The 144179-nt window shown below is 36.8% G+C and overlaps 1 protein-coding gene across 3 annotated transcripts; it reads left to right on the forward strand.

Annotated features, from left to right (window-relative positions):
- The first annotated feature begins 48648 nt into the window (after positions 1 to 48648).
- Positions 48649 to 103437, forward strand: LOC131073920 (retinoblastoma-related protein). Of its 3 annotated transcripts, none has more exons than XM_058010433.2 (12): positions 48649 to 49029; positions 50143 to 50332; positions 50496 to 50645; positions 95183 to 96071; positions 100770 to 100962; positions 101072 to 101144; positions 101348 to 101524; positions 101615 to 101734; positions 102254 to 102398; positions 102618 to 102730; positions 102887 to 103002; positions 103101 to 103437. In XM_058010433.2, exons 2-12 carry the CDS (start codon positions 50225 to 50227, stop codon positions 103210 to 103212), a joined length of 2196 nt encoding a protein of 731 aa, XP_057866416.2. In that variant the 5' UTR covers positions 48649 to 49029; positions 50143 to 50224; the 3' UTR covers positions 103213 to 103437. The 3 variants fall into 3 exon arrangements, with proteins under 3 accessions (XP_057866416.2, XP_057866413.2, XP_057866414.2); XM_058010430.2 differs by having other exon boundaries at positions 48651 to 49029; positions 50496 to 50666; XM_058010431.2 differs by lacking the exon at positions 48649 to 49029 and adding an exon at positions 49276 to 49951 and having other exon boundaries at positions 50496 to 50666.
- The last annotated feature ends 40742 nt before the right edge of the window (positions 103438 to 144179 follow it).

A 144179-nucleotide genomic window follows, 5' to 3' on the forward strand; every position in this document is an offset into this window, starting at 1 on the left:
TATTTGATGAGAATACAGTTTATTCTTATCCTATATTTTGTCTCTCTATTGTACTTTTCATATGAGCTCTTGATGTTGGTGTAAATAAATATTCATTATGGATATTATTACACTTTACTTAAGTTAACTTAGGATAATGCATCTCTTCGTAGTTTGGATTTGAGACACTTAAGGAAGTATGCACATAGGGATAGAGCTTGTAGGAGATTCCACCTTTTATGGTCTTGTTTTGTTGTTACACTCCACATTCGGTGGGTCATCCACCTCTTGTGGAATATTATATTATTTCTCCTACCTACCCCTAGTATTTTTTACCTACCCTTGTTTCTCATTGAGCCACATGTCATGATTGTGTGCTCGTACATCCATATGGTTTTGCCTATATAAGAAGGCCTATATTCATTGTATTGGTGAATCCAGTTGATCATTTTCATATTGATGAGAATACAGTTTGTTCTTGTAATTCTATTGTCTCTATTTTTATACTTTTCATTGTGCCCTTGATCTTGGCAAAATCTCACATGGTATAAGAGCCATTGGGGCTTCATTGATTGGTTTTTGGAGACATCATGGAAGGCTTCTATTTTTGGATCTGAGGCACCACATTTTTTGGAGGCATCTTAGAGCGTTTTCAACCTCACCATTGCGTCAGGGAGGCTGTTTCCATAAAAATCGAGTATAAATTCGACCTATTTTGGCGAAAATCGATTTTTGGGTGTGGAGGAAATTTTCTGCCCAATTCGGGCGGTACGATACATAATTTTCGAATTTTTTTTTTTTGAATTTTTTTTTTTGAAAAAAATAAAAATAAAAAAAATTTGAAAATTATTTTTGGGATTCATACCTTCTGCCCAGTCAGCAGTGCACAGTCAACGCCCAGTCAGCAGCACCTAGTCAGCATTTTCTTTCAAAATTTTTAGGCCCCTCTCCGTTGAGCAGTTTGGATTTTTGGGTCAACTTTGGAGGCCCATAACTTGCTCAATTTTGCTCCTTTTTTGGTGCAATTTTTTTTTTATTTAGGCTAATTTTTCATGCTCTTTGCAATGGTGTGGTTATTTTCTGGTTTTGGTGCACAGGTTTTTTAGAATTTTCAGATTCTCTTAGTTGTACCTGTCCAATCCTCAATTCTGCAACTTCAAAGGCCTCATTTGAGCTCATATGACCTCCTTTTCAGGTACCATTTTTTTGAAAGTGCATATTAGAGTCTTTGGGTGTCCAGCATGGGTTCACATACCTCCGCAGAAATGCAAGGCATTGGAACCACAGAGTCGGCCTTGCATATTTGTTGGATATCCTGAGGGTGTTAAGGCATATAGATTGATGGATCCTGAGACACATGAGGTGTTCATTGAGAGGAGTGTTCACTTTGAGGAAAGCTCTCCTAGCTTAGCCTCTCTACCTCTTCCACCTTCCTCCATTGTGGATAGTGATGCTAGTGATTCAGATGATGAGACTCCTTCAACTCCAACTCGCAGGGTTACACCTTCGCAGGGTCCACTTGCAATTGAGGACCCTCATTCTCCACCTCTACCTAGACCTCGTTGGGATTGACAGACACTTGAGTCTGCGGGTTCTCTTGTTGGGGATCCTTCAGATACACGGAGAACTCGATCACAACATCAGGATCTTCCACATGCATTCATTGCTACTGCTTCCGATCCACAAACATTTAGGGAAGCATCAGGGGTTCCTGAGTGGGACCAAGCTATGGAGGAGGAGTATAGTTCCTTGATGAGGAACAACACCTGGGATTTAGTCCATCTCCCTAAGGGGAGAAAGATGGTTTGATGTAAGTAGATCTATCAGACCAAGTATGCAGCAGATGGTACTGTGGATAAGTATAAGGCTCAACTTGTTGCGAAAGGTTTCTCCTAGGTAGCAGGTGTTGACTATACTGAGACCCTTGTGCCTGTAGCCAAGATGAACTCCATTCGCTTGACACTTGCTATTGCTGCAGCTCATGGTTGGGTTGTACATCAGATGGATGTGAAGAGTGCTTTTCTTCATGGTGATCTTGATGAGGAGATTTATATGGAGCAGCCACAGGGTTTCATCTAGGATACTTCTTTGGTTTGCAGACTAAGGAAATCTCTTAATGGCCTTAAGCAGGCCCCCATAAATTGGTATGCCAAGATGGATTCCTTTCTTCTCTTAGTAGGGTTCACTAGGTCTCATTCCGATCCGAATGTCTACATTTGGTGGCAGGATGACTCTCACTTGATACTTGTGCTCTATGTTGATGACTTGATCATTACAAGGAGTACTGCATCCATCATTAGCAGGGTCAAATCTACTTTGCATGACAAATTTTCTATGACTGACTTGGGTTTTTTGCACTACTTTCTCAGGATAGAGATTTCACAGTCACCTTCTAGGATTACACTATTGCAACCCAAGTATGCTCTTGATTTGCTTGCACGCTTTCATATGGTTGATTGTAAGCCTGCCCCGACTCCCTTTCTTTCAGGAGTCAAGCTTGAGGCTTAGTGTTCTTCTCCACCAGTTGATGCCACTTTGTATCGTCAGCTTGTGGGTAGTCTCATCTACTTGACCCCTCAATGAAAAGTACAATAGAGAGACAAAATATAGGATAAGAATAAATTGTATTCTCATCAATAGATAAATAATCAATTGTTCCATTAATGTAATGAGTGAGTCCTTTTTCCATAAGTTTACTCCATGCATCAATTTCCAAGTAGCATAATTATGAGGAGTTAATAAAGGAAACTTATAAGAACTCATGGTAGCAGAAAGGAAGGAACACAAGAGCACAAAAGCACAAGATACACCCCCCCAAATTCACTCAATCAAAGTACCCCCACAAAAATAATGATTTTGGCACTTAATATGTAGTGCGTGTACAATAGGCCACTTGCAAACAATGGCAAGGTGGACTTGTGATTTTGTTTTACAACTACCCCAATAGGCTGAGAACTATAAAATAAAAGATCAGAAAGATAGATCTATGCAAGACAAATGCCAAATTGGCCAAATAAGACCATATGATGAAAGTACAATTTCTACCTACAAATACTACAAATTGATAGCATATTATGAGAGTAGACAAAAAATAATGCACTTTCAAAAAAAATAGCACTTGAAAAGGAGTTCGTATGAGCCCAAACAGAGTCCTGGAAGTTGTAGAAATGAGGATTGGATAGGTACAGTCACCAAAAATTGAGAATTCTGAAAAATCTGTCCATCAAAATCAGAAAATAATTCCACCATGTGAAAGTACATGAAATTATAGCCTATTTCAAAAAAAATTGCACCAAAAAAGGAGCAAAAATGAGCAAGATATGGCCATTTGAAGTTGAACTGCAAAATCAAAAAGCTCAATGAGAGGGGCCTGCAAATTTTTTGAAAAAATGATGACGTCAGTAGATTGAGGGGTTAAATTTGACGGCCGTATGATCGTCACCCAAACTTCACGGCTGACTGGGCACTGACTATGCAAGTGATTTGGCAGGTGATGTGGCAGCCAACTGGGCTGCTGACATGGCGCTGTTGTGTGCTGCTAACTAGGCAGAAGGTATGGATCCCAAAAAAATTTCAAATTGGAAAATAATTTTTCAAAATTTTTTTTTTTTTTTGAAAAAAAATCCGAAAATTTTGTACCGTACCGCCCAAATTGGGCAAAAAATTTCCTCCACACCCAAAAATTGATTTTCATCAAAATAGGTCAAATTTATACTCGATTTTTTATGGAAACGACATCCCGGACGCAATGGTGAGGTTGAAAATGCTCTAAGATGCCTCCAAAAAATGCAATCCCTCAGATCCAAAAATAGAAGCTTTCCACGATGTCTCCAAATACCAATCAATGAAGCCCCAATGGCTTTGATACCATGTGAGATTTTGCCAAGATCAAGAGCTCAATGAAAATTACAATAGAGACAAAATATAGGACAAGAATAAACTATATTCTCATCAATAGAAAATGATCAATAAAATCAAATTACATACAATGTAGATGAGCCTACTTATATAGGCAAGGCTAGGGATATGTAAGCACACAAACATGACATGTGGCTCAATAAGAAACAAGGGTAGGTAGGAAATAGGTGTTGGTAGGTAGGAAAAACAATATAATAGTCCACATAAGGTGGATCACCCATTGAATGTGGAGTGTAACAACAAGATCAACACCATAAAAGGTGGAATTTCTCCTACACACACTATCCCAATGTGGCACAAACACCCAAGTGTCTCATACCCAAACTACTATGAAATGCATTTCCTAAGTAAACTTAAGTAAAGTGTAATCATATCCTTGATGAATAATTATTTACACCAACAGTTTGTTTAGAAAAGTTAACTCTTTTTCTATTTTATAAATTTTGGTTGTTATAGTGAGATTAGAGTTAAAATCTTAAAAATTACTATTTTTCGTTTTAAGCATCTTTCTTCCCATTTGTTACATGGTGATGGAAAAATGTTAGGCACCTTTACTACTTTCTGGTTAAAAGTATACCTAGGCTCATATATTCGAAAAAACAAATTTATTGATGATATGAAGGGAATTGTACCTTTCTAAAATTCAGAGGGAAACTAATTAATAATTTATCCAATTGTCAATTAACAATTTAGTCTCATCCTTCGGCAAAAGAGTTATTTTATAATTTTTCAAAGAGAAAAATCCATTACCAACAAATTTTTGGCGACTCTTCTAGGGAAATGAAAAAACATATCAAAATAAGTTGTTTGTTATGAAGAAAATGGTTCTGCCACATAAGAATATCTTTCTTGAAGTACAACCAGATCTTGATTAGGTTCATGCTAAGCAAGAAGACATACTCTCTCAGCTTAATACTTTTGTCTTGGAGAGACAAAAGAAACAATATGGAATATATAAGAGTTAATTTTATTTTGGAAGAAGAGGAAGAACAAGCCTAAAATCCCATGGTAGTTTTTGAGAGGGTGATGAAAACATTTCCTTGTGTGATCACAATAAGAAATCCTATTCCTCAAGTAAATTAGTGCCCAACTCAAGGTTAGAATCAACCCCAAAATTCAAAATGACAACAAAGTTAATCTGGTAAGATAAGTACACTTTCCGAGTCCTAATAAGACATAGTAGAATCCAAAAGATTCACTAGCAACCAACGTAGTAGGCAAGTTATTGACCCAACCTTCCAAGCATTATAAGGAATAAATTTCTCCCACACCCTTCTTCCTTCTAGAAGAGAAAAAAGTATACCACCTCCTCCAATTAGAAATACTACACAATCCCCTACTTGCTAAGCAAAAGTGTTGTACACAAAATCGTACTTCCATTTTTCATTAACTTTGTTCCAATAATGGCTCAACTAGTATTGTGTTGAGCACAGATTGATCCTCTTAATTTGGAGGCACAACTTAACATCTACCTAAAGAGTCCAGAAAAAATTGCCTAAATTTAGAGATGATAGGAAGGTATTTATAGATTAGCATTTAGAATCCTTTTATGTTGCATGCAGGGTTCCTGACGTACAACATGAAGATGTCATAGTAAGATTGTTTGTTGATTTTTAATTGAAGGTATTGTAGAATGGTTTTGTCACTTGCTTGCCAGAGCAAACGATTGATGGAATGCTATGAGGATAAAATTTGAAGAAATATTTAAAAGTGTCAAAGATGAACATTCCTTGTGAGACCACTTAATGCAAATTAAAAAGGAAGATACTTGAGCCTATGAAGGACTTCATGGCTAAATTCAATAAAATAATAGATAAAATTCTTTAAGCCAAGAGGCCAATGATTGATAATCAAAAGTGTTTCTTTATTAATTCCATGCCTCCATATGTAAGTTTTCACTTGAGGAGAGCTAGGGTGGCAGACTTGGATATCACTCAAGCCACTGCTATAGAACTTGAAGATGAATTTATAACCATTGGAAAATAGAAGAAAAAACTACAGTCCAACACCTCATAGCCCTCAATGTCTCCAGACCCTATCATCTAGAGGTTGGGTAATGAAATTATTGCATTAAAGAGGTAGTTACCAAAAGCTAATCAATTTTTCCAACTGTTGGCAATTGACACTCATCCGGTGGTTTTTGGTAGTTAATTATTGGTTTAGGGTTGTCATTGATGGAAATTCTTCATGGAGATTTGATTTGGTGATCAAAATTCTTCGTATCTAGAAGTGGGTGTTAACCGATAGCTGATTAACTGATATTTAGGGATGAACAGAGCATTTTGGGGTCCAGAAGCATTTCGATGGTTGTGGTGCATTGAATCATGTTTTTTTTATTGGGCCAACTTAGAAACATGATTTTATTATTATTTTGGTGATCCACATTTATCTTTGGTGATCCGGTCAAGCTAACATGTGACTACACGTTACACTTGCTGGCTGACATGATGTATGATCTATTTTGTATATAAGTTTGATGTGCATGATCCTTTTGGTGAGTGATGCAATTATATGCAAGTGAGAGGTGATCGATAATCCGTTTTGGTATAGTTTCACATGCACATTCTTGATCTGGTAGCTGGATGAGACAAAGAACAGGGCAGAAAAAAGAAGATCAACAAAAGGGAGTCATTTAGTATATTTGGCACTAATGTGGAACTCATCCAAGCATTGTAGATGCTATTTCAGAGTTCATTCATTGTAATTCATCACTGTAACTATCTTGTAAGTTAGTGAGACTTCCCTGAGGGTTGTAGCCTTACAGGTTATTATAATTGAGTAGTGAGCTCTAGGTAGTGTGCCTGAATGCCTGTGTTCCTATTTTGTAATATTGTTTTGCTATTGGCCATAGTGGTATAATATTGTGGATTCAAATCCTGTCGTGGTTTTTCCCATTTGGGTTTCCATGTAAAAATGCAGTGTGATGATCTTGTGGTTATTTGTTTTATGTTTCTGCATTTGAGTTTCAAGTATTTGCTTTCGATGGTTTAAAGTTAAGTTTAAAAATATTAAAACTAGTAGATCATTGATTCACCCCCTTCTCAGTGATCCCTGATTCCAACAATTAGTATTAGAGCCTAGCTCCTTTGAGGAAGCTTAACCAATTGAGGAAGGTCTAGGAGATTGATTCAATGGATTCCAGTTTTCAGAGACAACTCAGTGTGGTACCTTGAAGATGAACCTGAATGTTGATGATGATTTCATTAATGAATTGAAGGATCAAGTGAGCACTTCTAGAGACAAGAAGAAATAATTGATGGATAAGCTGAAGGAGAAGGAAGATCAGACCATGGAATATCAAGGTAAAGTTGATGAAGTTAACAAGCTTGAAAGAGAGAATGCTACATTGAAGAATGAGATGCAATCCATTGTGATGAGGTTGACTAAGAAGATTGAGGACCGAAAGAAGAATGAAGATAATACGGCACAAGTATTGAAGGAAAGAGTTGATGAATGACTCGGACTTACCTATGAGAATGATTAGTTGAAGCTTGAATCAACACAGTCAAGGAATAATGGTCAAGAACTTGAAAGACAGATTGCTACGTTAAGGGACAAACTTGCTACTGCTAATGAATACAAAGAAAAATTCAAATCTATCTCAACAAGGCTTGATGAGATGTTGGAAATTCAGAGACATGGAAAGGATATGCGAGTACTTGGATTTTAGAAAGGTGAATCCTTTGGATCTGAACAAGACAATGCAAAACCTGATCAGAAGAAGAGCAAGAATCCTCCAGTAAGACAACCTAGTGCTCACACATTCAATGGTAGATGCTTTACTTAAAATAAATTTGGTCATAGGGCGAATCAATGCAGAAGTAGGATGAATAATGGAATGAACAAAATGAATAATGTTTTGGCATAACTGATGGAGATGATGATGTACCGGTAAAGGATGATATAAGGATATTGATGGACTGTTGGTGATGATATAATTGTGATATTATGATTTATGATCAAGTATTTGTGTTGTCATTGATGGAAACCATGTGTGTTTATGTTTGGTATGTCATCTAAGTCATCTAAGTCTACTAGTATAGCCTAACTGGTAATGGATTGAGTTAGACAACAAAACTGCTAAGTAGTAGTCAACTGGTAAGCCAGAACATAGAAGGAGATGGTTGCGGTAGAGATCCATGTTGAGTTAGGTGTTGCAGTTTGGAATGCATGCTTATGACATTATAATGAGTCTATGGTTGGAGCCACATCATGTTTGGAGAACCAAAAGCCATGTTTGTAATTGACTGTTATATATTCAGTGTAGGGTTTGAGAACCGGTAAAGAGATCTTTAACTGGTGATGTTTTATGGTTTGGCGGTGAATCTTTTCATGATCTTATCTTAGTGGTGACATGTCATAATCCATGTGAATGGATAAGATGCTATTTGAGCATGATCAAGGAGCAAAATTTCTGGAAAACAATGAAGTGCTTAGCAGAATGTGTTAAGGGTTTGACAGCTTATCAGATCAACGTGCGGTGATGTGTTACGATAATTCAATGACTGCAATTGTCTTGAAATTTGTTGTAATGATCTGTATAAAGAATTGTAATGATTTTTAATGATATGATATGATCTATGATGCAAATTCAATGTATTTTGAATGTTGCTAGGGTTTTGTAACTGACCTAATTGTAAAGTGTATTTAGGTCAAGTTTGAGAAGGTTTATTGTGTCAGTGATCAGAGACGAAGAGTGTGCCAAACCAGATTGAGATGTTTGCATGTGTGAAGCAGATTGGAGCTGAAATAGATCTGTACTAGCAAGAAGAGAGTGTTGTGATCAGATCATTTACCTATTATTCCCTAATAGTTACAACAATATTAAAATCCATTAACCGGGTAGGTCCTAACAAGCATGATATTATAAATCCCTTCATCCGGTGGCCCATTAACTTGAATTTGAATCCTTTAGAAAGGTTACTCCTAACAAGGTAGAGATCCTAAAAGAATTGAGGTTAAAATCCCTTCATCAAGTGACTCCTAACAGGGTCCACTCTTAACCAGGCATTATTGTAAAGCTCCTAACTGGGATAGGCCTTTAACATGGCGCATTTCAAAAGAGTGCAAATTTTGTGGGTACCAATTCCCACGTGGTTTTTCCCATTTGGGTTTCCACATGAAAAATATCAGTGTTCATATGGTGGTTGATTTTATTGTGTGGATTTGATATCATTACATTGCTTACATGTTGATGAACACATGAATGAGTAGTTTGGTAAATCTGCTTTAAGTGTTTGATTGAGTAGTTACCGGTACTGGTTATGAACTGGTTTTGAGAAGTATTTTTAGACTGATAAATGATTTTAGTTTACTGTTATTACTGATTCATACCCCCTCTGAGTAATAACTAGATCCTCACAATAACATAATGCTCCTACCTTTACTGGTCAGTGCTTCATATGCAATAATTTTGGTCACAAGTCAAATATGTGTAGGGAAGTAATGAATAACTTCCAAAACAAAAGATGCTATACTTGTGGGATGTTTGGACATATCTCTAACCAGTGCAGGATGGGAGAAAATCAGATGAACTTCAGACCTATGCAGAATAATGTTGTTTGTCATGCATGCAACAAAACTGATCACATGCAAAGTACTGCAGAAGCAAAAATAATGTTTCGATAAACAAAAGAAAATCAGATGAGAAGAGAAAAGTGAAGGTAGAAGAGATCAACGACAAGCATGAGAAGATGTGGGTCAGAAAAGATGAATCTAAAGCAGAAAATGGATTTGCACCCAAATCCGGTGCATGATCTTCATCTGGTAACTAGGGCTTTATGCCTTAGGGGGAACTTTTCATGTAGATTCTAAGAATTCCCTCTTCAATGGTATGCAATTGATTCTAGAAGGTTGTAGAAGGCTTAGATCAGATATGCAGATGTTATCTAGAAGTTTCAGAAAGGATTTGATGCTTTGGTATACGACTTAATGAAGCTCATGGTAACTGGTTGCATTTATTACAGTGCAAAATTAGGTTTTTGAAGGATAAAAGTGAATTTCAAAGTTTCATTTGTCACAATGCGATCAAGAGAATAGTGTAGAGAAGAAGAGCAAAGAAAATTGGAGATTTCAACAATGATTTTAGAAATCCTAAAGCAAATTTCAGCGTTCAGTTGTGAATCAAGCTATTTATCTATTCAGGGTTTCAGTTTTTGCAAACCCTAGCATTCAAAATGGCTTCAACTTCTGGTGTTGCTACCCCTTTGGTGGTTGAGATTAAGGATAGGGCCAAACCTATTTTCTAGAAACACCCTTTCAAGTTGGTTGAAGATGATCCAGAAGGTGCATTTTCATTTGTACCCTACGATGTGCTTCACAATGAAGATATCAAGGCTTACATATACTGTGATCTCAAGGATCTTAGTAACACCAATATGTTAGACCTGTACACCAAACACTTAGCATATGGTTTGGGAAATATCAAACCTAAGTACAAAGTTCTTTAGGATAAGGGTTTCTCATAGTTTGTTAACTTTCCATTGTTCGATGAAGCAGAGTGGATCCGATACATTCTTAGTTGTGTTCATGATGAGTTTATATGACTTGACAGGCCACACAAGATCACCAAAAATGTGATTCGAGCCATGACAGGCCTAGCTGAAACTAGTGATGTTCCCAGCTCGAGGAAAGTATCAAATGATACAGTGATAGCCACCATAGGTTCTAAATTTGACAGCAGAGCAATGACCATAAACAACATTTTGGAGAATGATGTAAAATTTGCATCGATGGTGGTCGGTTACAAGGTTTACCAATCAAGTAGGTACAATTCTTTCTCTGGTACTACCATTTACTTTGCATACCAAATGCTCAAGGATGACAAGAGGTATGACCTGTGTTCATCTCTCTTAAATGAGTTGTTAATAAATTTGAAGAAGATTAATCAAGATAAAATGAACACTTTCAAATATGGTACACTTCTTATTTGCTTGGCTTTATACTTCTTCAATGAGATACCTGGTATAAAAGGAAAGGTCCAATGCGCCTATGACAAACCAGTGGCCATGCGGATTAAAAAGGGATTATGCAGAGTTGGAGATGCAACAATGAGGATATATTCTCTCTGGGGATACTTTAAATATTTTCAAGCAGCAATGAAAAGAAGAGAGAGGATCCCTAAGGAAATTGTGGAGAAGTATGAGAAAACCATATGCTTTATGATCGACAAAGATCAATGTCTGATGGAAGAGGTGGAACCTAGGATAGTGTGGATCATGCTAATGGGGCATGAAGTTGATTCTGTCACACTTGAGGCATATTCCTAACATATTTCGAGTCACCAGTGGATCCCAAGGAAGGGAGATTCAAAACATTCAAGGAAAAGGACCCTGAATTGCACAGTCAATTCATTGCACCTGCCAAAAAAAGGAAAGTTACAAGATGGCAGAGGAAGTAGCAACTTAGATGGGATACACCTAGGAGAAGGTGAAGAAAGTAAGAGAAAGATATGCACAGAAAGAGGCTAAAGAGGAAACCAAGAAACCTAAGGTTGATTCGATTCCCTCCAAGGTCAAACCTAAGGAGACCAAGTATGCTCCTACTCTGGTGGCACAATCTGTAGGACCTAGCCCATCTGGGAAAGGTGTGTTGAAGCACAAGGAGAAGCCTAAAAGGACCTATGTTGCATTATCTCTGGTAGCTTTTGAAACAAAGTTTGAGGAGGAAGTAGAAAAGGCGAAGAAGAAAGGTGAGTTTGTGAGAGTGGTGAGGAAGCCGTAGTCCGGTGGAGCCCAACAGAGCAAGAAGGAAAAATATGATCCTGCTCCTATCAGAAGATCCAAAAGAGGTAGATAGGTCAAAAGTCAGCTTGAAAAAGACTTTGAGTCTGGTGACTTACAAGGTAAGTACACAATTGTTCCTCCATTGTCAACAAATCAGCTAATAGATGAAATAATAGTTGATGGAAACTTGAAGAATATTGGAGCTTGTTATGAGAATTTAGATGAGGTTGATCAAAGAAAGGTAGATGAAGTAGTTGTATTATATTTACAAAATTTTAGCAAGACATTAATTGAATTGGAAAAGACCATTCCTAAGGAATTGTACAACCTTATAGATGCAGGGAGAATGACAATAAGTAAGACTAAAAAGGAAATGAAAGAGAGAGAGCTAATAAATGTTTGTACTTGTATCACTCATGATGAAGCCAAGAGGCTGATTGAGGAGGCAAATAAGACATAATTTAGAAGCAAGAATAGAGTTAACAGATTAATGATTGGAAATGTGGAAGAAGTGAGGAAAGAGATAAAGGATATATGGAGAAAGATCATTCAACATGATCCCTTGTACAAGGATGCATTTAAGTCCTCTTAGCCAGAAGAAAAGAAAGGTGTTTTTAGTAGTTAGAAGGATGAAACTAATATTGAGGATCATCTAGAAGATCAAGATAACACTACAATTAATTCTAAGACCAATGATACCCCTCTGGTGGTGGACAACTCTACAGCCCCTGAGATCCAACAGGTTGATACTACACCAAGTGGCAACACCGGTGTAAGTCATAAAGGGGATGAGGGAAAGAAGAAGGATGTTGAGACTGCAAAGGAAAAGGTTGGAGAGTCTGACAATGGAAAAGGTGTAGTTGATCCGATAATTTTCACTCCTTCAATTACAAGGACCCCACCTTAGATCCCTCTAAATCTAGATGGTTCACTGAACCTTGGACAGATGTCTCCCACAGAAAAGATCATGCTTGGAGATGTTGTGCAAGCTTAGGCTAGCGAGGATCTGATGAAGTCTGAATTTGAGGACAAGAAGCTAATTTTGATGTTAGCTGATCTTTTGTAGAAGGTGGCTCCAAATGTACAGTTGGGTTCCAATAATAGCCCCTTTGATAAATTGTTGCAATTAATTAACAATACAAAAACCAGTTTTGATTCTTTAGAGAAGTCCGCTACTCAGAAAGTTTTGGATAGATTTAAGGATGTTAGGATGTAGGAATTTTGAAAGATGATTGAGGATGATAGAGCAAGGCTAAATAATAGGTTGCAGATTATTTCTGATACATTGTCTGAATGCAGTAAACTATACAAGTCTTGTCTAATTTTTCCTAAATTCACTATAGATATAGACAGGCAGATAGGTATTTACTAGGACAAGCTTGCAAGTATTTCACAGTCCTTTGACCCAAATGTGGCTCTAACAAGCAGTTTTGAAGGGCATATTATAGATTTAAATGATCGTATCTCAAGCCTCCAAGCGGACAAGGACAAAATTTTGAGAAAAGTTGTTGAACTCTAGAACTTGATTGCCCCTCGATTGGACATCATGTTGAGTAATACGGTAGATTGTGTGAAGGAAATGGCCTAACTTGTGCTATATGATCTAAAAGAATTTGAAATTCTTGCCATTGTATTTAGTGCATTTATCATAGTTTTGGATAACTTGAAGAGTGGGTGGGATACTCACCTTGGATTCTTGAAGACTATTTATGCTAACATCTTCAAGTATTTGTAAATTCTCCAACAAATATGTTTGTATATAAATTTTGGACAACACCCCATCTTTGGAATTATTGTCAAAGGGGGAGAGATACAGTGAAAATGTACAGTATTGAACCGGTGTACAATGCTCAACACTTAGTCATTTTTCATGAGTGTTTCCATCAATGCTAAAGGGGGAGATTGTTGGAAATTGACACTCATCTGGTGGTTTCTGATGGTTTTTAGAGGCTGATTATTGGTTTAGGGTAGTCATTGATGGCAACTCTTCATGGAGATTCAATCCGGTGATTATAATTCTTTGTATCCGGAAGCAGGTGTGAACTGGTAGCTGATTAGGATGAACAAAGCATTTTTGGGCCCGAAATCTTTTCAATGATTGCAGTGCATTGAATCATATTTTTGTTGATTGGGGCAAGTTAGAAACGTCATTTTATTATTGTTTTATTAATCCACATTTATCTTTGGTGATCCGGTCAAGCCGACATGTGACTACACATTACACTTGCAGGGCCGACATGATGTATGATCTATTTTGTGATTATCGATATATAAGTTTGGTGTGGATGATCCTCTTGGTGAGTGATGCGATTGTATGTGAGCAAGAGGTGATCAAGAATCCATTTTGGTGCAGTTTCACATGTGCATTCTATTAGGATTCCCAAAGATACTGAGAGGGGGGGCGGGTGAATCAGTATCTGACCAATAATAATGATTTCTTAACTTATAACATGAAAAACATATTAAAACTATACACGGTAAACCAGAAGTAATGCAGCAAATAAGAATAAGAACCATAACATGAAAAGCACACCATAACACAATATCTTAATGAGGAAAATCGGTGTGGGAAAAACCTTGGTGGGATTTGTGACCCACAATATTTCCTACTGGCCAATAAGGGAATATTACTGCTACAATAGGGGCCTGCACATGCATGAAGACCAAGTGCCTAGAGCTCACTGCTCAATTACAAAGGAAGTCACATTGAATTACAAAAATGGATTATTCAAATCCACTATATTGTATTGCTTCAGATTAGCATCTGTTATGCTAGATTCAGTACTGGTTTAAGCTCTTCTACACACATAAACCCTTATCCAATAATTCGCATATTAGGTCTGCTACCTCGCATATATCCCATCTCATCATATTTCACACATCACATATCTCATGTCCTAAATGATCTACAATGATCTCATACATATACGAATCATGTTACAATCCGCCATGTCGGCTTGCAAAAGATTTTACAATTAATTATAAAATACATTAATACAAAATTGTTGTCGGGCAGGGTACCAATGTTCTATATGCCGGTGTAGAGTCTATCGGTGTCAGTGCCTATGTCTGCCGGTATCACATGATTGCAAGGTTTCCATCAATGAAAATACCTTCAATCACCTACTGTTTACGGTGAAAATGGATAACAATAACAACAATATTGAAAGGCTAAATGAATCCAACCACTAAACCCTAGCCTAACAATGAACAAAGATCCACCATAACATATGAAGATTACCTAAGACAATGCAAATAACTCAAAATCACAAAGATTATACCATCACATGTCCAATAGGGTTTTGATCTCCATTCTTCCTATCTCCATTAATCTTGCTTGATATATTTGCTCTCAGATTTTTATATGCACAAGAGCTCAACAAAGAACGGAATGTGGTTGCAAGTAGGATCATAGTGTAGCCAAGTACTCCAAAATCAGTCATTAGGGTTTGACAATGAAGGAAGCATCTTCTTAAATAGAAGACACAATAAGAAATGGAGGGTTAAGATTGAGAGGTGTAAAAAGAGAGGTCGGCTAGGATTAGAGGGTAGGTAAAAGAAATACCAAAATAATGAAAGAGGTAGGTAGTGTAGGAATTAAGAGATGAATGACATGTGTCATGTGTAGAAAAAGATAATGAATTAATTAAATAAATAAAGATTTATTTAATTAATAGAAGAATAGGACAATTAAATAAATCAAATATTTATTTAATTTAGGAAAGGGGGTAATTTAAATAAATAAATGTATTTATTTAAATGAGAAATAAGGCTACAAGAGGATAAATGAATTAATTAAATAAATAAAAATTTATTTAATTAATAGAAGAATTAGGCTTAGATAATTAAATAAATAAAATATTTATTTAATTAGACATGACAATTTTGAGTGTCTACACTTACAATATCTCATTGGAGTGTGCATTTGCGAACAATCTCCCCCTTTGGCATTTATGGCAACACTCATGAGAAAAATTCAAGAATGTATCAAAAAATTGAAGTCCAAAAAATCTTGCCAAAAACTGTATGTCCAAAAAAGTGTTATCAGAACTGTATGCCAAAAATGTATGCTCCCCCTGAGCAGATAATTCTTCTCATCTCTACTACTCCCCCTTTGACATCAATGACAAGGGTTGTCATTCACTATCAGTGGAGTCCTGCCTAGATTCTTGTAACCGGTGGGTTACAATCTGAAAAATATCTATCAAAACCAAATTTAAACCATTACTGAATGATTTGTTGTCTTTTAGTGCCTCTTGAGTTCTCTACACTGTACCGGTGAGTATGTACATTTGCTCTTCTGGTGTCTTCAGTCTGGGAACCAAACCCTTAGATATTTCTTTTCTCAAGGAAATGAGGTAATCTAGTTTGGGACCAAGTTTACATTTCAAGTCCTTTGCTTTATCATTTATTCTTTCTTTGTCCTTCTCTAACTTCTTGATTTTCTTTTCTAGCTCTGCAATTTTATTTTCTATCTCCAAAAATGAACCCGATGTACCTATCAGATTGTCAACAATATTGTTAATCTTATCTTGTACTTTGCTGATTTCCTTGTCTAGATCTTCTGTTAGAATATTTGTTTTACAAGAATCTCTATACAGTTTCTTGAAGTCAAAAATTGTCTCTCCAAGTTCTGGTAATGATGTGTCCATTTTCTCTTTGTTCTTCTTTACAATTTCCTCAAAGAATTTCTCTTTTTCTTTAATCATTCTTTTCTTAAATGTATCCTCATTTATTTGATCAACCGTCAGAATATTGCCGGTGATGAACTTAGACAATGTGTCTAGTTGACCTAAAGAATCCTTATTATCCACAATGCACTTTGGTGCTATCAATTTAAGAATAGGGATGGTGTCATTAATAGCCTTATAGGCTTGTGCGTTACATTATGTGATTTTCTTTATTGAATCCAATAAGACCTTTGTTACATTTGTAGGTCTGAATTCTGCTACAGAAGTGCCAGATATCTGCCCAACTGTTCTTACAATATCCATACTACCAGTTGTAGTAATCACCTTGTTTGATTCGACCTCTGGTATGTAAGTTTGTGTTTGCATTTATACAAACAAAGGTTTAGGCTTTTTAGTTTTGGCTGGTGGCATTGTTTCTGTCTGAACCTATTTCTCAACCTATTCCGATTTTTCCATTTGTGTCCCTATACTGTCCTTTTCCGGTTCTTCTGATGTTTTGCCAGTTGTATCTACCAGTTTCTCAGTGGTATCCTCTGCCAGGTGCTCTGTCTGTGTAGGTTTTTCTATGTTTATATTTATAGTTTCATTTACCTCAACCTCAACATCTACAGCCGGTGACTTAGTAGTCACATCTACCTTCTTGTCCTCAGTGGTTTCTCTATCAACCACAACATTTACTTCTTGAGTATCTATATTTTCAGTGTACAAAATTTCAGACTCGGGATTTGTATCCGCTAGTGGAGTCTCCATACTCTATGTGGCCAATTGACTATCAATAGTATCTACCAGTGGAGTATCTAAAGGAGGTGGGGGCACATTATCAGTTATTTTAAGGCTTGGAGGTACGCCTACCTTACCTTTCCCCTTATCCTTGTCTTTTTGGTATACTCTGATAGTCTTTGGTCTAAGTAATTCTTCCTGTTTTTCTTTTTCCACAAAGAATATATCCCATGCATATGTTGTTTCCTCAGAGACTTCTTTTACTCTTCCTGCCATCAGTGCTACATGTCAGTGAGCAGTGGAGAATACTGTCCGGTTTGCTTCACTGATCAGTTTATCTATCTCATCAGTTGAGTTGATTGGATGCATTGCAAGTAATTTTTCAATTTTAATTTTCTTGTCCAGCTCAATGATGGCTAACCTTCTAGCTTCTAATCTCCTATATAGATCATTTGGTATTTCATCAACAACTTCCATAAAAAATTTCTTGTATATATCTAAGTGTAAAATTACACCATTCTCTATGCTTTCCTTGTCATCTGCAGATAGTGTGTTATATATTTTGTTGATGTTTTTCAATTTTCCATCTTCAGTTATTTTGCTCAAGAGTTTGTCTAGTGGAGCAATATCCTGTTTTACCTTCTTTTTCTTTGGAGTCAACTTCTTTGCTGGAGGCCTCACTACCTATTGTTTTTGCCTTGTTTTCTTGGGTGTAGGAGAGGATACGGGTGAGGGTTTTCTTTTTCTATCTACCCTTTTGAATGTTGTTGGTATGTCACTTTTAGAGGAGGTTCCAATTGGTGAAAGATGAGCTTCCAGCTAAAGTCCTTCCAACTCACTTTCCTTTATACTAGTTTGTTTCAAGACATATTCTTTAATTTCTTTAGCCTACCGGGTTCCTTTTCTTACTGTTTCTTTGACCTTCTTAACCCTTTTTCTAGACTGAATTCCACTTTCTATTGTTTCAGCATTTCCAAAAACCTTCTCAGTAGGTTCCTTTTGTGCTTCAAGGAGGGCTTTTGCATAAGTATCAATAATATTGTCATTTGTCTCATAGCCTATTTCAGTTACCCAAATAGTTCTAGGGACAACTACCTCCATCCAGATTTCATCTTTCTTGATTAAAAAACAAATTTCTTTCTGATATTTGTCCACAATAGCTTGTGACAGTCTTACTCTAGTTTTCATTCGAGCCTTCAATTCTTGAAAATGTTCATTTAAGTTTTTCTCCCAGTTTTCTCCCATGTTGCTCAATTGATCCAATAGTTGCTTTCCTACCGGTATATCAAACCCAAAATCCCTTCTACCAATACTGGGTACTTATTTAGTTATGTACAACATTAGACAAACAAGCAAATTTCCAAATCTGAATTTTCCTTTCTTATCTCCTTTGATCTTCTTCAGATGATCTACCAGCTCATCTTTGAGCCATTCACATACATCTACTCTTGCATTATCATTAACCATGTCAAAGGCACTTTTGATACATAGGCTAGAAATTGAGTTCAACCTATTTGCATGTGTAGCTTTATAACCTAAGATCGTACTGATAATTTTGACATTGATGTCCTTTACATCGTTTACCCTTAGAGACCTTTTGTCGAATGTTGCACTGGTTAGGTTTATCATTGTGTCATTTGAGACCTTCTTTGTTCTGTCAGGTCTGCTACCGGTGGAAGGTAACCCTATTATTGCTTTTACTACTTCTTTTGTGATTTTATGAATCAAATCCAACCAGAAGAATTCACCATGTACTCTACTTAGAACAATTCTTATAATATCCTCAGGAAAATTAGGGATGATAAGGATGTCCACAAAACCTAGGGTTTCTACTATCTTGTGTTCCAGCTTGACATTTCCATCTACATCACAAATCATAATCTTGTACATGTTCTTGATCTCATCATTACCTAATTCCTCAATATGACAATGTATATACATCCTAGGGTCTTCAGCATATACAACTCCCTTAGGAATTTCAGAGAATGCACCTATGCTATCATCTTTCTACACTATTTCGGGAACCATTTTAAAAATGGGTCTAGGGCGCTTAACAACCTCAACAACAATAGGGTTTGCAATAAATTCAGGAGTGGATGAAGAATCCATAGTAATAAATACCACAATCTTCCTTAAGGATGAATGCTTGGATGAATTGCTTCACTTCTTTGTTAGGAATGCCTTCGTTGGGGAATTTTCATGCTCCTGAAGATTTGAATGCTTGGTGAATGAAAAAGGAGCCAAAACACTTGCTTTATAGTGTTATTTTCTTCAATTACCACGTTTAATGCTCGTCGGTTAAGTCACAACTTAACTTATCTGCCGGTATAGAAGTAATTTCAACTTCTCACCATCAACTGAGGGAATAATAGCATATTTTCAGTTTGTTGCTAAACCCCCAAAGGATTTTTCCTTCTGTTAGATGAAGAGTCTCTTGCTGGTAGAGTGTTACTCTGTTCTGTCGGTGGAGGAGTATTCCCATCAACATTTTGATCTAACTTTCTGATCCATTGTTTTGAGAATTCTTGCTTTACCTCTTCAACCTTTTCTTTACCTTTTAAGTCAGGACCTTTGTTATTTTCTGGTGATGCTTTACTTCTACAAAATTTTGCAATATACCCAATTTTGATACAAGCATAACAAGTCACATTGTCTTACTAGTTTGCTATGATCATGATTGTTTGCAGTACTGGAGCTTTCACCAATTTCAAAGCCAAGGCCATTTGTATCACCATTTGGTTTCTGATTCTTCAACATGTCAACAAGTTCTTCTAAACTTTTCTTGAATTTCTCCTTGTGTTGATTTGCAGCAGTCAGTTCATTTTCCAAGATTCCTTTCTATCTCATGAGTTCAATTCTGTCATTTTGTGTGTGCATCAAATTTGTCTTCAACATATCACTTTCATGACTGAGTCTTGTGTTTTCATTTCTAGCATCATTTAGTCTTCTAGTCAAGTCTTCTTCATTCTTCTTTCTATCTTCAATTTCTTTACAAAATCTCATGGTCATATCTGGCATCTCATTCTTCATTATACAATTATCTTGTCTCAATTGGTTCACTAGATCATTAAGAGTTTCCTTTTCCTCTTCTTCATTCTGCATCTTCTCACAAAGTTCTCTTCTCTTGTTCCTTGCAATAGTAAAATTATCTTGAAGTGCTTGAATGCCATCCTGAGTAGCCTTCAGATCATCTTCAAGTTTGATATTCTTCACCTTTTCTGCATCATAGTTTGAAAGAGTTGTTTCCAATCGCTTTCTCAAGTTTTTAATCTCTATCAGTGTCAAGATCTTCCTCAAGTTGTTGGGCTTTTGAAAATAGAGAACCAGGCTCTGATACCAATTGTTAGGATTTCCAAAGATACTGAGAGGGGGGGGGGTGCGGGGGTGGGGGGTGAATCAGTATCTGACTGGTAATAATGATTTCTTAACTTATAACATGAAAAACATATTAAAACTATGTACCGGTAAACCAGGATTAATGCAACAAATAAGAATAAGAAACACAACATGAAAAGCACACCATAACACAATATTTTAATGAGGAAACCCGATGTGGGAAAAACCTTGGTGGGATTTGTGACCCACAATATTCTCTTACTGGCCAATAAGGGAATATTACAACTACAATAGGGGCCTGCACATGCAGGAAGGCCAAGTGCCTAGAGCTCACTGCTCAATTACAAAGGAAGTCACACTGACTTACAAAAATGGATTATTCAAATCCAATGTCTTGTCAGATTAGCATCTGCTATGCCAGATTCAGTACTGGTTTAAGCTCTGCTACATACATAAACCCTTATCTAATAATTCGCATATTAGGTCTGTTGCCTCGCATATATCCCATCTCATCATATTTCACACATCACATATCTCATCTCTGAAATGATCTACAATGATCCCATACATATATGAGTCATGTTACAATCCGCCATGTCAGCTTACAAAAGATTTTACAATTAATTAAAAAATACATTAATACAAAATTGTTGTCGGCCATGGTGTCGGTATTATGTATGTCGGTGTAGAGTCTGTCAGTGTCGGTGCCTGTGTCTGCCGGTATCACATGATTGCAAGGTTGCCATCAATGACAATACCTTCAATCACCTACAATATCTTATTGGAGTGTGCATTTGCCAACACATTCTTGATCTGGTAGCTGACTGAGACAGAGAATGAGACAAAACAGAGCAAATCAACAAAAGGGAGTCAATTAGTATATATGGCACTCAACCGGAACTCATCCAAGCATTGAAGATACTATTTCAGAGTTCATTCATTGTAATTCATCACTATAACTATCTTGTAAGTTAGTAAGACTTCCATGAGGGTTGTAGCCTTCCAAGTTATTGTAATTAATTATTGAGCTCTAGGAAGTTTGTCTGAATGCCTGTGCATTCCCATTTTATAATATTGTTTTTCTACTAGCCATAGTGGAATAATATTGTGGGTTCAAATCCCACCGTGTTTTTTCCCATTTGGGTTTCCACGTAAAAATCCGGTGTTGTGATCTTGTGGTTGTTTTTTTTATATTTATGCATTTCATTTTCAAGTATTCTCTTCCGGTGCTTTAAAGTTAAGTTTGAAAATTCTAAAACCGATAGATCACTAATTCATTCCCCCTCTTAGTGATCTATGATTCTAACACCAACAACCTTACCAAGACATTTCTAGGAGAAATTTTAATTAGCAGCCTGGAAACAATAATAAGAAATTACAACTATCCTCTTTTCAACAAATATTGGCTATAGAAATGCCACCTAGCATTGGAGGGAATAATCTGTATATTTTCTATTTGATGATCGATCACGATGATGTTAGGATTCCCAAAGATACTGAGAGGGGGGTGAATTAGTATCTGATCGATATATAAATTTACTTGAATTATAACATGAAAAACACTTCAAAACTATGTACCAGTAAACTAAAAATAATGCAGTAAAGAAGAATAAAAACCACAACATGCGAAACACACCATAACACAATATTTTAATGAGGAAAACCACTATGGGAAAAACCTCGGTGGGATTTGTGACCCACAATATTCTCTTACTGGCCAATAAGAGAATATTACTGTTTACAATAGGGGCCTGCACATGCAGGAAGGCCAAGTGCCTAGAGTTCACTGCTCAGTTACAAAAGAAGTCTCACTTACTTACAAAAATGGATTTTACAAATCCAATGTCTTGTACTGCTTCAAATTAGCATCTACTATGCCAGATTCAGTACCAGTTTAAGCTCTACAATATACATAAACCCTTATTCAATATCTGCCTTACAATTCACATATTAGGTCTGCATTAATCCTTCTATCCATCACACCTATAAATGATCTACAATGATCTCATACTTATATGAGTCTTGTTACATTCCGCCAAGTTGGCTTACAAAATATTTTACAATTAATTACAAAATATATTTATACAAAATTCTTGTCGGCCAAGGTGCCGGTAATCTTCTTTTTTGGTGTCGGTGATTTGTATGTTGGTGTAGAGTCTGTCGGTGTCGGTGCCTATGTCTTCCTGTCAGTATCACATGATTGTAAGGTTGCCATCAATGACAATACCTTAAACCACCTACAATTTCTCATTGGAGTGTGCATTTGCCAACAGATGAAAACAATTTCCTAGAAATTAGAAGATATTGTTGGCATTATTGGCATTAGGTTGTCATTGATGTCAACTGGTTTGGCATGGTCACCAGTGAGTGAGTAGTGCTGACCGGTATGGGAGAAGTAAGACATGACGATGTCAAGACTTGTAGTGAGCTGACAGAAAGGTATGTTACCAATACACATGAAATGCATCATCTACCGATAAAGCATGAACATCAGCAAGGCAAAGAAAGCAAGCAAGTGAAGAACTGAAGGATGTGAACTAGTATACTTAGAGAAGTTTAATTTTGTCGGTAAATGGACTAAGTAGTAGGACCAACATGTTTGATGGAAGGCCAAGTTGATCCACCAACAGGGAAGAGGTCAACAAGTATGAAAGACAACCGGTGAAGTTAGGTTATATGGGTAAGGTGAGTTGAACTGGTAGTCAATCTTGGTCGATGAAGGATGTCAAACCGATATAGAAAACCAAGCATAGGTGGATGTTGAAAAGGATGACAGGTGGAAGACTAGGTGGCCATCATGCAGATGTCGGTGAGGTATTCATCTATGTAACAGTCAGCAAGTAGGTCAAATTTTATGAAGAACCCACAAATCATGGGTAGATGGTGATAAACTTATAAAGCACTGAGAGGGGGGGTGAATAAGTGATAGCAAAAACAATAACACTTTAATCCCAGACCAATAAAAACATTTAACCAATTTACTAATGAATTTCCATGCAATCCAAAGTGATATAAAAGAATTCACAACAAGTAAGATGTTCACCATAACACAAGTATTTACACGTAGAAAACCTATCTCGAAAAAACCACGGTGAGATGGAACTCACAAGTTAGCTATCTATAGAAATAGGTAACCGACTGGTTAAGGTCTACAAAGTGCTTTGTTTGGAGTAAATCATGTTAAAGATCCCAAAGCCCTATTAGGAGCTATACCTGGTTAAAGGTAACCTCAATGGAGGATTTAGATCCAAGTTAATGAATCACCTTGTTAGAGGATTTCTACAATGAAGCTTGTTAGAGCCTACCCGGTTAGGGGATTTAACTATTGTAGTGATTAGAAAACAATAGGTGGCATGATCTAGGAATAGCACATTCTGCTTGTTTAGATCCTTTACTTCTCACTCACTACTGCATCACTGACATACTCTACAACTCATTCAACAAATCACATCAACTCTCACTCATAACATCACTTGTATCTTGCACATTAAAATAACTCATCACAATATCTTTTTTATAGACATTAGATTTCATGTCGGCTCCTGAACCTCAACACAATTTCCTAGGTTCAGTGTATCTGGACAATCTTCCTTAACACATCACAAATCACTACAAAAAATGTCGGTTGGTGGTAACACATCATGACCGGTGATAACTCATCACAAAATCTAGAAAACCGGTTGGAACACTAACGCCGGTTGAGTGTTGACCACAACAAACTCACAAACTGATTGTCTTCATTCACACCTTGTCACTCTCCACTACATCTTGAAACTGGTAACGGTAGAATTGACCAAAACCAATTGTCTTAACTGCATATGCTGGTTGTTTACATATACCGGTTTTGACACCTTCATATCGGTTAGACTTACTCTATGCATATGATACCGGTTTACAATACAAAGACTTAATAGTAGTATCGATTTGACTTAACTAAGACAATCAAAATATATGTGTGCCATCAATGACAACACATAAAGTCATCCATTAAGAAAATCATCATCATGCCAACAATCTCCCCCTTTGGCATTGATGGCAACACTTAGGAAAATATTGTCAACTAACCGTGCTTACAAAAATGTACAAACTCCCCCTTAACATTTCATACAAATTTTCACATCACATACATATTTTTACTCCCCCTTTGACAACAATGCCAAATAGAAAAGTAAAATACATACATTACATCAAAATTTGTTAAAAAAAACTGCATATATATATAAATATAAGAGTTTTAAAGTCTTTACAATGCAATTCTTGGGAAAATGTCACCGAAATGAATCTTCAACTGTTCAAAGTTATTATCCCATTTTTCTAGCAGTGTCTCAGTGATCTCAACATTTGCCAAAATTTGTGCAGAAAATTCTTCCATTGCATCAACAGTGCTCATCTCTGGGTTTGCCAAAACCACTTCAAAATCCTTGTATACCCTCTGTAGGATTTCAACTTTTAGAATTAGCCGATTATTTAGTTCTTTCAAGGATCTGATCTACTTCACCTATTCAAAATCATATACTTATAATAGATGTTGTAAGGCATCAATCAATTTGCCAAAATTCAAAGCGGAATCCTGTATTGGTATATATGCATCATTTATCCTCTCTAATTCATTTTCTGTATCTTCTCACTTTTTCTTCAAATCAGAATAAAAAAATGAAACTTTAGATATAGTAGCCATAATTTTACCTCCAGTTTCTATACTAGTTCTTAATAGGTCTTTATTCACTGATAAAGCAATCTTGCCTTTATCAATTTCTGAAATTAATTTCTCTCCCCTCTTCTTCCTGTAATCTTTTGCTGCTAAGGCATGAACTACCTCTTCAAGTGTTTTTAGTTGATCACTAGCATCGACAACCAATTGTCTAAACTTATCAATAGGGGTAGATAAATTACCAATATCAGTCTTCGGTAAGAGACTTGACAAAATGTCAACAACAGTTTGAATAGTTTTTGCTTCTTTTCTCTACTCTTTTAACCTTTTCTTTTGTGCTCATGATTGCATAATAGAAGCAATCTCCATCAGTTCAGATGCACTCAAATTGTCCACATCTATAGAACCTTTTATGCTGATTAAGTCATCATCATCATCAGTTTTCTTCTTCTCCTTTGCTTTCTCCTCTTCATCCTTTTTTTCTTATGCCTTCTTCTCTGTTTTCTCTTTCTCTCTCTGTTCTGGCAGTGTTGTTGTAGTAACAGATGGTAGTTGACTTTATTGGTGGCGGCTATATGTCCACACTTTGTTTAGTAATCGGTGCTTTCTCTGTTACTTGTTGCTCAATAATATTCAATTTTTGTTCTATTTCCTTAACAGGTTCAATGTCATTACCGGTTGTATAAACAGTATCCTGAATTTCTTCAATTTCATCCACAAATAATATGACCGGTGGAGAACTTGTGTCATCCTTATTTTTGACAGGGTAGACTACATCGGGTGTAATAATTTCTTTAGTGTCGAGCTCCAGTCTCAGTCTGATGAGGTATATTTTTATAATACTTCAAATGATCATTCATTCCCTGAATAGCTTTAGCTACCTAATGAGTATCATCTTCAACTTCCTGAATTTTTCCTGCCAATAGTTTCATTCTCCTTGATCTTGTATTAAATTGTCCTTTAAATTTAGCAAGCATTGCTAATAACTCTTCATGAGACAATTCAAAAAAATATTGAGCAAACATTCTATCAATCATCTCTTGTTCCTGATCAATAATCAACTTGCATTTATTTTCAAGAATTAAATATAAAGAATCAGAAATGCTCTTTGATTATCTCATGGTAACTGGTTATTTTGACATAGGTAATTGATTACCTCTTTTACCACTTCTTGTTTCTGACCTTCATCAAAGGAATCAAAATGTTCTTTTACATTATCAAACTACTTTCTCCCTAATATTTTTAGAGTCCTCTCGAAATCACTCATTGATTTGAAAGATGCAACATCAATAGGAGTACTTTGATTGGGAATTTCTCCTACTGGTTTAGACTTCTTACCAGTTACCTTCATCTTCTTTGATTCTTCTTCAATTTCAGTTTCCTCATATTCCTCTTGAAGGATGATATGTCTACCTCTTTTCCTTGTGATAGTCTGCTTCTTTGCATATACCTTAGGTACCAATTCCTTCTTGATTTGAATACTCCTTGTTATTCTTGTACCGGTAGACATAGAAGCTCCTTGATCTTCTTTCTTCTTTTTCTCCTTCACACTATTGGGTTGTGCCGGTGCAATCCTTTCTTGATAAGTTCCCATTTTTTTCTTCTTGGTGTCCTTAGGAGATGCCAAAAGGTTGTTGGCATAACCGATCAGTAAGTCATAACTGACTTCATAGCTCATTTCCTCCATTTCTTCTTCTCTCTGTTCAACAACCTCCATAAGACAAAAGTCAGTGGTCATAGTGAAACAAATGTCTTTTTCAAAGTTTTTCACCACTTCTAGTCTTATGCTTATCTTCTTATAGAATTCATTGAAATACCTGTTCATTGCAATTGGGAAAGTGTTCTTCACAACCTTTATGCTATTCTTAATTTGGGATGTAATAGGTGTATCCTAGACTATTGGATATCACCAATTCCTGGAATGAAATTCTGAAAGTAGAAAAAAAAGTTGATCAAAAGTGGTCCATATTTAAACTTCTGACTATTGTCCTTCTTTATTGATTCTAGATTCAACATTAGTTGACTTCTCATCGGCTCACATAGATCATAATCTACATCTTCTTTCATCATCTAGTTGGCGACATGCATAACAAAAGACAATACGTTATTCATCTGGCTAGAATGAAATATCCGGTAGCCAATAACCATTGTTGCAAACTTGACTCCTTCATCTGCAATGTTATTGACATATATAGCACAACCATCATCAGTGGTCTTTGTCAACTCAATAACATTCTCCTTTGATATTTTCCTTAACTTGGGCACTTCACCAGTTTGGCAGAAACTGGTTACTGCATGAATAGCCTCCTTTGTGATAGTGTGAGACCTATCAAGATACATGTTCCCACCATGTACACGATTGAGGATAATCTTGACATTTTCTTCCTCAAAATCTTCAAGAAAATAGATTGCATTATGAAAACCTTTCTCATAAACCCTAATATATTCGGGTTTGATCTTCTCGCTCGTCGCATAGAGATTTAAGCTGAGAATAGATTGCCAATGACCCTAAATCATCAATTTTATAATCTATATAACTTGTCAAATCACCTTAAATCAAAATACCTTGGGGTCCTTGAGATAAAGTATTATAAGACTATCTTATCCATCCTCATTGAATCCATAGCTTCAGTAGTGATAAAAAGACTTTTTGCTGGTGTAGACGAAAAAGCCATTCTAAATAATCTTGATTCGAGAGAGATTGTGACAAAAATACCTTGTTCCCTTCGCGCTACTAGGGTTTCTGGTTGCTCTCTCACTTGCACACTCGATTCACCTTTCCTTAGCTCCAAATTCGATTCAACTTTTTAATTCGTAGCACAAATTCGTTCTCAATCTGCTAACAGTACTCTATATCTCTCTGCAAGTGCTCACAAAAATGCTTCTTCAAATACAAAATAGGGTAAAAATGACTTAGTGAAACTTCCTTTTATTAACTTACCCACTACATTTATTACACTATCGATAGGGTAACAAACCCTAATTACCACTTAACAAACTCACCTATACTCGTAGGCATATCAACCAGTTGGTAATCCTTAGAAAACAGATAGATAACAATATAAAAAATTCTCATATCCTAATTCAAAATGCTAAATTTACTTACTATACATTCTTCAAGGGGTCTGGATGTAGATTTACCGATATGCTTCCCTTAGGCTTGTTGAAAAGCTTAGTTTACCAGTGAAGGATTCTCCACACTAGGTGAAGTATTTGATTCTTCCGATGGCTTGTCCTCACTTTTCTTCTTCAAAATTCTATTCATCTCCGCCCTAGTTTTTTCAACATCAACCTTCTACTTTCCTTTCTGATCTACAAAGTGACTTACTGGTTGGTTCTTCTTAGTTCTCCTAAACTTAGCAATGTGTCCCAGTTGGTGACAATAATAGCAGGCCACCCAAATGCTCTCCAAGGTCCTGCGTTACCTCTTCCAGTCCTTCTTCTGCAGGTCATAGCCACATGTCCATAGTTATTGAAAATTATGCAAATTACATTGGTTACCTTCTCCATCTCATAGGGACTAAATCGGTTGACATGGGGTTTTTGCTAGTTCATGTTTCTCCAGTTGTCATAAGTCCTTCTATAGTCACCAATAGGTCTTGAATTCATGTGAGGTGCTGGGTTATTTGCTCCATATATGCATTCAACTGATCTATGTCCATATATATTGCATGTGTAACAATGACCTTCAAATCTTCTGGACACATATCTAGTATTAGAATTATAGTTTGTGTTCTCATTAGATTTGCTTCTACAAACATTAGTAGTATGTCTAGGTTTGTGATAGATAAAGCAAGCAGGTTTGTAAGCTTTCTTACCATTACTTATCCTTAGGAGTAGTTTTACCTTCATGCATGTTGCTCTTGGTGCCGGAAGATTCTCCTTTCTCAGATGTATTGTATCCTAGACCAGATGTGTCACCTTTCACCCTCTAAGATTGGATCTGTTCATCCAACAAAGAGGAGCTCTTGTTGAATTTATCAAGTTTCCCATTAGCCTTAGCAAGCTCTTTGGTAAGATCTTCATTATGCTTCATAAGAGTCTCTCTAAGAGACATTGTCATCTCAAGATCTAACTGTAATGCATCTTTTTCTTCCTTCTCCTCATGCCAGTGTTCATGCAAAGTTGCATTCTCCTACTTGATCTTAGAGATCTCATGATCTTTCTCTTTGATCGGGTCTTCATCTATCCTTCTTGCTTCAAGTTCTTGACTCATACGAATTGTAAGAGCTTCAAGTTCTCTCCTTAGGTTAAGTTTTTCACCATTCAGTTTCTCCAGTTCTTTATCTAGTGCATCAATGTTGGCCTCATCTGAAGAGTTGTTGTCAGATATCTCCAATAATTTCTCATTCAGTTCTCTCCTCTTTGTTTGTAAAGCTTTGAATCTACCTCTTAGGGTTTCAAGGTCATCCCTAGTTTCATCAAGTACTCTAACCATCTCTCTATAACTAATATTCCCCATAATGGCTTTAGGGTTTCCTTCCAAGTGATTAAGGCTTAAGGAAGTTAGGCTCTTATACCAATTGATAAACTTATAAAGCACTGAGAGGGGGGCATGAATCGGTGATAGCACAAACAATAACACTATAATCCCATGCCGGTAAAAATATTTAACCAATTTACTAATGAATTTTCATGCAATCCAAAGTGTTATAAAAGAATTCACAAGTAAGACACCCACCATAACACGAGTATTTATATGTGGAAAACCCAACTGGGAAAAATTATGGTGAGATGGAACTCACAAGTTAACTATCTGCAGAAAAAGGTAATTGGTCGGTTAAGGTCTACAAAGTGCTCTGTTTGGAGCAGATCCCATTAAAGATCCCAAAGCCTTATTAGGAGCTATACTTGGTTAAAGGTAACCTCAATGGAGGATTTAGATCCAAGTTAATGAATCACCTTGTTAGAGGATTTCTACAATGAAGCTTGTAAGATCTTACTCAGTTGGGGGATTTAACTATTGTAGTGATTAGAAAATAACAGGTGGTATGATCTAGGAATAGCACATTCTGCTTGTTAAGATCCTTTATTGCTCACTCATTATTGGATCATCGACATACTCTGCAACTCCTTCAACAAATCACATCAACTCTCACTCATAACACACTTGTATCTTGCACATTAAAATAACTCATCATGATGTTTTTTATAGACATTAGATTTCATGTCAGCTCCTGAACCTCAACACAATTTCCTACGTTTAGTGTATCTGGATAATCTTCCTTAACACATCACAAATCACCGCTGCAAATGTCGGTTGGCGGTAACACATCATGACCGGTGATAACTCATCACACAATCTAGAAAACTAGTTGGAATACCGATACCGGTTGAGTGTTGACCACATCAAACTCACAGATCAATTGTCTCCATTCGCACCTTGTCACTCTCCACTACATCTCAAAACTAGTAACAGTAGAATTGAATAAAACCAATTGTCTTAACTGCATATACCAATTGTCTATATATACCAGTTTAGACACCTTCATACCGGTTAGACTTACTCTATACATATGATACTGGTTTACAATACAAAGTCTTAATAGTAGTACTAGTTTGACTTAACTAAGACAATCAAAACATGTGTTCCATCAATGAAAACACATAAAGTCACCCAATACAAATATCATCATCGTGACAATAGATGGTAGAACGTTACGGCTTGAGGAAGACAAGGTGGCAAGTGATTGAACTAACCTTGCAAGAAGATATGATCTTTATACCCGTTTGTCGAAGGAAACAACCAAGCCATTAATGGCATTTGACAGAGAAACACATAAAAGCATGTTGCAGACATCTAAATATAAAATACACATATTGGAATGCAAGGGGTTGGTAGTGTGGGTCGATGACATGTAGATCATCACTCTAGAAAAGATGATCAGATGAAATCTAATATGGATCAAGTTGGTGAAGGGAAAACCTAACACGACACTGTTTGAATGTTATTTTGGCGAGAACCCGAAAAGATAAATATGTCAGCTTAAGACTAAAGTTAGTTGATGCTTGATGCGAGGTGTGAGAGGAAAGAGATCCCGAGCAAGAAAAATAATCTTCCTTAGAGTTATTTCTCAGAGTGTTACAGTGTGTGTTAGTAGACTAAATTGATGAGATGGTGTAACCGATAGAGACAAAGTATCCAGTAAATTGTTACAGTCTAAACAGTAAAGCATACCGATAAGGAGTGATTGGTTAGAAAGGCATCCAAGAGTGACACTATGAAGTGTGAGGTTGTGTGTGTGTGTGTGTGTGTGTGAGAGAGAGAGAGAGAGAGAGAGAGAGAGAGAGAGAGAGAGAAGGAAGGAAGGTTGGAAGTAATTGGTGAGTGATCAAAAAGAGTAATATGATAACCAACAGCAAGAGAACCAATGAAGAAGAGGAGTTTGTTAACCGACATAAATCCATTGATCAGGTGTTGCAAAACTCATTTGCAACCAGGTGCTATAACTGTATCAAAATTGTATTTCATTATACAACACCAAGTTGGATCTTGGTGCAGGGTTGGTGTTCCTTGGGTTCGTACCCTAAATCAGTAGGGATTGGTGCTCCTTGGGTTGGTGCCCTAAATTATTGTAATTTGATTATTTCATTGTGAGGCTGGATTGGAGCAGTACTCTCCAGCAACATTTCTCACCAAGGTTTTTCCCATATTGGGTTTTCCTCGTACATTTGGTGTTGTGGGTTATGCATTTATGTGTTTGCCTCTTTTTATATCCACTTTTATCTTACCGATTTGTTGGTTTAGTGTTTAGGTTGATAATCGATATTCCAAGGTTGAGTAAAAGGAAATGATTTCAAGAACCACTGATTCACCCCCCTCTCAGTGGTACATTGTGTTCAACAGATACTTGCAAATGGTTACTTTGAATTAGACAATAGAAGGGGTGGTGAATGAGGTAGGTGTACTGGAAACACATGGAGAATTTGTAATCAACTTCCTATGATACAAATCTAAATAAAAAAGAGGAGATATTTTTACTACCTTGGATGACCCTTCTTGTGGTGTTCTCACCAAGAGTCAAAAAGGTACTGTGTGTGCAAAATTTAGAATTTGTATCTGAAACACAAACACTCAATAAATCATTGCATGCATGGTTAGTTGATCAAAATCAATAAATGTAAAAACCATAACAAATCGACCTATTGCCTCCTAAAATATGCGAGTATAGATTTGCTCTCAGATTTATCTAAGCTATACCAATGACTAGACTACACCAAGACAGAGGATTTAATCTATACAAATGTAAGATTAAGCTATATGAAATCTAGATGCAAGCAATAATTATCAAGTTATATGATTCTATCAAGCTTACATGATTAAGCTAATATGCAATAAGCTAAGATGCAATATTCTCAATGACTCTAGAGAAAAACCAACATGATAACAATAAATCTCTAGCCTTCTTGATTGAGAGATAAGAGATTGAATTTATAGAAAATCCAAAGAGAAAGTGATGGTCGAGATTGATTGTTGATGAGCGGTCAAGATTCTCCCAGAAGTAGGACAATCCAAGTGATTTGATGTGATTGGCTACTTTCTTCAGATTTGAAGGAGATAAGATTGTGCTAAAATTGAGATAAAATCATAAAAATTGATTTATTCCATTTTCCTTTCTTAAAGCAAGCTTTTTTTGATTTGTTCCCTTTTATTCAATTTTGCTCCTTTCTTGAAATTTATTTTTCAAATTATCTCAAAATTATTCCTCTTTTTTTATTAGTTAAATGGGAAATTAATTTATTAATTAAATATGCTAGGATATTTAATGAAATAAATAGGATAATTGTTTAAAGAGATTTTGATGATTTATTTAATTCAAAAGGTTAATTTGCCATGTGACATTGATGATTTAGGAATTAATTTACTAGGTGCTCAAAATTGATTTGATTGCCTTTGATTAGGACCTTGGTGATGTAGTCGAGATTAGGGGCCCATGGTTTAGATGACCATTTTTTAGGGTATTACAGGTACAAATAAAGAGATACGCTAATTCTCCAAAAGCTCGCTTTTGTGTCTAAAAGTAATAATTATTTGCCAAAATCTTCTAAAAATGGTTCAAAAACTTTATAATCCTAGCCAATAGATAAAAATGCCAACTCTTTTGACATTGTTGAGTTTTTCAAATCATAAAAAATATGAATCTCCTTGGTTGAATATCTCAGGCTGAACTCCAATGAACTTGACAGGCTAATTAAGTACATTAAGCCAAAAAATACCAAAGCTAATTTGTGCAACAATCAATTGATTAATGTTGAAGCTTCTACCTCTAGCCTATCATCATTCACCAATGATCACACAAATTCTTTTCTAGATTTAAAGCCAGATTTGTTTCATGTGTTTATTTTCATTAATGGTCATAGACTTTGTAATTGTATCAATGATTATGAGGCATCTAATAATGTCATACCTGGGTTTGTAGTTAGAGCCCTTGGTTTGTCCCTAAAAAATTTTTTTGGGAGATGTTACTCCATGGATTCAAAGAAAAATCCCTTGATTGGTCAAATTAAAGATGTTCAGATATCCTTGGCAGACCATCCAACCAAAAGGCTCAAGTTGACCATCGTAGTGGCTGATATACATGCTAGTTATGGGATGCTTCTTAGTTAGAATTTGTGTTAAGCTTTAGGAGGAGAAATCCAAATGGACTAGTCTCATGCACTCATCCAATTGGGGAATAAGACGGTGTGATTGGAACCAGAGGCCAAGGAGAAATGAATAGTTTTGAAGTTCGATGATCCTAGGTCTTCGATCCTTTACAAAGACATGGATTTTGGTAATTATATGTTATTTTCTGATGATTCTTTTAATGAAGAATCACTGGGGATTGGTATTTCCTCTGAATTGTATACCTTATAGTTTTATGTAATTGTTCCAATTTTCATTTTAGCATTGGGGTGGTACTGGTTTCACTAGATGGAGAAAAGTTTCCCTCTTATAAATTGGACTTTATAAAAGCAAATGGCATTGTTTAGTATGAAGCATTGCAATTGGGAATAACAACAACAAAATAAAAATAAGGAATTAAGATGTTGTAGGAAGTCAGGTATGTCAAGTTGATTGTTAAATAAGGAATGTTTTCACTATTAAAAACAAGAGGCTAAAGCAATGTTGTAATAGGGTCTAGGATGAAATTGAATATTTTGATGCTTTTTCTATTGAAGTCATCCCGAGAGATCAGAATTCTAGGGTTCACTTTGGTTGTTTCAATGTCCTTTATTCTTCCTCATCTAAATTTTGAAAAGGATTCTTATAGAATTAAGATGATATATCGACCTAATGTTCTTGATAATGTAGAGTCTTGGAAAGCTTTCAAAAATCATCAATAGATCAGGAATTTCCTAGAAAATACTTAAATTTTCATGGAGACCTTCTTTGAAGGGAGTGAATATGACTCTAAAGAATTTTGCCCAAAGAAGAAAAAGGAATTGGGAGAAGACATGATATAGTTGAAAGGAAATAAAATTCTTAAAGGTCTAGTCTCTTTTGAATGCCTTTTTGACAGGCATGGCAGGTACATTTAGAAGAAGATGGTAGAATGGGTCAATACTTTTGGAGAATATGAGACTGTGAATATTGGGAGTATAGATGATGCTAAATTAGTAATTATTGGTAGATGTTATACACTTGAGGAAAGAGAAAAATTGATAAAGCTTTTGATTAAGTACAAAGGGAATTTTTCCTGGTGGTATGATGAGTTGAAGAACTTTATGGGAGACCAACTTCAACACCATATACCTCTCAAACCTGGAACTTCCTCTTTAAGGAAAAAAAAGTTATAATCCTAAAATTATTGATTCTATCTTTAGAGAGATTGATAAGATAAAAAAGATGAGAATCATTTATCTTATTCATCATTCTACTTGGGTAATGTTGTAAGGCATGTTGTTCCTCAGGCATGCCAGAAATTATTGTCACAAAAGTTTGCACCCTTGTCTGAGCTATTAACTCAGATAGCTATTGGAAAAGTGGTGTATCAACCTTGCATTTACATGAGGTTACTAGTTATAGTAATTTTTTGTTTGAGGATAAAATGGTGTGAAATTCTCCCCAAAGCTTCAGATTGGCTAGATAAGCATGTAGATAAATTTTTGTCGCAAAATCATAGCTAGTTTTGAAGATATTAAAGTTTCTATTTTTGAAGGGTATGATGAAAGGTTTAAATTTAATTTTTAAGACTGTAGACCCTCCCAAACACCCTAAAAAGTGTTTGTAACTGATGTAGCAGGTTATGAGGTGATATAACACTTTGCGAGCTTTTCAGCGCATGAAATGGTTCTTCAATCAAACACCTGGTTCCCAAGTTATGGCCTTCGAAAGTTTGGACTTCTGAAATAGGAAATATAAAATTGCATCAGACACATAAATGAGTTGTAAAAGGGAGGAACACATGTTGATGTGTGTTTTGACGTGTCATAGGGCATCTAGAATGGAAATAAGGTTGACTCTACTTTATTGGGTGGTTTTAGCCCATGGTTTTGTAATACCATTTGATGGTTTCTTGTATTGTATCTCCTATATATGAGGTGCGTGAGATAGAGGTTGTGTGTAAGAGTCTTATGGCTATTGAGTTATCTCTTAGTCTTTGATTAATGTTATTCTTGTGAAGGGCTTTCTCTACAAGTGTATTTTAATCTATTACTGATTGCTAAATAATATATTGAGCTGCTTTTGGAGTGTGGGGTTTTTCTTCCGAAAGGGTTTTCCCCAAGTAAATCACTATGTTGGTGTGTTGTAGTATGCATGATATTATTTTGATTTTTGTTAAGTTTTTGTAACTGTTGTAATGATCTGTAAAATTTTTGTGTTACCCTCCTGTCAAGGTTAGTGTAGGAAGTTGTTTCTGTTAGACGGTTCAAATAACCAAAAGACAACTAAGAGGATGGGGGGGTGAATCAGTTGTCACAGATTACCGGAACCTTAAGCAAATAAAAATTTAATACCAGAACGCAAAGCATTAATACCGGAATGCTTAAACCAAATATTGGAATAACAGTTAAACCAATTAAGCATAAATAATAATCATAGAATAAATATCATCTACATGACACCAAAATTTATACGTGGAAAACCCGGTAAAGGGAAAAACCATGGTGGGAAGCCTACCCAAAGTCAGATAATACTTCTATAGTAATTATGTGAATAACAATTGAGGGGCCTGCACTTGCAGGAATCCCAACAACCTAGAGCGCATTGCTCATCACAAAAGGAGTCTCGCTGAATACATAGAAATCCAGACTACAATTCAGAGAAGTGTTTGAACTGCAAAGAGAGTATCTCCTATGCTTGAGTATAGTTTCGGTTAAGCTCAATATCGGAGAACTAAATCCTCTTATATAAACCCAATTCGATCTCCAATGATCGACCAAATCCTTTGCCTAAATGATATTACATTATTCACACATTACATATCCATAGCCCATAACCACGATGATCTACAATGAGATCTTACATCTATATATACAAACCCTCGACCATAAATAATCAGGTCGGCTACCAGACAATAAACCAATTACATAATTACAAAACATGTCGACGTTAGACCAAACAAATAATATCTAACACATAAGACATCTCGGAAACACATCGAGAGGTCCAATCCACACGCTACATTAAGCCGATCCATAACCTAGATCAACCGGGACCCAATATAGGTCCATACACTAAAGCAATAATCTCCATCTGTCAAGTCTCGAACATGATCACCAATAGCATCCTAAAAATCCACCAAAAGCTACACCAACTCCACTTATGCATATCATCAAAGATCTTCCTCAAAAGCTCTGTCGGTGAAACCCTCGCCAGAACCACAAGCCAAGCTTCCAAGCAAACATGATAGCATCTGATCACCAGATTGAAACCAATTGACTGAATATGAACATGAGTATCATGAATAAGCCAATTACATGACCAAACCATACCGGAGCCTACCGAATCGTACCAAATCCAAACCAACTAGAAACCACTCAACCTATCGGGACCAGAAGGGTGCCAATAAAGCATCCAAACAACTAGTGTTGACATCATTGATAAAACATCAATGCAACACATAATCAATTCCTCCAAATGGCCAACAATCTCCCCCTTTGGCATTGATGGCAACACTAGATGTGAAAAAAATATAAGTACCAAGAAATGCCAAACATGTCTCCCCTAATGGAAGACAACCAACAATCTCCCACTCAAAGATATATCAATGAAGTTCTGAAACAAAGACCAAACTCCCCCTGTGAATAATATCTATGTAAAGCTCTGAATTATACATATATCTCTCCCCCTGATGTATACAACTTCTTAAGTTTTCCTTTTTCACATCAATATCTCTCCCCCTTTGACACCAATGCCAAAAATTTGACAAAAATATCAAAGCAAAAACATAAATGATTGGATCACAAAGCTGACTACTCCCCCTAAGTAGTAGCATCCCCACAACAGTGTCAGAATGAATAGTATCTCTGATAATGCATACCAGACTGATGCTAAAGTGCATCAATCGATTCTCTACCAGAGGGACAGAAACTCCCAATCTATCTCTGAAGTACTCAAATGATTTCTTAGGCAAAGTTTTAGTGAAGATATCTGCAATCTACTCTTTAGAGTTCACATAAACCAGTCTAACTTCATTTGCTTCCACCTTTTCCTTCAAAAGTTGTACTTAATAGATATGTGCTTTGTATTAGAATGAAATACCAGATTCTTTGATATGTCAATAGCAGTAGAGTTATCACAGTGAATAACTACTGGTGCATCACAATCCAACTTTATATCCTTCAACATTTGCTTCATCCATAAAACCTATGTACAGTTAGTAGCAGCAGCAACATACTCAACTTCAATAGTAGATAAAGAAGTACATGATTGTTTCTTGTTGGTCCATGAAACCAATTTCTTTCCAAGAAAGAAAGCTCCACCGAAAGTACTTTTCCGGTGATCAACATCTCTAGCCCAATCAGTGTCTATATATGCACATAAACTAAGGTCATCATCCTTAGGGTACCACGAACCATATTTTGATGTACCTTATAAGTATGCAAACTACAAATATAACATGCACTTTTGAATCTCTCTTCCTTAAATTTATTGTATGCCTAGATTTATGCAAGAAAAGGAAGCATTCATAATAGGCATCTACCGAAATGTATGCCACTTCATTTTCCAAGCAACTTTAATGCTAAAATGGGAAAAAGCGCCCCCACTTGCATTTTTGAAAAGATGTTAGCCCACTACACTATCATTCCAATCCACTAGAGATGATTTTCATGTCTGGACGGATCTCCTTATTTAAGAGAAAATGCACAGCCAACGACGCTCACACGAGCCAAAACAGACCTTCGAACTATTGGGTTAAGGCACGACGTACTCAAAAATCCGCGTGGCATCTGAGTATACTATTTTTCTTTTCGAGGCTCTATACAAGACATACACAACCTTTAGAATGACTCCATTCACTTGTGTGAGTAATGAGAAAGGACAACCACATTGGAGATTAAGGAAGTTGGCTCTTAATTTGATTTTATTACTCAGAGCTAGAAATCAACTATAAATATGTCTTTTCAGACATTCTTTCACACATAAGTTAACTCAACGACGTAGTTTCTTTAGTTATGGATATTCCCATCGGACTTACCAACAACAAGGCACAAGTCACTTTTCTTGGCAACATTTCAGACCAGAGGTTGCAAGGAATGACGTGATGGAGAAATCCATTAATCACTACTGCAATTAAATAGGTGCTAGGGGAGGATTTTATTGACGACATTGACAGATATCGTGTCAAAATCGATATCTTCTCCCGCTTTGTGGCTTCATTACTGGATTCTGGGACAACTGACTACCTAATGACGAAGCTGACCGAGATGATCTTCCCATCAGAGTATCTGGGCGGCCTTGAGGATGTCACGAAATACTTCATCCCTTTCAAAGGTTTGCCCTTGGCCCTAGACCTGCAGTGTTTCATCACCCTCGGAGAGGAGGTGACTTGGTTCTACTTATAGGTGGCTTAAAGAGTATGTCATTGTCCGCTCATCGCCTATGTGTAGAGTGCACTGCAGAGTTCCTCCTCACATTCCATCTAATAGTGCCCACTCCGACCAACACAACATGGTATACCGAGTTCCGCAGATCTTGAAGCTGCACATTCTTCCAAACTTGGTGCTTGTGTTGATATCTCAGTAATCTGATAGTGACTCCGGCCACGAGTGGATGGGAGATGATGATGACGAAGATGATGACTTAAAATTTCTTATGGACAAGGATGACATCTGAAAAACTTCCACCTTGCCACTAAGATCTGTAGGCTGCAAGCCTATTTATGCATTGTATAAAGATACTAATATATATAATATAACGAATCTTTTTCTTGTTTACAACGTATCTTATGATTTATTTCTTTTCCTTACAATGCATGAAGAAATATAATTAAATAGATAAGGCACACTAGAATACAATATTTACATTGGGGGCACTAAACTTAATAGAAAGGTTTAAGATGAAACCCGTTAACCGAGATTTTAAGAGATTCACTTTACATATTCTCGAGATCGAATGCATTAAAACCCTTACAATTCATGATGCAAAAAGGTCCCTCCCATAGACCATCAAACTTAGCGTGCTGACCTGGCTTGACCGCCCTCTTATTATATTTTAAAACAAGATCGTCCAGGTTGAATTGTGGGTCAGAACTCTTCTTGTTATCAAACCACCTCTTGATGGTTTATGGGCAGTTTTGAAGAGACTCGAACACCGCCTCCCTTGCTTCTTCTAGCTCCATAAGCTTTGCCAACCTTACCTCCATGGGCTCATTTTCGGCCACCTCAATGGACTTCAGGAGCTGCAAAGCGGGGATCTCTAAAGACATGGGGAATAAGGTGTCTTTGCCATAGACCAACTTGTATGGAGAGTTCTTTAAAATCTACTTTGGCATGATCGGGTCCGCCCATAATGCACTTCTCAAATGGTGATGCCACTCCCTTTTGTGTTCAGACCCCATTCTCTTAATGAGTCTTATAAGGTTCTTATTGGTAGACTTCGCTAGGCCATTTCCTTGAGGGTAATAATTTGAGGAAGTCTTCAGATATATGCCCTGGTAGAGAGAAAATTGAGTTACACAGAAACCCATGAATGCACATGCATTATTTGATATTATGGTCTTTGGCGGACCATATCGACATACTAGCTCCTCCAAAAATGCTAGTATTTCTGTTTCTGATGAATTCCTAAGGGGTATAACCTTGAATTATCTGGTGAAGTAGTCAGTGGCAGTAAGGATCCACTTGTGTCTGGCTGAGTTAGGTGTATTAATAGTCCTTATGAAATCCAGACCCCATTAAGCAAAGGGTTCTTCCACCATTATTGGTCTGAGTGGCATCACTGCCTTCTTGTGCCTACCACTGTAGTATTGGCGCTCCTTGCATTCTCTTACCAGAGTATGTGTGTCTTTAAACATCAAGGGCCTAGTATGAGTAATCTTGATGATGGTGGCTTGCGCTAAATAATGACCCTCTGAAAGGCCATGATGGAATTTGTGTAAGATTTTATGAGCTTGGTCTTGGTCTATGTAGCGGAGTAGAATCCCATCAAAATTCCTTTTAAAAGCACTCCTTCAACAAGGCGGAAACCGCTATTCTGCATCTTATATAATCTCCTCTTTTCAAAAGAGATGTCAACTAGGAAGATTCCAGTCTCCATGAAGTATCTTTGGCTCTCGATCCAACTTGCTTTCGTTCACTTAAAGGTGAACATCGCAACCTCCTCTGTAACAGTCTCGACTTCTCGAGGGTGAGACTCTTGGGCTATATATTCACAAAGGCCTTTTCCATGAATAACCTTAGTGAGCCTGACATCAATGTCATATTCTGAGATCTTGGTAATCCAGTTTGTCCTTTTCTCTGTAATGTCACCCTCCATTATATATTCCCTTATTGAAGGATGAGCGACATACACAGTAGTCTTATTATAGGCAATGAAATGCCTGAACTTTTTGAGGCCTTTGACAATGGCCAGTGCTTGTTTTTCAACAAAGTTGTATTTAGCCTCATACTCCTTTAGAGTTTTGGAATGAAAGGCTATGGGATGCTCACCCCTTTTGTCTTCATCTTTCTGGGTTAGTACCATGACAATGCTATAATTTCTAGAGAAAACATACATTATGAAATCCCTAGACATATCAGGGTTTGAGAGTACTAGAGTAGAAGAGATGGCATCTTTGATTTTTTCAAACACCTGTTTTTGCTTTAGGAGTCCATTTAAAATGTATTTCTCTTTTTAGCATTAGTGTGATAGGCCTCACCATTCCAACAAAGTCTGAGATGAAACGGCTAACAAAGTTGACCTTGCCTAGGAAGGACTAAACGCCCTTCTTGTTGACGGGAAGAGGAAGATCTTGTATTGCCTTCGCTCGATCTGGATTGATGGAGAATCCTTCTTTTGACACTACATGTCCCACTAATTTTCCTTCCGAGACCCCAAAGATGTATTTCTTTGGGTTCAATGAAATGTCGAATTCCAAACACTTCTGGAAAACTAGCTCAAGATGATCGAAATGATCTTCTTTATGCTTTGAAAAAACCATCAAGTCATCCAAGTAGATGAGGATGATTTTATTAATTAGCTCCTTAAAAGCTAGATCCATAGCTCTCTTAAAAGTGGCACCTGCGTTTGACAATCCAAATGACATTTTTTGGTAAGCAAATGTTCCCCATTTGGTTGTGAAGGTTGTCTTATGTTGGTCTTCTGGCTTTACCAACACTTGGTTATAATCTGAGAATCCATCCAGCATTAAAAACATCTCCGACCCCGCCATAGTGCTTAACAACGGTTCCATTGGTGGCAAAGGGTAATGGTCTTTTAGAGAGGCTTGGTTCAAGTCATGGAAGTCCACACAAAGTCGGATATCCCCATTCTTCTTTCTGATCGGTACCAAATCTGATACCCATGCACTATGCTTGATGGGGTAGATAATCTTGGATTCTATCAATTTCTTTAGTTCTTACGCCATGAGAACCTCAATCTTTGTATTGACAGGTCTTTGCTTCTGTCAAACCGGCTTGGCCCCATCGGCAAGCTCAATGGCGTGTCGAATGGTGCTAGAATTGTAACCTTTCAAATCCTCATATGACCATGCTAGCACGCCCACATATTCTTCACAATATCGAGCCAAACTTTCTTGGTCTTCTGGGGGAACTTCCTTTCTGACCTTAAGTGTTCTCCCATTCCCTACTGACATTTTGGTGTATACACCCTTATCGGTCATGAGTTTTCGTTTGTCATTTTTAGCATCATCATGGTCAAATAAATTCTCCAGGGTGATCAATCCATTTGGGAGCTTATTGGATTTCAATTGAATGATTTGATCCTCGTAAGCCTCTTTTACTTTAGAATGCATTTGATCACCAAACTCTCTGGAGTTTTGAATGAACAGAGCATTTTTCTCATCACTCTCAAAAAAATTCTAGTGGGCATCATTGTCTACAATAGTTGGTCAAACGATCATGTAGACCACTTGGGGGTTGGCAAGCAAGTCCACAACAGGGATGAATTGCGACCCAATAGTGGCCATCTGATTAGCAGATGCATTTATTTTATGAGGAATCCTTGGGATATTGAAGGCATCAAAGCTTTCAATCAAATCCCATGTTCTATGACGGTAGGACCTCATGCAGATGTGCTTGGCACTTGATATTCCTCGGACCTAGTGCACTATCAGCTCAGAATTACCCAAAAATTTTACTTGTTTTATGCCCATCCTTTCTGCTAAACTTAGGCCTTGGATCAACCCTTCACATTCCGCTTCATTGTTGGAGCAAGCAAACTGTAGGTGAAAATATCTCAAGATTTGTTAACCCAAAGGCGAAGTCAGGAAAATTCCAATGCTTGAACCTACCTCGCATCTTGCACTGGATCAAAGTGCAAGGTCCAAAGCGCAAAAGATAGCTCTTCCTTGGTTAGTGTACCCTTAGTTAGTTTTGGGATAATCTAATCCTTATAAAAAATACAGTAGGTACCGAGACCCGCGAAATGGTAATAGGAACATGGATCAGAATTTATAAATTCATTGAGAAAAACTTCTTGCTCTGGTATAATATCCCCAGTCACCTCTTCATCCTCTAGAAGTTCTACCATTTTTCTCTCCTCATTAGAGATGAAGGTATGAGTAGGCTCAAAGTTGAGCATAGCTTGATCAACCACATGCTCAGTGTGTAGGGGTTCTGAAAGAATTTTGAGCTTAGCACCATGCTGGGTCTGGAGGATGAGGTGGGACCAATCTAAAGATAGGTAACCTCCTATTTTTGCAGTAAAGTATCGGGAGAGGTAGAGGGTGAAAATAGGTGGGATGTCAATAACTACTACTTCTTGGGACATAGTGACACTAGGACACGCGAACAATGTCAGTGGAAGGATTTTAATAAGACCCACAATTTGGACTCTATTTTCATCTAATTGTACAACACCCCTACTTAGTCTAGGCTTGTATTTGATGTTCAAAACCTCAACAATTTGCCTAGGTATGATGGTGGTGCTAGCACCAGAATCTATCATAGAGTTATGTAATAGCTTGTCTCCTATTATGAGGGTCAAATAGAAAGGGTTTGGTTTATGCTTACCTTCCACTTGGGATCTAGGTGGTGCGGCCTCATTTGTCAACACTGCCAACAAGCGTGATTGTGCTACAGGGGTCACAAATCTTTCTTCATTAGCCTGTGAAGAACTGGTAACATTCCTGTCAGCAGGTCTCTCCACCTCTAACATAACTTCTTTTAATCGATTCTTCTACTCTGGGATGCTAAGGAGATCCCATAAGGAGACGTTAGTTGGGGCTTTCTTTAGCTGCTCCACCATGTCCAATATTAATAACATTGATATTTTTTCCTCTCTCAGCTTATAGGGAATAAAATCCTTTCTCGGATATGTGGTAGCAACTGTGGGTTGTTCAAGAAATTTATCTGAGGTGAACCTCCCCTGCGTGCCTACATCCTCTCCCGTAAAACATCTTTTTGACCGGAGGTTGTAATCTGACTGCACTTGAGGAGCTCCCGAGCTTGATGTAATTGCATTGTTTGTGAGAACGATGTCATCATCCTCCATCCAAGAGAATAAAGCATGGTCTGGAGCTATCTTCGTTTCCTTCTCTATTGACATACCTTGCATCTACGCGATGAGAGTCGCATTGTCCATGCCAGGGGAAGCATAAACCAAATCATTTGAGGCAACACCTTGACTTCGTTGATCTGCAATTTTTTGTTGCAAATTGTCTTTCGAGCAGTTTTTTGGGGTGTGAGAATTGTTACATGGGAAACACCAAGATTTGGTGTCATCTGCTAGATTATTTTGTCCTATGGTCAACTCTTTATTGGTGTTGGGATAGATAGTTTGCAAAGGAGTGGGCACTGGAACTATCTGGCCATTTGACTGACTTGAGGAAGCTTGGTTATTCACATATTGGTTTTGCTGATATGGGGGTCTATTCCCTTGGAAATTTTGTTGGAAAGGAGGTCTAGCAGGGAGAATTTGGGATCTTTTCAAATTAATGATTTCATTGGAGAGAGATCTCAACAAATTTTCATATCATTGACTTTTGCAGCCAGAGATGAAGGGAAGACATACTTGCTTGTTGGGATATGGGATATAGATACATAGATTGGGGTGCAAATGTGCTAGGCATGACTGGCTCAAGAACTTGATTTGATAACTCAGGGAAGACCGACATGAGCGGATGTGGTGCAAGCTTTCCACCATCGATTAAATTATTTTCTGCTCAGACCGCTAAGTCATACGCATCCGAGAGAGTATTTCCTCTGAGAGATTGGATCATCACAAATATGTCTGAATTGAAGGCTTTCAAATAAACAACAAACAACATATCTGTGGGAGGATGAGCAGATAACGGTATCCTCTGCTAGGTCCTCTAAAACCTCATATTGAATTTTGTAACCGCTTTCTGAGGAGCCCTTTTGATGGTAATCAATTGCTGCATTAGAGATTATCTATCATCCTTGTCGGAAAATCTCTCAAAGAAGTGATCACCCAGTTGGTCCCAATCGGTTATAGAGTTTGGACCAAGAGATCTGTACCAATCTAAAGCTCTTCCTTTGAATGAAGCTACAAGCAATCTCAAAGCTACATTTTTCTCTGTAATGTTATGGATGATAGACATCAACCACATCTTGTAGGTGTTCCCTCGACATCTTGGAACATTCTCTGGTGAATTTAGGGATGACTTTTAGTGCTGAAGTAGGAATTGACCCCCATACTGTAGGTGGAATGGGAGGGATGAGAGGGCTACTACTATTCCAAGTCACAAAGTTTTTAGGAGAAACTTGAGCCATTACTACGGGAACAACTACCATAGGGATAATAGGTGGATTTCGAGAAGTAGTTGTGGGTGAATGTACGCTTACCAAGGGTGGGAGAAGCAAACTAAGTTTTAAAGTTGTCTGACTCCTGGTAACAGGTCTATGGCTCATAAACTTGCTTAGGCCTGTTCAAAATTACGGTCCCATCGGGCATGCCGGAAAAAGAACCGTTGAATCTTAAATTTACATTAAATGCTAACAACCTTATGGGAAATTCAGTGATGGGAGGCCTTTTGCACGAGATTCACTGAATGAACTTTGGGTTTGAGAAGCCGACTCTTCGTACAATTAGGGGAAAAAAGGGAAAGAGGAAAACTTAAAAAGCTACACTACTTAGGTGACACGACAGAATATTTTTGGAACACTAACAACATATAAAACCCAGATACACGGAGTTTTAAAGCTCATTCAACAATCCACATGCTTAGCATCATTAGAGAACAAGATCAAACTACACTCCATTCAACATAATATGACATTCACCATTCATCCAATAGATAACAAGTCCTAAAACATAGTTTAATCTGTAGAGTCTCACAACATATATCATAGAAGTTAATGAATCTAAATACATCACATCAGTCAATTTACTAAGCTTCAAATAAATCAACACAAAGGCCATAGGCACAATCTAATATGATATCATTCACCTAATTTAATTAACATAAAGGCTTTTCAATGAGCCAAAGTCTAATTAGTTCTCCCGAAAGTTTGAACCCTTAAAAAGTAGAAAAGAAGGCCTATATAGAGCCCTCGACCCTCAACAAACAACACAAAAGCATCGGCAAAATCCAAGCAACCGCTTTTGATCAGGAATCTCCCAACGTGGCACTCCATGAGACGTTACCCACCAAAAATGACCTTTAATGTTGTTACTCCAACTGCATCATGGCGACCCTTGCACCTGCCAAACAAGAAAATCGCGGTGCAAACAACATTCTGGTTCACAAACCATCACAAAAGACACACAACGACTTGGAGGAGACCCGAAGTCAATCACATAAAGAGAATTGGAACATGCAACGCGAGGGCACCAAGTGTCGATGCTAGCACAAGGAAGACGGTGGGGCCAGGAAGCATACACTGAAGAAAAGACCAACGCCACGCGACAGCTCTGCGTCCTCTCAACATCGGGTGAGAATAGCGAGCCACTTAGAGCAACGCTGAGACACCACTTGGCACACACGCGAGCGATCAGAAGAATGGGCCAAAAATTAAAGGAAGAGGCCAAAACTTTACCAAAATGCCGCACACGAACCATTCTGAAAGAATATTAACACTAGTAATATCATATTTATTCTTATACTTCTCTAAAAAAAGTCGAATTTTATGTACACTTATTTTGAATCGACATTGTCATTATAGAATGCCAATATAGATAAAACAAACAAATTAAAAACAAATCCAATTGAAGAAAAAAAAAAAATCCAATTTTGATGGGCCTACTTTTTGAAAATAAATCAATTTCAATTTTTGCCTTTTAAAAACAAATCAAATTCAATTTGTACTTTTTAAAAAGAAATCAAGTTTGCTTTTTTTTTCTTAGAGCTTTGTTAATGTGCATAATAATTAATTCTAAAATAACTCTTAAATACGGAAATCTTTTAAGTAAATAAAAATAACTTTTCAAATAAAAAACATAAAAATAAAAAAAACTCTTAAATAAATAAAAATATCTTTTATAAAATAATTCAAAGTTATTATGTGTAAAACAACTCTCTTAAAATCATGAAATAATTATGAAGTAAAATAAAACAAGGATTAAGTTAAAAAATAAAGTGAATTTTAAATAATTATAAAGTAAATAAGATTACATTTTAAAATAAAAACAAAGTAAACAATATAAAAAATAATAATTCTTAAAATAATAAAATTATCATATTTTTTTTAGAATAAAAAATAATATTTTTTTACTAAATATACAAGTAAATAAAGGTATTTTTCTAAGTGGACTTGATCTTGGGTGAAATCTCAATAGTTAAACATGCTAGTTAGATTAGTATTGGTATAGGTCACCTATGAGGAAGTCTTATGTTTCAGTACATGGACCATTCATACTCATAAAAATGGGTTCATTTTAAAACACTACTCATGAAATTAGATAAAATATCATAATTTAATACACTCTAAAAATACCTCAGGGAGGTTGTTGATTGACATGATTTATAGGAACACATAAGAAAAACAAAAAGTAAACTAGTGGATTTAATTTGTTTTATAAAAACAGAAATTGGATATGATTTGTTTCTAAAAAGCACACCCACCATACAATGTTTTTATAATGTATAAAGGATAATGATGCCTTGGTGCATCTTAATGAATAACTCTTTGTATAAAATAAAACTTACATTTGATTTGTTTTTAAAAAGCAAAAAATAAAAAAAAATAATTTAATTTATTTTTAAAAGCAAAAATTTGATTTGATTTATTTTTTATTGTCTTAATAATATCTATTGATATATTTTATATAACCTTTTTAAAATATACTGATTTTATAAATAAAATAATAAAACTTTATAATTAGAAACCAGTTAATTAATTAATTAAAAAAAATAAATTAATAAAAATCTTTAAGTTCTCCTCAATTAAAAAATACTTATAAGCTTAAATTAGGAAAACAAAATTAATTACTAAAACGTGACAAATAAGTCTCTCATAAGAAAAGAAGTAATAATAAAATTTTAGACTTCCTTGCCAAGTAATAAAATACAAGCTCAAAAATTGTAAAACAAGATTAATTAAAGCTTAATTAGAAGCCGTTTAGCAGTTTGTTTTTAGCTATATTTGTTTTCGGATGCGGCCCCTGGTTTTATATGCTTAGTCCTATTTCCTCACGGTCATATGACTCTTGAGGGATGATTTCCCGTCCCCTATTTTTGTTGACATAATATACTTTTATTTAAATTTGATTGACAATCTCTATTTAAAAAAAGGTTAAAAAAAATTAATTAAGAAAACAAAATTAATTAACAAATATAGCCTTTCCAAAAAGACTAATAATAGAATTTCAGACTTCCACCCGAATTAATAAATAAAAAAACAATATTAATTAATTATCACCAGATACGATGATATATAATAAGACCGTTAAGACTAATAATAGAATTTCAAACTTTCTCCCCAATTAATAAAAGCAAAAAATAAATAAAAAATAAACAGGATTAATTAATTATGCACCAGATACGATGATATAGGCGCGCAAGTGCATACACACAATGTGTATATATCGTACCTGTGAAGCTTTTACCATTCCGGCATGATACATATAGATCGAGTATAAATGATCTACGCGTGACATGTGTATATATCAGATATCTCATGTGTATATCTCATGCTTAATTACCGCGCTACATACGAGAACATTTCCCGAAGAGGAAAGTATATGACGGAAAAAACAACTGTTTTTGAATGAGAAGTAGAATGCAATTTTATAAATATTTGTAGTGTGACAAGAAGCAGCTTTAAAACCCAATTCAATGGCCGACAAATTTGCTTTATAAGACTCCGATGAATCAATTCAGTCTTCATTGCTGTATGTTCAATTGGATTCCAGAGCTCGAGCTCTACCGGTCGACCTAAAATTCGCCCATGCTCAGTTACAATTTGCTGTTTATTTTTTCTTTTGGCCAAGATTAGCGAACACAAACCCTTAAAAAAACAGGTACATGGGATTTTTATTTGTTTCACTTCAGAGCTGTATAATTTTTTTCATGTTTATTTTTCTTTTTTTTGACGAATTTGAGTCTTTATAGTTGACGCGGTTGAATCTGTAGAAAATAAGTTTCCAATTGGCTTGAAAATGACGATCACGTTTTCAAGAACTTACGCTTTCATGTTTGTTGGAGCAAAGAGAGAATAATTCCAATATAAGCCAGTATAACAGAGAGAAGCATAACAGTATATTATAACATCAAATTGTTGCTGCAAAATAATATTTATTGATCACAATACAAATACAGATACATGACTCTGCAGAGATCTCCTGATATCTGAGATCTGAGTTGGATGCCATTCACAACTCCAGGTCTCTGTAGAGATCTCCTCATATCCGAGATCTGAGTTGGATGTCGCTCACAATTCCAGGCAACTTTATTTATAGTTACAGTAACAGTTTAAACTTACAGTTGGTGCACAAGGCGGTGAAGATAAGCGGTGCAGAAAATGTTAAGTATAAGAATGACAGTTAGTAAACAAGGCAGTGCTGATTGTCGGTCTTCAGCAAGCAGTTGAGATTGCCGGTCTGCATGGTTAAGGATCTAAGCATTAACATTATTAATGTTTAGGAGCTTGCGAATTTATGGTTAATATACTCTACAGTAATTTATGGGAGAAATTTCGAGCTGGAATCCGGGCCAGGGAATCCCTGTTAACGAATTATGGCATTAGTTGAAGAGGGCGGTTTGTGTGTTGTATAATTGATTAGTCGGATGAAGACCCTTTTTTTCTAGCTGATCTAATTTACGACTAGAGGAAATTACCGAAGAGATTTTGAGCTAAAATACGGGCAGGAGAATATATTTTTCGTTTAAAAAAACAAAATGCCGAGCATTTGAATAACGGGGCGGTTTATACGATGCATTACGGTTAGGACTTTTTTTTAAGCTGAGATTGTAGGTTAGGCAAGTTTTAATCCGGTGCAAGGTAATCTATTGTCAATTTTTTTTAGCTAAATCTGGTCGGTGATGCTCTTTAAAGATAAGGCAGGGCAGTCTAGCATAGTTTTATGGAGACGATTTATTTTGCTAACTGTAATGATAGCGTTTGCATTGTGTAGATTCTAATATGGCGAATGAATTGCGGGGAAGAATTATATTTCTGAGAATGTCAGGTAGCATTAGAATTTAACGAAGTGTTCCATGAGTCCTCAGTCGTTGCTAATGGAAGACATCAAACCTTCAACGAGCTTAAAGCGCTTGAATCCTGACGAGGATGTCATGGAAGCTCGGTTCAAAGGATTCTGCCAGGTATTTTGTGGATCGTTTTGATTGTGATTTAAAAAATAAATAAATCATTAATGAATCTTGCTCTGTGGAGTCCTTGATTGTGGCTTTGGTTTGACAGAGAGTGTGTTTTTACATAATTGTTGTTCAGTCAAGTTAATTATTATGATTTCTTTTTTGAGCACAGAGTGGGCTGTCTTTGGAGGAGGAAACAACAGAACAGGCACTTCGTTTGTTCAGAGAAACCAAGGATGGTCTGCTGGCTAACATGGATACCCTTGCCAATGGAAATGTATTAGGTAGTTTAGTTGGACCAGGAAGTGTTTCAAGGGATGCTGTAAGTATTTCTGGAGTCAAGGTATGACATATACAACCTTGAATGTATTTAGAATGGTAGGAAAAACTGCAATGTTTCTGAATATGGTAATTTTTTGCGACATAAAAAACCAAAATAAAATGCAGCCGACATACATTAAAGAAACAAAAACTATAAAATTAAATATTAGCCAACACAATTAAATATAGAAATAGAACATATAAATATAAAAAATATATAAAACAAAACAAATATATATACTTTATTTTATTTTGTCAACAAAAAAATACATATATTATAAACTAATTATTATTTTTTTGATCGGTGAAAGGCAGACTAAAGGGTTTGCACCCATTTTATCAAAACCGGGATTTTAAGCCTTGCTCAAACCAGGCGGGGCTACAAATAGGGAACCTCCTTCCCAAGAAAACAAAGCACTTAAGTGCTGAAACCCATTAACAGGTTAAAAAATCACGATTTCAGCTTTTACTTCACTCCTTTCATGTGATCAAAGATGCATATTAATAGTGCCCTCCTCCTTTGTTCTCTTGACTTTCTTTCCCTTCGCTACTTTCCAACCTTCCTCATGCTCTGCTGCATTTAGCAACTCTTCAGTAGTAACACCAGGGGACTGCCTTTCCCCACCATCTACCCTATGAGAACTAACACGTCTCTCATCTTCCTCCCCAACAAAGCTACATCCAGCATTAGCATTGTCTATATTCGATTTCTCTGTCCCTTCCGAGGCCTTTGAAATTGGGGGTTCGTTACTCTGCTTTTCCTTACCATCTCCCTCTCCATTAAAGCCCCTTGGGGTGTTAACCTCCTCCGTTTCCAGTGAATAATGATGGGTGGAAACCCCCCTCTACCAAGTTACTTGTTTGTTCAATTTCCTCTTAGCACAATGAGCAACTATATGTCCTGTTTGAAAACATCTTCTGCATCTGAAATGGATTCCTTCATAATCCACAAGTTGCAGCCAACTTCCATTTGGAGGTTTCAACTCTAAATCTGTAGGAAGATCTTTTGTCAAATCCACCCCCAAAAATCTACCCAAAGAATTTCCTACTGCTTCAAAACAAGATTCAAACCAATACTATAGCGGAAGATTTGGAAGTCTTAGCCATATTGGAATCTTGTTGAAGGATTCATCAGTAGGGTTGAAAGTTGGATACCATGGTTTCAACAAAAGCAAGTCCTTCTCCTCCCATCTCCATTGGTATTTGCATAATATTTTATTCCTATCTTGCACATTCTCAAAAACTATCACAAAAACCTCGAGGCACCAGGATAAATCTGAACATCCCCTTTGAAAATGGGGCTCCAAAACCCTGTAATCCATTTATGTAATATGCCCAAGCTTGGCCAAAAGCCTTTAACTTTTCCAATCAAGCCCATTTCAGCAAAATAATTCTTATTTTCAATCACTACATTTGCTATTTCCTCCCATAAACACACCATTGGCTGCTCTGCTGCTAACCAAGTTTTGTTTGTCACACCATTATTGCTCACATTCCTTTCATCCCCTGCGCACCGCCCAACCACAGTTTCCTTTCCTCCTGCTTTCTCTGTGCCCAATGCCCTTCCTTTTGACCCCAAGCAGTGTCCTCAAACCGCTTGCACCGGCTGATCTAGCCCTAGCAGCTTGAACATAGCCAGAGGACCACCCAAATCCTCTAGAAGCATTATAGATAGGTGTTGCCCAACCTAGAGGCTGACTCCCTTGAAGCAAACCATCGCCACCTCTTTGCATTTTTGTAGAAACCCCAGGGATGGAAGGGAATGACAGTAGCATAAGTCATTTTTTTCATTATAAACTAATTATCTTTTATTTAGTAGAAAATTTATTATTTATTTTTTAAATATAAAAACATCAAAATTTGAAAATATATATTAGTGCTTACAGTTGAAACTATTAAAAAATAACCTATAAGTATATAATATTTACTAAACTTTTCAAAGTAAAAATTAAACAAAAGAATTATTGAAATAATGAATGGCCACTTTTCAAAAGTAAAATTAATAGTTACAACTTTTCTTATAAAAATAAAGATAAAGTAAACAATGCAGATAAAATAAAACAACTCTTTAAGCAAATAAAATAGCCTGAAACTGATATTTTTAGATAGATGCATTCAATATATCTATACTAATTTGCATTTGGTCAACTTGGTTTATTACTCGAATGGAATGCTTGCTCAATCCACTTATTGAATGTTGTGTTAACATTTATCAATGCATGCATTTAGACCATGGCTGACACTATTGTAGTCTTCCTATGTGCATTGGCACATAGGCACTCTCACTTGAAGCATGCTAAGGGTTGGTAATCCTCATTAGGTCATGTCAGTGAAGGTCTATATAAGGACTTCAATTGAATAGTGATATGAAACTACTTTATCAAATATGCATAGAAAATAATAGAACGATGTTACTTTCATACATTTATATTTTGCTCAAGTGGGTACACTCATGTGGTTTTGTAAGTGCTTTACCCCAACGTCCATTACTCTAGTTTACATGATCATGTAGTGCAAATGACTTGCATTTGGATAGGCAAGAATCAATAAACCGAATCTTACAAAATGTGAATTGTGTGGGTGCACTCCAATTAATTGGACTGCTTTCTTAGATAACAATGATATATGCATATATTACTTCTAGTCAACTACCAAATCTATGCATGCTACGAGAAAGTCACATCATGGTCCCAATATCCTCGCATAAAACTCTATTTAGTTTCCCAAACAGTTGCAAAATAGAACAAAACATTACAACAAAAAGACATTTAAGAAAAAATTGAAAAGGCACATCAGTTTGAGGAGAGAATTGATGCAGCCTCAGGAAGAACATGAAGAATTTTAATCTTTAAAATTTTGTGCAATTGCACTCTAGCAATTCTATGGCATATTAATAAAGGCATTTGCACTTGCAATGGTTTCCTTTACGCTTTGTGTTGGTGCGACTTGTGAGATTTGGCAAGCATCGATTGGTATCTTTGACATTGGTGGATGTAATGTTGATTTATATTTTGTGCTCTTTCTTTTGATTAGAGCTTGGAGTTTATTAGTGTTAGTATTCAACGAGCCCACTTCTTTTGGTGTCAAGTCTTTAGGTTGGACTCCTTGCTCAATTTCTTTAAGATCTACTTTCTACAAAGCTTGTCTTGAACCATTTGGGTGGCTTGGAAAAAAAATGTTTGCATGTTTGTAAAAAATTAAAATCATTACAAGCAATTACGACTAGCCCTAAGATAGAAATTAGTTCGTCCAGGAGTGTTGGGGCACTTTCAAAGACCTTTGTCTATGCAACATCAGGATGCACCAGTGTTTATTAGTTAATTGAAAATAAAAAAAACATAGTCAAAGGGTGTTGCATAGATGTTGCCCCTTCAAAGGGCTCTTGTTGTGTGGATCCTCCAATGGCAACTTCTTATGGAATGTTGTCTTTTGATAAATAAAGATTAATTGTCGTTGTCATTTGGTCTATTTGAGCCTTTATGATGGCTAGTATTTGCACTAGCTGATAAATAAGCAATTCATAGATCAATTTCTCCAATAAATGGACATGTGCAATCAAAGTATCATTGGTGTATGTCAGCACAAGAATTGAAGGAAACAAATTTGTCTATGTAGGGACTTACTAGGCTGCAAAATGTGGAGGTGATCAACTACATAAGGCATTGTTGCTTGTAGTTGAGTTTGGGCAGCTTTTGCATTTTCAAATGCAATTCTTGGTGCCACCAAATGAGCATCTTTAGACTTGACTTGATGCTATAGTAAACCTGCCCATGCGTGAGCCTCTCAACACCCTTGTGCTACTTGATGTGCCTTGTTTCGTGCAACTAGAGAGATTGCTTTATATTGATTTAATGTGCATTTAACTTCTCTTTTGGAAATTGTCTCCTTATCTTAGCTTCAAGCGAGGTATCGCAACAAGGATTTTATAGTGAAACTCATATTGGTCATGGCATTGGGTACTTGAAGAATCAGTGACCAACAGGTTGCTCTTGCAAAACAACTTGTCCAAAGTTTGAAGGTAGACCAAAGGCCTAAGAGTGACTTATTGTAGCTCTTGAGAGGTGAACAAAAGAAGATTGCATAGTTGAAGCATCTTCAAATTGATAAGCTAGCAATTGGCCAAGGTACAAACATGTGAGTTGTGATGACTAAGAAGCAAGTGGCACATTGTGTTTTACCTTGATTGGAGAAGGTTGAATGGATGCTTGAGTGTATGGAGGTTGTAATGTAACATGAATTGGTGAGGTCAAAGGGCTAGAAATAAGTACTTGAAGTGATGGAGGTGCAATTGATAGAGCATTAGCTTGCATTGGTTGGTGCTATTATAAGTTAACAACTCTAGGATAGGCCCCTACACTTCGTGTGATCTACAACAAGTGTTTTCTTTGTTGCTAATTTTGCTTCATCTTGTTGTTAACTTTGTTCATAAATCTTCTACACTTCAGCTTCTCACTCTTTTTTTTGTTTGGATATGAATCTGAATGGTTCTGCACTTTGGCTTGGGAGGAGGTGATGTTGGCTTACCTTTTTCATCACTAGGCTTTCTTTCCTAGTGCATAGTTTCCTTAGCAATTGTAGGTATGGAGTGGAAATGGAAACATATGTGATAGAGGTATTGAATGTGATACCATTCATCAACTAGAGGTATTTTATTCAACATAGTGTTTATCCAATACATTGGATAATTTGGAAGGTGTGTGCTCTTCTTTGTTATTATGATATATTAGTTGACATTTAGTAGGTTGGACAAGAGTGAAGGTGAGACACAATAATCTCTTGCACACCGTTAGTACTTTGAAACTTTGATGATCCAATGAGGAAATCAAAATTCTAGTAAGAATTCAAATGTCCCTTTGGTGGGCATGTTCTTTTTTATCATTGACCTTCTGTTCTGATCACCTATAACTTAAGTCCATCCCTCAAGGGTTTGTTATCGTCCTTAAACCGGCCCTTAATTCCTAGTCCCTTTTCTTCAGCCGGTAATCTTAGGGTTTAATTTATTGTAAATCTTTTGCCCCCACTCACATGATGTCCTAGGTATTTAACTCAAAGCACGTGTTCTAAGTTGTTAAGAGTGGGCCTCGGGTTTTGAAGGTCCTTTAAGCATGTTGAGTTGTTATCTGACATGGTGGTCAAATAATGCTCCAAGAAAGAACTCGGCACTCGGTGAGGGCTCTTTCCTTATTTTGTTGAGTCTCGAGTTGTGCCACTAAAGATTGAGAACTCGGAGCTCGGTGAACCACTTGTTTTTGTTGGGCGAGTACCTAAGAAGAATGGTTGCGGAAGTGATGTACAAAAGTCACTCGGGACTCTTAGGAGTGTTTTTTTCATTTCAACGAGTCCTAATTAAAAGTGGGGACAAAGTGCTTTGTCAGTTGATGAAAAGGAGGTTTGACGTGTCAACTTGGCACGTGGTGAGGCGCATGGGATGACTTCAACGAGTTCCGATTATGGTGCAGGAGCACCCTTCTAAGGGCTCCCACCATTTGATTTTGTTGTGATTTTGCTTCTTTATGAAGCCATGTAAATATAATAAGAGCCAAGAGCTCATTGGTTTTGTTTAGGTCCTAGGTTCACAAGTCTAGGTTGAGTTTGCTCTTGGAGTTGAGGGAATGTGAGCCTATTGATGAGTTTGGGGTCCTTTTGGCATGGTTGTGTCCAGAGGATAGCCTAATAAATGCCTAAAAGCCAAGAAAAGCAACATTGCAAAAGTTGCTTAAAAGTTGCAAAAAGTTGCATGACAACTTTTCAAAGTTGCTTAGCAACTTTTCCACCAAATTGGTCATAACCTTAGCTTGGCGTTGGGAACCCTAACCTTGCCACACAAACCGAGGCAAAGACATTATAAATTGTTTCAAACCCTAAAATGAGGGGTTGGATGTCAGATTGTACGGCCAAAGGAGAAACACCTTGACTGTGACTGCATTTTTGTTGCCAGTCGGCACAAATGGAGCATTGAAGGATTGATAATAGATTGTTCTGGAAACTAAACAGAGTTGAGAGTCTTGTTTAGTGTTAATACTTTCATTTTGAGCATTTAGATCAGGTTTGTTTTGCAGGTTTTGTGTGCTTTGTAAATATTTTGTAATTTCTTCTTCACTGTCCAGTTTTGGACTGTTTTGTGAAAATGGGTTGGTAACTCCTATCCCCATTGTGGAAACACCATGAAACCATGGGGTATAGGAGTACAGACCCTGTATGGTATCTTAGAGGAAGCAGGGCCTTGGAAAATGCAAGAAAACCCTTTAAAGACCCACTCCTAGGCGAGACTGGACTGTGCTCGGCTAGGAAGGGTCAAGGTTGCAGAGGTCCGTGAGAGCAAGGAAGGAGGCACCCTTTGGAGGAGTTGAAGAGGGGTGTGTGGAGCATCATTGGTGAGAAGGAGGAGCTTCCACCAATCTAGACAAGGTGGTGAAGACAACAAACCATCTCTGTGTCCCTAGCAGGCCTAAAAAAACCCCTTAAAAACCCTTAATTTCACCTAGGGCAGTGTACGGACACTTGGGGTCCCAAAACCAGGAAAATCCTTGAGCTTTTGACAAATGAATAGCAGTCCCTTTGGGAAGTTTTCCAAGTTTTGGCATTGTTTGCAGGTGGAAGCCCTAAAAGTCCGGAATGGAGGCCTAATAGGGGCTCATTCCTTGTAGCCCTATTTTGTAGGAAAAAAGCAAAATAGTGAAATCGGTAACAAGAAGGAATGTCAAAACCTCTTGGGGGCACATGAGTGGTGGCAGAATCATCTTAAAGACCTGTCCTATCCTTGCTAGGACTTGAGAAGGTGTAGGAAGAGTTAAACCCTTATAAGCCTATGTAAGGGTTTTTGAAGCTTGTGAGTAGGTGAGAGCCTAGGAGAAGAATCACTTGTTGTTGGTGGGTGGATTGGGCAAGGTCAGGGGATCCCACAAGCAAGGGAAGTCCTAGAGACCCTAGGGTGTGGTTGGAACACCTGGTGATCCAAGAAGAGGATCAAAGAGCATAGACTAGGCTAGTCTATCCCAAGCCTTTCCCATCAGAAGTAGAAGAAAGATGTGTCGAGGATACATGTGGACTGGGAGAAAACTCAAAAGGGTGACATGTGTCAGGAGCAAGTGTCTAGTCAATCTTCTATGGGTTGCCGTAGATGTTGCTCGGAAGAAGTTGATAGGATTGACATGAAATAGATTAAAAGGCAAGAAGATCACGGCAAATCGCTCACACAAAATCAGCTTCAGATGGGACAATTAGAAAGCTTTATATGCAGCGGGCTTGAGGAATTCAAATCGGCGGCGTAAAGGGTTGCATGAGTATGGATGATGGAGTCTTTTGAAAGAATAGCTGAACTGGTAGTTGGGAGATTAATAAGGAGTCTTTAGTTTTCCAAAAAAGACATAAAGCATAAAAGATTCTTTGCGTGCGCTATATTATGAAGACTGGCTATTTTTAGAACCTCTAAGATTTTAAGTTAATAGTCAACGCATTGGCCAAGCATGACTACAAAAGTGACCCTTTGTGTTTATTTGAAAACAATTTCAGAAATAGAGTGATCATATGCAGAGAAGGACTGTGTGTTTATAAGGTGTAAATTCTGTGATACTAAATGGAGGATTGCCTTTTTAGCTAAAGGGGTATTGAAAATCCGATGGGTAGCTAAAGGGTGATGCAGAGCATCAAAACACAAACCACAAATCATCAAGGGTGCTTTTGGCCCAAATTGATTCAAGAACTTTAAATTGATCAATGAGACATCTAACAAGATTAAGTTTCTCTTTTCATCTTCAAAAGACACAGTCTGATCATTAGGCAATGACAACACAAATAGAACCCATCCATACTTCAAGGCAATAATGCAACTGCCACATAACCTTGCTTGGTAACGACAGTCAATTCCACTTCTATTTCTTCAATCCCTGACTGTGATTATATCTTCAATCACCATTCTTGGCCTTTGACAACATATGAAAGATTGGACATATAATATTCAAGACAAATGCACTTACTGTCAACTGTCAATCAGGAATTAAGCCTTCTAGGCGTTCAAACAGCAACAACATACTTTCTTTCCAACATTGAATGATTGGTAAGACTACAAACAAGGATCATATGTTCCCATTACACCCTGTTTACCATGAAAAAAAAGGTTTTTCCAACTCTATTTAGAACACAAGGTCACTTATTAATCAGATTTTCCTAATTATGACAGTCACACATTCTTGTGACAAAACAGTGATCAAAAGGGACTCAAGACCCCATTATTTGCAAACTCCAAACACCATGAAGGGTTCCAATATCCCTTAAGGCAATTCAAATCCCTTTCCACCTTTATGTGGCCATATTCAATACACAAATGCACGGAAACATGACTGTACCTGTCATACACAGTTTTGACAGTCTAATTTTCACCATGAAATTCAGAAAAACAGTCATTCATAACTCTCACAAAAATACTCATTAATACAATCTCTCCGGTCATATATTATATTACCTAGTTACAAAACTTATGGCCAATTTTTAGCCAGATCCAACGGTTAAATCAAAACTTATGAGGATTTTTCCAAAACGGGTAACCCTTGGCCAGGGTTTTGACAGTTTTTGGAAAAACAAACATATCTTGTCAAATACTCCACAGAAATGCACAAGAAAGGATTCATCTGAAATATATTTAATTAATCTATCATTCAAAAACATCTACATATCAAAATTACACCAAATATGAGCCTCCATGGCTCTGTGACAGTCACAGATTCCTTAAAACCTTATGACAGTTTGATGGTTTGATGGATAACCTTTGTCAAATCCCCTCCAAACTTCTCAACCCCCTTGATCTCTACCAAACATGGTTTTATAAACCATTACAAACCATTTCCAACTCCTAACTTCTCTAACCACCTCATGACTGATGGATTGCATTCTTACACTTTTTTTGCACTTTTTGGCAATGTTGCAACTTTACAATTTTTGACAAATTACCACTACACTTGACCCTAGCCTTCATGGACACCCCTAACATGTTATAATGGATTAAATTTGACCAATTACAAAATTTCAAACCTTTTTTTTTGGATATTCTTCACACTTTGACCATAGTTGGCCCTATCAGAGCCTATTAGGTCTCTTGGCACAAAATGGCTCATCAAGCCTTACAACATGAATTGTTTTGATACAAATGGTCTTTTGTGACCGTACAATCATTAATGCAACATTACAAATAAAGAAAAATGTGGTTTTTTTCTTCATGATACATCTCCATGGCTAGGTGGCCTGACACCAAAGGGGTATTGAAAGGATGCCTCTATTGTGGAGCGCCTTTCAAGAGCTACCTATAATCATCCCTTCACCATCAAACGACTGAGTGGTAAGGGGAGAAGAGAGGAGAACAATGAGGACAAGTGGTGGATGGCTCAAATGCAGAGCCTGTTAAATTCAAATTGAGTGTTGGAGCTGCAACCCTTGTTCTGATTACAACATTGCTCTTTGAGCTCCTCTTTCCACTTTACTAGCTTTTCTTCTAGTTCGGTGAGCTGCTCCTCTATTTTTGAGGAAGTTTCCCTTTTGGTATTGTGGATCTCCTCTACTAGACTATTTAGCTCCTCTTCTAGTTAGTATGGTGTTAAACTTGCCTCCTCTGAGACATCTGCAACACGATGGTGGCACGACTCAAAGCGGTTGGACTCCAACGGTGTTTTATTCTCCATCCAGGTGGTTTTTGGTACACATGGTCCATTGTTGTCTTGTTCTGAATTTGTAATAGGGTTTCTTTTTTGCATATAATTTGAAACATGTCAAAAGGAAGAAGAGCTAGTTGTAAACAGCCCGAGGCTTATCACAGTCCTTGTTGTTATAAAAGGAATTCCAGGGCTGTGAGCAAAGGGTCTGGTCGGTCATATTTTGAATACTATTGAAAGTAGTAACAGGGTCTGATTCATGGAGATTGTTTAGAACAAGGAGAATTTAAATTTCCTAAAGGGCAATATGAATTTGTTTATGGTTTGCAATGAATATTCTATATAAATCGTCTCTATGGTGTATTTCTTATTTTACATGAATAGCAATGCCAAGGGTTTTGTTATTTGTCTTCGCAAGGTTTTGTGAATGTGTGACAATGTTTGTAGGTTTTCTTCAAGGAATAAACTAATGTGCTTCATTCATGTTGCAATAATCTTAGAAGGATTCTTTAGATTAATTGAACAACGAAGAATGATTTTTGTAATATCAAAAGGGGTTGCACTAGTGTAAGGCATCAATGTCATTTCGGCCCACTAATTCCAATGAGTTGCTATTAGGTGTTTACATTTAATACGGTCTTGACTCTGTTCCATGTATTAGACATTGGTTTGTAGGGAATTCACGACCAGATTCAAAGATATTTCAAAACCTTAAAATTCATTCTCTCTCCCTTTCCACTTATTTTCTGTTTAACTTGTTCTGTGTTTAAGCATCTCTAGGATGAATAAAGAATGAAAGAACATGGTATGGAAATGTTGATATTATACAGTTTGTTCATACAAGGTTGATGGAGAGGCGGGATTGTCATTCTCGAAGGTTAATTACAGGAAATGGGACGGATATCGAATAACCGGTGAATCATGAATACCCATTATTGATGAATTTGAATCTACCACTGAGAAACCTGTGGTTTTTGTGTGAAGATGTACTGCTACAATTTCATGAGATCTGAAAGTAAGGAATACCCTCTTGAGTTAGGTAGAGCTCGAAGTGAAGAAGGCTTGGTGAAGCCTTGTCGTGTTGTGTTTTCTTGTCTTTAGTTTGTTGATAGTGCAAATTGAATGTTGTAGGTTCACAATCCCATAACCTAAGAGTTTTATAATTTCCTTAGGGTTGGAGGTAGCAAGAAAAATTGTCAACACACTACGACATGAGGACCGTTGCCCACTTGTCCATTAGTTTACCATGATTGGTAACATCTCTCAGCTTAGTAGAATATAGAAGATAGTTAGAGAAAAAGAAATTGGCATTTTGGTTCCCTCATTGATATTGTTTGATAGTGATAATGCCATAGTACTTGAGCATTGTTGACGTGTTTTTTATGACGTCTAACACAGAATAAAGTTGCCTAACGGTCACTTCACTCTCTCTTGATCAAAGTACGATTGGATGCTAAGATTGCAAGAAGTTCAAACAATCGACTCCAAGGTTCCTTCAATGCGTGGACGTGACTCAGTTGGCTGATGTGATTGCTGGGAATCCAAGGGGCCTTACGTGTGCATTGTTCTTTCACTTCTTTGCTGTTGCTGGAACTCCATCATCGGATATAGCAATTCTGCGATGCTGCTGCTTCGAACGGACTAAAATGAACTGAAAGGAAAAGGGAAAGGGTTCAGAAGGATCTAAATCTACTCCTAAAGGCAGTGATAACAATGAATAGTGCTCTGGTGGACAAATTCCAAATAAACCAAGCTCTACTTTGCTAAGATCAACTACAACTCTGCAAGAACCGGTGCAATCTTCTGGGGATGCTAGAGGATTTTCAAATCGAGAAAGTACATTTGAATACCCAACACGACGCAATCCAAATGACTATCTGTTGTGACCATTTCACACATCGCCCCATTAAAATGGGGACCCCCTCTTTTTGCTCGTTTTGCTCGCCTTTCTCTTTGTTTTTTTAGGGTTTTGGTTTAGTGTGTCAGTTGTCTGGATTAGGGTCAAGCCTTAGGGTTTCCATTTTGACGTTTTCAGGCCAGAGTCCAGTCAATCTTGAGAGCTTTTTGAGCTTCCTCTTGTAGGATGCAATTTTGCATAAAGTGAATTCGCCAGAGGCTAAGTGAGTTGGTCTAGTTTCAATTGGAATTTTGAATGCAGAGTCCAAATTTGTCTAAGTGTGAATGATGAAATTTTGATTTTTTGTCCGATTGAGTGATTTTGACCAAATTTTGAAAATTTTGATAATCGATCCCGGGCATTGGAAATGACTTGTTTTTGCCTTGTGAAGTGATTAAACCCTTGAAATCTTGATATTTTGGCCTGTAGGAGCAAAATCGCTCCTGTCCCTCAGTGAAGGACCGGAGCTTGTTTTTCAAAATTTTACTATCTCTGCAGGATCAAGTCGAATTCCGGATTGGAAGTGATAAAGGGAGGCATGTTCTTTCCGTTGAATATAATTTGAAGAATTTCACAAGCATGGAAATGTGCCAGGAGCAAAAATCGCTCCTGTCCCTCAGTGAAGGACCGGAGCTTAAAACCTAAAATTACCTTGTCCTTGCAGGATTTGAACGATTTGAGGAGATCAAAGGAGATATGTTTTATCAGTTGAATATAACTTGGAAATGTCATCATGAGGAAAATTAGACTTAGAAGCAAAATCGCTCCTGTCCCTCAGCCAGGGACCAGGGCGAAATTCAGTGGTAGCTCCTGTCCCTCTCCGAGGGACCAGAGCGAAATTCCTCATAAGGCATGTTTTGGGCAAAGATCAAGTGAACATTAAGTTTGAGGCAAGTAAAGGTGGCGTAACGAACTTGTTGAAGACAAATTGGAGATTACAAGACACCAAAATGAACTTCATATTGTCCTAAGCGCTCGTGTCCCTCAGTCAGGGACCAGAGCGATTTTTGCCTTAGGCCAATTTCTTGCCAAGTTAGAACAAACTCCAGGCCAAGGATGAATGAAAGGGTGCACAACAAGACCGTTGAAGATAAATTTGGAAGTTGGCAAAGTGAAATTGAGCTTGCAAATGAAAATTCGCTCCTGTCCCTCAGTCAGGGACCAGGGCGAAATAGTGGTTATCTTGCCTTCCACTCAAGTTCAAGTCGCTCCAAGACAAAGTACAAGGTGGCAATGACGTTTGAGGTGTCTCGTCGAAGAATGAAGTATCAAGGACCGCCAAAGATGAAGGGTGTGCACTAAATGCCCAAGTTCGCTCCTGTCCCTCTCTAAGGGACCAGAACGAAATGTTCAAATGTGTCCAAAATATAAGTTTCCATTCACATTTCAAGTGTTCAAAAGGGAGTAAAGAACATCGTTTTGCACTTTGAAGACAATTACAAGTTAATATGATGAACGATTTGCACTAAATGCCCAAATTCGCTCTTGTCCCTCAGTTAGGGACCAGGGCGATATTCACTATACTAGCCAGTTCATCCAAAAATCACGCTAAGTCAAGGACGTACAAGGTTGCAAAAGGTTGAAGTGTCCTTAAGAAGATGATATGCAAAGAAATCAAACGTTAAAAGGTGATCAAATTGAGCCAAGAAGCTAAATCGCTCCTGTTCTTCAGGCAAGGACCAGGGCGATATTTACAAAATCACTCATTGTCCTTCAAAAATCATGTCAAAGTAAGATTATATAAGGTTGAAAGCGTCATTTGGAAGGCAATGAACAAGAAGCAAAGGTTGAAAGATAGCAAATTTGAGCTAGAGCACAAGGTTCGCTCCTGTCCCTCACCAAGGGACCAGGGCGAAAACCATTTAAACATCAAAATGCCTTGTTAAGAACAAATAAAGTAAACATGGAACGAAGGGATAACGTCATTGCTTGCCACATGATGAAGATTGGTGATCGAAGATGCTAGGATCAAGGAGAAAACATTAGGTTCGCTCCTGTCCCTCACCAAGGGACCAGGGCGATATCAACCTTAGGAAGCATTCGTCTACGAAATTAAGTCAATCAAGCTCAAGATCCTTGTCGAAGATGTCAGTTTCAACGTGAAGATGGAGATTTTGAACGTAAAAGGCGAAAGATTCAAGACTAAAATAATAATTCGCTCCTGTCCCTCAGTCAGGGACCAGAGCGATATGGTTTGTATTTTTTCAACTTCCAAATTTTGGCACTAACAAACATTTTTTTGAATTTTATTAAATGCTAGAAAAATCAATAAATTGGAATATTCAATTGATAGCATTTAAAATTTGTGCATAGCATTTAATTAATTATTTTTGCCTTTAAAAATCAAATTAATTAAAAACGATGGCATTTAATTAATTAATTATTAATAAAAAGTGGGGCGCTTGGGGTTTAAAATTTGTTTTATTTTACAAAAGTCGGCCTTTAAATTTATTTAAAATTTGCCTTATTCACCAAAGTCGGCCTAGGGTCAATATGAAGGTGAGCGCCTATAAAGGGAGGTGAAAATTTCATTTTCAAATCATCATTTAAACTTCATTCATATGCGATTTTGGAAGGAGAAGTGCGAATTGTGTTTAAAGAGTGCGAATTTCATTAAAGGAAGGTGCGAAGCATTATCAAAGGAGTGCGAGTTTGAGTTGAGCGAACTTGCCAAAGACTACATTGAAGACCCCCCTCCAAAGGTGGCGAATTGCTAAAGTGGACGTTCGTTTGAAAAGGATCACGTGGAAAAGCTTCAAGCATCGATTTTTGCCTAAGCAATTCTCTTTATTTTGCATTTTAGAGTTAAACTCTCAAGTAAGGTATGGCGAAATCTTCCTTTCTCTTGAGTTTTGAAATTTTAATCATCATAGCCTTAAATTTTGAATTTTGAAATTTTGAATTTCAAAGTAGCTCAATCGCCATTTAGGAAATAATAACTCAAGGATTTATCATGAAGTTTCCTAAAATTAATCTTTGATCTAATCTAGTTATACATTGCAAAATCTAGTTACTTATTATGAAATGTTGTGTAGGTGATACAATGGCGACCTCGAAGGCGGGAGCATCCACCAGTCGTCCAGCTCTCATGAAGGAAGATCAAAAGAACGAAGAACTGGAGACCAAGATCGTGTCTAAGTGGAGCAATATTGGAGATACCAACTTGGGCAACTTCAGCACGAAGAAGTTTCGAGAGGTCCCTTACATTGGCAAGCCATCACCTGTCGCCAGGAGGATAATCGAAAGTGGCATCATTAAGGCGGCCGGCTTCCCTCCAGCAGTACAGTGCCATGAGTTGATGATTGAGTGTGCTCGTCATTATGATCCTCAGTCCAGAACGATAGTGTCCAAGGAGGGAAACACTTTAGCTTATCTTTCAGAAGAGGCTATAAGTGAGGCTTTCCATCTTCCAGAGCAGAGAGATATGGTCTACAAGAGCATAGAAGGAGCCAGGTCCATGTACGAAGATGATCCAGATGCTTGCCTAAGCATCATCAACAAGAACTGGTTACTCAAGAGTCGTCCTCGCCTGAGTAAGATCCCGAACACACCACATAGGATCGATTTCCAGGAGGAGTACAGAGATTTGATTACAATGCTCAACCGAGTCACAGGAGCCCCTCAAGCCTTCTACTTTGAGAAGTGGATGTTTTACTTCATCCAGGTGATAGTTCAGGGAAAAGGAACAATTCATTGGGCTAGGATGATTAGCCATTGCTTGGATGTACAGTTGAGGAGACTCAAGGCTACCAAGTCCTTCCACATGAGTTCATACGTCATATACGCTTTGATCAGGAGCTTTGAGTACGGAGGACTACCTCACAGAGGAGTGATTGGAAGAGGACCCGGTGAGGTCAGAGTTTGTGATTCCTACGTCCACTTGCATCATCCGCCAGGAAGCAACTACAAGTTAGTTAATGATACCTTCACGATGAACATCACAAGGACGTTGCAAGGTGGGATTCACAACAGATTATCTCAGGATGCACAGGAACTAGTGAAGAGGTACGGTGCTTGGTTTATCCAATTTCCGAAGTTTACTTATATCAGAGTTCATGGATGTCCTTCACCTCCATACATGTTGCCGAGATATCCGACAGACAGAATAGTGTTACTTGAAGTAACAAGACAGTTGGCAGCTTATACAAAGACATTCAGACATAGACATGGAAATGGAGTTCCTGTACCTATTATCTTAGGCAATTCAGTTGAGGTATGTCCTAATGCTTTAGCCATGGATGACGCAGAGAAGGAGTTAGCTTTGTATTCTTTTTCATTCTTTGCCTTGAGAGAAAGCTTTGATCCACATGGATATATAGAGGAGACAGTCGGTAGGAAGTTTAAGCATGAGTATCAGATAGAAGATTTTATGATGAATCTCTTAGACGATCTTGAAGTAAAAAGAAAGATGCATTCTAGATTGCCTTTGGATTTCATCAGGAAATGCAAGATTTACAGAGTGGCCGACCAAGCTCAGGACAGTGGCAGACATCTCCAGTCATCCTACGATCGAGAAAGCAAATCAATAAGGTTAGATTGGAATGAGCCCGAGGTTGTGGATCTAGATGCTTTGATGGCTCCAGTCTTGTCTTGTACTCGCAGATGGGTCGATGTGCAGCATCAGAAGTTGAGAGAGCAAGGCATAGCTATGACTTTCACTTTGGAAGAGAAACCAGCCGAAGGTGGAGCTAGTGTAAGCGAAGGCAATCCTAATCCCAGAAATGCAAGCGAAGGCAACCTTCGAAGTGCAAGTGAAGGAAATCTCCATCCAAGAGGCTCAAAGAGGAAAGAGAGACCTGATAAGAGAGAATCTTCCAAGAAGAAGCAAGGGGCCAACCGAGATCGTTCATCCGGCACATCTTCTCGACAAGAGAAGAGGACACTTGAAGTAGAAGAGTCTATGGAGTCAATGGTACAGAATGATAAAGAAGGACAGGTACCTCAAGGGTCACCAAGTGGATCTCTCCAAGATTATGAGCTACATGAAGACAAGAACAATGACGAGGTAACATCTCCTCCCAGAGAAGAAGAAACATTGCATAAGGAGATACAGGTCAAAGAGACAAGATCGGCCATCCCAGATTGGTTGAAGGAAAGATTGACGAAGGTGATCGTGATTGAGGACGAAGACAATGTAATTGATTTGGAGAGCCTTGTTGGACGTTCTCAGGAAGTGACAGAGAAGAGGAAGGCTACCAAGATGTCCAAGATGATTAGAGATGAGACTGGATCCAGGAAATTACAGATAGCTACACCGGCAGTGGACAAGTATGAAGGTGAGATCCTCGCAGAGGAATATGATGTAGAGACATTTGAGCTAGGTCCATCCACAGCCGAACAGACAATGGATGATGCCACCGATTCATTTGAGGCCTTGAAAGACAAGCTTAGAGAAGAAATGGAGAAGAATAGAAAGCTTGAGAGAGAAGTCGGTGCATGGAGAACATATTTCAGCCATCTCAATGAGCCTTTAGGACGTCAGGATCCAGCAAGATCACCCGTACAGGCCCTTCCTCTTCAATCAATTGGTGAGGCAGAGAGATTCAGGAGTATGGTCCAGCGTATGAGTACTTGGATGGACAAATCTCATACAGTTACCGTAGAATTTGCAACAAGGATGATGAAGACTATTCATAGGGCTATCCAGGTTCTTGAGATCATCCACAACTTGATGATAACGGTAGCCGCTTTTGCTCATACCAAAGATGTTATCATTCATGTCTTGCGAGTAATCAGACAAACATCGAGGAAGGTCTTAGCGCAGGAAAAGATCATGGATGGAGGACCTCACAGTTTACTTCAGTGGTCAACCTTACTCCAAATGAAGGAAGTTCTCTTCGAGGACATCAGCACTAGATGTAGCCATGTTGAGGAGGTGATCAACCCGATCCAGGACAGAGTATTTGAGGTACTACGTACCATTCTTGGCAGGAGGATCGAGGTTGAGACAGATGTGGATTTGCAAGAATTGGAGGATAGAATCAAGGTCATCTTTTGCAAGGACGCTAATGTTATCACAGATGAGCAACAAAACCAGATGTTCGCTACCATGCTCTTGATTGAAAAGACTAAGGAACTTGAACCTGAATGGGACGTTGCTCTTCTCGAGGCATTTGATCAGGTCATCCACTTGGAAGAAAGAATGAAGAATCTTCCCGAGATTCCAATTGCTGAAATCGAAGGAATCGTATCAAGATTCATTGCATATGCTAAAAAGGAGCATTGGAAAGGGAATAAGATTCTAGATGAGAGGTTGTTATAGATGACATGGCACCTTAATTGTCATTGGTCTATGTCTCCTAGGTTTTTGTGCCAAATTTAATATTTGGCTATGCATTTAATATTGTTCAGTAAAAAGGAGGCTATTTGTAACAAACCCTAATTAGGGTTTAGGTGTCATGATCTTGACCGTTGATCTGCTTTTTGATCTGGACCGTTCATTGTAATTGAGGATGCTATTTATACCCTCATTTCATTTCATATTAGAAATTAGAGATTAGATATCAGAGAGTTTGATGTATTAGAGAGATTAGAGTTTAGAAGCAATTTACTTTTGTAGCAAGATTGAGCTTTGAAGAAGGAATTCAAACAATTGTTGTACATGATGTCTTTGAGATCAATAAAATATTGAAGTTATGGTGTTTTGTTGCAACTCTCTTAGTTATCTTCATGGTTGTTCAATTTTCTTGAATCATTCTCAATCAAAGTAGTGTGTTAATTCGAAGGGCAAAGTGTTGGACTTGGTCTTTGGTAGGATTCGCTTTCCAAACCACTAGCTTCTTGCTGATTGTAGGAACGCCTTGTGTGGTCGACTGGAGATATTTGAATCACTGAACCTTCAATTGTTGTTGTATCTTGGATATGTACCTTCGTGGTAGTGTCTTTGATCTTTGATGTATTGAAAAATCATTTGTTACCTTAGAAGATCGCATCAATTTCAATTGAGTTGTTAATTTATGGCAAAATTGAAGTTGGTAGAATCTCACCAAGCCTTGTCTACATTAAGTCATTCTTAGGGTTAGACTAGATTAGACCTCTTGCAAACCCTATCCTTTTGTTATTTTTTGAAAAAGCTTGTTTAGTTTAGCAAAATCTTCGGCAACGTAAGGCCCCTTGATGACACAGCAATCACAACGGCCACTGGTGCTTATCCACACGTAGAGACCCTACTAAAAAGAACATTGGAGTCATCCTAACTGATCCTTCTTGCGAAATCTTCAGCAGTTAGCGACTTTATTCAAGAGAGGATAAGATGCCTTTGGGTATTTTATTCTGTGTATGATTGTGTACAAAATACACGTCAACACTATCCACAATCGACCTTAGCACGAATTTAGGGGGCTCAGACTAACTTTACACTGCAACTTACAATCAGCAAGATGCAAAAATTATGAACCATGGAAATTCATCAGACACCATTGCATTCTCCATTGAAATCAAAGCACTTTACTATTTCTAATCTAAGCGAGGAAGGTGAAACCATGCAAGCTTTGAAAAAATAATTTAAGTGGACACCATTAGAGAACAATGTTTCACTATTATTTTCTCAAAAACTTATTGCAACAATTTCATACAAAGCTCCCTCCTTTACAAATGAGGGGGGTCACCCCCCTGGCTACATGCAAAACCCTAATTAGGGTTTGCCCCAAAAGATTCTCCACACATGATGCAACAAGGTGGGAATCTCCAATTAATAACCCATCATGCCCATATACAATTAATTCAAAAGTACCCAAAATAGCATCCATTGTGCATTAAATGCACCACCTCCTTCAAATTCGTCTAACATGCGTTGGATATTCATCCATGCAAAAATCACCCCATTATGTCATAAATGATCCATCATTTCCACATGCGGCGACTGCATGCAAAAGGAATCTACCATAAATTCAACATGCAATGACTGGGTCGCCATTTGGTCAAATTTTCCGGTAATGAATGCGCCACTCTACTGCCACGTGTTCAATAGATCCTTGCCATGCAAATGGACTCTGCCGTCGTATATCCGCTCCTGCACATCTGGAATTGTTGGAGAGGGAAAATTTGATTCAGGAAGAATTTTCTCGAAGTCTCTTCAACTTTCCTTGCTCAGAGAAGGTTTCTTCATCAATTTTGCACATTTCCTATTTTTTAGGAAAATTTCCAAATTAGGGTTCCGCGGTCCAGGAGAGAGAAAATTCTCCTACGAATCCAAATCTGTAAAACTTTTGAAATTTGGATGTGATTTGATGCTCGAGAATGGATTTTTCAAATTTTTTTCCTGGAGGGGAAATTTCTTGTTCAGTTCATCCCTGATTCCTTCCTTGCCTTAGAAATTTTATGTTCAATTCATTCTTGGGTGTATTTCTTCCTTGCTTGGAATTTTGTCCCGAAGGAAGGAATTTCCAATACGCAGCCAAATTTTTATCTTTCTTGGAATTCTGTCTTGAAGGAAGGAATTTCCAACACAGCGCCAAATTTTCACCTTTTTCAGGAATTCTGTCATGAAGGAAGGAATTTCCAACATTTAGTCAATTTTTCACCTTTGGAATTATGTTCTGTAGGAAGGAATTCATTACTTAGCCAAATTTTCATCTTTCCTGGAATTCTGTTATGAAGGAATTCATTCATTGTTTTGTGAATTGTCCATGTCTCCCTTTCAACATCCCTATTTTTTAGGGATCCTCCTAAAATTTAGGAGCCAGGTTCATTGGGTGAAGAATTTCACCCCGATTCTGAATCTATGAAATTTTTTATATTTGGCTGAGATTTGATGTCTAAAAATAGCATAACTGAAAATTCGCCCGAGGGGAATTCTTCTTTTTATTCCTCCTTGACTCCTTGGATTTCGTGCCTTAGGCAAAATTTTAAATTCTTTGCTTGGATGAAATTTTTTTACCACGCCAAGGATTCATGAATTTTCTCTCTGTGAATGACTTCTTGGATTCAGCGCTCCAGCCCAGACCTGGGCGCATTTTGGCTCTGTCCATGGAGAGGTGGATATTTGCACTTGTGAATTCATTCTTGGTTTTAGCGCCCCAACCCATACCTCGGCGCATTTTGGAGATGTCCATGGAGAGGCGGAAAATTGCACTTGTGAATTACTTCTTGGTATAAGTGGCATCTTCAATATGTCTTTTTCCTTTCTTATACTTTAAGTTATATTTCATATATACTTTCAGGATGTTTGAGAGTGGTTTCAGGTCCATAGGAATCATAATGCAAATTCTGGATTTTGGAAGATCTTCCAAATTTCCAGACTTAGTCAAATTTCAGGCCATTTTCAGATCAGGATGACATTGGTGGATTGATGTGAATTTCTGGACTTGGATGATCATGCTTACTTTCCTCTTCTGGAATAGGAGATCCAAACTTAGCCAAATTTTGACTACTGTCTGTGCTGAGATGCCACTTTGGGATTTTGAAGGTGGATTTTCTAGACTTAGAACAATTTTGTGCCTTCCACTTCAGGGATGATTCTCATACTTAGCCATTTTAGACCCCTGCCTGTCTGCTTTCAACTTTCTAGATTTAGAAGTGATTGTGCATGTTGATTCTTCGTTGTCTGCTAGCCTGATCCTGCCACAATTAGACTTTCCCAAAATAGAAACTTTTCCAAAATGTTAGAGTTAGAGCCTAAAACAGGACGCATGAATGACTTACTATAAATAGAAACTTACTAAAAATAGAAATTACTAAAAATAGTAAGTTTGAGTTTTGGCAAAATGGCGACATTCCGGGACTCGGAAAAATCCCTAAAAAATAGGGACTTTCTAAAAATAGAAAGTTGCTCCGTTTGGGCTCAAATTTTACTGGGAGGTCCCTTGAAGGGTCCTGATTCCAGTCGTATCCTTAGTTTTCCCGAAACCCTAATAGGAACCCCTAAAATCTAGGACAGAAGGCAAAAACCCTAAAATTCAAAAAACGAGTCCTTGACTTAGCCTAATTCGCTCAAACAAAAAGCAGATTTTAATCAATATGACCCCCAAACACATGCAAAGTAGAGAGACTGATGAGACTGCTGCGAAAAAACCCCAAAAATGCAAGCCAAAAGACCGGGAGGGCCAAAAAAGTAGGGGGTCCCCATTTGCAATGGGGCGATGTGTGAAAACATCACAACAAGCATATTTAAAATAAAGAGTGCCTGTTGATGTGTATTTTGTACACTATCAAACATAGAATAAAATACCCAAGGGTACCTTATCCTCTCTTGAGTAAAGCCTCTGAATGTTGAAGATATCGCGAAAAGGATCAATTAGGGTGACTTCAAGGTTCTTCGTTGTAGGATCTCTACGTGTGGATAAGCACCAGTGGTCGTTGTGAATGCTGTTTCTTCAAGGGGTCTTACGCACTTTGAAAGCTGGTTTGTGTTACTCTTGCTTGACTGCAGGAACAAGATTTTTCCTAATACTAACAAATTCTCAAAAAAGATCAAAAGATAGGGTTTGCAAGAGATGAATTCTAATCTAATCCTAAGAGTGACTCAATGTAGGCTAGACTTGGTAAGATTCTACCAATTTCAGTATTGCCAAGGAATTACAACTTTACTGGAATTGATGCGATCTTCTAAGGTGATTAGTGATTTTCAAATCATCAAGAATTATAGATACTACCATAAAGATACATATCAATATTTCAATAATGACTGAAGGTTCAAGCAATCTAAATATCTCTAGTTGACCACGCAAGGCGTCCTTACAATCAGTAAGAAGCTAGTGGTTTGGAACATCGAATCAAACCAAAGATCAAGCACAACACTTAGTCCTTCAAACTTAAATACTACTTCGACTGAGAATGATTCAAGAAAGTAAACAACCATGAAGATAGCCACAAGAATTGCAATAAAACACCATAACTTCAATATTTTATTGATCTCAAAGCCAAAATAGACAACAATTGTTCGAAATTCTTTCTTCACTACTCAATCTTGCTACAAAATAACTTTCTTCTCTCCAAAGCTCTAACTATCTATCTCCTTAATATCTAATCTCTAATGACAAAATGAAAATGAGTGAGGGTATATATAGCATCCTCAATTACAATGAACGGCCCAGATCAAAAGAAGATCAATGGCTGAGATTCTGACACCTAAACCCTAATTAGGGTTTGTTACAAAAAGTTCCCCTTTTAGATGAACATTATTAAATGCATAGCCAAATATTTAATTGGCACAAAAATCGAGGAAACATAGACCAATGATAATTAAGATGCCACATCATTCTATAACAACCTTTCTTCTAGAACCTTATTCCCTTTCCAATGCTCTTTCTTAGCATATGCAATGAATTTGGACACAATTCCTTCAATCTCAGCAATGGGAATCTCAGGAAGATTCTTCATGCGCTCCTCCAAGTGGATAACCTGATCAAAGGCAGTGAGAAGAGCAGCTTCCCATCCAGGTTCGAGTTCTTTGATCCTCTCAACTGCACATCCGGACAATGGCTAATAATTCTAGCCCAATGAATCGTTCCTTTTCCTTGGACTATCACTTGGATGAAGTAGAACATCCACTTTTCGAAGTAGAAGGCCTGAGGAGCCCCTGTAACTCGATTGAGCAAAGTTATCAAATCTCTGTACTCCTCCTAGAAGTCGATCCTATGTGGTGTATTGGGAATCTTGCTCAGGCGAGGACGACTTTTGAGCAACCAATTCTTATTGATGAGATTCAGGCAAGTGTCGGGATCATCCTCATACATTGACCTGGCTCCTTCTAAACTTTTGTAAATCATATCTTTATGCTTTGGAAGATGGAGAGCCTCACTTATAGCCTCCTCTGAAAGGTAAGCCAAAGTGTTTCCTTCCTTGGATACGATCGATTTTGATTGTGAGTCATAATGGCGGGCACACTCGATCATCAGCTCATGACACTGGACTGCTGGAGGGAACTGGCCGCCTTGATGATGCCACTTTCAATTATCTTCTTTGCGACAAGTGATGGCTTGCCGATGTAGGGGACCTCTCGAAACTTCTTCATACTGAAGTTTTCCAAGTTGGTATCTCCGATATTGCTCCACTTGGACATGATCCTGGTCTCCAATTCTTCGTTCTTCTGATCTTCCTTCATGAGAGCTGGACGACTAGTAGATGCTCCTGCCTTCGGAGTCGCCATCTTGACACCTACACAACATTTCATAATTAGTAATATACCTTGAAGCGTAGAAGTATAGAGTAGAAAGGAAGATTTAGGATTTTAATTAGGAAACTTCATGATAAATCTTGAGTTATCATTTCCTAATTAACTATGCAATACTTGGAATTTTCAAAACCAAAGTTCAAAATTCAAATCTTCAACAATGGTGTCAAGATGATTTCGCCATACCTCCTCTTGAGTATTAAACTCTAAGAAATGATGCAAAAATAGATGAATTTCGCTAGGCAAAATGTAGATCACAGTTCTCCCTTGAATAAAAATGCACCTCCTTTAGTCTTCACAAGAATCAATTTCACTTCCTTCTAGTCTCCAACACTTGAAATAAATTCGCTCCAAATAGACCAGATTTCACACCTCCTTCTTGCTCTCCAAATTCGCACTTGAAGCAATGATTGAATGATTTGAATGATGAAAAAAACACCTCCAATATATAGAGCGCCCACCCCTTTGCTCCCTCTGGGCTGACTTGGCAAAAAGAGGTTAAAAAATAAATAAAATTGCAAAAAGGAGGGGCCGACTTGATAAAATAAATAAAAATAAGACCTTAAGCGCTCCATATTTAATTTTAATTTCATAAAAATTAATTTTAAATGCCTTAACAATAAAAGTTCGATTTTTTAAGGCTCAAAATTAATTTATTAAATGTCAATATGTCCTTTATTAAATGCCAATTTAATTTTAAATAATTTCTTTTTCAAAGGCTTCGAAATTTTGAGGAATTTGGGGAATATCAATGCTCAAATATGGTAAAATAAAGAATGCTACTAACTTCGCCCTGGACCCTTGGCAAGGGTTAGGAGCGAACTTTCAATTTTGCTCTTGCATTCCTCATTTTTCTTGCGCAAAACTTCATCTAGTCATTTAAATGGCATTTCTTATTGGAGTTTTGAAGTTGATTTCATTTGATCTTTAGGAGGAAAATGCTATTAGGATTTTTTCGCCCTGGACCCTCAGAGAGGGTCAGGAGCGATTTTTCACTTTTGCTCTTAATCCTTCATCTTTTAATTGTCAACTCTCCTTGTGGGATAAGCGATGATCTCCTTCACTCGTTCCATGCATGCTTGATTTGCTTTTGCAATGCAAAATAAGGACTTTAAAGATTTTCACTCTGGGCCTCCACCGAAGGTCAGGAGCGACTTTTGCAATTTAGGCCAAGATCATCAAGTTTTGGAGGTAAATCCTTGTTCATCATGTTTTGGAGGACCTTTCCAACTTAGCACAACCTTGCCTTAGCGCAATCTTGAAGGGAACTTGTTGGTTTTGCAAATTTCGCCCTGGGCCTTCAGTGAGGGTTAGGAGCGATTTTGCACAAATTCTTGATCATTCCAACTTCAAATTACTCTTAAGGCGTAGAACATCATACTTCACTCCCTGCTGAGTCTTGAGAACAAAAATATCATCTCGAAATGCAAGGAAAGTGGGCATACTTGGAAATTTCACCCTGGACCCTTGAAGAGGGTTAGGAGCGATTTTCCCTTTTGTCATCAAAATTTGCAATCTTAGCATCTCAATTCGACCTCAAGGCATTTCAAACATCGTTTCAACCTTGTGCCTAGGCTTAGCTTTGCTCAATTTTGGAGAAAAAGGTTGGATATTAGGTTTTTCGCCCTGGGCCCTTACTGGAGGTCAGGAGCGATTTTGCAAATTCAAGCTTATCCATCTTTTGCTAGCCCTCCAAATTATCTTCAACGGGCAAAACACACTCTTCCTCATTCATTCAAGCAAGATTTTGTCTTAATTCTTCAAAGAAAGGAGAGAATCTTAGAAATTCGCCCTGGACCTTCAGAGAGGGTTAGGAGTGACTTTTCAAACCTGGCTTGATTGCCTCCTTGTTGATCGTCCAAATTATATTCAATGGGTAAAACACACTTGCCTTTATCTATTCCAATCATAAAAAATCACTTTGACCTAGCAAGAAATGTGCCTTTTGAAAATTTTGCTCTGGACCTTCAGAGAGGGTCAGGAGCGAATTTTGCCTTCTAGACCAAAATGCTTCACTTTTCATCATGAAATGCCTTTGCTAGGGAAGATTTCATCTTGTTTCACGCTATGAATAAAAGTTCATGTCCAAGAAAGGTCTAAAAATGTGTATATAAAGAATTTCGCTCTGGACCTTGAGAGAGGGTCAGGAGCGAAATTACCCTTCCTGGGCAAAACTCCATCATTTCATCATCTTCAATCAAGTTTGGATGCTTTATCACGCTCATTTCGTCTCCACCACGCCTTTGATATCTCAATTTGACCAAACAAGGTCAGGAATGATTCTAATAAGTTTTTTCGCCCTAGACCTTCAGAGAGGGTCAGGAGCGATTTTGATGATTCCAACAAGATCCTTCATCATCTCAAGTTAAAACTCCTTTAGGTGGATGGAGAAAGTCATTGATTTTCCACTCATGTCCAACACTTGGTCCTTTTTTCACTATAAGATGAGGGAAATCAAAATTTTGCCCTGGGCCCTCGGCAAGGGTTAGGAGCGAATTTTCCCTTAGCCTTCAAAATTCATCATTTTCCATGCCTTCAAATCTTCAAAAGCATCAAGTCACGTCCAATCATCTCTCCTACAGATCGTGCACAAAACAAATTAGAAAAGTCAGTGATAAATATGCCTTAAATAACATTTTCACCCTGGACCCTCAGCAAGGATCAGGAGCGAATTTACCTTTTCTGGCTAAACTATCCAAAATTTAAGTCTCCAATCACTTCACAAGGCAGAGTTAGGTCATTCTCAAGGCCAGGAACCAATTAGCAAGCCTTCTCAAAACAAGAATTTGCACTCAGGATGAATTTCGCCCTGGACCCTTAGCAAGGGTCAGGAGCGATTTTTGTTTCAGGCATCATCTTACTTCTAAAATTTGATCAAAACTTACCTAGGCAAGAACACACAATTTCACCTTCAAAATGCTAACACTTAGTCAAAATTTGGATTTTTACCCCCAAAAACTCTGATTAGACCTAACCTAAGACCTACTTGACTCCCCTGAAAGGCTTACCTCACTTCAATCGTCTCAACTCTTTGGGAGGACACTTAATAACTTTCAAAATTTGACTGGACTCTGCTTGAAAAACATCCAGAAGAAACCCCTAAGGTTTAGCCCTAGCCCAGACAGACAACTCACTCACTCAAAACCCTAAAAGCAGAGAGAAGAAAAAGCAAAACAAAAAGCGAAAAAGAGGGGGTCCCCATTCTAATGGGGCAATGTGTGAAATGGTCACAACAGTGCCCCAACATGAAAATCTTGCTTCTTGATTATACCATTAATAGCTTGCCAGATCGTTGACAAAGTTCTTAGAAACTGTAATGTCTCCTTCCTAATTTATTTATTTATTTCTCATACTAGCATCCCTTTGTTGCTTGTGCCCCTTGCATCTTGCTTCCTTCTCTCCCACAAGCCTATGGATTTTTGTCTCCTTGTTCATTGGACATCTTGTTTCCTCAAATCCCACTTCTCACTCACACATTCCTCATTGGACCTTTGGGGTTTTGATCCTACCTTACAAAAGTGTTAGTGGGGTATCTTGACCCTTGAATCCTTAGAACCCATTGTATTGTGATTGTCAACATGAGAATCTTGGACCTTTCCATATTGCATCTTGGCATCTTGGAATCCCATTTCTCAAACCCTCAATGTTGGGCCTTCAAAATATTCTTTTTGTGACCTTCAAGCATTCATTTCCTTGGATTCTTGCCTTAAAGCATGCCTTTCCATAGACCCTCACTATTTGAAAGAAGGGTTTCATCTATCACCATGGCTGTCTATGGATGTTAATGACCACAAATTTGAATGTGATAAAATGATGGGAAACTTTGGACACCACACTAGGCATTCAACCTCTATATAAGGTAAGCAACTTCATTTGTTTGGATCATTTTTCGATATTTTTATCAAACCATAATGTTAATTTGGGTACTTGTATTCAGCTATTGGATTTGAGAACAAAAACGCTTAGGTTTTGGAGATTAGTGGATGAAACATCATTGGTTTCCTAGAGTTTGGATGACAAGACCCTTTGGATTTCTAAGAGAAACTTCAAGTTCATATGGAGCTTGCATTTGTACTTTAAGTTGGAAACTTTCAGTAGTTGGGAAGATTTTAGTATTTGGATATTTTCATAACAAATTTGTAACTGTTTTAGAAGCAAATCTTTGTAATCAATTGCAGCGGAAATGTACTTGAATGAAATATTTGATTCCAGCAAATTACATGTGCAAATCTATTATATGTGTTGTGGATATTTCAGATCCAAGCATTTCACATGAATAATTGTTGTGGGTATGTTACGTTCAAGCATTTTAGCTAAGGGTTATTACAGAATCAATAATCATATGCATGCACAAACTCATCCATTTGTTGCTTTCTTTCCTTCAATGTAGCCTTATTCCAATAAGACATCTTTGGGTAATCTTGAACTTAGCCAAATCATCGTTTTGGTAATTTGGGTTGTACAATGCATAAAAATCTTGTGCACATTCATTCAATGTGGCTGCAATTAATTTGACCTTCTACGCACTATCAATAATGTCCTTTGTGCGCCATGCAATTTCACGTTTTACTCACCCAAGAAGGCACAACTATTGTGAGCATAGTAGCAAAAATCGTTTAGGGAAAAAAATGGCAAACCAAAAGTATAAGATATTTTGAAAAATCGGATAAAAAAACACAAAAAATTGTAGAAAAAGAGAACTATTTTTTTTAAAATTAACTTCAGGGCATTTCCATAGCATAGAGATATAAAGAGCAAATAAAATAGAGTTTCACCCGTGAATTGTAGAAAATATTTTTTTGGTGTTTATTCATGCTACTGATTACATAGGCAAATAATTAGTTAACTTTTTAAGAGGGCAGTCACCAAATACACCAAATAGTTGTCCAAGTCGGATCAAATATTAACTAAGTATATGAAGTAACTGAGATCAAAAGTTAACAGATCAAAAGTTCGTGGGTTTGAACAAGTGAAGTGTGGGGAATGATGAACCCCTTGAAAATGGACAAAATAACAAACTTCTTCAACGTTGATTCCACATTGACTCTGATTTTGTCTCAGACCAACCCTATTTCTAAGCAATTCAGCAATTTCATGCGTTTATCTAGGGTTTTGCAAGTTTTTACAATGATTTTGTTCACTTTTTTGACATTTTGGGGGGTTTTTAACATCATTTTAATGTGATTTAAATGCAAACAAACTTTGAAAATTGGGTCAACGCTTGGTCAACGATTTTTTCATGAATCGAGATTTTTCGGGGAATAAATCGGCTAGCTCCAGGATTTAGGATTAATCGGGTATAATCACGATTTTTTTGCAGACTATTGCTTCATTGATTGTGAGTATTGACTCATATACGATCACTTGGTTTTGTATAATGCAAGGTTGTGCCATACTAGCTGCATGTGTGAACTATCTTTCCATGTATGAACTTGAAGACTTGGAAATCCCTTAAAAATTTAAAATTAAAAACAAAACCCCGTTCTCTTTTTTCTTGGGGCATCTCCTTGCAATGAATGTTTTGCAAACGAGTGCGCTTCCTTGTTATTTCTAAATGAGTATCTGGATCTATTGGGGTCCACATTGTTGATGTGTTTTTATGACACCTCGAACACATAATAAAATGCTAAGTATTCTATCCTCTCTTGAACAAGGAAATCTCAAATGCTAAATAATGTGATCAAATAAGGCAACCCCAAGGTTTCTTTAGTCAGGTCTTGACATGCAATTGGATAGTCTCAGTGAAATGATGTGATATGTTGCTATCACAAAGGGATTACGCTTATGGATTGTAGCTGGAATTCTTCAAAACTAACTTACTCAAACAAAGAAATATCAAAAGGGAAAGGAATAGAGAATCTAATTTAATTTAAACCTATGAACAATGATGATAATGAATAGTGCTCAGATTGACAAACTCCATAAATCAATCTTTGCTTTGCCATGATAACAACAACCACACAAAACTGATGTAATCTCCAAAGGTAGTAAATGATTTTCATATTGCAAACATGCATTCAAATACCCAATGTTGGCGCAATCCAAATGAACATCCACCAACAATGAGGATCAAACTAACCACGCACTTCAATCTACAATCAACAAATTACAAATGGTATGAACACCAAGGAATTCATCACATATCATCGTATTTCTCCATCAAAATCAACGAACTTTAACTAAATCTGAAGAAGTAGAAACCATGCAACATGTAGAAACAACATATTAAGATCCACCATATCTTCAATGAAATCGTATGTTTATTCCAACATAGCCTTGGCAACAATTTCTTCTCCTCTTCCTATTCTAATCTATTCTGCTATACTACTTCTAATTAACTTATATTATTAATCCTTACAAATGAAAAGGCAAAGCCTTTTATAGACATCCCAATTACAATTAAGGGCCAAGATTACTTTGAAATCAATGGCCAAGATATAACAATAAAACCTTAATTAGAGTTAGTTACAACTGACTCCTCTTAGACCAATGAGAAAATTACAACATTTTAGACACGTCCTTCCCACGAATTTAGACCAATGAGAAACGAGGTTAGGTACATTGAATAATATTTGATTTAGTGCCACATGTCACTTGCTCCTCCTTTCATGAGTTAGGTTCAATGCACTTGGACATGTTGACTTGGCATCAATGAATTGGTTGATGATGATTGGGAGCCACGTCAATTTGCACGTATCCCTAGCAATATCTCTTGATGCTCAACATCATCCAATTGCTTGATGTGATGGTTCATATTCCCAAATTGCATCATCTTGATAATCAAGTTTCTAACTTTGATTAATTCTTTTTAAACTATCTTTACTCCTTGATCATTCTTGCATTTCACTTTTCCATCTTCACATTTGGGAATTTTCCTTCTTTGTGATTCATTTCCATCCTCAACTCCGGAATCTTGAATTACTTTCTTAATGCTCTTTGATCTTGAAATTCCTTGCCTTGGACTTGGATTCCTTGATGTAATTCAATCCTTCATGTTGCAATGTCTTGATCTTTATCCTTCGGAATCTTTCTTTTGTGATCCCCTTCGTGTTGTAGTGTCTTTCATGTGGTTTTCCTCCTTTACATTGTTGTAAAGTCCTTTTGGTCTTCAGGTTTGAGCAATCCTCCATATTGATGAGTTCTTTCCTTTGATCTTGGATTTCCTAAGTGATTGTAGAATCTTCCTTGAATGTCTTAATGTCCTTGTAGGGCTTTCATTGTGTAGAGCAATCCTACATGTTGTAGTTGCATGACTTAATCTTCGCAATCACCCCTTGGATGTCTTGATATTCTTGAATGATGAACTGTAGGTCTTGATGTTGGAAGTCCTCCAATGAGCTGGTCTTTTCCTTCTTTTGCATTATGCAATTACTTGAACTTTGATTTCTCCTTGTTGTATGTTGAATTCTTCCATCCGGTGAAGTATTTCTCCTTGTGAAGTTATTCTTCATTCCCATTGCAATCATACCTGAAAAGACAAAGAAGATATCATGAAAGTGGGTGAAACCTTTATGTCAATTTCAAAAGTGTTGCAAGATGATTATGATATGAAAAAGATAACTACATCTTACTTTTTTCAACTTATGTTGAGGAAATCTGAAAGATATTACATGACACTCTTTCCTCAAGATAAAATCGCGAAACAAAATTATCAAGACAGCATTAATATTTCCCAAAATGTCTTGCAAGCCCTCTTGAAATCTAGAAATGGTGTTTAAAATTTGAAAATGTTCCTCTTTGAATTTGGGAATATACAGGCTTGATAATGCCTCACCCCAAGGATAAGACATTACACTCTACGACACTGCAAATAATTACTCAAAGCATTATTCCCGAACTGGCAAGACGAAAATCCTTTTCACAAACAAAGGCTAAAGACTACAAAATTATTGCCTATCTAAACTAAGAAAACTACTAACCTAAGAAGCGAAAATGTGGGGTCCCCATTTTCAATGGGATGATGTGTGAAAACTTCACAACACGCATGAGATGTTGGCCTCAAGTTGCAGCTCAATTCATTCCCATTGGAGAGCATGTGCTCAACCTTATCAGCAGGTGTTTTAGTTTCATCAATAATCATACCATTTTGTGAATTTCCAATTTTTTGTCACATGTTTGGGCCTCCATCTATTGATACTGCCGTATGATTCCCATTATCATGCTTCCATTTGCATGCTGCGATATTTACATGTTGTTTGTCAATCTGTATCTTTCTACCAGACATTTGGCTATCACAACTTCACACTGCTTTTCATAACTTTCTTTCCTCTTATTGCTGCTACGGTTACTTTCCATCTTAACTTTTGTGCTTTGTCACAAACTAGCTACAGCCTTACCCACACTCTTGGATCCTTACCCACACTCTTGGATGTGGTGAAAAAAGTTATTTTTTGGGAAAATTTTAATGCTCTTTTCTACAAGAAACATCTTTACCCAAGAGAGATTAGTTTGAAAATTTTATAGTTTGAAAACTTAGCATTTCCTCTGTAAATGTATATCTTGTCACAATGAATTGCAATATGTAGGAGTCAATAGCACCCTTCAAAACACATTGATCACATATATCTTGATGATATCAGTGTATTTTAATTGAGAAATCAGTTTTGAAATCCAAATGTCTTCGTAATGGTGTTCAAATCTTTCTTGTCGAAACCATGCAAAGAGTCAATCAAAGATTTGCTTGGGAAACTTGACCTAGAACTCCTCATACAAATCAACACCAAATAGCTCCTCATCCTGCGATTGACACATCCTCATTATGTCGAGGATCTGTGCTTTGATAAAATTCCTGATCTTACTAGGAAACCAACTCTGGATCTTATCCCTCACTATCTGCCAAGGCATATTTGATTCACAACACACTGAATGAGAGAGGGGCCTAGCAACAGAATCAGAATGTTAACCCATTCTTAGTGCATGCACTTAGACTACGGCTAATACTTTTTTGTTGTCTTCCTAAGTGTGTTGTGTTGACGTGTCTGAAATCGCATTGCTGCAAACTCCATACGGCCAACACAGAATAGAATAACCAGTTGACTATCCTATCCTCTCTTGAGATAAGGAAATCCCTAGTGCTATTTTCTACGTTTTGATCAAAGGGGATAACCTCAAGGTTTCGTTTGTCAGGTCTTGACTGCGGGATTACTCAGTGGTTTGATGTGTTTATGCTGGAAACACAAGGGGGACTTACGTTGAGATAGGCAATTTATAGATAAGTTCCCTGGAACTTTTATGATCTTTCTATCAAATGATTTCGGTTAAGTTGATACTGTTTTTTAATGGGACTGTGGATTTTCTGGATTAAAAAGGGGGAAAAAGGAGGGAAGGATAGGGAGAGAGAGATACATGAAATATAAATTTTAACTAAGATAGCAGTTTCATCAAACAGACGGAAGCCTCCAAATAACAAGACTAAGCATTACCAGCTACTCAAGCACAGTGTTTGCATAAATCTAGTGCAATCTTCAAAGGAAAATAAGATTTTTCATGTTATCAAATGCGACATCAGAACTTTTACATTCATAGTGAGTATTCAATAACCGAACTAAGCATGAAAGGTCTAGATTAACCATGCAGAGAGAAAGGCAATCAGTCATTCCCTAATGGTGTGAACTGCGAGGATTCTATCAGGATGTTTGCTTGAAAATGCTATGTAAAGGAAATAAACATTACTGAAAGATTTCTAAATTAAGTGAAGAAGGAGACCATGCACTCACAAGGAAACTTGAAAACAGTCTTAATCTTTGCATTAATTCCTGTAAATTTCACCAGAGCTTTTGCAACAATCCAAGAACTTCTTACAAAATAAGGGAAACCAGTCCCCTTTAAATAGGCTTCAAAAAAGGATGAATGGCCCAGATCTAATCTAAACAAGTGGCCCAGATCATCCATAAAACATGGCTGCCCATACCCATAAATGGGAGACAAATATCAACAACCACCCAAAAAGGTAATTATAGCAATTTCAGAAATAATCCAAAAAGGTGCCCACATAAAGTTTTACATTTTGTTGACTAAAAGTCAAATGTCACCTTTTGGTGCAAAAGTGCACTTTTAAGACTTAGAGAGAAAAAAACACTTTTGAGAAATCACTTTCTCTATTTCAGCCTCACACTCCTTTTCTAGAAATTGATCTTCGCCATGCAAATATTCTTGCCACAGATCACGACCTGCTACACGTTCCTCATGAACATATTTTTGGAACCTGATGCATAATTTGAAAAGCAGACTGAATGGAGGCATAGGAGGATGGCGAATTTTATATTGCATGCCTTTGAGGTACTGGTCTACGTGCTTTAGACCATACTTCCAGCTGGAGTGATTACGCTCAAAGCATAACATGTCTAAATGGAACTGACCAGCAAAACTCAAGTCTTTAGCGGAATAGGTAATCCTATCCATTCCCAATCTTTCTTCCTAGTTCGGCTGGATTGCATCATCGAACAAGTCGTTCTTCCATCCTAAAACCATTGATCGGAGGATTGTCTTACCTAGTTCTTGCATGTTTCCCAGAATCACATGCGTCATTCTCTTTGTCAATAATTTTTCTGGTGTCGTTTTTCATGGTGAGAGTCCAGTACCATTCCTTAAGAGTACTGATGCTATGAGGATCTAGGATGGTGGACAAGGTAGGAATCTGCGCATGGGTCCAGAAGAGAGCCCTCATAAGGGGGAGAGTTGTGGCAGCCACTTCATGCATTCTAAGAGATTCCCTCTTTACCTCTAATAACTTGACTAGAGTGAGCTCTCGATGGTGGGCCATCTCTTTTACTTCCTCAAGGATTCACTCCCCCCTTTTCTTGATGTCTTGTATCCATTCCCCGACGGCCCTTGCAGTGTCCCATACTCCCTCAAATTCTGTTGTGGTCCTTTGCGCCAATGCCGTCGGGGGAATATGGGATTCAGAGGCATTGTGTAATGGCCTCAGGAGATGATCGATGTATCCCTCAGCTTGCTCAGCACGAGCCCGATACATGTCCTTTTCAGCTGTTATCTCTTCAAGCTGCCTGAGTATGTTCTGCACTGATTCCTTGAATTCTTCCTTTTCTTGCTCCTTAGTGGCTCGTCCAATGGGGACAGTCATGATGCTATAATCTGCCAGTGTAATTTGATCTGTTGGCTTGTCTACAGGCGGGGCAGCATGTTGATGTGTTTTTTATGCACATGCGAACACAAAATAAAATACCTAAAGGGTACCTTATCCTCTCTTGAATAAAGTCTCCGAATGCTGAAGATGTCGCGAAAAGGATCAATCGGGATGACTTCAAGGTTCTTTGTTGTAGGATCTCTACGTGTGGATAAGCTCTCTATGGTATGATGTGATTTTGCTGGAATCACAAGGGGACTTACACTTGACGACCTAAATGTCTGTTTTGCTGGAATCACAGGATTTCACTGGCTTAGATTTTGAAAAAAGGAAAAAAGGACGAGGGCGAGGAAAGGATCTAATTCTGACACTAAGAATGTAAGAGCAATGAATGATTTTTGATGAAATTCTAACTAAGTCTTGTTTTGACATCCCAGGACCATCTCCACAAGGTTAGTGCGATCTTCGGAGGAAAGCTTTATGATGTTCAGATCATCGCTACATGCATAGACACCATCAGGCTGATGCATATCAATGAAGAAGCGACAATTGAAGTTGAGCTTAAGTTGAATGATTCCAGTTGACTACACAAGGCAAGTCTGCAATCAACAAACTGCTAGTAGTATGGATATACGAATTTCACCATCAATCAAACACATTTCTTCCACTCATCTAATAACATGAAATCAAATCTGAGAAGTATAAAGACCATGCAAATTGTTGAATCGACCCATAGATTTCACCATTTCTTCAATGAAGTTTTACAAGTCTTTTACAACATCTTGGCAACAATCTTGCCTTCTCTCTCTACTCTACTCTAATTGCTACACTATTAACTGACTATTCACTAACTATTTACCCACTATTTTTCCACTATTCACTAACTACTTTCTATTCGCCTTTACAAATGAAGAGTCGAGGCTTATATAGTGCCCTTAATACAATTCAATGGCTAAGATCAATTTGAGATCAATGGCCAAGATTCTACAATGAAAACCCTAATTAGGGTTTGTTACAACAAACTCAATTCTGACCAATGAAATAATTGTATTAATTGGACACATGTCTTCTCTGGAATATTCGACCAATGGATAGCTGGGGTAGGTACATCGAAGTTTGTGCCACCATTAATGAGTCAGGTACATTGAATCTGGACATGCTGAGGTGGACCAACCCGACTGGAGGAGTGATGACTAGGATGCCAATTGTTTGATACTTGCAACTTGGTAGATATCCAATTCGATGATGCTGAGAAGCTAGCTTTAATTAATTCATCTGGAACTATCTGCTTCTTCAATGAGCCCTTGCTTTGACTTCTTTTGTCTTTGATGTGCAGGATTACGATGTACCTCGCCTTGGAACGCTGGATTGGAAGAGGTTATTCCTGATGATGCTTGACCGAAGAAGGCCTTCCTTGTCGATGCTAGATGGGAGGAGGTCGTCCTTGTCCTGACTTGATCTTTTTTGATGAGGGTCCGCCAAGTAGTTGATCTTCCGACTCTGGGTGGTTATTTGAAGCCTACACAAAAACTTAAAATTAGTCTTTGAGTATCATACCTTAAAGCATAGAATTCAAGATTTTTCAAAGGAATAGTTCAAAACATTAATTTGAAAATAACATGATAAATCCAAAATTCTAATTTTTCAAATTAATGGCAATGAAATCAAAATAAATCTTGAATAAGAATTTCAAAATGATTCTTCATACCTTCCCTTGAATGCTTAACTATAAAACCTTGGAAAATGAAGAAAGAAGACCGGATTTTGCTGGACAAGGGTTGAATTGTGGTCTTCTTTTGGACGAATTACGCCTCCATTAGCCTTCAAAAGAGCTTCACTTTCCACTAGCCTCCAAACACTTAGCAAATTCTGGAAATTATCCTCCAACTTATCAAGAAATTCGCCTCCAACGCAGCTAGGATTCGCTCTTCAAATTGCTCCTCAATTTCGCATAAGGAGGAGTGAAAGAATGTTTTGCATTTGCTACAACACCCCTCTTATATAGGGCGCTCACCCTAATTAACCATGAGGCCGACCTAGGTTTTTAGTAATAAAATATGATAAAATCTCACCTAAAAGGAGGCCGACTTGCTTGTAAAAGCAAATAAATGCTCTTGAGCGCTCACCTTTTATTTTTTTTATTTTAAAAATTAATTTCAAGGCCCAGCCCAAAGGTGGATTTTTCATTTATTTCAAGGCCCAAAAAAATTAATTTATTAAATTAAAAATGCCTTAATTAATGCGCATTTAATTCAATCTTTCCAAATGTTTTAAATTTGGCAAATTTGGCGAAATTTGGGAATATCAAGGTTTGTTTGAGGCTTAGTGAAGTTTCTTCAAGATTTTGCCCTGGACCCTCTGGAAGGGTCAGGAGCGATTTTCAATTTTAGGCCAAAATTTCACCTTAGTTTGATCATTAAACTCCTTCAAGGTGATCTCCAGGGTTCATTCACCTCCATCACTGGGCTAGCTCATCAAAAATTTGAAGGAAACATTGCATTTTTGGGAATTTCGCTTTGGACCCTTTGGAAGGGTCAGGAGCGAAATTCTCTCCTGAGCTCAAAATTCTCATTTTTCAAAGTTCACACCCCCTTCAAGGCATCCCAAATAGGCTTTTTCACTGTAGTCCAGGCTTAGTCTCATTCAAAACTTGGAGAAAAAAGTGGATTTAGGATTTTTCGCCCTGGACCCTTTGGAAGGGTTAGGAGCGATTTTCCTTGGTTGGGCTTACTCCTTCATCAACTTTTCTTGAATCCACCCCTCAAGGCTAGGCAAAGGTCTTCTTCCTTCACTCCATCCAAGCTTGGTTCATTCCTGCAAGGCAAAATAGGGGATTTTGAGATTTTCGCCCTAGACCCTCTAGAAGGGTTAGGAGCGATTTTTAGGTTTTAGGCCTATTTTCCAATCCTTTCATCTTCAAATCACTTCCATGGCATTAAACATCTTGCCTTACTCTCCTTCAAGTCATAAAAACCAAAATCTCATCTTGAAATGCAAGGAAAATAGGAGGATTTGGAAATTTTGCCCTGGACCCTCTGGAAGGGTCAGGAGCGAATTTCCCTTTGGGCATCAAAATTTGCATCTTTAGCAATCCAACCCAACTTCAAGGCAATTCAAATGTCATTTTACACCCATGTCTAAGCTTGGCCTTGTTCAAACTTTGGAGGAAAAGATAGGTTTTAGGATTTTTGCACTGGACCCTCTGGAAGGGTCAGGAGCGATTTTCAAGTTTTGAGCATGTTCCTCTATCCTGTCAACTTCAATTCACCTTCAAGGCTAAAAAAAAACACTTCTCCTTGCATGTTCAACCCAAGTTTCTCTTGATTTCGCCAGGGAAAATAGGTGTTTGAAGATTTTTTGCCTTGGATCCTCTGGAAGGGTCAGGAGTGAATTTTCTCATTTGGGCTCAATTCCTTCTATTTTCACCTTGTCCCATACTTGCCTTAGCAAAACTTGATAGCAAAGAGTGATTTTGAGAAAATTCGCTATGGACCCTTTGGAAGGGTCAAGAGCGAAATTTTCATTCTTGACCAAAAATCATCATTTTTCCAACTCGAAACTTCTTTGCAAGGTAGGTTTTCATCTTTCATCTTGCTAGGAATAAAGCCTCATGTCCAAGGAAGGCCAAAAATGTGGTTATGAGGAATTTCGCTCTGGACCCTCTGGAAGGGTCAGGAGCGAAATTGCCTTGTCCAAAATTCATCATTTTGCATGCTTCCAAATCTTTAAATGATGTCCAATCTTCACTCCAAGAGACCCTGCATATCACAATTTAGCCAAAATTAGTGAAAAATGAGCATCAAATAAGATTTTCGCTCTGGACCCTCTGGAAGGGTCAGGAGCGAAATCTTCATTCCAAGCTAAACTACTCAATTTTTTAGTTTCAAACCATTCCACAAGACAAGGTTAGATCATTTTCAAGGCCAGGAACAAGGTTTCAAGCTCAAACAAGGTGGCAAATGAAGTTTATGATGAATTTCGCTCTGGACCCTTTGGAAGGGTCAGGAGCGAAATTCCTCTTCCAGGCTAGAATCCATCATTTTTCAAGGTTTTCAAACATCTCCAATTTTCCCTTCAAAATGCCTTGCAAGTCAAAATTTGGTCAAATAAGGCAAGAAATGAGTCCTAGGTTGATTTTCGCTTTGGACCCTTTGGAAGGGTCAGGAGCGAAATTCGCTTTGGACCCTCTGGAAGGGTCAGGAGCGAAATTTGACTTTTTGAACTCTCCGTCAGGATCATTTTATGGAATATAACATTTAAGTTATATTCCATATATACTTTCTTCTTTCTTATACTTTAAGTTATATTCCATATATACTTTTAGGATGTTTGAGAGTGGTTTCAAACCTCCAGGAGTTATATTGCAAAATCTAGTTTTTGGAGGATTCTTCAGTTTTCCAGACTTAGTCAAATTTCAGGATCAGGACATTCCAGACTTAACCAAATTTCAGGATCAGGACTTTCCAGACTTAGCCAAATTTCAGGATCATGACTTTCCAGACTTAGCCCAATTTCAGGATCAGGACATTCCAGACTTCATCACTCATCAACTTGACCTAACTCAAGCAGGGCCTGCTATCCAGGTGATCTCCTTGGCGACACTCGAAAGTTAAAGGCTAACAGACAAAACCCTAAAAGACCTAAAAAGACAAACCCTAGAAAGCAAAAAGCAGGGGTCCCCATTTGCAATGGGGCAATGTGTGAAATGGTTACAACACGACAATGTGAAGAGTGCGGTTCCTTTGCTTGTCTTTGGTCACTCTAGAATATGCCTTGGGCTTTTTCTTCCCCTTAGCTTTCGCTTGGTCTATGTGTGAGAAAATGTCCTCTAGATCAATAGGCGGTTTGGTGGCAGCTTTGCGCTGGGCTTTGGCAATCAACCACTCTTGAGGCATTGTCTGGGCTAATCTTTTCCCTCTGAGCGATATCTTGGTAGTGTAGTTGCAGGTAACAATCATAGACCTTTACCTGACTAGGCCCATTCCCGATTTCACCTTTCATTATCCAACCGGGCAGCGGCTGGTTCTTGGCGAACATGTAGACCAAGTAAGAGGTCATAGTGAAGTATTTCTTTGTTTCAAGCTCTATCAGTTGGGTGTGGATGTTGTCGCTTATGATCTGGGCCCAGTCAAATTTAGACTTCCCAGCAAAGACTTGCTCTGTGAAATAGAACATCCACTCTTCAAAGTAGTTGGATTTAGGAAGTCCCATAACTCGGCTGAGTAATGTGACCATATCCCCATGTTCATTATGAAAATCACTTCTTGGGGTCTTTTTCACAATTCTGGCGCTTGGAAGCCTTCTCTCCTTGTACCATTCTTCGTTGATCAGTGCTTTGCATCGGGCCGGATTCATATCATATGTCCCTTGTGCTTCATCTATGGTTGTGGCTGTGGGATTATTTGGGAAGGGAATGTTGAATGCGTCGCCGATGGCCTCAGGAGTGAAGTTGGCTACGGTCATGTTCTCAAGGAGCACCAATCTGGAATTTGGCTGATAGTGTCGGGCGGCGTCTACCACTAACTCATAGTTTTGTACTGCTGGAGGAAATCCCGCCGCCTGGGCAATGCCACTTTCCACCATCTGTCTAGGCTTGCCATATGCGTTAGGGGAGAAGACCCGATTCCTGAAATCCTGGATGTCAATATGGCCAAGGTCAGTATCACTGACATTGTCCCAGACGCTCTGCACTTTTGACTCCCTCAATCCTCCTCTTTGATACTGGTACTTCATCCTTTCAACTTTTCATGGGATATCTGATTTGGATGCTTGTGATGTCTCGGCTGCAGCGGGCGTCTTTGATGATTCTACCGTCGATTTAGGCATTTATCCAGCACAATCGGACACGGATTATGAGGCGATACACAAAGAAGTAAGGCGGGTTAGATAGAGAATACTCCAGCATTCAAGGATTAATTTAAAACTGAGATTGGGCATGGAGCGACATTTCTAGCTAAAAGTTTGATTGATTTTAAACCAAAGTATTCATGAAGATTTTGATTGCGAATTTATACTTAACACTTTCTGGATTAATTCTCAACAGGGACAAAGCTTGAAAAATTCTCCTAAGTTTGAAAAATGCAATTTCTGGTTAAATCTTAGGAGCAAATTCTAGTTTTGATTTCTTTGCACAATGTTTTCAAGCGAAAAAGATGTTGATTTCGAAAATTTAAGCATTCTAATCAATTTTGCACATGCATCCATTTGATTAATAAGCATTTCAAATGATCAAGACAGACAAAGTGCACTTACCTGACGAAAACGGATGGCGAGGAATTGCCCGACCTTGCTGCGTAAAGACAAATGGACAATTCTGCAAAGTTTTGAATTCCAACGGTTATCTCGTTGATTCAAATTTTCGCAGTTGTTGGATGGGAAAGAATTTATCTTTTTTAAACATTTTTACCTTGGGCAATTGGTAATCTGAACTTGAATGATTAATGGTTTGCAGCGTTTTACCTTGAATGCAATCGCGCGAAATTGGCTCTCTTTCCCTTTCAAAATCGGACGTGATCTTTCTTTACATGAAATGCGGCAGCATGGAGGGGGTTTTACAAATTTGAATGGTGTTTTATCTTCTCATTTTCGGACCTTCTGGCGAGTTTTGCAAATTCTGCGTCTATCTTCCAACTCGCGACCTTGGGGATATGGAGGCCCTTCCAAAACTTAAACTCTATTTTATCTAACCCTAAAGGCGAACTTCGGACTATATAACGCCTCTTGCAAGCTATACAAACCTCGGAGCTATGGCGTCCTTCGCGATTTTCGCGTCTTTCGTGATTTTTGGAGCATCCACTAACTTTAACGCCTATGCAATTTCGGAGATTTTACAAGAACTTCGGAGTTTCGGACCTGGAAGCCTCTTACAAGTTATGCAAACTTCGGAGAATTCATTGCTTTTGGGATTTTGCGGTTTCAGGCTTTTTGGCGAGTTGAAAGAATTTCAGACTATTTAACATGTTTCGCAACTTTTAAAAACTTCGAACCCTAGGCCCATTTTCGCAAACTTTCATATTCTCAAATTTTGGAGCTTCAAGGCGTTTTGCGATTTTGAAGATTTTCGGAGCTTAACGCCTTTCGCAAAAAACTTCGGACCTTTTGTATGATTTTGCAAACTCAAGGTAAATTTCAGACCTTTTGCCCTTTTTATGCAAATTTCGGAGTTTTTAGATGTTTTTGCAACTTTATAATATTTTCGAATTTCGGCTCCAGGGTCCGAAATTGGGGACTTAAGTGAATTTCAGAGTTTTCAAGCATTTTTACAACTTATCCAGAATTTCGGACCTAAACCACCTTTTTGCAAATTTAGACAAAACTTCGAATTTCGGCCCCAGGGTCCAAAATTGGGGACTTTTAAGTGAAATTCGGACCATAAGGGGCTTTTTGCAACATTTCACATTTTCAAATTTTAGCCCCAGGGTCCGAAATTGGGGTTTTAGGCGAAATTCGGACCATTTGGGAAACTTTGAATTTTGAAATTTTCGCCCCAGGGTCCGAAATTCGCCCCCCCTGGGCGATTTTAACAATCTTTCAACCTTGTGAAGTTTAACATTTTGGCCTCTGGGTCCGAAATTCGGCCCATAAGGCAATTTTGGGAACTTAAACAAAATTTTTGGACTTTAGGCCAGTTTCGCCAGATTCTACAAATTTTGGATTTTGGAGGCTTCAGAATTCTAAGGCATTTGGGCAAGTTTCGCAACCTCGACATTTTGGCCAGGAAATTCGCTCCTTCACCAGCAGGCGAAAATCATCACAAACATCGCAGAGACAAACCTTATGCAATCTGCCTCGTAGCTCTTGTACGAAAAACGGCGACTTTGGGTCCTCGTGCGACCTTCAGACGCACTACTCTTGCTTGGCAGGCTTCGCCAATTTCTATCACCTTACGCCTATCCAAGGCGATTTTCAAAATTTTGAACAAACTCTTGGCATTCGTGCTCGAGGGCTAGACTAGCCTGATGGATTCATCGACTCTTTTCTTTGACATCATCACTTCACGGACCAGTCGCGGACTTGCTCGAAAGGACGCGAGACACTCTGCGCGAAACTCAACGGGGCGAGAACGAAAGGCTCAAAAACAGGAAGGGGGACCCTGTCGGTGATGGGGAGCGTGTGCAACGCACAACATGTTGGCATATGGTCAATCCTACCTGAAGCATGCTAAGGCTTGGTAGTGGTGTGTGCTGTCAGCACAGTGAAATGTCTAATACAAGTATTTGTATTACATAATGATATGAAAATACTTATCAAATATTCATATTTTGTTCAAATGGTTACAGCTGTGGGGTTTTATAGGCAATTTACTGTAGTGCACATTACTCTAGTTTGCATGTGCATGCAACACAAATCACTTGTGTCTGCATAGGCAAGAATCAATCAACTAATCTCAGAAAATGCGAATTGTACAGCTTTGCTTCAGTTAAATGGACTGCACTCTTAGTAAAAAATAAGATATGTGCATATTACTTTTAGTCAACTACCAAAACCACACACACCTGCCAACATGCTGTGATATTAGTTGGTCTTTATACGATCCAACGTATCGGAACAAAGGATACTCTAAATCTGTACATAGATTTTTGTTCATTATTTGAAATTTTTACTGTATTTCTGTTTTCTTTCTTCATTTTTAATTGGAGAAATCCAAATCAATGTTTTTTCTTCTTTGGTCTTGTCTTATTTAACGCTTCTTTCCGGTATAAATGAGAAGATTTGTTTTTTGATGTCTTTAATATGGTGATGTTAACACATTATCAATGCATGCACTTATATATGCCTAACACTTTTTTGTAATCTTCCAAAATGTGTTGGCATATGGTTGCTCTTACCTGAAGCATATCGAGGCTTGGTAGTGGTGTGTGCTATCAGCACAGTGAAAGGTCTAATACAAGTATTTGTATTACATAATGATATGAAAATACTTTATCAAATATGGATAGAAAATGGCAGAACTATGCTACTTTCACATATTCATATTTTGGACGAATGGATACATCTATGGGGTTTTATAGGCACTTTATCCTAGTGTGCCCATTACTCTAGTTTGCATGTGTATGCAGCACAAATCACTTGTGTTTGCATAGGCAAGAATCAATCAACTTATCTTAGAAAATGTGAATTGTACAGCTTTGCTCCTGTTAAATGGACTGCACTCTTAGTAAAAAATGAGATATGTGCATATTAATTTTAGTCAACTACCAAAAACCACATACACATGCCAACATGCTGTGATATAAATTGGTCTTTATATGATCCAACGTATCTGAACAAAGGATACTCTGAATTTATGGAACCTGTACTTAGATTTTTGTTCATTATTTGAAAATTTTAATGGATTTCTGTTTTCTTTCTTCATTTTCAGTTGCAGATATCCAAATTAATGTTTTTTTCTTCTTTCGTCTTGTCTTATTTCTGGTATAAATCAGAAGAAATTACCTTTTTGATTTCTTTAATATGGTGATGATGTTTGGCTTCTATGTTCACGGTATCAAATATCTGATTCCATTATATTAGGTTTGGTGATTCTTTTCCTTTACACTGATGATTTGTGTGCACATATATTATGCTCTTGGTTTGTAGTATGTACATTTCCCCAACTTAGTTGATTTTTTGACATTTTTTGCCGAATACTTCAGGTTTTGAGCATATGATGTAAATATGGTCTGTAATTGTGCCCTTGCAAGGAACCTATAACACGTTTAGTGAATTTTTTTGATGGCATAAAATTAGGGTGCTCTAGGGTCTATGGAAAGCTGTAACACAATGGTAGAACTGATCCTATGTATGCATTTGATTTCTGCAGAGAAAATACGATGATATGTCTTCACCTATGAAGATAATAACAAGTCCATTATCTCCATCAGGCTCTCCTTTGACATCCCCTGTGAAAGAAAGCTCCACACCTTCTAAAAACAAGATGCCCCGGCCTTCTACACCAGTGAGCGGAACAATGACAACTGCAAAATGGCTTCAAACTGTCATTGCACCACTTCCTGCAAAACCTTCTTCAGAGCTTGAGCAGTTCCTTTCATCACGTGAGAGGGATATAACATTAGACGTGGGCCATAGAGCACAAATAATATTGGGAGCAATTTTCCCTAGTAGTGCACCTATGCACAGACATCTTACTGGAAGCCTTCAAAGTGCTGCATTGATGGATAGTATATTGGCAGAGCAATGTAGGTTGGAAGCATTAAAACTATACTATAGGGTTTTGTCTATTATGTGCAGAGCAGAATCAGAGAGATTGTGTAGCAGCAACTTGACATCCCTGTTGACTAATGAAATATTTCATAGGTGCATGCTTGCTTGCTCGGCAGAACTTGTTTTGGAAACTCACAAGACAGTTACAGTGATGTTTCCTGCAGTTCTTGAAGCTGCAGGGATTACTGCATATGATTTTAGCAAGGTGATAGAGAGTTTTGTAAGGCATGAGGAAACTCTCCCAAGAGATTTAAAGAGGCATCTGAACTCTTTAGAGGAAAGATTACTGGAAAGCATGGCATGGGAGAAAGGTTCCTCAATTTACAATTCGCTGGTTGTAGCAAAGCCTGGCCTTTTGGCAGTAATAAATCACTTAGGCCTTCTAGCAGAACCGATGCTATCTTTAGATGCCATTGCCTTGCATCATAATCTTACTTCTGGAAGTCTTCAGCTCTCTACCATTCCTTCTAAGATTGAGGCTATCTCAGGTAATTTGAATCATCTATTTGCTTTTGGTTTTAATCTGTTTTTGGGTTTGCTGAATTTTACTTAAATTGAATGCACTCTTAAGATTTGAGGTTTGATTGTTTCCTTTTGATCAATATTTTTTTCAATGCATTCAAAATTCTTTTCCTAAATTTACTGAGTTCAATTGAAAGTAAGTGTATTCCCATGCTTTTTTTAGAGGATAGTGAAGATCGTAAAACTTTTTGACATTTTTTTACTTGAAAAATAAGTAAATACGAATTGAATACACACTTGTGATTTGCAGTTAGATTGTTTCCCACTGACCAAATACTTTCTTAGTTGCATTTAAAATTCAATTATTTGGTATTCTGTAACCAGTATTTGATTGAGATTCACAATCAAAATAATGCACCATTCGAAGCAGGAGCATTGTCTTACAAAGTGAGGAACAATCTTTCAGACATCAATTTGAAATTATTGAATTGATTGAACACTTTGAGATTTGCAGTTTGATTGTTTCCTGTTGACCAAAATTATCTGGTCTTCTCTAAACAGTATTTGGTTGAGAATCCAAAATAATGGTCCATTGTGAGCAGAAGCATTGTCTTGCAAAGTGAGGAATTATCTTCCAGACATCTATTTGAAACTAAGACAATATCTAATGGTTTATCAATGGAGATCTATTGATTTAACACCGCGGAGAATTATTCCAGTTGTGAATGTTTATTAATAGTAAATATCAAAATATATTGTCTTTAGCAATTAAGATACAAAATTTATTTTTAGTATTTTATATTTGATAATTTTGTCTATCATAACAATTGTGGATAACATATAATATATATCAGTGCAATTCTAGAGCTATACATTTTATTACGCAAATAAATTTTACTATATTGTAATGTTTATATGTAATGCCCCCTTCTGGATTTACCCTAGATTCTGCCCTAGAATCACAGTTGCAATAAAGCAAGAGATGAGTTAGGGTTAGGGTTATGTCTTTACAAAGTAAAATATCTCTTTGAAACAATATGAGCCTTGATCTAGATCCTGCAACCATAACCAAAGAAACATATATACATATATAGATACTTGTTCAATTATTAAGGTTAGATAATAACATGTAATAATCATCAAATCAATACATAGACAATATCTATATCACTCCCTACTATTCAAGCACATTAGGGTTTGGAGGAAGAAGCATGATAGGTCCGCCCGAAGCCATCCTCGCACTAAGCCCAAGAGAGGTTACTTGCCCTCTTTGGCCCTAGTGGCAGACAACATGGACATCCACTCGGGGTGGCCTACCTAGTGGGGTGCTTGTACCTGCTTTCCCTATCCATGCCTCATCCCCTAAGGTCAATAATCAATCATTGTAGAGTCGGAGAGGAGATCATAATAGGAGGCCTCTTAATTGTCCTATCTAAGCCCAAGAGCAGATCTTTGCCCTCTTGGCCCCAGTGGCAGGCAACATTGACATCCACTCGGGGTGGCCTACTTAGATGGTGATCTCATATTTACCCCTTACACCTCCTTCCTTCCCTACACGATGGGGCTTTATAAACAGATTTATTAACAAAGATGCATTTTATATTTAATCATACATATATTATAGGGAGAGATAAATGTTTACAAAGAAAGCATAGGCAATATATATATATACCACAAAGCAATTATTAGATTATTAGTTGCTTGTTATAACAGTTCTGAAGTGATCAGTGGTCTGCTGCTTTCTTGTGCCCGATCTGGATATTATCTTTTTGATTGATTGCTATTTCTGGTTCTATTCGATGATTAATTTATTAATTCCGAGTCTGCAAACTCTTGTTTGATTGAATGCTCATTTTCTCCTCTTCGATTCTGCATATATTCCCCTTTTCAAATCTGCTTATAACATAATTATGTATCTGCTGTTATATTCACAATTCTTTTTTTAAAATGGACTCCTATATCCTCCTTTCCGCCTTCCATATCCTTTTATACTTTCTTATTTTATTGAGGAGGCACATCTCTTTGGAAGGAGAATCCACATTTAAAGGGTCAGGTCTCCTCATTGCCGTCTTACTATTTAAATCAGATCTGAACTTCTCATTATAGATAAAAAATGCCCCCTCAAATGAAATTCTCTTCTCCCTTTCTATACCTCATGTTTGAGGGAATCACAACTTGTCATTTCATGCCTTTTGACCCTTTATTAAACTTAACTAAATTTTAATTATTTTAATTTATTATTTTATATTTTATTTTATCATTAGTATTTATTATTAAATCCTATTTTAAAATGGGGACATTACATTATATTTGTTTATAATATATGCCATATATGCACATATACAGTGCTCAGGCAGGGAGTGGGTGGAGATAGTAAGTTAATTTTCTACCTAGCTGCAGTGATTATTTTACTGTTTCTGTTGACTAAAATTTATCTTCCATTTGAATTAAACTTTTGGATATTATTCTCTCTATACTGTTATTTCTATGGCATCTACTTGTTTTTGGAATTAGATTTTGACTTTGGAGGCTCAAATAGCCGCTCTTCTCGATTTAGAGCCATGCTCAATTAGAAACTCGTCTATAAAATGAGTAATGCATTGATTGCATGGGAGTTGATTTGGCCTTAAAATCAAGGAAGCAATTTCTTTTAGAACAGTCAATACCATCTATAGAAATGGTGGAAACGTTATATTTATGAGAAGGCCATTTTTGTCGGGCAATTGTTTGGGAGAATGACAAATGAAATAAAAATATAAACTGGTTATCATATTTGATTTATGTCTTGTTTGAGAGCATTTTAGGACATACTTTTAGAAAGTTTTGTTGAAACTAGAAATGTTGAAGCAGTTTTAGTTCATGGCATACAAATTAATTGGTGAATTCAAAATCATGTTCATTTTTTGCAACTTTTATGTGTTTGGTTGTTCTCATATTTCTTTCATATTGCAAACATACAAGACAGTCAAAGAGCAAACGTCGGCAAATGCAGCTTGTATTGCAAACATATATCACAGATAGTTGCTATTGTCTTGTCTTAGGATTTCATTGCTCTGAGTTAATTCTAGGCTTTCATAACCTAGCCAAGACTGAGGAAATAGCTGATGTAGGTGACAAGAAACTAATAAACTACTGATTTTGTCATCTTTTGGATCTGTCTTGCCTGACTCTAGTTTTAAGCGTTCTCTAGAGTTCCATTGTTTGTGATGGGTTCCTAGACAGTGTATTAGGCTATCTTGCTGCCATATACAGTTGGGAGTTTGGATGACAAGCATAGCAACAAGGTTTTAAAATTTGGGAGGTTTGAGAAGGTGAAAGGTTTGACAACTTTTGCATAATCATGAAAATGATATAAAATATAGATTCCAATCACCAATGTTTACAGTATTTTAAAATTTGGTACATCATACTCTTGTGCAATTCTTAGATAGTGGCACTTGCTCGTGAATTACTATAATTTAGGCCCTAGTGCCTTCAGGCTCTGAAATGTCTCAAACTTTGTCAAGGTTAAAACATGCTACATGATCTAATTTAGTATCATTAAATACAAGCAGTGCCATCTTCTTAACTCAATGCCATGTAAATGAGATTTGATGTCACAGTCAAGATGCTTATCTGACATTGGCGGATTCAGTCAAATAGATATGGACCTCTGATCAAGGTTGAGAGAAAATCCTTGAGGTTTGGTTGAAGTTTGTTGCTATGGTGGCAGAAACGGGGATGGCAGGTGGAAACTTTGTTTAATACCTCCTGTAATATGACCTTATATGAAAAAAATGGGAAGAAATATGTGGAATCAGGGCTGGAAGGACTGTCCCTGATGCAACTCTACATGATGACCCTTGTGAGATGTGGTATACTGTTTCCTTCCACAGAGGGAAAAAATCTTTGGTGACATGGTTTAGGTTGGCTCATCAATGCTATCACATCCAACAATTGCTTTTGCAAATCTTTGGACTTCAGTAAAACTCCACATTAACAGAGTTTCAATTTCAATCTCTCTGTTTTTGGTCTTAAAAACTTGACCGAGGTTTGAATTCTAGAGGGTGGGTAATATCAAGTTTCAAAATAGTAAAAAGGGCTGTGCTTTCTAGAATGAATTTGTGATTTTCTCTTTCAAATTGTTAAGATGTTTTAAGTTAGCTCATCAACATTAGTTTCTTCTTTCTGGACATCTAGTAAAATCTCTGTCTCTATTGAGTTGTTTGTAATAATTCTATGGCCTGCTATTTTGCATCACTTTTTTCTTTTTTGGTACAGGTAATTTGTGCCTAGCATCTTGATCAATGTTAAGGAAATACAGATCGTTTGTAACTTTATAGATTGGTTGGCCACTTGAGTAGCTATTTGGTTTTCTTGCAATATTTTGCTGTTGTTAAATACTACTTGGCCTGTAAGATTGTGTAAATACCCTCGTCTCTGCAGACAATGTGAGCATATTTTTTAACTTTGAAGTAAAGTTGGGAATCACCTTGTTTACAAGCACAGATAATTCATTATATAATATATATTCTTGGCTTGAGCTAATGTTGGGAATTGCCTTGTTTAAGAAGACAGGATTGAGTATATGCTGTCCACATGTGATAGTTGAGAATCCATTTCTAAACCTGGATTTCACCTGTTCATGTGTAATTGCTGTGATTTGTGAAATTGACATGTTTTAATATAGTACAACAGTTCTACTATCCAGTGAGGCTTTTGACTTGACAACTATTTTGCTGCAGATAATAATATTGCTGCTCCAACTTCAACTCAGTGCCATGCTGCTTCTGCGATGGTTTCAATTGACACAGCAGTTGGAGTTTCAGGTGTAAATAACAGCTTTGTCTCACCAGTGAAGGACCGATCCTCAGAAGTTTTAGCCTTTTCTTCTACAAAATCAAGATTACAGCCTCCACTGCAATCAGCTTTTGCAAGGTAGTTCCTTTTTATTCTTGTTTTCAATGTTAATCAGTGATTTTAGTCAGATTTTTTATTCATGCCCTTATCTTAGAACTTTGGCATACTGTTTTTGGTGCATGTTCAGTCCCACACAACCATGTTCTGCAGGAGGAGGCAAGACTTGTGCAGAGGCTGGAATAAATTTATTCTTCCAGAAGGTACGTGTTTCCTCCTGTGTCAGCTTTACTGAAACAGCTACTCATGTATTTCCTTGGGCCTGTCTCTTAGTAAAACACTTCCTAGAACTTTTATCTGATGCATATGTTTGGATGAACAGTGAATGTTTTAATATTAAAGTTTTGTTCTACCATTCCATGCCCTTTACTGATTGTCTCTGATTTTTATCTCCTCATTTCTGCAGGTTCTTAGGTTAGCTGCAATTAGAATCAAAGGCTTGTCTGAGAGATTTAATCAACCTATTCATTTCATGGAACGAGTTTATTGGCTTGTAAAATATGTTCTATACCAAAAGACAAGTTTTCTTTTCAATAGACACATTGACCTAATTATCCTTTGTGGCTTCTATGGAATTTCAAAGGTCAGTTTCACATGAGACTCAATTAGAAATTATTGCAAACTTGCTTCATTTGCAAATTAACGGCCATGTCTATATGAAATATTTTTGCAGGATTCTGGTTTAGGGTTGGAGTTTCGAAAAATTATTGCTCAGTACAGGAAACAATCTCAGTGTAAACCTCAATCATTCCGGAATGCATTCAATGATTGGTCCTTAACAAAATATCCTGATGTAAGTTGTTTCTTTTCAGCTTCCACAGGCAGCGTTTGTTGTGGCTACTAGCTTTGCCGTTATGATTGTATTTTGATAATGTGTAGTCTGCAGTTATTTTTTGTCCTAACGAAGGGTATTCTTACTACGTCACTTGAGTGTTCTAATTGAATGTGCGTTTCAGGTCCCCACTAATCTACTTCCGGCCATCTCACAACACATATATAATTTGTTTTCATTCTTACTTTCTTTTAGTAGTTAGCCATCTGGGTATTGCAAATCGTCATTGAATGTGCTTTCCAGCTCCCCACCGATCTACTTTCGGCTATCTCACAACAATAAAATATATTGCCTGCCTTCTTTCTTTCTGTTAGCAGTTAGCTGTGCAGTTAGAAACTTTTAACATTTGAAAACAGTCTGACTCTGTCTGAATTTGCTTTCTTTCTATCTTTCTGTTAGGAGTTAGCCGTGCTGTTAGAAACTTTCAACATTTGAAAGTAATCCGATTCTGTTCTAATTTGCTTTCTACAATTTTACCAGAAAACAGGGCAAGACACCGTGGAAATTATTGCATTTTATAATGAAATATTTGTGCATACTGTGAGGCGCTTCTTGGCGCAGTATTTTCCCAGTGCTGTTCCTGGAAATCATAAACCTGGCCTAGAGGATACTGGTAAAAATGAAGGTATTAATGTCTTTTAAGTCAACACTACATTTTAGATTCTTTTGAAATGAAAATGAAAGCTCGCTTTATCATTCTGATGATGGATAAAAAATTCTACAAAATCTAATCCAGAAGTATCTGTAATAATTCACTATAATTTACTATAGATTATGAAAACTTGATATTATTAACTCTAGAATTCTCATCATGTTACAAGCGCTTGCATTTCTCTTAAATCAGGTGCATCTCTAGGATTACTTGGACCATCCCCATTTCCTAGTCTTCCAGATACGTCTCCTAAGAAAGTATCTGCCACACATAATGTCTATGTCTCACCACTGGGCACTTCCAAGGTATTTATTCTCCAATTTACTCAAAGCAAAGATGTTTGCCATGTTTTGTTAAGGTTTTGCTGTTTTCTCCAATTTACAGTTTTTATGTCTTGTGAAAGGGAACTCTGAAAATTAAGTTTGACATTAGAGCTAACCATTTATCACTTTCTTCTGTAGAGGGAGAGACTTAGTTTAAGCCATTCAAATAGTTTGTATGCATTTGTTGGTGAAAGTACTCACGCATATCAAAGCCCTTCAAAAGATTTGATGGCTATTAACAACCGCATGAACAGGTTTGTAATGCGGAAATTTGGCTTCCATTTATGTGGATGATGAATGTTTTATGTTGCAGCTTGATGATGCCCAATGGTTTTCTGTTTCTGTTAAGCAGTAGCCGCGTTATTGGGAGACTTGACTTCGATGATCCACGTTTAGTGAGTGACGCTGATGTTGCGGGAATTTTGTCTACAGCGCAAATGCAGGCAAAAGCCCTTTTCACATAAAAATTCTTTTATAGTCCACCATGAAGGCAGTCTGTATAGGGGAATGTCTATTGGTGTAAATAAATAGCACTTGCATCTAAAAGAGGTGCAAAGTTATGTCCATAGGAAAATATATTAAGTTGATCTGTTTAAGAGTATAGTTTTATTTATGCCTAGAGATACAATAGTTTCATTTACCAGTTTTTTTACGGTAATATTTACAATAAAGTATATAATTTTATTTTATTTATAATATATTGTATTTGTAGCTTTATTTTTGGAACAATGATTATATTATTGACATAAGCACATCTTATAGATGGAGATATAATTCAAAAAATTTAATATTTTTTCACGTAAAATTAAATATCAAATGATACTCATAGAAGATATAAATAATAAATTTGAATTCACAAGTCTATTTAGAAGAGTAAGAATAAACTTGGCTACTTTGAACATATGACTCGATAGTTATAAGAGGGTTTGATAACATACCAATACTATTATTCTAATTTTGGCGATATCATTGTTATTTTAGGGTCATATTGAGAATAATGTGAATTCTTTTCAAAATGAGATAAAACTAATAAAGTATAGCAGTATACAAATTAAATCCTTCAATTTTAAAAATGTTTTAAAATTTTGAGATGTTCTTCATGATATAAAAAGTAAAATAATGGTTAGTGTCATTTGAAGGATGAGCTCCTCTTGGGAAAAAAAAATCATTGCCATCTAGATTGAATTGTGAGATATTTCATTTTGACTAAATTTTGTGTTTTCTCTTTCTATTAGTTAGACATCTTAGTCATTTGATATAATGTTTTTCAAAATTATTATAATTATTTGTGGTGAATAAGAGCTCATTGGAAGGAGCCACACATTCTTGTGTTGAATTTCTTATATGATAATCAAGAACTTTAGTTAACACACTTCACTCATTTTTTTAGTTTTCCTCCATTAGTCTTTGATTTTGCAAGTTATTGAAGTTAACTTTGTTTTAAGTATATAAATCGGCATAACTTGACATATATCTAATTTCCAAAATCATAATGGACCAAAATATAATCAATTTATTCATGCATCCCATAAACAAAGAAGATTAAAATGAAAGACCAATGGCATTCTCTAAGCAAAAAAGGAAACACAAATCTTGTAAAACCAATTCAATATCCATTGTTTCATTAGCATCCAAGTTCATCTCGTTAGTATAGGGGTTAGCTTGAAAGAAACAAAACTATGAGAGAACAAAGTTTCAAAGGCATTGTTGAATTTTTTAGAATGCCATATTATCACCATAAACGACTACTTCTTGACATTTGTTTAATTGCCATATTTGATAGTCTTTCTTTAGAAGACTATTTGTAATGCCCCTCTCTTGATCATATTCGATTTAACCTAGTTTGACTTTGAATGACCTTTGTTGTAGATATGTGTTTTAAGGATCGACGATGATTTTCATGTTGTTATCTATGTCATGATTATTTGATGTTATTTATGCTCTTATAATTTGATGATCATTGAGAGGGTTTATATATGAGATGTTAGGATCTAATCATTATGTTTATCGATGAATATTTGTTCTGACTATATATTGCATTTTATCTTTGATGTGTTTGGGTGAAGGGGAAAAGTGTCGCACAACTCTCTTTGGACAAGTTTGGACAAGCTACGTCGCTTCCATTCCCTTTTCACGGTGTGTTGTTATATGTTTTATATGCACATGTTTAATGGCTCGCTTATGCATCTGCAGGTACTGAGCATTGACTCCACCTGAATCTCGGGTTTGAGTGTGCTCTCCAACCCAATGGTAAAGTGGAAATTGGATGTATCAGTCAGACCCTAGACATAACCTTCGTTCCTATGGAACGAGTAACCTGTCAGGTATCCTTGTGGTCATAGTTAGCTTGGTATTGTCAGTCATGTCTTTGTGACTTTGTGTTGTGTTAGTTGCAATTTGTCATTTTAGAGTTTTTGTTAGAGTAAAGGTTTTAATTTAATCATGTTGATTAAATTACCTTTATTCCTCTCTTAAGATTTCACTTTAGTTTGTATTTGTGACATTTAATAATTATATTAATTATTAAATGTCTACCTATTAGGGTTTCTTTTAGGGTTGCACAATATCCTTTTATAAGGATTCATCATTGTAATTTATCTCTCTCTCGGATGAATACATTTTTCAACTTTCAGAGCACCCTTGCTTGTTTGTCTCCATCTCTTCTTTTTGTGACAGGTTATTTGCATGCAGGTGATCTTCGGGGTCTATGAAGTTGGCTTTCTCAACTTCTACATGGTATCAGAGCTCCAGACTTGCTGCTTCTTGTTCGTCTTCTAAAGAATTTGGAGCTACGAGGGTTAGATCTGACTTTCAGGTTTTGGTTGCATCAGATCTGTGTTTGTCTTCTGTTTTTTATTTTGGAATAGGGGGTATTTTTTTTTGGTGCACTTTGAGCCCAAACGGACCTCACCGTTGAGTTCGTAGTGCCAAAAAACCCCTATTTCTATATAAAATTCATCCGATTTGGACATAGTTGCTCCAGAAGGCAAATTTTTTAATGTCCCAAGGCCGTACGACCCCATGGCACGAAGTTCGAGGCAGGAATTTAAAAAAAAAAAATTAAAAAATTAAAAAACCCAGTTTTTAAATTTTTCACGGGCACAGCCATTGGCAGAGGCACGCGCTGCCGCGCGCCGCCCAGCAGCCACTGCCCGGCCGCCGCCGTTGGCGGTAACCATCGACCGCGGCCCGGTAGCCATTGCCGCGCCGTCGGCGCAGACCGCAGCCCGCGCGCCGCCTGCGCCCAGCGCGCGCAGCGCCATTCCACCGCTGCCACCCTTGCTCCGCCACAGCCGCCAGCGCGCCAGCCCCCTGGTCGGTCATGTGACCAGGGGCCGAAGGTCTTAGCCCCTGAGGGCTGTGAATTTTTTTACCTTTCAACCTACCTTCACGAAATCGGGCATAACTCGGGCATTTTAGCTCGGATTTTCGAATGGAAATAGGCGTTGGAAAGCTGGTTCCGAGCCCGATCTAATTGATGGAGGTCCTTTTCTCTGATTTTGCCATTTTGCCGTGTTTTTTGCCAGTCAAAGTCAGAACAAGTTTTTTGCACTCCAGGAGCCATATCTTTTGCATACGGACTCCGTTTTTCGCAAACAGATAGGCGTTGGAAAGGGGTTTCTGTGCTCTTTCCAGATCTGTCATTTATTTTTCCAGAATCTACACCAGGTACATTTTATTCAATACTTTGTGTTTTCACACATCTGTCCATTACTTTGACATTTCATCACTTGGAAATGATTTGTTTGCGTGGGATGGCTTTATTTGATCTGCTTTATCAGTATTAAAGTCATTTAGTCTCAGATTTGTTAATTTGAAGAGTTATCATGGGTTTTTTTATTCACCCTTCAGTTGTATTTCTAGAACAGGGTAATTATGAGTCATGGGCAAAGGGCATACTTACACACTATAGGTGGCTTAATATTTTGCCTTATTTGTATGATCTCATACCTGAACCAGCAACTTTAGAGGGAAAACTAGCTTGGGATATCATTAGAAATCACATAGTAAGAGTTATTTTGTCTAGTGTTGATTCTGACACTGTGTGGGCTATATCGGGCATTGATTGTCCTCACTCACTTTGGACATGTCTTTGGGAGATCTATGGAGACCCCAGTCTTTCTCCATTCCCAAAGGATCCTGCTTCAGATTGTCTTGTACCCATTGGTTGGAGAGATAACACACCTTTTGATCATGATACTTTAAAGGAACTTCAATATTTAGACACCCTTACATATTCCGATGAATCAGAGGATTGTCTCACAGTTCCTACTCTTTAGACTGAGATTATACATGTATCAACATCATCTCCTTTTGTTCCTGATCAGTTTGATATTGCCTCTTCTTTGGCTCCTATTGATTCAGCTAAGCAGGACATCATACATCTTTCAGACATGGCTACTTGGGATTCTTATCTTGCAGGCATTTCGTCTTTGTTTGTAGAGTCCTATATTGCAGACTTGGAGGATTACTTTGAGGATTTTCAGCTCCTCTTTGTTGACAGCGATATTCTAGCTGTTAGCCCACCATCATCTGTGCATTCAGAGGTTGCAGTTTTTGAGTCTTCAGTTCAGTTTGGATTTAACATCTTTTGTTTCAGTTCAGACAGAGGGATTCTTCAGCATCCTATTATGGCACACATCTTGAGACAGATTGATTCTTCTCTCTTCACAGGGTTTCTTCATCTTCGTCCTTTGGATCCATTTCTTCCCAAGGGGAGGAATATTATATGCCGCTTCAGGATCTCTTTCTAGATTCTACCTCAGGCATCCATATGTGCGACAGGAGTTTCTTCATTGTGGGGGGGGCTTCTAGTCTCTTTCTTTTTCTCCTATGGAGACCATTGTATATGTACTTATATGATAGAAGTTGTCTATGGGGGGTATCATGTTATCCACCTCCTATTCTTCTGTTATTAGTGCATTTATTTCTTTCATCTCTTTTTGGAGTAGAGTTTTTCCCATGAGGTTTTCTCTATTTCTCCACTTTACAGAGATTTGGTTGTAATTGGGTACCTGATCAAGCCTTGTTGCCGGGACCCAAGTTTACTTTCTTGCATTGTAGTTACCTTTGCTTTCTTGCACATGTTTGTAACTGCACTTTTGCTCATCTTAAGGGGGGGTGTTAGAGTAAAGGTTTTAATTTAATCATGTTGATTAAATTACCTTTATTCCTCTCTTAAGATTTCACTTTAGTTTGCATTTGTGACATTTAATAATTATATTAATTATTAAATGTCTACCTATTAGGGTTTCTTTTAGGGTTGCACAATATCCTTTTATAAGGATTCATCATTGTAATTTATCTCTCTCTCGGATGAATACATTTTTCAGCTTTCAGAGCACCCTTGCTTGTTTGTCTCCATCTCTTCTTTCTGTGACAGGTTATTTGCATGCAGGTGATCTTCGGGATCTGTGAAGTTGGCTTTCTCAACTTCTTTAGTTTTGACTAATTATTTAATTAATAAAATGTAAATTGTGCAAGATTAAAATTAAATTAATTAAATTAAACATTTAACTTGGTATGTTCTGATTAATATGAAAAATGGGTTTTAAGGGCCTGAAACCTTTAACATAAGAGCAAAAGATAGTTCAACAGGGAACAACAAGACCAACAATGAAACAACATACAAAAGACTGGCAAGAAGGCCGGTAAATAGAACGGACAACAAAAGACTAGGAACAATAAAGCGAAATAAACTAGATAAAAGACCTAGTCAGCAGCTACAGAGACTTAAGAAGACCAGTTGCCTTGATGACCAACAGCTCATAATTTGCCGAAACGACTTTGAGCTCTTCGATTTCCTTGTTTGGCTTTTTCTCCTTCTTCTTGCCTATGGTCCTCGTTCTTGGTCATTGCACATCTCCCATGCCTTCCATGTCAGGTTCCTGCTCCAGTGATTCCTTCTCATTCTCCAGCTTACTGATCAGGATTTTGGTGTTGTCAGTCGAGGCCTTCAGAATGTTATGGCTTTGTTCAGCAATGCTTCTGAGACAAGATTCAATTCTGTTGAGTTTGTTGTCAGTATCCACCATTCTCTGGTTCGTAGCATTATCATTGGTTTTTATCTCATCCAGGGCCTTCTCCACTTTCTCAAACCTTGGGTTGAAGGCGTCCCTAATCTCTTCAGCTCTGGAAACAGTTTTTCTCAAATCATCAACATACTCAGCCATGGATTTACCTTCATCAATGCTAATTGTCTCCAGAATTTGAACCCTGTGACTCAGTTTCTTGTTTTCCTCCACAACTTTCTTGTGACTGTTTATGAGCCAATCGAGGGTGTCCACAAACCCCTTCAAATCCTCGGCAGGAGGGTTTGAAGGGGGGCTTTTTTCACTAGCCTTGGCCTGAGCAGTATTGAGAACATCTCCACCAGTAATCTGATTGGCATCTCCACCAACACTTTGGTCGAAACCATCCCCCGTAAGCTCCTCCTCAACTTTTTGGTCCACATCAGGATGCACTTTGTCCTCTGACTCCAACTCTACCTTTTCTGCTTTTTCCTTTTCTGAAAGGAAGATTTAGATTTCTTTTTCCGAGGGAATGAAGAGTCATCCTTTTCAGAGTCCTCAGAGACCTCCTTGGAGGAGGAAGAGTGAATTTGGAAGACCTTCTCTTTACTTTTTTTCTTGCCCTTAGAAGAGGACGACTTAATGCTCACCTGTTTTCTTTTCTTACCAAGTTCAGCTTTAGAGTCCTCCAGACTCTCCTTAGTCTCACTTTTTGAATCACCTTCAGAATCCTCACCCATAGAAAAATCAGAGTCTGACTCTTCCTCCTTAGAATCAAAGATAGAAAGCTGAGGGCGGGCAATTTGATTAGCTTTAATATGGTCATAGATTAGAACCATAAGACCTTGGTGCATAGCAGTGTCTCCCTTAGGGTTCTTTCTATGGGCTTTGATAGTGGCATTCATTGAGCAAATCAAGAAATAGGGTATGTTAACTTTTTCTTCATACCTGAAATGGTTGAGCAAAACAAAATAGTAGCCATAAATTTTGGTAAATCTGCCATCCAAGGTTATGTAGCGCATAATAGTAAACAAAACCTCCCTCCAAGTCTTAGCAAAAGCCCTGGGAGGGTAGTAGGTCTTGCTAAGCTTTTTGTCCCTGTAGAAATTACTTCCCTCCTTGCTAAGCTTAACATTTAACTTGATATGTTATTGTGCTCAAAAAAATTAATTTAAGTAATTAAATTGATATATTTTTGGCACTCATAAAATAATCTATGTTATTGTTAAAAACTAATAAATATAATTTTTTTTTGTTTTTTTGATAGATAATGGGTCGAAGCCTATAAGGTGTACATACCCTACCCCCTTGTGGGATTTGAACTTGTGACCTCTCTTTCAAGAGCACAAGTTCTCCACCACTAGGCCAACTCAGGTTGTACTAATAAATATAATTTTTAATGGGCATTTAATTATTTTATTTGCATGAAGAGAGTTACAAAGAATTTAATGAATTGACTTAATTTGGAATTCTCCCATGCATTAGGAGTTACGTTTTGGGGGAAATTATTTTTTTTTGCTTTTTGGGGGTTTTGGGGGGAAGCTTTGGCCGTGAAGATTTCGGTGCATGCTTTTCTTCCAGGTATAGTTTTGAATAAAATTGGGGAGAATTGATTGGGAAAAAAGAGAAATTTGGAGAAAACCATGGAGTTAATTGAACTTTTTTGCTAAGAAATTGGAGGGGGTTTGAATGATTTTTATCATAACAATTGGAATTTGGTGTCTGGCTCTCCGGATTTCAACAACCAATGATCATTTGAAGGACTTTGCATCTATCTTTGCACATGATTTCTTTGTTAGTGTTTAGAGGTAGGGGTCTAGATCATTCTCTTTTGCATGAAAAGATTTCTTTGTGTTTGTAAGAAATTTGTTATTTGAAAAGATAAATATTTTCATGGATTGTCTGTTATTGGGGAATTTGTGGGTTTTAGAAATTTTAATGGTGAATCTAATTTTAATGTTTAGAGTGAACATTGGAAATTTGGGAGATGGGGTTGCAATGTTAAAATCTTCATTACTGTAATCTTCATTGGCAGATTTTGTGTGACAGAGATTTTGTGTCTTCAATTAGATTATCTGTTAAATGTGATGATATTAATGTTATTGTTTTTTATTGTTTAAATGTGTATTTTTTTAATTTATAATTTAAATTTATCTACTTACATTAGTCTTGCATGATGAAAACCCCTATGTCTGGTCTGGTTGTTGTGATTATATATATATATAATTGATTATGTTCTTTGTTTAATTTGTCTTTTTTTTCGTCTACTTTCATAATCTGCTATCCTTTTGTAGTGATTTTGGGTAGAAATTGTACTTTCAGCATATAGTCTTTTTTGGCCAATTTGACACTTATATTGCATAGATCTATCTTGTTGGTCTTTTGCATTGTAGTTCTTAGCCTATTGGGGCAGTTGTAAAACAAAATCAAAAGTCCACCTTGCCATTGTTTGCAAGTGACCTATTGTACATGCACTACATATAAAGTGCCAAAATCATCATTATTTATTTATTTATTTATTTAATTTTATTTGGGGGAGGGGTACTTTGATTAATTGAATTTGGGGGGTGTCTCTTGTGCTTTTGTGCTCATGTTCTTTTCTCTTTGCTGCTATGAGTTCTCCTAAGTTTCCTCTCTTAACTCCTCATAATTATGCTACTTGGAAAATTGATGCATGGAGTAAACTTATGAAAAAAGGACTAACTCATTATATTGATGGAACTATTGTTTCTCTCGCTGATCCTAAGGTTGATCTTGTTTCTCATTTGGATTGGCTCACTAAAAATATCATGGCAATTGGTACTTTAAGAAACTATGTATCAAAGGATCTCATTTTCATATTGAGAAATGTACTCTAATCAACGATGCATGGCAAACTTTTCAAGACTTGTATGGTCAAGTTGATGAGATTAGGGGATATCAAATTGATAGTGATCTCACCATGTTAGATCCCAAGAACTTTGATACTATAGAAGATTATGTCACTAAGGCAAAAGAGTTGAGGGCAGAACTCAAGGATTGTGGCATTGATAAGAATGATACTCAATTGATCTTCAATTTGATGGGCAAGCTTCCACGAGAATATGCAACATTTGTTTCTAGTTTCCAAACCCATAGGATGACAATGGGTTCAAGCTACACAATGCCTACATTTGATGCTTTCGTCAAAATGTTGATGATGGAACAAACTAAGTTGATAATCATGAGAATTCTTAAGGCTTCTAAGTCTCAAGCATTAGTAGCAAATCAAGGGAACAAAGAAAAACAAGGAAAGGACAACTCAAACAAGAAGAAATGACAAGGACAAAGCACCACCTTCTCCACAACAAGGAGATTCATCCTCTTCCAAGAGGGACAATTCACCAAAGAGGGAGATACCTACTTGTGCCTATTGTAAAAAGGTTGGTCATGAGGAGCGTCATTGCCATTCTAAGAAGATTGATGAGCTCACACACATCCTCAAAAAGCACAACATTGATTTGCCTAATGCTTACAAGAAGGAGGATTCATCAACTTCCACTTCCTCTTATTCAAAAGGAAAATGGCAAGCATTCATGGCTTCAACAAGTGGGAAGACTCACTCTTTTGGGACAAGAAAAGGAAAAGCTCTTTGTGCTACTACAAGTCATGATTCGGGGAGATGTCTTCTAGATTCAGGGGCTTCTCATCATATGGCATCTTTGCAGTCTATGTTCTCTTCATTTGAACCTTGCACCATGCCACAAATTTTGATGGGCAATCATACATACATAGATGTGATTGGGAAAAGATCTATTGCCATTGGGGATAACTCCTTCAATGATGTGTTGTGTGTACCCCATTTGACAAACAATCTTCTTTCCATCTATCAAATCACACATGGGGCAAGTAAGAGAATTATGGAGTTCACACCTGAGTCAGTTTTCATTAGAGACTTGGAAACTAGAGCCATCATTGCAATTGGGGTGGTTGATCATGCATCTTGGTTATACCCCTTTTCAAATTTTGTTGATGATGATGATTTTTTACATGATGATTCTACATATGATGATCACACTTCTTGTGATGGTTCAGGTTTTGAGAACTTTGGGTACTTGAACTTGGGGATTCTCACATGTGACCCCATTCTTGAGCCTTGTGTTTCATCTCCTCCTATTGATATCACATCACCTATTGCACCTGATGATGCAGATAGTGTGACAATTTTTCCTTCTTGTGATTCAGTGCAACAGGATATACCTTGTCTTTCAACTTCAGTTTCATGGGATGAGTACTTGACATACATTGCAAGTTTTTTTGTGGAATTCTACATTGCAGATTTAGGAGACATCATTGATGACATTCATCTTCTCTTTGATGAATATGATCCTTATTCGATTGTTGTGAGGGAACACTTTGAACCTCTTGTTCATTCTCTACATGATCATTCTTTCGAGGTTGACATGATTGTGGATTCTTATGTACAACAGCTGGAGGAGGTCTCTTTATCCCTAGAGGAGACATGTGAATATTTGGGACTTGTTCTACATTCATCTCCACTAGATCTTGGAGTTCCTTTTTTAGTAGTGTGGAGCAATTCACCACCTTTGGAGGGGGTATCTTTTAGCATCGACATGGGGACACTCGAGCAGTTTTCAGAGATTCCTTTCATCATGAGTTTTTTTCCTACATCTTCCCTTCATGATTGGGGATACTTCATGGATACACCTTTGGTTTTGTTTCTTCCTAAGGGGAGGAATGTTCGACGTTCTTGGAGCAGTTTCTTCATTCATTCTCGAACTTCTACCATTGGTGCAGATTCTACATTGAGGGGGGGTTACCTAGCTTCTATGAGAGTTCTTTGTATCTAGTTTTCATCTCTCTTTTTGGGAAGGGTTTTTTCCCATTGGGTTTTTCTCTATTTCCTCTCTTTATGAGAGATTTCATTGCATTGGTTTGCATGCATTTGCATTTGTACAAGGGTACCTAACATGGCCAATTAATTATTCATCTTGGATATTATTACACTATACTTAATTTTACTTAGGTAATGCATTTCATGGTAGTTTAGGTATGAGACACTTGGGTGTTTGTGTCACATTGGGATAGTGTGTATGTAGGGGAATTTTCACCTTTTATGGTGTGATCTTGTTGTTACTTTATCACATCCAGTTATTGTGGAGTGATAATTCCACCTTCGGTGGGTGATCCACCTCATGTGGAATATTTTATTGTTTCTCGTACCTACCCCTACTTATCCCTACCTACCCTTGTTTCTTATTGAACTACATGTCATGTTTGTGTGCTCACATATCCATATAGCCTTGCGTATTTAAGCAGGCTCATATTCATTGTATGCAACAACTATTGATCTATTGATGAGAATACAGTTTGTTCTTGTCCTATTTTTTGTCTCTTTATTTTGTACTTTTCATTGAGCTCTTGATCTTGGCAAAATCTCACAATGTGTGTGTGTGTGTGTGTGTACACACCCACACACACACATACATATATACGCACACGTGCGCACACACACACACACAGACACACACACACACATATATATACATATACATATATGTATATATGTATACATAAATACATATATGTATATATGTATACATAGATACATATATGTACATATATGTATCTACACACACACACATATATAGAACACACACACACACACATATAAACATATACATATTTTTATATTCTCAATAACTGCTTATAATTCCCTAAGGACTGGATAATTTTTCATTTGATTAGTTGTTGGTCAGATCATGCTAACACAATTATAAGAGGAAATTTTGATTTTGTAAATGTTTGAACAATTAAATATTAGTGTATGTACTAATATGAAATTATATGGAATGAAATGTTTCTTAATGATTTAGAGTGGAGTGATTGGAAGTTAATGACTATTATGAATCTTGGTGTTATTTTGAGATTGAGATTCTTTTATGATTGGCATTACGAGTCTTGTATTGCTATTATCCTTGTTTATCTTTGTGGTTGTTCTCAGTATTGGGTTTGTATATTATTGGTTTCTAGAGGCTTTGCGAGGGATTTTTTGTGTCCTTATTGTATAGCCATGCTTCTCTTGTTGAGTTAAGTTCAAGCTTTGCATGTGTTGGAAGCTAGATGGTGTTTCCTAGCCTACCTTTGATATTCCCTATATGTTGTCTTTTTATAGCAGGAGATTCAAACCTTGCTATGGTATTTTGGTGTATTACCATCTTGTGATTTCCAGTTGATCTTTAGTGTTGCTTGGATTCCTAGGTGCAATCTTGGGGGAGTGGCTATCATTGGGGGTCAACACCCAAAGTGGTCGCTAGGGTAACTCAATGAAATTTTGTAATCAAATGAAAACATAATATAATGAATTGAGGTGGGTAGTTAGATCACATTAATAAAGATTAATTTTTGTTGCCTCTCTTACACTTAGGTGCTTGTCCAAGGTTGAGGTAAGTAGAGAAGGGCCTGGAATGGCTTCCTCCAATCTTGTCCTTTTGAAAGGTTGGTGTGGTCGACTAGTGTTTGTATGGGGGCCAAGGGTCGGGAGAGGTCACTAGGGTAATGCAGGAAGGGGGGCGGGACCTAGTGAAGACCTACCAGGGTAACTCATGACAACCTAGTGATGACACTCTTCCCAATTGCATACCTAGTGGTAACTTATGTTTTTATCCTTCTGTGGATTGCTCTGGCCTTTGGAAGTTGGTTGTTATACTTGTGAGTTCCTATGATCTTGTCTTGTGGATCACTTGTGATTGTAGCCTTGTGAGCCTCATGTTAGTCCTTTTATTATCTTGTTTTCATCTCTTGTGTATGGTTGATACCTCCTAGCACGGGGGGTGGACCTGATGGTACCACATGGTTGGGTGGGGTGCAATTCGCACCCATTGGGTTTTGGTACAATTTGCATCCTGATCAAGATAGTTCGTGAGAAGACTGAAGATCTACATTGTGTTCCAAATTTTGTTCTCACTTCATTATTGTACTCTTGGAGATTATATCCTTATGGATACCCTATGATGTAATTGATGATCATATGTATATTCTCATGGCAATGCATTATGTATCATGATCCTTGTAAGACAGTGCAATCACATTTGATGAGATTACTTATGTCCTTGTATGTTTGGTTATTTTTATCCTTGAGTAACATTGTTGTGGGGCCTTGAGGACTTTTGCTAGTTGTTCTTGTACATCATTTCCTTAACTTGATGTTCATGTATCTCTATGCAATTGTTTGGTATATATCTTTTATTAATAGAAAAAAAAAATATTCATATTTTCATTGTCTAAATTTGTTAGTGGGGCGTTACACTATTGTTGGTCCAAGACAAAAACTTCAAATTGATATTTCTTTATGAAATCCAACTAGGTGACAAAAGATGAAAAATATTGAAAAGATTTGCTAAGAGGCCACTTGATCAACCTATACATAGGCAATTTGTAGCAAGAAAATATACTTTGATTCTTTTGCATTATATGTATTATGTACTGTGAAGAAATCAACCAATGACTATCTCATGGAAAGAATGCACTTAAGAAGATGGAAATTTTTCATTGTAGACTTCAATATCCCATTGAAATATCATGGATATGATGAGAACAATCGCATTCAAAGAAAATAAATTAGGTTTTCTTGTTATAGGTTGATATTGAAAAGATTTTCTAAGAGGCCATTTGATCAACTTATACATAGGAAATTTGTAGCAAGAAAATATACTTTGATTCTTTTGCATCATATGTATTATTTACTATGAAGAAATCCACCAGTGATGATCCCATGGAAATAATGCACTTAAGAATATGACATTTTTTAATTCTAGACTTCAATATCCCATTGAAATCTCATGGTTGTGATGAGAACAATCACATTCAGGGAAAATAAATTAGGTTTGTCTAATATAGGTTTACAATAATTTTACTATGTACATAGTTAAGAATCTAAAGAACCAAACAAAACAATTAGCCTAGTTTCAAACTCTATTACCATAAATTTGATACTAGTGGGCCTACAACTAGTGAGTGTGTGATTTGAGTATTGCCAAAAGATATATAATGCAATTGAATAATTACAATCAAAGTTCAAATGGCATAAGGTAAGCAATGAAGAAAACCCATGTTTTTAAACCACATGAATCCCACTTTTTCATGAATATCCAACTCCATTGCATGGACAAAGTGCATAATTGGGGAACATAATAATTTTCCATTGCATTCACCGTCAAATACATTGTCAATGGCATCCAAACTATCAACAATGAATGCTTCTAGACATTTGTGTTGGATTGTTAATTTTTTATTGTCTTCCATAAAAATACTATTATTGATCCAAGACAACAATGTGAATGATGAAACTAATAATTTTTTTTTGAAATTTGGCCATAAGATGAAAGATGCTAAAAAATGGAGAATATTTTCTGTGTAGCCAATTAATTATCATATTAGATTAGCCTCTTCATAATAAAAAATAGTTTGTTCCTTTGCATTATGTAGTGACAAATCCAACATTATTCAATATGCAAATCGATCAACAACTTAGGAATCAACTCATATATGTTAGTTTTAGAAATTTTAAATTTTACATGAAGATCGATCCCTTATAGTATGACATGAACAAAAAGCAAATTAATTGTCACTACCTTTTATTGTAAGCCACTAATTCTTTTATGCAATCAATAATATAATAGATTTTTTTTATTTAGAAATTTTAACCAAAACTTATCATATGTCCTCGTGTTATGATCAAGGGTACTTTGTAGTGATATGTTTGAAACCAAAATAACATTAACAAGTAACATCAACTATAATAAATGCAGTAAAAATTGTAGGAAACTAAATATATTGTTGGATATTGTTGCTGCTAGGATATGTTGTTGTCATTGATGTCAACATATTCCTGTGTTCTAGTGTTGCAAAGAGTTGTTTTGTGTTTCGGTGATTGCATTGAGTTGATATGATTGGTTAATCTGTTTTGGATACTAGAGTACTTCATTCCTTATTGGTTTTAGTGATCCAGAAATTTACTTGATCATATTATTTGATTTGGTTTGAAGTTTAGTATTTATGTTCAATGATTGGCAAATTTTGATATTTGATCCGATGAGCTCCAGTATGATCATATCTTTGGTTGTGGATTTGGGAGAATGTTTTGGATGTTCACATGCATCTTCAACTCAGATGGTTAGAATGTTTTGGATGTTCACATGCATCTTCAACTCAGATGGTTCGTGATTTAGTACTCCACAAGTTATCTTTCTAGTCCGAATTGTTGTTGTTTGATGCTCCTGAGAATTAGCGTGTTGATCGATGAAGATTTGAATAAGTGGTATTTGCACAGCTATTACGAATGGTTCTAACGTGATTGTTGGTGTTTATTGATCGTGTCCTATTTGTCTTGATGGTTCGCATTAATCCTTTTGCACTTTCTTGGTGATTTTGTTGATTTGGTGATATTTTTCGTGTTATGCGGTATTTATGATGGTGTAACGTGTTGCAGTTGATCTTGGCGAGATTTCCAGTGGTGATGCATGTTTGTAGATTTGACTTAGGTCCATGTTATTCTATCTATATCATTGTATTGGTTTGGTGGTTGATTTATGTATCGTGTGATGTAATTTTGTAATTAAGGTTTGAGTGTTTGGCCGACCTTGTAGTCTAGGTTGATGAATTGTATAAATAGATGGTATACTCATGTAATTTGGGTGTCGATGTTGTGTCTACATTATCAGAGAGTGGTGTATGTGTGCATAAGAAAATTAATCCTTTGGTGTGGTGTATTGAGTAGAGATTATTGCAGGGCAGACAAATGAGCTTAACTGGAATTGTCATCAAGCATTAGCAGATGCTATATTTGCAGTTCATGTAATTCGGATTGTAGTCTGATCATTATTGTAAGGTAGTGAACCTTCCCTGAGGGTTGCAACCTTCTAGGTCATTATATCTTGACTAGTGAGCTCTAGGTAGTGTGTTTGAATGCATGTGCATTGCCCATTGTAACATTTACACATACTACTGTAGAGTATCATCTTATTGTGGGTAGGTTCCCACAGTGGTTTTTCCCTTAACCATATTTTTCACATAAAAAATCTCGGTGTTATGTGTGTTGATTTTATTGTCTTTATCATTACTCTTGTTGTAGTTGTTTCAATCTGATATTGTGCTTAATTTAGTTGATCCGGTGAAAATTGATTCACCTCCCCTCTTAGTTTTTCTTCTTTGTTGCTGCTAACAATTGACATCAGAGCTAGATCCTCCAGAAGAAGCTTAACCACTTGAGGAGATCCAAGATGACAACCTATGTGTTCAAGAATGAGAGTCCTAGATTTGATAGAAGCAATTACACTGTTTGGAAGGACCGGATGGAAGTTCATTTGAAATGTCTTGGAGATGAGTATTGGAAGATCACAAAGAATGTTTACAATGTTCCTCAGAATGGACCGGTTACTGTTGTTGAGATCAAGGATGCTGAACATAACATAAGAGCTAAGGAAGCATTTCTAAGTGCCTTGACTGATTCAGACATGACTTATGTGATGGGGTTCCAAACTGCACATGGGATTTGGAAGAAGCTGGAGATCTTGTATGAAGGAGATGCACAAGTTAAAGCTGGTAAGTTGCAGAGTTTGAAAGGAAAGTATGAAGCATTGAAGATAGGAGATGATGAGAATATAACATATTTTATGGCTAAGGTGAATGAGCTTGTCATGAATATCAAATGTGCTGGTGGAACTCTTGAAGAGATGAGATTGTTGCGAAGGTGCTAAGATCACTATCTTCTGCTTACAAACATAAAGTAGCTGGTCTTGATGAAATCCAGAGTGTGACTACTGTGACTAGAGACATGTTGGTTGGAAAGCTTACTACATTTGAGTTGAGCGAATTTGGAGAATCACATGGATAACCTGAGACTGCATTAAGAGCCTCTGTATCTAGGAAGCAGAAGTATGATCTGGGAGAAAGTTCATGTTGGGTATCTAGATTTCAAAGACAAAAGAGAGAGATGAAAGAGAATTAGATGATCTTGAAGCTCTTATTGCTTGAAGATTGCCTAAAGGAGCTGGTAAGTATGATAGAAAGTTACCTTTGAAATGTTTCTCTTGTAATAAGATAGGACCTTTTTCTTCTAGGTGCCCGAAGAGAATGTCTAGATATGATAAGCATGAAAGACATGATAGATCTGATAAGTGTGATAGATATGTGAAGCATGATAAGAATGGTAAACCCTATAAGACCTACCAGAAGTACAAAAATTAGAAGAGATGCTACTATGTTGCTGATGAAGGTGTGACAGATGAGGAAATAGAGAATGGGAATTCAAAAGATGAATTTTTATTTATTGCTATCAAGGAAGATGATCCAATACCAGTGAACTCTACAAGCTGCATTGTTGAGGAGAAAGCTTTAGCTGCTAAGATTGAGGAGAAAGATGAGTGGGCGATTGACAACAGTTGTTCACATCACATGATAGGTGATAAAATAAAAAATTTGAATATGTAAAGGTATGATGGTGGAATAGTAAGATTTGGAGATGACAAAGCTTGTGTGATTCGTGGTAGAGGTTCTATATCTTTCAATAGTAAACATAATACTGATGATGTCTTGTATGTTGAAGGATTGAAGCATAATCTTTTGGGTGTTGGGCAAATGGTTGACAAGGGATATGATTTGCAATTCAAGAATGGTAAATGCAAGATCCTAAATGCCTCGAGTATAGAGATTGCATTAGGTACTAAGACTAAAGGTAATACCTTTCACTTGAATGGTGGTGAGAAAGTTTCTTGATTTCTCAGATTGATGAAAGATGGTTGTCGCATAGGAGAATGTGTCATGTTAATTTTGATTGCATGGTAAGGATAAGTTCTACTCAAGTTGTTATATATTTTCCTAAGATTGTGAAGCCAACTAATCGGGTATGTAAGGAATGTGAGATGGGAAAACAAACAAAAACTTCATTTAAGAGTAAGTTGTATTCATCTAATGGATTGTTAGATCTTGTTCATACTGACTTATGTGGTCCACATATATTTCATGTTGCTGATTGATGATTATTTTAGAATTATGTGGGTTGCCTTTCTAAGGGAGAAATCAGAAGTGTTGGAGAAATTCAAGATATTCAAAGCTAGAGTGGAGACTGAGACAGGGTTGAAGTTGAAATGTCTGAGATCTGATAGAGGAGGAGAATTTACATCAAGTGAGTTTGATATATTCCGTGAGAGGAATGACATTAGAAAATAGTTATCTGCTCCTAGAACCCCTTAGCAGAATGGAGTTATTGAAAGAAAGAACAAAACTATCTTGGATGTTGACAGGACTATGTTGATTGAATGAAATATTGCGTAGACCTTTTGGAGAGAATTTGTTAGCACTGTTGTTTATACATTCAACCGAGTGCATATAAAAGGTGATTCCAGTAAGACTCCTTATGAATTAGTGTTTGGTCATGTTCCTACAGTTAGATATTTTAGAGTTTTTGCAAGTAAATGTTATATCAAGAGAGATGAGAATATAGGAAAGTTTGATGGAAGATGTGATGAAAGAATATTCTTGGGATATTCTACTAAGAGCAAGGCCTACCGCTGCTATAACAAGAGATTGAAGAAGATAATTGAGAGTACAAATGTGAAGGTGGATGAATGCCTTGGAAATCAGATTAGAGCATACGGTTATGATCTCGATGATGAATATGTTGTTCCTAAGCTTGTGCAGATTGAGATCTTAAAGTAGACTAATCTGGTGGAGACAGTTAATCCAGATATTGCTACTGCTAGTGAAGAAGTGCAAGAGCTTGAGAATCAAAACAATCAGAAAACTCCGAGGTATGTAAGATTGATTGTTCAAAAAATAAGATTATTGGTGATAAGAATAAAGGTGTGATGACTAGGAGAAGGATTGTTGCTGAAGAGATGTTTGATTTCAAAGATTGAGCCTAAAGATGTTGCAGAAGCATGTAAGGATGAGAAATAGATAAAAGTAATGGAAGAAGAACTGAATTAGATTGAAAAGGATAACACTTGGGAGCTTGTTCCAAGACCTATAAATAAGAATGTGATTAGCATTAAATGGGTGTTCTGGAATAAACTGCATGAAGCCGATGAAGTTGTCGGAAACTGTTAGGATAACTGGTGAAAAACTGAGAGGGGGGGAGGGGTGAATCAGTTGTTAACAGATTATGAAACTTTAAGCATACAAAAACGTTTACCAGAATGCATAAACCAAATATCAGAATAGTAGATATATCAATTAAGCACAAACATAAACCATAAACCAAACACCATGCATCCACAACACATAACACCAAGATTTGTATGTGGAAAACCTAGCAAAGGGAAAAACTAGGGTGGGAAGCCTACCCACAGTCAGATAATACTTCTGCAGTAAGTATGTGATCACAATAAGGGGCCTGCACATGCAGGAAGACCAACAACCTAGAGCGTACTGCTCATCACAAAGGAGCCTCACTGACTACAAAAGAAATCCAGACTACAATCCAGAAATAAGAATGAACTACAAGAATAGCATCTCCTATGCCTGAGTACAATTCTAGTTAAGCTCAATGTCGGAGGTCTCAAACCTCTTACACAAACCCAATTTGATCACCTATGATCTACCAAATCCTCTACATATGATTAAAACTTTATTCACACATAGATAATCCCATAACCATCCTTGACCATGATCTACAAAGAGATCTTATATCATATTTATACCAACTTAGGACTTAAACAATTAGGTCAGCCACCTAAAAGATAATACAATAAATCCACTACATAAACCCACAAACCAATGATAAACCAAGTCGGCCTAAGACCAAAATAACATTAATCAAATAATAAAGCCAACTAGTAACGCATCGGGAGAATCCACCAACACGTTATGTAAACCGGTCCATAACCTAGCAGAATAAGACTAGACCTAAAATAGGTTGCCACAAGCCAAATGAAATACTGCCAATCAACTGGAACCGAACACGATAACCATCAACATCCTCAAAACCTTTTAGAAGCTGCACCAACACCACTTATTGAATTCATCAAAAGATCTTCAGCGAAGCATTGTTGGTAAAGCCCTTACTGGTAACCAAAAGGCTTACTAGAACATATGATAGCTTCCAAATCACCAAATCCTAAACCAACTGAATGTGACAAGCATTTGAACCACATGAATGACCGAACCAAACCAATTCCACCAATTAGAATATATCGGAGACAAATCTCCTGATCATCATCAAAGTCCAACCACTCTACCAGAATTCTGTAGACAACCAAATAAGCTAGTGTTGACATCAATGACAAACATCAATGCAACACATAATCGATTCCTCCAAATTTCCAATAGAAACAAAGCAAGATTGGTATGTAAGGGGTGTTCTCAAATGGAAGGTATTGACTATGAGGAGACTTTTGCTCCTATAGATAGAATTGAAGATGTTATATTATTGCTTGCATATGTTTCTTATAAGAATTTCAAGGTATATCAGATGGATGTCAAGTCAACCTTTTTGAATGGTGATCTTGAAGAGGAAGTTTACATTGAGAAACCAGATGGATTCTCTTTATCAGATGAAGGAGATATGGTATGAAAATTGAAAAAAGCTTTGTATGGACTGAAACAAGCCCCTAGAGCCTGGTATGCTAGATTGGATAAGTATTTGTTGAAGTTAGGATTCTGCAAAGGTACTACTAATAGTAATTTATACTTTAAAGTTGAAAGCAATAACATTTTGAGTGTTGAATTTTTTGTTGATGATATCATTTTTGGAGGAGATGATGATTTGAGTATGAAGTTTGTTGATGATATGCAAAAGGAATTTGAGATGTCTATGATAGGTGAGATGAAATTCTTCCTAGGATTGCAAATTGCTCATACTAGTAAAGGTATTTTCATTTCTCAATCTAAGTATGTGAAGAAATTGTTGAAAAAGTTTGGGTTAGCTGATTCTAAACCTGTTGGAACTCCTATTGTGACTAGATGCAAATTGTCTAAGAATGATGAATCTCAAAAAGTTAACCAGACTTTGTATTGATCTATGGTTGGTGAATTATTATACTTAACTCATTCTAGACCGGAAATTATGCATGTTGTTTGTCTTTGTGCTAGATTTCAAGTAGATCCTAAAGAGACTCATGTTACTACTGTGAAGAGGATTTTCAGATACTTGAAGGGGATTGTTGACTATGGTTTGTGGTATCCGAAGAATGATGATTTCCTGCTATGTGCCTATACTAATGTTGATTGGGCTGGTGGTGTTGATGACCGAAAGAGAACTACCAGTGGAGCATTCTCTCTGGGAAAGAAGTGGATTTCATGGTCTAGTAAGAATCAAGATGCTATATCTTTATCTACTGTTGAAGCTGAATACATTGTTGCTGCTAGCAACTGTACTCAGGTAGTTTGGATGAAGCAAATCTTGAACGATATCAGAGCGATTTATGATGAGCCTATTGTTATTTATTGTGATAATTCAAGTGTTATCAATATTTCAAATAATCCGGTGCTGCATTCTGAAACAAAGCATGTATCCATAAAGTATCATTTCTTGAGGGAGAAAGTCGGTGATGAGGAATTCAGACTGGAATATGTATCTACAAAGGATCATATTATAGATATTTTCACTAAACCTTTGCCTGCAGATACATTTGTCTATTTGAGGGACAAGTTAAGGGTCTCTGCCTCTCTTAATGAGAACTAGATGCATGGAGTTGCATCAATCTAGTGGACTTTAGAGCCTTACCTTTTTATCCGGGTTGATGAGTTGGTATTGCTACTCAGCCGAAGTAGTCAGTGTGTGGTTTTGATGATCAATTGTGAGTTTATCCTAAGGGGGAGATTGTCCTTCTTAGAAGATGAGTTATTGTGGGAGAGAAGTATAATATGTATTATGTCTTTGACATTGTTGTCAAAGGGGGAGATAGGCATGTGAAAACTGATTTATCTTTAGAGATTTGTGTCCATGATCTTAGGGAGAATTTGTTGCAGATTGCTGGTGTTGATCTATTTATTTTGCATTGATTGTTTTTCACATTCATATGTTTCCATCAATGCCAAAGGGGGAGATTGTCATATATTGTTGCTGCTAGGATATGTTGTTGTCATTGATGTCAACATATTCCTGTGTTATGGAGTTGCAGAGAGTTGTTTTATGTTCCGTTGATTGCATCGAGTTGATATGTGTTGGTTTATCTATTTGGGATACTGTAATACTTCATTCCTTATTGGTTTCAGTGATTCGGAAGTTTACTCGATCATATTATTTGATCGGCCAGTTTGAAGTTTAGTCTTTTTGTTCAGTGGTTGGCAGATTTTGGTATTTGATTCAATGAGCTCCAGTATGATCATATATTTGGTTGCAGATTTGGGAGGATGTTTTGGATGTTCATGTGTATCTTCACTTCAGATGGTTCATGATTTGGTTCTCTACAAGTTATCTTTCTTGTCCAAATTGTTGTTGTTTGATGCTCTTGAGAATTAACATGTTGATCAATGAAGATTTGAATAAATGGTGTTGGTGCAGCTATTGTGGATGGTTCTAACATGCTTTTTGGTGTTTTCTAATCATGTCCTATTTTTCTTGATGGTCGACATTGATCCTTGTGCACATTCTTGGTGATTTTGTCGATTCAGTGATATTCTTTGTGTTATGTAGTATTTCTGGTGGCGTAATGTGTTGTGGTTGATCTTGGCAAGATTTCCAGTGGTGATGCATGTTTGGAGATTTGACTTAGGTCCATGTTATGTTATCTATATCATTGTATTGGTCCAGTGGTTGATTTATGTATCATGTGATGTAATTTCGTAATTAAGATTTAAGGGTTTGGCCAACCTTGTAGTCAAGGTTGATGAATTGTATAAATAGATGGTATATTCATGTAATTTGGGTGTTGATGTTGTGTCTACATTGTCAGAGAGTGGTGTATGTGTGCATAAGTGAATTTATCCTTTGGTGTGGTGTATTGAGTAGAGATTGTTGCAGGGCAAACAAATGAGCTTAACCGGAACTGTCATCAAGTATCAACAGATGCTATATTTGCAATTCATGTAATCCAAATTGTAGTCCAATCATTATTGTAAGGTAGTGAACCTTCCCTGAGGGTTGGAGCCTTCTGGATCATTATATCTTGACCAACGAGCTCTAGGCAGTGTGCTTGAATGCATGTGCATTCCCCATTGTAACATTTACACATACTACTGCAGAGTATCATCTTATTGTGGGTAGGTTCCCGCTGGGGTTTTTCCATTAATTGGGTTTTCAACATAAAAAATCTTGGTGTTATGTGTGTTGTTGTTATTGTCTTTATCATTACTCTTGTTGCAATTGTTTCGATTTGAGATTGTGCTTAATTTGGTTAATCTGGTGAAAACTGTTTCACCTCCCCCCTCTTAGTTTTCCTTCTTTGTTGCCGCTAACATATATTAGCATTTAGTATTTGAAAAATAAGTAAAGAGACGATTAATCTTACCAAACAAATTGAACATGTGAAGTTAAATTGTACCTTTACAATTTCAAACTATGTGCACACAATAATATGCTTCCTCCCACTAAAATCTCACAAATATTTACAAATCCTTTCACTAAAAGCATCATGCTTTGTGATTTTTGTACTTAACTGAAATTGCCCACCCAATTCAATTAGTCATCACCCAATTCATTTAGTCATGGTGATTACATTTGCCTTCATTTCATAAACATTTCCTTTACAAACAAAGCTTCTTTTTGTATAGAACATCTGAATTGAATTGAATTGAATTTGAGAACATTGAAAATATACCTATAAAATATGATCCAACATGTCCTTTACCAATAAAATTTATTTTTTAATAAAACATATGAATTGAATTTGAGAACAATGAAAATATACTTTTAAATTATGATCCAACTTTAAATTTTTAAAATTGTATTATGCATTAAAGTCTTTGACATAAAATTTGTTATACAAAATTATCATATAATAATTTTATATTGATCATAATTTTTATAAAGTTCAATTCTAACAAGGTAAAATTTGATTGAAACATCACCCAAATTTTAAAAAAAAACAAAAAAACCCACCAAAGAAAAATTGCTTATTTTGTATTCATTAAAATCATGACAAATGACTTACCTCAAAATTTTGCATAGTTATTTCATTCTACTAATAATAATGATGAGAAAAATGGACAAAATTACCAAAACCAAGACTAATATACCTGTAATTGCAAGGGACTTGTCGAAGCTCATGTTCTTGTTCATAGTAGTTGTGAGGAAGTCTAGAATAAAAAAATGCCATTTTCTTAAATGCATTGTTAAAAGAGGAGGAAGCAGCCTAAGGAGGATTAATAAAAGTAAAAGTAAAAGTAAAAAATTAATTAACTCATTTTGTCTATTTAATGCAAGATCAATTTTAATAATGGTAAGTATCATGGATGTATGGTGTAAGATTGTTTCAATATATTCTTGTCATGTTCTTTTATGAATCATTTGATAATATGATAGGAATGTGATGCATGATGGGAGAAATCATATATTTATAATGTTTAATGATAGAAAAAAGGCATGAGTTGTTGCTAATTTGAAGAAAAAGGATAAGAGAAAACTAATAGTCTTATTATTTAAAATAAATTTGTTTTAAAAAACAAATAAATAAAGAAAATTAAAAAGATTAATATGTATTTGAGAAAAATTTGGGAGTATTATATTCCAATACAAGTTGCAAATATGTTGAAAGATCATGTAGAGGCTATCTCTAGTGATTTTTCAATAGGGTTTCCAAGTATGTGGAAAATATCACATTAGATGGATTTGATCTCAAGCTAATCCATCCAACAAGGAATCCCATCAAATGATCTATGGATGATTGTAGGATTAAAAAAATAGGTGCATGAAGTGTCAAATAGGGTAGGGTATTGATTAGGGTTCAAGTTTGATTCATTATACAATTCTAATAGTTTCAACATCAAAGAAGGACAACGAATAGAGAATGTGTATTGATTCAAGGGATATCATTAAGATAACTATTTATCGTATGCTTTTGCTACCTAGAATAGATGATTTATCATATCTTCCAAGTTGTGCCATATTTCTCTCCAAAATACATATAGTAATTGAATACTATTACATTAGGATAAGAATAGTTGATTAGTGAAAAAGTGCCTATAAGACTAAGGACATGGATGATATGAATGGTTAGCTTAAATAACTCCCCTAGTTTCATCATGTGACCAATGAATGAAGTGTTAAAAGAACTTATGAGAACATTTAATGCAAATTATCTTGAAAATACATTTATATTTAGTAAAACTAAGGAAGACAATTTGCAACCCTTGAGATGTTTTAAAAAATTAAAGGAAAAGTTGATGATAAATATGAAGACATACTCTTGCTCAAGGAATAATTGATATATTTGGGGTTTGTGATATCTAGAGGGGTTAATATAGATATTGTAAAGGTAACTAGAATTTGGGATTGACATGCATTAAAAGTGCTACAAATATACAAAGTTTTCATAGATTGATTATTATTTATTAATAATCCAAAATTTTTTTTACTAAACTTTGTGCAACATTGATTTTGTATCAAGAAGCACATAACTACATGAATAGTACAATTGGAAAGAATATTTGAAATTCTGAAGGAGTAGATGGGAGAATAATTTACATTGGTACCGGTTGATTTTAGGAGGGCATTACAAATGGATTACGATGTAACTAAAAGACCTATTGGATTTAAGTTGAGTCATGAAGGAAAACATGCAATCTTATTTAGTGATAAATTGAATGAAAAAAATAAATTATTCCTTTTATGACCAAGAGTTCTATACTATTATTTAGGTATTAAATAAATGCATGCATTACTTATTACCTTAGGAGTTTGTCCCCTATATGGAAATCAAGCATTGAAGTATGAACAATCAAGTGAAGTTGGGCAAAATTCAAATGAGGTGGTTTGAATACTTATATAGTTACTCTTTTTATTTGAAGCATAGGCTTGGATAGTAAAATGGAGTACAACTAATGTACTAAGTAAGAGGACATTTCAATATTTCTATTGAAGACTATAGAGGTCAAGGTAATTAGTCTTGAGTACTTGAAATATTTATAAGAGAATAATTTTATTTTGTTGAGATTTAGAGGTTTTATCAAGATATCAAGGTATTAAAATGATTTCTTCAAGAAGTATTTTTGTTGAAAATTAGTAATTATCTATGGGCCAAGGTTATACAAGGGAGAATCTCATAATGGAAATGCATGGAGGGGCGCTTAGTGGTCATTTTGGAAGGAGAAAAACCATTTTATAGTTAAATATCATTGGTCTATATTGAAATAATGTTTAGTCTATAGAGAAAAACCACACATGTTTGCAATAATGTTTTATATAATAGGTTTAATGTTTTTGATATCTGTTCAAGGGAAAACAATGTTGTTTTCACGATTTCATGCATCAAAATTAACAACACACTCATTGATCTGCACTATAACATGTTGTTCCTAAACCAAGCATTGAAGGAATGAAATAAAAATAAAGGATTTCAAGACAAAAAGCATAGTATTCCTATAATATTACTCACATACAACAGTTGGAACAGAAATAATTGAGAAAGATTTTTTTCTTCTTTATTGAAAAATAGGAATTCCTTACATTACAAATCTGAAAAAATGCTCTATATTGACTGGAAATCTCATGAGTAATGAGGTACATAGAATCAAATTGTTGCTACAACTAAGAAAAGATGAAAACTGCTCTATATTGACTGGAAATCTCATGAGTAATGAGTTGCATAGAATCAACTTGCTGCGACAACCAAGAAAAGACTGAGAACTAGAGAGAAGAGAAGGAGAAAGACATATAGTCAGAAAGGCTCCAAAATTTTGAAAAATTGAAATGATTGGTTGCTTTTGACTGGAAGATTCCTTTGAATTGTTGCTACTCCTCAAAATCAGGCACTTGATTGATTGTGAATTTGAAAATCAGTTTGTTGGGTGAGCTCATTTGAAAAATCCTCAAAAGAGGCGTTGGAACTGAAGTCAATTAGTTGCTTCTGGCTTCAAAATCCCTTTTGACTGATACTTGACCCACGGGGGCCCTAAATCAAGGATCAGGTTGCCACATCTATCTCAAAACTCATTTTTTGGGGGCTCCAACTAAAATATTTAAAAAAAATTCAAATTTCAAATCTCTAAATTAATGACCTCATAATAACTATGGCATTCTTGTTACTTGAAACTAACTGCTATCATCATATACTGTTGTCAAAACTATCTTCTCTAGGTCAGTCATCATTGAAGACAATGGTCTTTTGCTGATTTGTTGTCTCTTGCAAATGTTGCTCCCTGTTCATTGTATGATCACTATTTAGGTAATGGCTTTATGGTCTTTGAATTCACTGTATGGTCACTAGTCAGGTAATGGCTTTATGGTCTTTGAATTCACTATATGATCACTAGTCAGGTAATAGATTTACGATCTTTGAAAATGGGTGCTTTATAACTTACCGAGACCATTATGTCCTTATCTTTTATCATGCCATGGTAATTTCCTCTTAACCTAGATCCCTATGATGGTGACTATCAATGCCCTAATATTTTGTGGACTACAACTGTGGATGTGACTGTCACAGTCTATTGGATTGTGTTTTATGTATCATATCCTCAACCTTTGGGCTTTTTGACTCTCAATATTATCACTGTTAACACTATTCTAACTGATGACTGTATTTTCAGGATCTCTGTGATTTATTTTGTAAGGGTTGTCTTCTTTATCTGGCTTGGTGACTATCCTTCACCATGGTGTTGTAGAAATAAGTATTGCTCCTTACTCTTGGCTAGTTTTTAGAAGACTTTATTTACTTCTCTTATGACTATTCATGTGACTATCTTGGGCTTTTCCTGTAGCAAACTTTGTGACTTCATAGCTCCCTTTTTCCCTTTGTCAAGCATGGATGTCTCATGCAACTGCTATACCCATTCTTGACTGTATTTTGAGGTCTTCTACAAGTAACCTATTCTTAACTGTATTTTGAGGTCTTCTTCAAGGCTTGCTTGTATCCTTTGTCGTAGTCTTGGGTTTGATGACTGTATTTACATTGACCTCAATGTGTATCTTTGATTTTTACTCATGATGCTTTTGATCTTCGTGCAAGAAGGTTATCATATCTTCAACAATGTGATTAGCCTCATTGAGGACTGCAAATATTATCTTTGTCTTTACAAACCCTCAATGCTACCTTGAATGTAAATGTACTACACTTTTACTGTGTATTAGCTGCTCTTTTGTATGCACTAACACTGAAGTCTCCTTTGCTCTGACATTGTCCTATTTTGCACTACTGTCCATGAGTTGTTGTTGTGACTGTGATGACGATTCTACTCTTTTGATAGTGAACCCATATAATGAGTGATATGCACAATCCTTATCCATTATTCTCTATCATGAACTTATTTTCTAGATATATAGTCATGGACTACTCTCATCCAACATGACTACACATTCTCAACAATCATTAGACTTTCAAACTAATTTACTTTCTGATTTGCTTGTGTGTATTTGTGTAAGTGACTTTGTAGTTTTGATTTCATTGTCTCTGTATATTGTAGCTTATTATGTTTGATGGTTCTTAGGGACTGTGAAGGGCTTGTAGAGATATAAAACACGATCAATGGAATACATACAGTGGAGACCTAGGGTTCAAAACCTCAGATAGGAGTGTGTAGACACCTAAAGTTGTCCTATAATTATTTTAAGCCTAATTCTTCTATTAATTAAATAAATCTTTATTTATTTAATTAATTCATTTATCCTTTTCTGACCTTATTTCTCATTAAATAAATACATTTATTTATTTAAATTATCCTTCCCTTAAATTAAATAAATACTTTTATTTATTTAATTGATCCCACTTCTTCTATTAATTAAAGGAATCTTTATTTATTTAATTAATTCATTATCCTTTTCCACCCATGACACATGTCATTCATCTCTTAATTCCTATACTACCTACCCTCTCATTATTTTCTTATTTCCTCTACCTACCCTCTAATCCTAGCTGACCATTTATCTTTTACACCTCTTAATCTTATCCCTCCATTTCCTATAGTGTCTTCTATATAAGGAGATGCTTCCTAATCATTCTAATTGCCTCCTGGATTAGCATTCGAACTTTCAAATGTGATCAAGCCTACTTGCAACCACATTTTCGTTCTTTGTTGAGCTCTTGTAGACACATAAAATCTGAGAGCAAATATATCAAGCAAGATCAATGGAGATAGGAAGAATGAAGATCCAAACCCTATTTGGACATGTGATGGTATAATCTTTGTGATTTCATTGATTTGCATTGCCTTAGGTAATCTTCATATGTTATGGTGGATCTTTGTTGTTGTTAGGCTAGGGTTTTGTGGTTGAATCCATTTTAGTCTTTTAATATCGTTATTTCCATTTTTACCATAAACATTTTGGCACGTTCTGTGAGACGTGGATTTTTGTTAGATATATGTTTTTTTTACAGGTTTTTCTAACCCTATATTGCTTTTTTGTAAAACAATTTGGAGAATAACCTTGTGCAGCTAAGGTTTTCGACACAAAATTAAGATCTTGGAGAGATCTGATTTGATTTCACAAACGGCTTGGAATTTTTGTACCAAATGTTTTTGGCAAGTTGAAGGCAGTATCAAGAGCTTTCAATAAAAAATTCAGAATTTTTGGAGCATATTTGCATTTTCTATGAATTTTTTATGAATTTTCATAAAAAAATAATTTTGAGAGTAAATGAGAGAATTTTTTGGATTTTCTTATATTTTTGGAAATTTATCATATTTATACACAAGATCTGTTCTTTGTGATTTTAATATTGATGCAAAATATTTCCTAAAAAAATAGATCTTTAAAAATTAGGGTTTTTCAGTATTTTGATCAGATATCACAAACCAATTTGAATTGTGGCATAAAATTTTGTTTGCAGGTCAAGAACAGTATAAGACATACGTAGTAAGAAAATCAGATTTTTTTGAGCATATTTCAATTTTCTATGAATATTGTATGCATTTTCATAAACAAATAATTTTGAGAGCAAATGAGCGATTTTTTCAGATTTTGTTACAGTTTTGGAAAGCTCTAATAATTATACATAGGATTTGTTCTTTGTGATTTTAATTGTGATTTTTTGGTATTTTTCTATTTTGTCATTGATCGGCTCAGGTGATCATATCACTTAAGTGTCACCGGTTGGAGTGTCCCTTTTTCTTCCTGGAACCAACCCTATCTTACTCGCTATCGATAGGTTGAAAAATCTAATTGTTACACTAATCGTGGGTTCACAACCATCAAGGTTAACCGATGGTTAACCTTATGATGTTGTGATGGACCGTTGGCAATTAGGTCAGATGCCTACTCGCATGGTTCGCAACGTTTAAGAAAAGGAGTTATTTCAAGTTGCGATGGGCAGTTGGCATTTAAGTGAATGTCGATCACATGGTTCACAACTGTCAAGGTTAACCAACACTTAACCTTGCGATGCTACGATGGGGCTAGAAGTGGTCGCTAGATGTTAGATCGTAGGTTTGAGATGGTCAGTGACATAGGCTATTTCATGCTACGATCTTGCAATTGATGGTTTCATCCTAAGGTGGTGGGGTCGACATATTTCACATGCAATAACAACCATCCAATTTCATTTAAGGGCGAGATCGACGACTATGTTTTAATCTCCTTTTGAGGGCTTTTTGGAGGCATTTTTGGGTGCATCTCAGTCATTCATCCATGCACTAAGGGAAGATCCAGCGGCTAAGATTCAAATTTGTGGATGAACGTTGATTTCAAATGGTTGTCGTGGTGGTTTCCGACCTATCAGGTCAAAATTCAATGTAGGTCCTCATCGACATACCATATCTGATCAAATTGAGTTCCAATCAATTCTTGTCAATGCAAGATGACATCCATGACTCTTGGTGGCTCTGCAGACATTTCCCATGGTCGCCAATGCCCATTTATTTCACATAGTTGACATTCTTTCCTTGTAGAATATATTTGACACCATCACAGTGTAGACCGTGTGCATTTTTTGTGGTTTTCTTCCTCCATCAACTGCAGTAACACCCTGGGGATCTGCTCCAACATGCACAATTAGATCCAATTTGATTTCCTCTCTCTGTACCTAACCATAGTTGATTAGGGTTTTTTAGATTCATGTAAATCTGAGTTATGTCTGAGCTATAAAGGTAACATTGTAAAATATTCTAAGGGTCTTTTTTCCTTTTCTCTTATGCAAGTCTCTTCTATAACGATAATATACCTTTCCTTTGCATCAATAAAGTTGGCTATTTTACCTTTCTAAGTTCATTTACCTTGTGCAAATTATCTTGCCTTTGTTATGAATGTGTTCTCAATTTGTTTTGTTTGATCTATATGCTGTATCAATTTGCTTATGAGAATTGTTTGTGGATGTTTCAGTTCCTCTCAATTCCCTATTAAGTTTTGATCTCATATATATCTTAGGGACTGATTAAGAATAGGAAATTGTGTATGCTTTAGGTTACTTCATTGATGTCTTGTGCAGTCATAGGTAGGGAAAAGATCAATTCAATCTTGATGTATCATCTTTCTTTTCCCTTTCAACATTCTTTCTTCTCTTTTCCTTTGCAAGTGGTACAATTGATTTAGGAGTAGGTTTTAAAAGTGTTGGGCTAGTCTAACACTACACCTTGATTGGAAAGGAAGTCGACCTTCTCCGGAGATTCAACCTCATATGCACAAGGTCCCACACTTGGAGGTTGATTCCATGTTTCACAAGGTTGTTGAACATTAGTGTTCAACACGAGTGCAAAATTTTGTGACAATAGTACCATTGTCAAAAACCAAAGCCAAAGGAAGAACAAATCGAGAGATGATGTTATTGAGAAGAAAACTACAAATTACTTCAGCAGTCATGGAAAAAAGTGGAATCACTTCAACCCATTTCATGAAGTATTCCATAGCGGTGATGATGAAATCATGTCCTTGAGAAGGAGGAGAAATTTTTCCAATAAGATCCAAGCTCCACATGAAAATGTCAAAGGGGACACTTGGGCTCAAAGTTTATGGGAAGGAGCTCAAATTAGATTGTTGTGTTGCTCACACTGAGGGCACTTTTTGACAAAAGAAAATAATCTTTTTTCATACTTTTTCAATGTTAACCCATTTAGAGAAACTTTTGAACCAAAGATTGGCCACCAATATGCCCCCCATAGGTACCCAAATGAGCCCTATAAGATGATAAAATGTGCTAGGAGATTATAAATGCGAGGTTGGACACTCTTAGATGAAGGAGTCGTAAAGGTATTGTCACTCAAATATTGAAATATGTGGGAGTACCACTCATTTGGATCAATGTGATAATACAAAGAAATACTAAAATAATTTTTAGAAATAGCTAGTGATGAAAGATTATGGAGGACAAATTGGTAATCCACATCATAATTGTTTAGGGGCATAAGGGAGGAAACATTTGCCATTACATTCCCAAGTCAATTATCTTTTCATGGAATCATATAATGGTGAAAGAAGAGAAACACTTCAACAATGATAAGGTTGTCTCTATACTGAGATAACTTATATTGCTTTGCTCAATAAGATCTAGTAAATTACCTTATATTCAGTTGTGAATCACCAAAGATACAAAAATGTTGAATATTAAGAGACAACTTAACACACAAGCTAGCAAAAGGGCTTACTCCATAATATTGTTGGTACATAGAAAGTTGATATGGTAGGATAGAGGAATTGAATTTTCTTGAAGACAATATTAGTTTAACACCCACACTAGAGCCAACTCAGCATCTAGAATCATCAAATTAAAAAACACACCTTTGATCAAGATCCAATGGGAGGACATGGTCGTTAGGGAATGAGTATTGATTTGGAAGAGAAAGTGGAATTCATATGTCTCACCTTGATCACCTAGCATAACACAAATTACTAGTTTGTGATCTATTGTTGTTTACGATCTCTAAAGCATTGGTGGTATATGAATCACCCAACATAACACAACTTGTTGGCTAGTGGAATTTATATGACTTAGAAATACACATCCACCTAGCATAATGCAACTCGCTACTTTGTGAGCCAATGTACCCTGTGATCAACTAGCATTGTTCACAACTTGCTATTTTGTGACTCATTGTTTACTTCCCCTAAGGAGTTGGTCATCCATGGTAATGTAGCAAAATGAAACTTGTAAGACCCATGGGGGATTTTTAATGTGCATGACCCCTAGTGATAAAGCAAGCTAGTGTTCGGTTCATCTACCTTTGTTAGTTTGTACTAACCAAGTTCTTGCATTTGTTTATGTTCTTGTGTATATTTGCTATTTATTGAGTTCTCACACATGTTTGATATATGTATTGAATAAGTTTCTCTATGTTTATTTTTTATATTCTAGGGATGATGCCTAGTATTATAACCTTTCATACTACAGTCTTCTACCTTACTGACTTGGAATCCTTGTTTGATTTAGTGTGTATTTAGATTGTCATTGTATGCTTCATAATTGTCTTGTGTGTCTTAAGTGTTTGTATCGTTCCTTATGTGTTTGCTTTGTGTCTTATGTGTTTGATTTGTGTCTTGCATGTTTGTTGTGTATCTTACATGTTTGTTTCGTGACTTGTGTTTTTTTTTCACATCTTTCATGTTTGTTTTATGTCTTGCATGATTTTTTCGTGCCTTGCATGTTTTCTTCATTTCTTGTGTGTTTGTTTCACGTGGGTTTTGTGTCTGATTCATGTACGCCTTTTGATTGTTCAATGTGTCTTTTTTATTATGTGCATGCAACATGAGTGACATTGTGAATTAATAAGTGCCTTAACCTTGATTATTTTGTGTACTTTATTGTGGGACTATGCATAAGCTAATACCCTATCTAAAGTAGGGCCTAAATGTAACATAATAAATTGTTTGCATACCTCATAATTTCATTCTATGTTTAGCACTCACTTTGGCATATGTTATTTATTAAGAGTAAATGTTCTTGTCTTAGACCTTGATTAAAAAATTTGGTCACATACTACAGTGTCTAACCCTTGAACTATCGAATAGCATGCAAGACTTCAGTGGCTGATACTAGTGTCCTTTCAATTTGGCCCCTATTGGTGTAAATAAATATTCATTTTGGATATTATTACACTTTACTTAAGTTAACTTAGGATAATGCATCTCTTTGTAGTTTGGATTTGAGACACTTAGGGAAGTGTGCACATAGGGATAAAGCTTGTAGGAGAAATTCCACCTTTTGTGGTCTTATTTTGCTGTTACATTCCACATTCGGTGGGTCATCCACCTCTTGTGGAATATTATACTATTTCTCCTACCTACCCCTAGTATTTCTTACCTACCCTTGTTTCTCATTGAGCCACATGTCATATTTGTGTGCTCGTACATCCATATGGCCTTGCCTATATAAGCAGGCCTATATTCATTGTATTGGTTAATCCAGTTGATCATTTGCATATTGATGAGAATACAGTTTGTTCTTGTCATTCTATTGTCTCTTTTGTAAAGCGGAAAATCGATCGAACCCTAGTTGCTCTCCCCTCTTCCAACTCCAAGGAGAGAGAAGGGAGGTTACTAAGGTTGACGGTTTTCACTTAGGGAGACTTTACATTCAAAAGAGGGGTGGAAACCCACAAGATCCAATCCCACACAATGCAAGATTGGATTCTAAATGAGTTTCAAGGGTTAAGACAGCAAGGCTACCCTCTTTTGTAAAGAATGTCGATAAAATGATTAAGCTAGGAATGCATAGAAAGTGAGAAAGATTCGCTTATAAACTGAGATAGGGATATAGGATGAAGCTGCGGACCTGGAATTAGCTGTAAAATGTTGATACGGGGCTGTCCTGCAAATTTGAGCAAAAGTTGACGGGACGATGGCGCCCAGCGTGCACACGGTCCTCCGAAAAATCCGCGAAACAAAGGGGGATCTGTTCGTCTCTACACAAGGATTCCAGATCTTCAATTTCAGCCGCGTACCTGCAACCTACACACAGAAAAGCGAAGACGATTGGGGGGTTAGGGATTAGGGGTTTGCCCTTAGGTCAAACCCCAGTTTTGGAATTAACCAAGAAATGAGAAATGCTGTAAATGTAAATGATTGTAATGTAAAACAAGTACTAATACCTTGTTGTAAGGATGTTTGCATCCTTATGTGCGAAGGTATAGATGTTGTTGTTTGTTGTATTGCTGTATGTTGTAGTATGTGATCTCCTCTTCAATGGTTGAATCTTTGTCTTGAATGCAACACTTAGCCTTGAATGGAGACTTAGAATGATCAATTGCTTGAAGGAATGTTTGAATGCTTGAATGTTTGAATATCGCTTTCGCCTTTTTTCCATCCATCCAAATGAGAGAGGAAAATGTCGTTTATATACTTGTCAATTAGGGCTGATAGACTGATTTAGGCCGACCAGGAAATGATATTTTCCATTTTGCAAACAAAAAGACCCGAAGTCCCATAGGAGACCGGGCCCAAAATAGGGCCAGGGACCAGGGCGCTGGGCGCTCTGGTCCCACCTCCCGGGACAGCAGGGTGCAAGGAGGGATCAGGCAGGGTGCTGGAAAAATGCAGTTTTTGGTGTCGTGGACAAGTTTCGGGGTCTCCATTCAGGTTCCGTGTTGCGTCGCCATCGTGAAGACCGAAATGTAGTCGAAATTGCAAGTGTCACAATTTTAGGATGCTACATTTAGCCCCCACTTTAGTGGGAGTATAGGCGTATGCTCATACTTCCGGTAAAGTACAAGGAAACAACATTGAAAGACTTTCACCACGTCAAGGAGGCAAGACACACCAAGCCCCCAGTGGACTAAGGATCTTATGACTTCGATTGACAAAGTAAAAGGGAAGATCACAAGGGAGAACCATGACTGTCAGCAGTAAGGTTCCCTCACTATGAGTCATGCAAGAAAAATACCAAAAATTTTCAAGGCAAAGCTAAGTTCGCCAAGAAATTTTCAAGTATCCTGAAGGAATAGACAGGGTGTATGCCCCCCTACGTTAAAGCGATCGCACACGCCTCAATGAGGGTGATTGCTTTAACATAGTGATACACATAAGAAATGAGAAGGGAAAGGAGCACATTATCACAAAGATTTAGCCCCCAAGTGTGAGATAAACCCAAGGATAATAGATACAAAGCACGAGGTGACTTCGCTTTCCTCGGGGTCAGTATGCTGTATGATAGTTCATGTATATCATATGTATGTATGCATAATTGTTCGTCATTCCCCAATCAAGGAAGGTCACCTAGAAGAAGGGAACACATGTGTCTTTTGAGTCAACATGAGAGAGACCAAAAGAGATCTCAATGCTTTGCATCGTCCTCAAGTAGACAACACTAAGGACAACAAATAGAAGAATGAGAATAACACATAGAAGAAGTAACAAAAGAGAGGAGGAGAGAGTCTGCTATGCTAATGTAACTAGTCTAGCATGTCATCTACCCCCCGATCTTGCTGATCAATGTTTCGGGAAGGCAGGGAACACGCTAGAGGAGGAACATCCAACACAGCAGATGGAGCTATCACAAGATCCAAACAAGGGCTATGTTCATGTTCCAAGCCACATTGTTCTTGTCTAGGAGCTAGGATAAGTGCTTTAGAAAATTCATTAGATAAATGGTTATCAATATCAACAAGTTCATATTCACTATCAGAAGCAAGAGAAGTAACATTTTCATCATGAATAACATTTTCATCTATATCATCATCAAGATTTATAAAATTAGGGTCTTTAACTCGCATAGGATCAAGACCATCATGCATCTTATGTTTAGGAGATTTTGGAGAAAATGAAATAATGCTTGTTGAAGGTGTTTTTGGAGATTGCAAAGTTTGAGAAGCAGCTGCTTGAGCTCTAAGACGACGCTTTTGTCGGCGTTCACGTGCAGAATGATTTCGTCTAGTCTTAGTAGGAAGTGGAGAAGATTGAGGAGGAGGAATGTTCTCATCCTTATCACTTGGGTGTTTAGGTTGTGGTCTCTTAGGCTGGATAATAGGAGAAGAGGAAGGTCTCTTCTCTCTATAAAAGGACGGAGGAGGAACTGCTCCATATAAAGGAGGAATTTTTGGTTTAGGAAGAAGACCAAGTCCATCATGACGAGGAGGTATATGTCTACTTTTAGGAAGTTTATTAGGCATAGACATAGTCACATCCATAGGGATGGGTTGGGAATCTTCTTGAGGAAAGACATTAGTTTTATCTTTCAAAGGAAGAACTTCCTTCTTAAGAACGATAGGAATATCAAGTTTGGGTGTTCTAGGTTCACTTAGAGATAGGATCATATCTGTTTTCCCCTTTTGATAAGATTTGAAAAGATGCTCACTTAGCGGTGGAAGAGATTGGAATTGTTTAGGCCAAAAATAATAAATAGGAACGCTAGAAGTTCTTTCAGCTGGTTTAAAGAGACTATGATTGACAGTAACAATTTCACCATTATGGGGAAATTTCAAACATTTATCAATAGGAGAAGCAATAGCTTTCATGGAAGATAGCCAAGGATAGCCAAGCTTCACACGAAATTGTTCGGATGAAGGAATAATAGCAAAGTTCACATCAAGGGATTTGTTATGAATTTCAATAGGTAATGTAATAGAACCAATTGCAGGAGAAGAAAATGCATCAAATAATTTCACAATCACATCTGTTTTGTCATAGATCACTTGATTCAATTGCAAAGTAAAAAGAAATTCTTCAGTAATAACATTAATCATGCACGAAGGATCAATAAGCACTCCACGGCAAGGTGTATTCTGGACTTTTGCAACTATGTATAAAGGACCATCAGGTGCCCTAATAGTTTCACTAGAATCAAATGTGATGGAAGGTTCTTTAGGGTTTTCTTGCTGCTCTACACAGTTAATCACATTCGGAGTCATAGACACAAGACCATCAGATGAGAAAGAGGAATCATTAGCCTCAACCGCATTAGAGGTATGAGAAGGTAATGGATCAGTAAAAATCTAAAGATTTTGGTTAGGAGGAGCTACAGATGTGTTGCCTTTATCATTCACTCCAGAAATAGAGATAGTATTATTATCAATCAAATCTTGAATTTTACCCTTTAAAGAAAAACATTTTTCAGTATCATGCCCAGGTTGACAATGAAATTGACAAAAAGATTTGTTATCAAAATAAGGTGAATTAATCTTTGTAGGATCGATTTTCCTTATAGGAGGGAGAGTAAGCACATTTTGTTCCAATAACTTATTCATAATACTATGCAATGATTCATTCAAAGGAGTATACTTTCTTTCTTTCTTGAAAAACTTAGAAATAGGAGGCACACCTGATGCTGCATTCACATTGTTGTTGATGATGTTTTCATTGAATTTGATGGAATCTCTGTTCGGTTTAAACTTTCCAAATGGTTGTTGACTGCTATCACCCTTATCACTCGGAGCCATAGGATGTGATTGTTCCATTTGACTCACAGTCAGTTGATAATTGTGAAGAGTTGCACACAACTGTTGGAAAGAAGTAAACTCAGAAAACAGAAGTTTGTCTCGAATATCTTTTTGTAAATTAGAAATAAAGATTCTTTGAATATCATTGTCAGGCACTGGAAAAGAAATTTGAGCATACAAATGCTTATATCTACCAATGAAATCAGTCACTTTTTCTTTAACACCTTGTTTACAATGCATTAAATCAATCAAAGTAACTTTAGGAATTATATTGTTTTGAAATTGTTGAATAAAAGCATTTGCAAGTTGTTCGAAAGAAGTAATAGAATAAGAAGGCAATGAGCAATACCATTGTAGGGCTTTGTCTCTTAATGTTCTAGTAAACAGTTTTGCAAGCAACCTTTGGTCATAAGCAAAATCGGTACATATTGTTTGAAAAGTCTTAACATGTGTTAGAGGATCTCCTTTACCATTATAAAGCTCCAAATGCGGGATTTCAACATGTTTAGGAGGGATAGCTCGAACAATGTCAAGAGAAAGTGGGCTCGCAACATCAAATGTGGGCACACTAAACTTAGATTGATTCATAGAGGCAATTTGTTGTTGTAAAGAAGAGACAGTTTGTGCAAGATTGTTAATGGTCGCTTCAGTCAAAAAGTTCATATTAGATGTGTTATATTGAGATGGAGGTGTTATGTTATTGAAAGAAGGTAAAGAGTAAGGTGGCGGGACACTATGTTAGTTAGTCATAGGAGAGGATTGGAAAGGAGGAACACTACAAGGAGGAATGGAATGGTTGAATGAATTGCCCCCTTGCGTCATGTTCATTTGTGGAGATGTAATCGGAACACTCATTGAAGGAATGAATGAAGAAGTCGGATTAAATGAAGGAAGAGGATTAAGTGAAGAAGAAGGATTGCCCCCATGACTAGTGATCATAGGTGGAATGTCTTGTATAGAAGTAGTCATTATGTTTGATGTAAAGGTAGGTATGCTAGCAATAGAAGTTGTCAAAGGAATAGAATGATTGACTTGAGTGGGAGGTTGTGTATAGCCTAAATTTTTAGCACAACTCTTCATAGGCATCACATTCGAATCCACAATGTGTGCAATATCATGCAAAATATCAATTCCACTCTTATCACTTTGAAGCATATGTTTTAGACCCTCAATTAAAGGAAGAGCTTGACTATCGGGGTATTCTTGAGACATCCATTGTCGAAAATCGTCAAATTGGTTATCCAATTTTGCAAGTTGTTCTACAGAAACCTCATGGAGAGCTTCTTCATCATTAGGAGGATTAGAGGAATTACCCATGTCCTCATTAAAAAGGCTATTCAAATTAGGTTCCATCTCCTCAGTAATTAAACCTCGGAAAGACTTAATTCTACGGCTTCGTCTAACGAGAATAGTGTAAGTAGGGCTTATTGTTGTAAAACTCATGCACTAGAGAGAGAGAGAGAGAGAAAATTTTGAATTTTAGAGGTAGCAAATTTCAGTAAAATCAGCCAATCTTCTAGATTTAAGCTATTAAATGCAATCACGACAATCTCCCGAAATTTTGGAAAAAATGTCAGGGACCGTGGCGCTCGGAGTGCACACGGTCCTCGCAACTTTTTTCGAAATTTGTAGGGATGAAAGTTATGATGATTTTAGAGCTAATCTGAAAAAATTGAGTGATTTTACGATCTGTAGATAGGCCAAATTAAAGTTGCAATCTCAAAATTGAACCCTACCAAGATTGTCGAAAAATGCAAAATTTGAATTTTGAAAAAGAGAGGGAAACTGAAATTTTGAATTTTATGATTTTAGAGGGAATACCAAAAGCAATGCAAGTTTTGAAATTTAAAAGTTGACTCAATTTCACGCAAAATTCAATTTTGAAAGCGGAAATCAAAGTTGTTGTAACTAAGCACTTAATTTCAAAAGTCACAAATTGCAAGAATTTGAATAAAGCACTGAAATTTTGAATGAATGCTAACACAATTTTCAGATTTAGGACAATAAGAACACAATTTTGACACAAAATTTCAATTTCAACAATTTTTGAATGATTAGAAGCCTTAAACCAAGCAATCACAAAACCAACTTTGACTGTAATTTTGAAAGTGTTAGAATTGATAAAATCAACCAAAATTCTGGATTTTAGCAGAAAAATACAGTAAGATCTAGCTCCCGAAATTTCAAAAAAAATGTCGGGGACGATGGCGCTCAGAGTGCACACGGTCCTCGTAACTTTTTTCCAAATTTTCAGGGATGAAAGATATTATGATTTTATTGCGGAATCCAAAGTTACAGCCGATTTGGAGATGTTTTGATCAGTGAAATTATCAGTCAAAGGTTGAATCAAGAGGGTTTTAAAAAATTAGGGTTTTGACACTTAACCACTTAATTTTCAAAATTAAAGCACAGATATGAATTGATAATTTGCAATAGAAGGGTAGGTCTGCAACAAGCATTAACAATTAAACATTTCGCAAGCTCAATTACTAAAAAAGAAAATTTTAGGGTTTTTATGCAATCAACCTCTAAAATTTGCAAAAGATCAAACATGGAAATGTAATCAAGGAATCCAATTTTAAAATCTAACCATGAATAATCAGAAAGGATGTTCACGTCGGGTTCACCAAAATGTAAAGCGAAAAATTGATCGAACCCTAGTTGCTCTCCCCTCTTCCAACTCTAAGGAGAGAGAAGGGAGGTTACTAGGGTTGACGGTTTTCACTTAGGGAGACTTTACATTCAAAAGAGGGGTTGAAACCCACAAGATCCAATCCCACACAATGCAAGATTGGATTCTAAATGAGTTTCAAGGGTTAAGACAGCAAGGCTACCCTCTTTTGTAAAGAATGTCGATAAAATGATTAAGCTAGGAATGCATAGAAAGTGAGAAAGATTCACTTATAAACTGAGATAGGGATATAGGATGAAGCTGCGGACTTGGAATTAGCTGTAAAATGTCGATACGGCGCTGTCCTGCAAATTTGAGCAAAAGTTGACGGGACGATGGCGCCCGGCGTGCACACGGTCCTCCAAAAAATCCGCGAAAC

The sequence above is a fragment of the Cryptomeria japonica genome, chromosome 9 (assembly GCF_030272615.1).
Source record: "Cryptomeria japonica chromosome 9, Sugi_1.0, whole genome shotgun sequence".
Lineage (NCBI taxonomy): Eukaryota > Viridiplantae > Streptophyta > Pinopsida > Cupressales > Cupressaceae > Cryptomeria > Cryptomeria japonica.

Bases quoted from the DNA above. Each gene is read 5' to 3' on its own strand.
- LOC131073920 (XM_058010430.2), top strand. From the start codon at position 50,225: ATGAGTCCTCAGTCGTTGCTAATGGAAGACATCAAACCTTCAACGAGC. The intron at 50,333-50,495 runs GTATTTTGTGGA...TTTTGAGCACAG, and splicing joins GGTTCAAAGGATTCTGCCAG to AGTGGGCTGTCTTTGGAGGA. The intron at 101,145-101,347 runs GTACGTGTTTCC...TCATTTCTGCAG, and splicing joins TAAATTTATTCTTCCAGAAG to GTTCTTAGGTTAGCTGCAAT.